Raw genomic sequence first — 144179 nt, 5'->3', positions numbered from 1 at the left:
GTATGTTGTTCATTTTAGTTGTATGTATAAATAGTTTGATTGGTTATTGATATGTAAAATCAAATAAAAATTTTAAAAAATATATATTATTGACATAAATATACACCTCCAACAAATGTTCTGCTTAGGGGTATATACATATTTCCATAGACAATACTCTGTTATGTGATCTTATTTTCGTTACAGGTTCCACACTTAACGTGTCATTACTGCACATAACAATTGTGCCCTTGGGGGTTATCCCTGTCTGATGCTGTCAGAACACACAGCCATTACATGGTTAAGTAAAGGTTGTGGAGTTCGAAAGTCATCAGTTTTCTTATATGTATGTGCTTGGGGAGCTAGGTAGTGATTGTGTGTGCTATCCTTTGCCTGTTAGGCAGAGCCAGGAATACTGTGTACGCCTCCATCTGCCAGCACCATCTGCAGCTGGTGGTTCTCCCTCAGACTCCTCATCTGTAGCTGCTGCTGCTGGCCCTGCCTGTGGTCCTGACTCTTGCTGTCCTTGTTGCAGCTATTTCCTGAGAATTATAATGTGTAACATGGCACATTCTGTCATTATTTTAGCAGAGGTGCCTGGATTATACTGCAGTGCACCTCCTGATGTTTCTAGATACCAAAACCTCGATTTAAGCAATCCAAACACATGTTCGGTAAAATTCTTAGTTTGAGCATGAGCCTCACTGTATCCTTGTTCAGTGGGGTTGTGTGGATTTCTCATGGGTGCCATGAACCAAGGCTCAAGTGCATAACCTGCACCCCCCATTAGAAGACATTGAGGATTGTCACCCCTAGCAAACCTGGTATACAGCTCACAGCTGTGTCATATGTGTGAGTCATGGAAACTGCCTGGGTTACCTGGACAGACAATGCAGATGATTCCTTGGGCATTACAGACAACCTGACAGTTTATAGAATGGAAATCTTTTATGCTGTTGTACCTCCTTCCCTGTTCACTGGGTGGGGCTCTTATTTCTATGGCATGCAATCTATAGACCCCAACACTTCAGGGAAGTGTGGTATTGCATAAAATTCCCACATGGTTCTCTTCTGTGGATTTCATGGAAAACAGATGTGATCCCTTGCATGTAGTACTCTTGTATTTAAAAATTGAAGTAATATTCTAGAGGCTGATGCCTGTGACACCTCTAATATATTTCCTGTAGGTATCTGGAAAGTACTAGTAGCTGGTAAATATAATGCTACACATAACTTTTTCCATCTGGACGGATTCCCCACAATTTCCCTGGGGCCTGAGGTGGAGGTAGCAGGGGCTGCATATTTCCTCCAGCATTTCTCTCTCCACCCTGTATCACTCAGCAATTTCTGTGTCATGCAGTCCATGATAACTCAAATAGGGTCTAAATGCCCTTCTTCTTGCCTAAGGTCTAGCAGCAGCACCCTGATTTAAAGCCTATTGTACATACAGCATAATAATAACAGCAGCAACTCCTAAGTATAATCATGCCTGTATTCTAAAGAGTTTTGGTGTACAGGACAAATGGCTACACTGAGTGTACAGGATTGCTTTACCGCTTTCTGAATAGCTCTGCCATGTTGGATTGGCTAATTAGCATGAAATTCAGCTCTTTATTCTGTCATTAGCATATTCTGCCATATCCCTTTTTTTCAGCTCTACAAAATGTGTAGACCCATTTAATGAATACGAAATAGCACGCTATCATGTTAGCACTTTGTATAGCTATTAATGAAGTCACCCCAAGATGTATTCATTCAAAAAGGTGTAACTGCTGGGCACATTTGCATGTGTAAGTGTGTTGTTTCTGTATATCTGTGTTTGACTCTGCCTCTGCATGTGTATCTGTGTGACTTTCTATCTGTGCATTTGTTCTGTGTGTGAGTCTTTCTTTGTGTGTTTACATTAAATACTTGCATATCTTATTTTTGGATGTAAAATGCTTCCTACAACAATTATGTTTTCTACAGCAACTTTGAAACATTAGGTGGAGAAATAATTTTACATCAAAAATATATACTAATAAAAAAGCAACTACAATTTAAGATAGCCTATTGTTTAACTGTAATAATGCCCTCCAGGTTGGGTGTTATTGGATGTAGAGATTCTCCACTTCTAGCATCAGGTTTACAACAGCCCTGTGTGGGAGTTATTTCCCCAATAACACCTACATTGTCAGTCATTACTGCTTGCAAAACATTTAGTATATAAGTATGGTTGGGAACTGCCAATAAAGGAAACAAGTCAAGTGAAATGTAAGAAAATGTTTCTCATTTACCATTTGCTTGACATATGAAGAGAGACTGACATGGAGGCCATAGGTCACAGAGCAGCAAAAATGCAGCTCCTCTTGTTTTTTTTTCACTAGTATAATGACAGTATGCCAAGGTGAGAAGGTCTTCCATCTTACGTGACTGTGACACTTTATCTCTCTGACTGTTTCCCACTGGACAGGGCAAAACCTGGAAAAAATATCTTGGGGGAGGGGAGACAGAAAGTTTCCTCCTGACCTCTGTTGTGAATACCCTGCTGGGTAAATGTGACCCTGCTGAGCTACACTGTCTCTTCTCTACCATTTACAACACTAGTAAATTAACAAGGGCATTCAAACAATTCAAAATCAGCTTAACAGGACATTTCTGCAAAGGATAGCGGTTTGGTTAGAACTGCTGCACTAATGCTGTCCTGCAAAAGGACATTACTGTCTCCTACCTGTCCTTTTCAATTTTCACAGGGACTACAATACTTGCTTCTTCCCACCTTTTTTTCAGGTACACTGTCCTTATCAAGGTCTCAAGTATTTCTCTGTCTTTAACCACCTGAGATTGAGCTAGCCCATCTGAGACAAAGGATCACTTGACATAGCTCTCAATTGTTCAGATTTTCACAGGATGTCCAGATTTTCTACTCATATTTCTAATCCGTTTCTCACAAAGTTGTAGTTTTGTGGCACATCACTGGCAAATCATGGAGGACTGACGTCAGAAAATAATGGCAGACATTTGATTTTCAGACTTCATCTCCTTCAGAAAATTCACGCTAATGCAAAACCTGCTATTCTATCAACTTTCTGAGTTTGAAAGAGCAATATTTTAAATTTGTCTGTATTTTGGAGCCTTTGCCCCCCCATTATGTGTGGCTTTGTCCAGATGTCTTGCTCTAAGAGGTTGAGAGGTATGCAGTTGTTTATAAAATTCTGAACCACTCTACCACTAGACCACCATTATTTTTTTATCCTCTGTTGACCAGGTTAGTCCCACTAGGCTAGTAGCCCCTTTTCAGAGGAGACCTGAGGTGGTATTTATGTTACTATGGGAAATTTGGCCAGGGCATTTGTTTCTTCATTGCAAAGTTCCTAGGCAAGACATTTTCCAGATGTCTAAGAAGAGCAAAAGTAAAAAGGATAAGGATAGGTATCATAACAAAGTAGGATTCTAAAACAAATAATGAGTTACAGTTTTTCCTCATAATAGAGCCTGCAGCAATCAATCACTGTAGTTTGATCTGCCAATGAGGAACAACTGGACTTTGAAATGGATAGGACTATCCATTTAGGGAAAATATCTAATAGGATCTTATCAGCTGCGTCTTTTGAATTTATTTAATGCCTAATCCCAGGTATTTTACAATACAGTAGCAAGGTAATGAGTGCATTAATAAAACAGCAGTATTAAAAAAGACAGGAATGAATAAATACATTTAAAAACTGTAAACATTAAAAATGTAATTAATGCCCATATGAGGATTTAAATAGACCCAGGTGGCACTTAATAGACCTCCTGAAGAAAGTTTCCAATTTGCATGCCTGTATTAGGAAAGGTAGCTTATTCCAATGAAATAAAGCAAGATATGCAAAATAACCCTATTAGACATCTCAAGGCAGAGGCAGATCCTAAGATTAGCCAGTAGCCCCTCATCTGACAAGCTAATGTGCCTTACTCTGATTAGGCACACCTAACTCCTTTAAAAATGGCAGGTCACAAGTTGTACAGGGCATAATAATTACCTAGAGACATAAAGACTCTCTTAACAGCAACCAGTAGCTGGTGCTGATCCTGCAATTGAGGCAGTATATGACTTAGTCAGAATGTCCCAGTCAGCAGCCTTGCTGCCATGTTCTGTCCTCCCCTACATTCACAGAAGGTTCACATAGGTAAGCCCAGCTCTACAACTATCCACATGTGATGATGTCAATGCATGGGTTACCAATGCAACTTCTAATGAAGTGCCTGATGTGGACTGTATGCTTAAGAGGGCAACGTAATGTCTTAGTGACAGCTGAAACCTGGTTCTTCAGTGTCAGCCTATCATGAAACACTCCCATTCATGAGCATGACACATAAATTTAAATTTGTTGCCTTGAATGTTGTAAGTGGGTAGAGGAGAGGAAGATGCAATGTCTGAACAGTAATATAAAAAATAAATCATTGCCTCAGTCCTAGGTGGACTAAGCTTTAGTGGTATTACACCATTCACTGCAGGGTGGAACCAAGTAGTCATCTAGAATAGTAAAATCTGGCTAGGGTTCCCAAGCAAAGCTAAGGTACAGCAGATATGTATCAGTATAAGAGTAATAGTGAGCATTGCTCCCCATTATAATCTCCCTAAGTAGCAGCATAGTGCTAGAAGGGATGCCACAATACAACCTTACTGTGCCCTGCACTTCAGAGGGGGAGGACTGAAAGAAGTAACTCCGGAAAATACCTAACTGATAAAGTCTGAGAAACAAGAAGCAGACCACTTGGGAATGGCGGTAGTCAGTTCATAATAACACTTCAGGTGAATGCATGTAATCCCAAGGTCCACAGTGTCAAGGGTCACAATGAAGTCAAGGAAGACCAAGATGAATTAGCGACGCTGGTCTTTCATCACTAACATGTAATTAACCACTCGAGCAAAGAAAGTCTCAGACTAGCATGGATCAAGGACACAAAGATGTTAAATAAGAATTTATCTTTGAATGTATTACATTCTTAATAACCTTACTTAAGGTTAGAGAGACAGGTTTATAATTTTCTAGCATGTGTGAATTAAACATTCATCTTTTGAGACTGAAGTTATCAGACCTTATTTTAACCCGTATTCATTCTTCCCTTTGCTGCTTTCACACTGTTGCAGGGCACTGCATGCTCACTTCTATAACTAAGCTAAAATTCAAGACTCTGTCTGTGAAGCACCATCCCTTCTGCTAACTAAAACAAAATAAGATTGACTACTGCTCTCACATCCTGAGTTCTGAGCTCAGTTACACAGCAAAAATTCAAGACTCTCTGAAACACTATCCTTTCTGCTAACAAAAAACAAAAACAAAAGAATCTTGACTACGGTTCACACATTTCAGCAGGGAAGTCAGTGTACCATTGTTATGTTGTTTAGGGCCACTGTATTATTCATGTAAGGCTTACAGTGGATTGCTGTTCTAGTTGTTATTGTCTGTTGGCTTATAATAGTAGTGAGACTGCAGTGTCCTACCACAGAACCCATGCTTACAAACTTAAACAATTTTTATTATTTTATTACTTGTCTTTTTCCTCCTTCAGGTAACTGGTTAGACTCTTGCTGCTGCTCTCTCAGCCAAATTTAGTTTGCTGCACTCCTCTCTGCAAACTTTCCTGCATTCAGTTTGTTTGTTGTGAAACTGTAACTGTCAGAGGAAACTCACCTGTAGATTCATAGTGTTTTGCGGTACTTTATGCCTTCCAAACAGCTCTATTGTAACTGCTGTCTGGAGTAGCATAATCTTTGGGGGTCCAAAGCATGAGTTAGACTAATGTTTCTTTACACAAAACTGTTCCACTGACAGCATAACAGATAGACTCCTCCTACTGCTGCTGTTGGAGCTGTTCCTTGTTACGCTCTCTTCACAGCTCTTCCTCATGGCATTTCATTTATAGGACCTGTTCTCCAGCCAGAACTCCACCTACTTCCCACCTCTGTTAAGGGCCTAAACATAAATATAGACACACCATGGGCACAAGAATACACACACAATTCCTAAACCATCAGTCTGCATTTAAGCACTTTTATTTTCTTTCCTCTCTTACATTTACTTTCTAAATAGTGATCACTTTCTAAACAGTGATCACAACTTATACCATCCACCTTCCTCAGCTATCTACACCAGTCCTGCCCCTCCTACTTCATACCCCAGTGTTCTAGTTCCTCTCTCTCTGACATATCTGTCTACAAACCTACATATCATGTTTCTCTTATGTATTACTGCACCCTTATGCTTCCTGTTTCATCACCTTACAACTTACCATACATCGCTCAGTCTTGTAAACATTTCTCTCACTATGTGCTTACCTCTAGCCATTCAAATAACCCCAATTCACAACAAATCAGTTCCAGTATGTAAAAAAATTCACTCAGTCTTTACTTAAAATTTAGATTCTAAAGTCTCACACATGCCACACCAAAATAAAGCTAACTGCAGCAGTTAAATCAAAACAAGCTTACCAAACATCCATTTTCTCTCTGTTACCACTCTGTGGGGATAATCATCCCAAACCCAGCCCCTCCCATCCTGACTCCCCAGTACCCTCCAAAACTCATCCCAAGCCAATCCCCCTTCTACTCAGTCCACCCATCCCCTTCCAAAACAGGGACCACACCACCTTTACCAATCCCAGCAAAACCCAACCCACCTATCTCAAACTCACCCAAAGAGTGTAAATTCATTTCCTTAAATACTAGTAACATGTATAATAAAATTGCAACCCCCCATGCTTGGATCTTCCACAATATACCAGATATTTTTGCCATAACTGAAACATAGCTAAAATGCCATGTACTTGACTCTGACATATGACTCCCTGGTTATAAAATAATCAGAGCTAATAGAACTAAAAAAAAAGGTAGTGGAGTAGCTTCACTATACCCTGGCTATTTTGAAATCCTAGGGTATAATAAACCTATTCTCAAATTCCATAACACTGAACTCCACATATCCCATCTTAAAATAAATAACCATAAGCAACTATGTATTATAGTACTCTATATTCCCCCAAGGTAATAATGCGACAACACTAGAAAACATCCTAAACTGAATCTCATATACAATGAAAGAAAGAGATGGGGTTTAGAAAGAAGGGTTAAAATATAGATCTCACCAAAACCTATAACAATTTAAAGAACTACATAACCGTACTAAAAGACAAATTATCACAAAACAAAAAAATCTACTTCAGTAACCCCTTAATAAATTAGTCTTCCAACCCTAAAAAATTCTGGTCTTCTGTTAATAATATATTTGACCCTGGAACATCCATCGCTCCTAATCCTGTCTGAAATAACACTCCTTCTGAAACAGCTGCTCACTTTAACACACATTTTATAGAAAGTATTAAAGCCCTTACTAAAGAGATTTTTCTCCCAAGAATGCTGACATTCCCTCTCCTCAGACAGCAAACACAGCCTGTTTCACCCTAAAACTCATCCCAACCTGGTACAACAAATCCTACTTCTTAAACTTAAACCTTGTTCTCCTTCAGCAGATAATCTCCCATCAGAATACCTCAAGCTGGCAGCCATTTCCATAGCCTATCCTGTGTATCTTCTAATTAACATATCTATCAAGGAGTCATATGTTCCTCCTGTACAGAAAATCATCCCCCTTCATAAAGGAGGAACCTCATCTGATATAAACAGTTTCAAACCTATCATCATATTATCTCCTTCATCAAAAATTCTGGAGAAGTGCATTCACAAGCAACTTCTTTACCATATTCATTACGAAAAGCTCCTGATCCCCATACAGCATGGTTTTAAACCCACCCATAGCACTACCATGACCTTATTGACTTTCACAGATACTATTAACTAAGCCAGGGACAAAGGCTAACTTGTTTCCTCTGTATTCACAACTCACATTACTAAGGTTTATCAACTACTTCCCTTCCTTCCTGTCAATACTGGTGTGCCACAGGGCTCCATTCTCAACTCTCTAATCGTTAATATATTCAATAACAATTTACATAAATCCTCTCATTAAGCTTCCCTCATACAATATGTTGATGATTCTACCCTACTATGCATTTCCGACAACCTAATACATCTTCAGAGAATTACTCAAGAAGCCTTTGACTCTTTTGAAAGGATAATCATCTTCTACTAAACACCCCCCCCAAATTAAATTACTTCTCTTTTTTTCGAAAATCACATTTCCATGACAAATTGGCTTAATTTCTGGTGTCATTCCAAGGGGATCCAGTACCTGAGAGCCTGGGAAGATAAGATTGACAGACCACAATGCTTGGCTTAGTTTCTGGTGTCATTCCAAGGGGATCCAGTATCTGACAGCCTGGGAAGACATGATCGACAGAGCACGATGCTTTGCCAGAGTTGGCCTGCATCTGTCTCCCTTGGGCTTCAGGCTTCTGGCAAAGGCTCTTGTCTCCCCCATAGTGCCCTTTTTTAGGCAATGTCAAGAGGTCAAAACTACCAACATGAAAATTTTGTCAAAATGCAAATTAAAGGTCATGCTGCAAAATGCTAGGAGTCTAAACATGAAACTGCACTCACTGCAAGCATTCTTAACCCTGGAAGATGCTGACATTTGTGCAGTCACAGAAACCTGGTTCAAAGCTGTGTAGAACACCCCAGCCATACCAGGTTACGCATCTTATCATACATTTAGATCCCAAACCATTGGCAGCAAAGCAAAAGAAGGTGGAGTTTGAATATATATTAAAGACATACACACCTCCAGGCTGGTCAAACAGTATGACACACAGGAGACACTCCAGGTGTAGTTAACCATTGACAAGACCCTTATTCAAATCATTGACTCAAGATGCTCACTCCACCTATCTGTACCTTTTTGAATCTATCAAGATTCAACCCTTTACCCTGATCCTGGGTGACTTTAACTATTCAACCATAGACTGGAAGAACTACTCATGCCAAAATACAAATGCCCAGAGATGCCTTGATTTTGTTAATGCAAATGACTTGGACCAGCTGGTCGACACCCTCACAAGAGGTGATAATATCTTGGACTTGGTATTAACCAACATGAGTAACCACTGCAGCATCCCTACAGTGTCATCCTCTTTGGTAGGATCTGACCACAAAATGGTCACTTTCAAAGTTACCATCTCCCTCGACACCCACCCCCCCCTGCTAGGGTCAAACATGACAACTTCTTCAAAGCTTATTACAACCTCCTGACAGAAGGTATGAACAGCTTCACAGCCCCCTCTGCCTCCGTAGTAACTGGCACAAATGTTCAAACCTACACCAAAGTACTATACGAGCATTTACATAACTGCATGGAATCAGAAATACCCGACAGGACAAAATCCTCCTCCTCAAGGAAGAGTAAACCTGTCTGGTGGACATCTGCAATAAATAAACTTTCTAATAAAAGGAAAACAAAAATTGCTGTCCATGACCAAGAAGCAGCAGGTGCCTAATTGAAAACAATCTCTACTTAGCCTGACCAAGCAAATAAGAGCACTAGTGAAATCCTCCAAAGCAAACTTTGAGTCCAAACTGGCCACATCTACTAAAGGCAATCATAAGGGCTTCTTCACATATGTCTGCAGTAATCAAAAGAAGCACTTAGATCTACTCAGAACTGGGGGTCAAATACACCACCTACACAAATGCCATAGATATAGCCAACCTGCTGACAGACAGGTTCAGCGAAAACTTCACACCTCTGTCCCCCCCATCAGTAAATCAGGCCATCCCCAGCACTTGCCCCACTCCCCTTATCTCTATGGAGCAAGTCATCATTGCCCTCTCAAAGGCAAAAAATACAGTCTCCATGGGACCCGATAACATCCCAGGCTGCATCCTACATGAACTGAGGCAGGAACTTGCAGAACCATTAAGCACCCTATTCGACCAAAGCCTGAGTACCAGCTTCATCCTAACGGAGTTGAGAACAGCCAGTGTCATCCCTTTGCACAAAGGTGGAGCATCCACCAATCCAGGAAATTATAGACCCATCAGCCTACCTAGCCTGATCTGCAAGGCTATGGAATGGATGTGGCAACCTCCAAACACTTGATCCCACACAGTTTGGTTTCATCAAGGGGAAGTCATGCCTGTTAAATTTGGTCAACTTCTCTGAGACATTCACCAAAGCCATGGATGAGGGGAAGACAGTGCACACCACCTACCTTGATCTGGCTAAAGCCTTTAATACTATTCCACACTTGGGTATAATAGATAAAATCTCTCAACTAGGTATCAGTCCATATGTTACCAGATGGGTAACAAACTGGTTCACTGATAGCACCCACCTAGTCAAAACAGGGGAAGTTACCTCAAGCAGTAGACCCGTAATGAGTGGTGTACCCCAGGGATCGGTCTTGGGGCCTCTATTGTTTGGGCTATACTTTTCTGAGGTGCAGGCCAAAACCAGTGGGCTATGGCTGACCAAGTATGCAGATAACTGCAAGCTGGGCACTGTTATCAATTCCCTTAGTGATGTGGCCATCCTCCAAGAGGGTCTCACCCAAACAAATAAATGGTGCCAGAAACATGGCCTCAAACTGAATGCCCAAAAATGCATCATCATCCCCTTTGGGGAGAGTGATGTCCCCACAAATTATCACATTAATAACGAGGTCCTAAGCACGCAATTAGTTGTGAGGGACTTGGGCACCCAGGTTGATAGCAAACTGACTTTTGACCATCATATTGCCTCCGTTGTATGGAAAGCTTTCTACATGGCCCACTTTATTAGGAAGGGTATCGCATCCAGGGACAAGGAAGTCATAATATCCCTGTATTCTTTCCTTATAATACCCATTATTGAGTACAATGCCCCTTTCAGCATATACCTCACAAAGCACATGCAGCAGCTGTAGAGACCACAGAGGTTCCTCACCAGGAGAGTCCAGGGCCTCAAACATCTACCCTACACAGAGAGGCTAAAAGTCCTGTTCCTCTGCTCAGTCTCATACAGACTCCTCAGATGTGACCTCTGTCTGGCATACAAAGCAATCTCAGACACACTGTCTTGATGGGACTGCTGCATATCTGCAAGTCAAGCTCCACTCGAGTAACCTGCATGAGTGACCTCAACCTGGTCTGTGACATCAATAGGACTTGTTGGTGGGACAGATTTGTGTCCCAGAGATTCCCCCTTCTGTGGAATAGACTCCTTCTCCACATCAAGCAGAGCACTTCATTAACCCTTTTTAAGTGTAACCTGGATAACTGGATGGGGAACAGAAAATACACCTCTGGGATTCCACCTGTGTCCCTGCTGGACAGGGGCATTGGGTGCTGAATTGTCAGAACATGGGCTAAATTCTTGGCTAGGCTTGTAAGGGCCTCAGGGCTAATAGCCTAGTAACTTCCTATGAGCCTATGATCCTATTCCTTAAATAATATTGTGATTGAAGTTACCCCACATACAAAACTACTTGGCATGACAATTAATAACAATCTTAAATTTGATTTACATATTCACAACAGCATCAAGAAAACCCATCAAAAACAAGGCACACTACATAGAGTAAAGACATTCCTTACAGATTCTGCCAAGGTAACTCTAGCTATCACTTACCTCTTACTCTGTCTTCTATATGGAGCCCTTATCATGACCAACCTACAAGCCTCACTTATTTTCAAACTTAAACAGTGCTATTACAAAGTTGCCAGATCCATTTGCAACAAATCCCATTGTTTAACACTAAAAACACTTAACTGGCTCAAGCTTCCTTAGCACCTATCTTACATTCAGCTCACCTTAAACCATAAAATCATCCACACCCCATCTGCCTGCCCAGCAATTAGAACCCTACTCCAGTACTATCTTCCAAATTGTCCATTTGGTCAAATAAACAACTGCTTGGAATAAAATTTTTGTATCAGTCAGGTCTATGACACACCTTCATCTTTTCAAACCATTACTAAAAGACTTCGTCTCTGTCTCCTGACTTTGTCTCAGCTCCTCATATGGGAAATAGCTCTCTAACACAGTTCATCACCTTCGTGTGCCTCCCTTTAAAGCACTAAATCACTTAACTTGCTTATCCCTGTCTAATACCTTACCTTACTGTATTTCCTAAACTGCCATACCTATTAATAATTAGCACAGCCAAAGTACTATTTCATCTCTATTTCTCCGTTTCCACTCAGACTTGCTTATTTCATCTAATACCTCACTGTATTATATTTCTTAAATTACTCCTACCTATGATATATACCACGCTTCTCTCTGTAAAGTCACAGTACAAGGCTTGTAAATGTAATGTCTGTGAATATCAATACAAATTTTATTATACTGATTATTATGCTGTGTATTCAGTGAAACTGCATTATAAAATGTGTGATCATAGATATTGATTGCATTAAATATGATACCTTGGAGCTTTTGTCCCTGGACCTCTGCCCAATTGGACTTTCCCAGTAAGCAAATGTCAAGAAATAATTAATGATGGCAAAACATCTGTCCTCAATGAAGAATGAACAATTTGGAAAATGACTGGGGACAGTGATCTGAGACAGGATTTTAATCAGGCTTGTAGGACTGGAGTCTGTCCTGCAGTATATTACATACATAGATACAACTATATTTGCGATATTTTCAGCATCAGCATATCCAAATACATCCCTGAGTTTACCACATTAGACTAACTGCAACACTTCATAGATGAGACCATGGGGAAGGGCTGCCTCTTCCTGGTAACCTAGTCTGTAAAGAAGTGTGCAGTTTCCTCAAACTGAAAGAAGGAAAACATTTTATAAGTGGTGAAATGTTTTGGGTGGCATGTGACTGAAATCTCACTGGACAAAAAAGTGCCTTCTTGTAAGAGGATTATATTTGGTAGGTTGAATGCCATACATCCAAATAAAGTTTTCCTTGAGAAGGCAAGTCTTCCATTGAGGAACAAGGCAAAACGTAGACACACTACTCTTCAATAGTCAGAAATGCAGAGACTGAAGGGTGACTACATTTGTTATATTCTAATTCTGAGACTATAGTATCTAGGAGAATTCAGAGATCTCTGTATAAATAGCAGGGTGTGAGTGATGCATGAGACCCTCTCACTGAAAAAAAATATTTTAATACTGTTGTAGCTTCTTTCAGTTTTCACTTTTTTCCTTCTAAAGTTACACATTGCTGTTCATGCTTTTGAGTTTTGTGCATGTCTCTGTCAAACTTTAGTGAAGCAGGTATTTTGCCATCTTCATTTCAACTGCTATCCCCGTCACCATCCCATATGGAGTTCAGTGTCAAACGACAGTCTGTGTTAGTTCCAAATCAGAAGTGTGAGACCAAAACTGAGTCTCACAATGTTGTAAAATGAACTGTGATTGTTCAAGAAATACAGTAAATGTCAAAACCATGTTTGCAGAGAGACTGTGCCCCCACATCCTTTGTACTTATATATAATAACCCCAAGATCACCCCAAGGTATAGCAACATCAGACTAAGTAAATATTCCTTCTGTTTCCACATGCAGTCTTGCTTATTTTGGGACTGCAGTTCGGCTCCTTAGAATTTCAACAGAAATCCTTACATGCATTTGAAGATGTAGGAAATGCACAATATGAGGAAATGAGACCCAGGACACAAGTCAGTGCCATATTATAGGGTGCAATTAGTAATTCCAGATTATCAGCACTATCTCATCCAAAAGCCAGTCTATTATAAGAAATGAAGTGCAGACTAAAAGACTAAAGGAAATCTGTAACAACACAGGATATCTTACAACTGTTACTGGTAAAAGTGGGTACCTTGCTGAGATGACTACATAGATTTCTGACCAGAATTATTTTCTCGGTGGACAGACTCTTAAGATAAGAAGTTCTAATCAGTGATTCTTAAGACAATGAATTAGTTCATTACATAAATGTTGAAATGAAAGTTTACTGATTAATATTTTCAGTGCTGATTAAGATCCTGGATTCGATCCCATGCATACAGCCCACTGGGCAATGAGCCCCCTTCAGCGCTCCTTGCTTCCGTAGCAGATATGGGTTTTATGGGGTCGGTTTGCTAGCCCAAGGCCCACCCCTCCTCAGAGGGTGGCTGATTAAGATAGCTGTAAAAATATATAAAAATAGCTTTCTATATGAATTGTAAAACAACTTATTCAGCCATTCATTTTGTAAAGCACTTGTCCTGGTGACTGATGCAGTGGCAGCAAGTTGAATGAGGCAGACCAGATTTCTTTATTCTCAGCAATGGTCTCCAGCTCACCCTGTGATATCCCCGGATAAGCTGAAAGATTTATCCCACCAGGGGTACTGGGTCCCCAGTAAGCTGTGCCTGATGTACCATGCAAGAGACATGCCCAGGCAGTATCCTCACTGGAAACCCACAACAACCTCAAGTAACACTGTTAACTTCATACAATGCCTGCATTACTTCCACAACTGTACCTATCCACTATCTCCCAGATTCCTCCACCTTCACTCAAGAACAAGCCCCACAAGACCCTTAAACTGTTTTATTTGAAGCTGTTTGTCTTCATCCGCACTGAGCAGTCTGCTTTTTTCTAAGACAGAAACATGATCTCTCTAATTTGGGTGTAATGATTTTTCATCCCAATCACTTCATATTCACTAGTGAAGTGCTTGCAGTGAGCACTGGAGGGCACAGCCACTTGAAGATAAGACAAAAAATCATTCACAATCAACAAAGATATAATTCTCATGACCCTAAATTAGATACTATCTGGACATTAGTTGTGCTTCGATATCCTGCCCATGAAAATTACAGTCTTCACCCAGAAAATCAATGCCAAAACCTACCCATGGAGTCAGGCTTGGGGGTGCTGTTAATTTATAATCAACTGTTGGCTTATTGCCTACACAATTAGTCCAAGGTCAGCACAGAAAACGCTGCACCAAGCCATTGTGGGGTCACTGCCTACAACGAGAAAGTTGTAATGCACGTCAGCTGTAAGTCAAGTAGCAGGCATAAGTGGGACAGATTAAAACTGTAAAAAATACATGCAATAATATAAGTAAAATAGCAAGTAATATTCATCTAAGAAATGTAAATAAAATAGCTTTAGCAAAATACCTGAAATATACTCTCAATAAAAATAAAAGAAGAGGTAATGATTAATCTGATTAAAAATGGCTTTACAGTAAGGGCAGAGTCCTGACTTAAGCTAGAGAGCTAATAAATAAACAGACAGAAGAGATACAACAGAGATTAACAAACAACTTTCATAAGACATATTCCCTGGTATTTGTTAAGGATGAAAACCAAGATGTACGCAGAATAAATACTAATAACACCTGATAAACAAGGCACAACAGTTCACTAAGGAATATTTATTTGCTCTTTTGCTGCCTTTGATATTGCTACTGGTTATAATTATTAACTACCCACTCCTAGTCAACAACATTTTTGTTTTCTGCTAAATGCTGAAAAATTTTTTCACTCTTAACCACAGAGTAACTGCTAATCTGAACTTCCTCTCTACTTCTGCTTCAGCAGATTTAGAGAGGATAGTAAGGATGCTACAATCCTATTTCCCCCTATCATCAGTCAGAAAATACCAAAACTTCTGGTGCCATGGCATAGATGGCTATAGCCCTTGCTACCACCTAGGCAACCTGGATTTAATCAGTGACCTGGACATCTGAGGTTCTAGTAAAGGAGGCTACACATGCCCATCCTGGGGGGTGAGCATACATATAGATTCATCTTGCAGTTGATCTTTGGTGGAGGTTAGGGACACTCATATGGGGAGTTATCATCATGGTACAGAGCATAGTCAGAGGTGAGGTGGGATAATACGTCATTTCACCTATTGCACATCCATCTTGAGACTGTATGTCTGCACATGGGAGAAGAACTTATGGCATAATTAAAAAATATCCTCCCAAGCAGCAATTTGACACTGTCAAAAGTGCCTCAGTCTCCCCCACTGACCCCAAACATTGTTCATAGAAAGTCTGAAGGAGCTTGTTGGCTGTAGTAGATTCTGTGAATGAGGTGAGGCTGTCATGGTCAGCTCACAGCAACTGCAAGGTGGGGGGGGGGGAGAAAAAAAAACAAAAACTGAGATTGCCTTTGTTAACAAACAACATTGTCACCTGAATGGTAAATTGTCAAGAACTTAGGGACCATGGAGTACACATCAGGACTACTTAAAAGAGGAACAGACAATAGCTCAAATCGTTATTAATATTGGGCACACTTATAGGCCAATGTCATGTCCAGCTAGGGGCAGTGTATAACTATAACAATGTTAAACATTTATGTAGGAAAAGTATGCCTAGTAGACAGAAAGACACTGATAGAATGTGCATTAATTTTCTTTCTTTTCAGATAGTGGGGCTGTTGAAAAATACTGGGGCATATGGTTTAATGATAATTTTCTTTGTAATACCCTATTTAAAACCTCACTGATTTTGTATAGTAAGGTTAAAAGTTTTCTGGGCTTAAGTCACTTTGTGAGTCCCCTCCCTGACACTGATCCATCCCATTCATTACAGTTCTCCAGGAGTGTATGCCTAGTAACTCTGAGTCTATGAACCTATAAAAAATTCAAGAGTTAGTTACTATAAGTAGCAGGGTTCTTGGGGTACAGACCCCTCCCCCCAAGAGGGCTGAAACCTCCCTGAAAAATGCTTTTAAGTGCATTATAGTGTATATCAGAAGTCACTGTCCTCAGATGAAATCTTAAATTAGTAATTATATCTGTGGGACTTTTATGTATTTTGTATTTATTTCATGCAGCCTTTAATTTGTTCTAACTATAATATAATACTGTGAGAATGCACAGATTGGCTCAAGAGGATAGTAATAGTTAATTAATTCTGTTTATCTCTTGATATGATAATATTATGACACTTTTTAGTTTTATCTGTCTGCATAGTAAAATAAATTCAGTAAATACATGAATTATTTGATGAGTGAAACTAATATTTAAATGGATTCTGGTATTAATGCTTAACTGTTGATTTATGAAGTATTTAATTATTTCTTTTACAATTACAGAATCAAATTACAATGAAAATAAATGCTCATTTTCAAAAGATGAGTTAAGTAACAGAACATATTGTGTGGCTGCCTCATATATACTAGTTCCATTTTAAGACTGCAGCAAACAAATTAGCCATATATAAAGCTTGTCTAAAAGTGGTGGGTACCCCCTCAGCATAAACTCCAGCTCCACTGCTGTGAACCATAACATCATGTCCCACACTTGTACCCACTGTGCACAGCATGGTGATGAAATTAGAAAAGGAGTTTGGTGTTCGCCAGTATGCTACAAGCATTCACAAAAAGAAGGCACAGGCTGAATTCACAAGCTAAATTAATTTGTTATGGGGAAGCTGATAGGCTAGTCAAACTACCTCTCCCTGGCTGCTGATCACTGCATAGGCTCCCAAAACATGCTGCAAGTTTGCCCTGCTTGTCCTGCCTGTATCTCTCAACCCAGATATTTCTCTCCCTTCCATTTGAATTTTCTGAAATCACCACGCTGTTCAGGTCTAGTGACTGCTAGCTCCTCTCCCAGGACTGCAAGATCATCCATCCATTTAAATTTCGGACTGTGAGCTATTTTCCCTGCTTGTCCTGATTTTATCTCCCAACCCAAATATTTCTCTCCTTTCCATCTGAATTTTCTGAAGTCATCACGTGGTTCAGACCTAGCAACGGCTAGCACCTCCCCATGACTGCAAGATCGTCCAGCATTTAACTTTCTCACTCAGAGCTATTTGCCCTGCTTGTCCTACCTGTATCTCTCAACCTAGATATTTCTCTCTTCCATTTGAATTTTCTGAAGTCACCGTTCCATTCAGACCTATCCACTGCTAGCACCTCTCCCAGGACTGCAAGATCGTCCATCCATTTACATTTTTGACTATGAGCTAGTACGTGCCAATAAACTGTTTTTTTACTGAAACTCCCCTACCATTTAAGCTAGTTTTACTTATACCTGCATGTTTTTGTCCCCTGTGCAGTGCAGCAGCAAGTAATTCGATTTCCCCTCCCCTCTATCCATAATATTCTTAGGTAATACCAGTGTGGTAGGAAAGTCTGTTGTAAACCATACTTTTATTGGCTCACAATCTCAAACATAAGGTTTTATACTTTACATAGCTTTTACTGATTGTTTTTTTCTGCCTGCACGTGGTCGAGTTCTGGGCCAACCTATCGTGGGCAATCAGAAGTGATACATCCCACATAAACTCAGAGTGCCATTATCAAACTACCTCTCCCTGGCTGCCGATTGCTGCACAGGCTCCCAAAACACACTGTAAGGTAAAGCTGTTATCTTATATTGTAAAATCTATTTCACCAAACATTTTCAATGCCAGTATTCTATTAGTGCAACAATGTACTCAAACATTCTTTTGACAGTTAGGCTGTATGTGTGTATGTGAGGCATTTTTGTCTTTAACTGGCATCTTGTACCTCTACACTCTGCACCGTGTACACTGTTGCTTCTCATTTCATTTTTTTTCCTGCCTGCTCGTCAATTTCTGTAAATATCGGCAATGTCTATTGTCGCAGCTTGATGTATACTAATAAATTTGTTACCACTGCATGTCTGTGAATATCTGTTATTATAGAATACAGTATTCCCTATGTGTTTAACTGAATATACTGAACCACTAGCATGTCTCTAGTGACTATAGAACCAGTTTGTTTTTGCTGCTGCAGTTTTAGATTTGCTACTCTTGGTAGTAACTGTACATAGTATACTGTAGTGCTTAGACTGCTTAGACTGCTTAGTTACCAATGCTTTTTTTTTCTTAAAATGTGTTGTTGTGCTTAAATGCTCACAAAGGGTTAGAAACTGGAAAGTCTATCTTAGCTTGTAGCCTTGTATTTTGTAGAACCTACCCTGGCTGTTTTATGTAATTTTTACTTATTTCTTTTGTTTGTATTTTCTCTTTATTTTAGTTTGCCCTGCTTGTCCTGCCTGTATTTCTCAACACAGATATTTTTCTCCCTTCCATTTGAATTTTCTGAAGTCACCACTCTGTTCAGACCTAGCGACTGCTAGCACCTCTCCCAGGAATGCAAGATCGTCCATCCATTTAAATTTCTGACAATGAGCTAGTACGTGCCAGTAAACTGTTTTTACTGAAACACCTCTACCATTTAGGCTAGTTTTACTCATCCCTGCATGTCTTGGTCCCCTGTGCGGTGCGGCAGATAGCAATTTGATTTCCCCTCCCCTCTATCCATAATATTCTTAGATAACACCAGTGTGCAAGGAAAGTCTGTTGTAAACCATAGTTTTATTGGCTCACAATCTCAAACATAAGGTTTTATACTTTACATACCATTTACTGATTGTTTTTTCTGCCTGCATGTGGTTGAATTCTGGGCCAACCCACCTTAGCCAGTCAGAGGTGATATATCCCACCTGAACTCAGGGCACCAGTTTCAAACTACCTCTCCCTGGCTGCTGATCGCTGCACATGTTCCCAAAACATGCTGTAAGGTAAAGCTATTATCTTTTATTGTAAAATCTATTTCACAAAATATTTTCAATGCCAGTATTCTATTAGTGCAACAATGCACTGAAACATTCTTTTGGCAGTTAGGCTGTATGTGTATATGTGAGGCGTTTTTGTCTTTAACTGGCGTCTTGTACCTCTACACTCTGCACCGGTTACACTGTTGCTTCTCATTTCATTTTTATTTTCTGCCTGCTTGAGTCAATTGTCTCCAGTATTACATGTAGAGTGCCTGCCACTAATTTATTGTTAATGCTAGCATTTTCAGGTTGTTGTATAATATGGAAGTTAAGAACACTGTATTTCTGTAAATATCTGCAGTCTCTATCAACGCAGCTTGATGTATACTAATAAATTTGTTACCACTGCATGTCTGTGAATATCTGTTATTATAGAATAAAGTATTCCCTATGTGTTTAACTGAATATACTGAAACACTAGCATGTCTCTAGTGACTATAGAACCAGCTTGTTTTTGCTACTGCAGTTTTAGATTTGCTCCTCTTGGTAGTAACTATACATAGTATACTGTAGTGCTTAGACTGCTTAGTTTACCAATGATTTTTTCCCTACAATGTGTTGTTGCTTTTAAATGCTCACAAAGGGTTAGAAACTGGAAAGTCTATCTCAGCTTGTAGCCTTGTAATTTGAAGCACCTACTACAGCTTTTTCACATAATTTTTACTTATTTGTTTTGTTTGAAATTTCTCTTTATTTTAGTTTGCCCTGCTTGTCTTGCCTGTATCTCTCAACCCAGAGAGTTCTCTCCCTTCCATTTGAGTTTTTTGACATCACCATGCTGTTCAGACCTAGGGACTGATAGCACCTCTCCCAGAACTGCAAGAGCATTGATCCATTTAAATGTCTGACTACAAGGTAGTACGTGCCACTAAACTGTTTTTACTGGAACACCTCTACCATTTAGGCTAGTTTTACTCATCCCTGCATGTCTTGGTCCCCTGTGTGGTGCTTCAGATAGCAATTTGATTTCCTCTTCCCTGTATCCATAATATTCTTAGATAATACCAGTGTGCAAAAAAGTCTGTTGTAAACCATAGTTTTATTGGCTCACAATCTCACACATAAGGTTTTATACTTTACATACCATTTACTGATTGTTTTTTCTGCCTGCATGTGGTCGAATTCTGGACCATCCCACCTCAGCCAATCAGAGGTGATATATCCCACATGAACTCAGGGCACCATTTTCAAACTATCTCTCCCTGGCTGCTGATCGCTGCACATGTTCACAAAACATGCTGTAAGGTAAAGCTATTATCTTTTATTGTAAAATCTAATGTTAAGTTGTCAATCTCGCCTTCATTCTTGCTGGATGGGTTCGGAGCCGATCCTCGGCTCTGACTCGGCACTTGCTTTAGCTTTAGAACTCCTTTTACCAGCTCGAGGCAACCCTATATCCCATGATGCAAGGCGGAACTACCTCAGATCTCGTTTGCCGCTTAGCGAAAGAGGTCTCCTTTGCCAGCTGAGGTAAGTAGTTTTTGTCAAAAAAGCTTAGTTAGGGAATTATTTCTCCCTTTTTTCCCCTTTCATAGTGTGTAGTATTTCTACAGCTCACCCTATTCCCCTTATAGTTAAAAAATTCTTTACATAGTTGTAAAACAATTTTAAGTTAGGCCTAGACCCCATTAGTTAATCCCTACCTGTGTGTCTGTGTGTTTGGGGATTAATTGTGTGTTTGTTGGGGTGTGTGTTACTTCTTCCTCTAGGACTATGTCAAAGGAAGGCAAGGTCTCAGGCTTCAAGAAGTGTGACTCGTGCTGTCAGAAAATGTCTCTGACAGACGGTCACACTTCTTGTGTTTACTGCCTGGGGCCTTTGCACCTGCAGGACTCCTGTGCTTTGTGTCACTCTTTTAGCCAGAGAGTCCTGCAGGAAAGGAGGAATAAATTGATCCTCCGTGGCTTACTTAAGCCAGAAGGTTCTCCCTCTAAAACAGGGTCTAGTAAACCTTCCAAGCCACCGAAGGTTCAGGCTACAGTATCCAAGCCTCCTCCGGTGGCTCCGGCTCCGACTGGAGCCGATCTTTCTGCTTCCAAGGTAGTGGGTTCGGCACAGATTGGTTCCGACACCCGGTCTACTGTGGCCTTGTCGGCTCCGGCTGGAGCCGACACTTTATCCAGCATCGGAGCCGAGAAACCTTCGGCTCCATCTGGAATTCAGGGGACTTCGGCTCCGATGACTTCGTCCCGAAAGAGATCTCGGTCCCCTTCGTTGGAGAGTATCCACTCAGCCCCGAGGTCTCCTCTTTTGTCGGAGCGGAGCCATCGGAGCCGATCTTCGAGATCTTCCAGGCTGTCTGACCACGACTTGGAGAGGGTGGTAAGCAGGCTGTTAAAGTCGCAGGCACTGGCCCAAATGCTCCATAGCCCGTCTCAACAGACTTCGGCTATTGCTTCACCCCTTGAACTTCCTCCTCCGACTCCCCACCAGAGTTCGGAGCCGGAGCTTCTCGGGACAGCGACTGTTTCGGCGCCAGAGCCGATACATCCTTCGGCTCCATCGTCTTCGGCTCTGATCTCCTCCTTGAGACCTTCCTTGGAGGGATCCGGTCGTCGGGTTTCCCTTGTCGGCTCCGAGGGGGCTAGTGGCATCGGACCCTTGTCCGACCCCGCTCTCCCTCTCAGGGCTTCGGCTTTGGTAAGCTCGGCACCAACATCGGCCTCGGAGCCTTCCCTCTCAGTGGAGCCGGGAATTCCTGTATCCTCGGAACGGGGATATTCCGGTCTCCCGGGGAGGGGAGCCTTTGAGGTGATGAGGAGTGTCCTGGCTCCTGAGCCAGGTCAACGGTCCATCCCTCTAGCTCCTCCCTCCTCGGTGCCTGTAGACACCTCTTGCCAGCCTCTTGCTCTCAGGCCCAGGGATCCATCCCCCCAGGTTTCCCCATTGGGAATTTCCTCCTCTTCCGAAGTTTCTCCTGATCCTGCAGGTGAACCCCCTCGGAAGAGGACGTGTAAGAGGAAACACACAGACTCCCCCGAGTCTACTACATCTGATACCAACTTAGATGAGTCGGAGGGTTCCCCACGATCCCCCTCTGAGGATGTCTCCTTTTCAGACATCCTTGAGCTCCTCAAACAGAGGGGGAATTGGCCATCCATTGATCCCTCCGAGGATGAGTCTGTATACCTGGAGGCTTTTGGATCCCGACCCTCCACCTCCTGGGTGTCTCTGCCTTTCGACCCACTTATGCAGGTAGTGGCTCGGAAGGCGTGGGCAGCTCCAGATTCTGTGGAACCTGTCCCCAGGAGACCATCCAAGTTTATTACGGCCCCTATGGATAAACAGTTTTTTTCCAAGGGCGTCTCTGTGGATGCTATGGTGGTGGCGGCGGCCACTAAGAAGGAACTGGCGGATCCTTCAGTACCTGTCCATCCTCCTAACAAGGATTCTAGGACCATGGACAGGTATGGAAAGCGGATGTTTTCTTCAGCGACCTTTGCTATGCGTTCGCTGAACTACCTTTGTCACTTCACCAGGCTTCAAAGAGATATTCTCAAGGAACTGGGTGAAGTGGTCCAGGATCCTTCTGCTGCTGGGGCTCAAGAAAAGATTGCCTCACAGCTAGCAATCCTGAATTCCTTATCCAACTCCTCCATGAGGCTTGTATCCTATGCAGCCGATGGAGCGAGCAGGGCCGCAGGCACAGGAGTGGCTCTTAGACGCCAAGCCTGGATGCGGCTTTGTAATTTTGCGGACCCCTTTAAGGCGTCCTTCACCAATACCCCCTTTGATGGTTCGGCTTTGTTCGGACCTCAGGTGAAGGATACCTTGACCAGGTGTGAGCAGGATGGTAAAACTCTTTCTGCCGTTGGAGTCCAATTTTCCACCCCTTCTAGACCATATCCCAAGGGTCAGAAGGGAGGGAAGATGTGGTTCCGCAAAGCCCAAGGAGCTACACCGGACACACGTGGTCAGTTTACCCCCAGAGGCAGAGGGGGTAACAATAATAGACGCCGCCCTAGAGGCAGGGGGGGTCCTCAGAACCAGGGCAACAGGGAGTCTCTTCCTGAGAAGCCCTTTCAGCACCCCTGAGGTGTTGCCCGACTGTCCACCCTTGGAGGCAGTCGGGGGAAGGATTTTGCTGTACCCAGTAGCCTGGCATTCTCTCTCACAAGATATGTGGGTACAGTCGATCATATCCGAGGGTTACAAAATCCCCTTCGAAAGGTATCCTGTACCTCAACAATCCCTTCCAGACATCTCACCCGGTCAAAGGGATTTGGCAGAACAGGAGGTTTCAAAGCTCCTAGGGAAAAGAGCCGTCCAGACTGTGCCGGCAGACCAAGTAGGATCCGGCATCTACTCGAGATTCTTTTTGGTCCCCAAAAGGACGGGAGATTGGAGACCAATATTAGACCTGAGCAGTCTAAACAGATTTGTCAAGAAGGCAAGATTCCGGATGGTCACGCTTCAGTCCATTCTGCCCTTTCTGGGCAAGGACAACTGGATGTGCTCTATAGACCTTCAGGACGCGTACTATCACATAAAGATTCACAGGCGCTCCAGAAGGTTTCTCCGCTTTCGGCTAGGGACCAGTCATTACCAATTCAGAGCCATGCCCTTTGGCCTCACTTCAGCCCCCAGAGTGTTTACCAAATGCATGGCAGTGGTCACAGCTCATCTGAGACGTCAAGGATTCCAGGTGTTTCCTTATTTGGACGACTGGCTCCTCTCCGCCACCACCAGTTGACAGCTTCTTCAGACCAGAGACTACACTCTGCAGCTTTGCAGGAGTTTGGGAATTTCAGTAAATTTCGAGAAATCTTCTCTGCGGCCTTGCCAATCTATCACCTTTATAGGCGCAGAATTAAACACCGTCAAAATGTTAGCCAGACTAACAGATCAAAGAATTCTCGACATCCAAAAATTCGTTCGGATTCTATTGCAGAGCAGCAAGGTCAAAGCCAGATTGATACTAAAGGTTCTAGGTCTTATGGCTGCGGCCATTGTTCTTCTACCACTGGCTCGCTTCCATATGCGTCTTCTGCAGTGGATGTTATTCACTCAGTGGTCGTACCACAGTCTTCCGATGAGGCACGAAATCTTAGTCACACGATCGTGCAGAACTCATCTGAACTGGTGGATATCCTCCCCTCTTCTTCATCAGGGCCGACCCTTTGTTCCCCCTCCTCCAGTTTCCACAGTTACTACGGATGCCTCTCTGATCGGGTGGGGGGGGCATTATCAGGGCAGGATGGTCCACGAGACGTGGCAACCCATAGAATACCATCTGCACATCAATGTCCTGGAGATGACAGCGGTGCTTTTAACGTTGCAAGCCCTCAACGACTTTCTTCCCACGGGGACTATTGCAGTACAAACGGACAACATGTCCGTGGTCTGGTACATCAACAAGCAGGGCGGGACCAGGTCCTATCCGTTGTGTTGAGAAGCTCTCAGACTTTGGAAATGGGCAATCTCCTTTCATCGGTTTCTGATAGCAACGCACATCCCCGGCAGGTCCAACCTCTTGGCGGACAGGCTGAGCAGATCCATTCTGATGCCTCATGAGTGGTCTCTCAATCAATCTGTAGTGGATCAGATTTTTCTAAAGTGGGGCACACCTTGTTGCGATCTTTTTGCTACACCTCAAAACAACAAGTGCCCCAATTTTATCACCCTCTTTCCCCTACCAGGCCAACCCCTGAGAGACTCTCTAACCCAGGATTGGCCCCGGGGACTTCTGTACGCTTTTCCTCCCTTTCCCTTGATTCCACAAGTCATTCAGAAAGCCACCGTTTTGAGGGCCAAGTTGATTCTCATTGCCCCTTACTGGCCTCGACAAATTTGGTTTCCGTCTCTGCATCGTCACCTCCTGGTGCAGCCCTGGCATCTGGACCCAGTTCCAGATCTCTTGATCCACCAGTCGGGTCAGCAGCACCGGGCCATTCATTCTCTCAACCTCACTGCTTGGTTGCTCCACTTCCTTCCCTAGCCAGGCTTCCGATGATCTCTGATTCAGTCAGAGACATCTTAGTGTCTTCTTTAAAGTCGTCCACTAGAACTGTTTATGCTAGCAAGTGGCGACGTTTTTCTATTTGGGCAAATTCCAGGAATATTGATCCCTTTACTGCTCCTGTGCATTCTGTATTAGATTTCCTGGCTGAAGTTTTTCATTCAGGATCTTCTTCTTCTACAGTTAAAGTTCAACTGGCTGCTATTTCCAAGTATCATGTTGGCTTGCATGATAATAACATTATATCTCATAGATTATGCAAGGCTTTTTTGAGAGGAGTTTTTCTCCTAAAACCTCCGATAAAGCATCCTCCTCCGCAATGGGATCTAAATTTAATGTTGGCATCCTTGATGCTACCTCCCTTCGAACCATCTGCTTCATGTTCTTTAAAGTTATTGACCTGGAAAACTATATTCTTACTGGCTGTCACTTCAGCAAGAAGGGTTTCCGAGATTCAAGCTCTCTGCATTCGTTCCCCTTACTTGGTTTTTCATAAGGACAGGGTATCCTTAAGAACGAATCCGTCCTTTCTCCCCAAAGTTGTGTCTCAAACCAATATTAACCAATCCATAAATCTACCAGTCTTTTTCCCAAACTATTCTGATAGAGCTGAACAAAAGCTTCATTTTTTGGATGTCCATCGTCAGCTTAGGTACTATTTGCATAGAACTAAACAATTCAGGAAATCGGACCAATTATTTGTCTCCTATGCAGAAAACAGGATAGGTCTTCCAGTTTCTAAAGTGACCTTATCCAGATGGTTGACTTCCACCATTTCCTATGTGTACTCTCTCAGAGGCAAACAGCTACCTTCTAAACCGAAGGCACACTCAACCAGGAGTCTATCCACTTCAGCAGCTTTTCAGGATAGACTACCCATTGATACCATTTGTGCAGCAGCTACTTGGGCCACTCCTCATACCTTTGTCTCTCATTACAAGTTAGACTTGGCCTCCAGAGACAGGGCCAGTTTTGGTTCCACAGTTCTCAAGAGTCTGTTCCATTGAGCCACCCGGGATACAGGTGGTAGGGATGCGCTCCCATCCAGCAAGAATGAAGGCGAGATTGACAACTTAACATTTAGAAGTTATGTACCTACCATAACGTTCCATGTTAGTTGTCTTCTCTCGCCTTCTTTCTTGCGTCCCTCCCTCCTTCCCCCTGGCCTGGACAGATCTTGAAGAGTTCCTATCAGGTTGTTTCCTCCTGAGCCTTCATATGAGGACTCTTGTTATGAACTTGGTTTTCCTAATTATGTTAGGTTAGTCCTTAGCAGGGTAGGTTAGCTACCAAACGAGATCTGAGGTAGTTCCGCCTTGCATCATGGGATATAGGGTTGCCTCGAGCTGGTAAAAGGAGTTCTCAAGCTAAAGCAAGTGCTGAGTCGGAGCCGAGGATCGGCTCCGAACCCATCCAGCAAGAAAGAAGGCGAGAGAAGACAACTAACATGGAACGTTATGGTAGGTACATAACTTCTAATTTCACAAAATATTTTCAATGCCAGTATTCTATTAGTGCAACAATGCACTGAAATATTCTTTTGGCAGTTAGGCTGTATGTGTATATGTGAGGCATTTTTGTCTTTAACTGGCGTCTTGTACCTCTACACTCTGCACCGGTTACACTATTGCTTCTCATTTCATTTTTATTTTCTGCCTGCTCATGTCAATTGTCTCCAATATTACATGTAGAGTGCCTGCCTCTAATTTATTGTTAATGCTAGCATTTTCAGGTTGTTGTATAATATGGAAGTTAAGAACACTGTATTTCTGTACATATTTGCAATCTCTATCATCGCAGCTTGATGTATACTAATAAATTTGTTACCACTGCATGTCTGTGAATATCTGTTATTATAGAATACAGTATTCCCTATGTGTTTAACTGAATATACTGAAACACTAGCATGTCTCTAGTGACTATAGAACCAAACAGTTTGTTTTTGCTACTGCAGATTTAGATTTTCTCCTCTTGGTAGTAACTGTACATAGTATACTGTAGTGCTTAGACTGCTTAGTTTACCAATGATTTTTTTACTACAATGTGTTGTTGCTTTTAAATGCTCACAAAGGGTTAGAAACTGGAAAGTCTATCTCAGCTTGTAGCCTTGTAATTTGAAGCACCTACTACAGCTTTTTCACATATTTTTTACTTATTTCTTTTGTTTGAAATTGTTAGAAAAATATGTATTAGTAATATGCTTAGTGCATTCGAGGTTTAAAAAGGGTTAACACATTTATTCTATTTCACACTGCATAAATCTGTATGAACTGCAGAAGCATTCCAATCTTGTAATGTCATGAAATATGCGCAGTTATGATCTTTGCTTATGCTTTGGAAATTTACAGGGAAGCATTCAATTTCTGCTAGTGTCAGGAGAATAATAATAGATGTATCACTTCTACTAATGTCATGAGATTTAAACAAAGAGTTATTGATTTTCCAGTTATGCTATGAGAAAATACACAGCTGCAGAAGCTATTGATAATGAAGACAAAGGCTGTTTGAAAATATGAACTGCAATCAGCATTAACTTGTACCTAAGCTAGAAAAGTACCTTGAAATGTAACATGTATATTAGAACTGCACAATTGAAGAATAGAAAGTTTGTATGGGCTAAGAATAAAGCCCCAAGGTCAGGTTGTTTTTCTCAAATGTTTTTCATAAATCCTGTCATGTCAGCAGAAAATCCAAGTAACATTTTCTATGTAACACATAGTGAGTTTCAAATCTGAACATGTCAGCAGGAAATCTGAGTTACATTTGCTGTAGAACAATACAGAAAGCTGTGTGTAACTACGTCAGCCATAGAAAGTAACATTTTATAGAACAGTATAAGAGAAGCATACTGCCTGTTAGTAATTAGGCAAAATCCTGTATGTGCTTGTTTTTGTCTCCTTGCTGCAAGTAATAAAAGGTGCCATACCTGAACCTTATGTGAATTGGTCTTTGAAGTTTTTTCCTTTGACAGATTGGTCCTTCAGATCAGAAACCTTCACTTCACCTCGGATCAGACGGGCCAGGTGGTTGAAACCGTACGGGGAAGAAACCAAATCGGTTCTTCTTATATGAAAAGCCCTCTGACTGAATTGTTGTACAAAAGAGGCCATCCACTTTCTGATCTGCGACTGAAGGACGGGTTTTCATGAACCAGGTGATCAATCACGAAGGCTCAGGTAAGGTGAATCTACTTTTTTCTGTTTTGATCAGGGACTAGATTTGTATTGTTTTTGTCAGAACTGTATTTTACAAATCAGGGACAAAAAAGATTACTGTCTTGTCATAGATCAGGAGAAACAGAATAGGTAGGCAGTCATTCTGAAGAGACTATAATAAAATCCGTGGTACCACGTTAAAAATAAGAGAAGTTGCGTAACGATCAAAAAGGGTAGAACAAAATGGGTAATAATTGCACAAAAAGACCCCAAAATCCTCCATTAACCGAAGATGCAAAATACATGCAGTCGCAGCGAGCTGACAATATTAAATACTATTCAAAATGGGTTAATAAGTATGAATTTGATGGAAAATTAGAAAAATCCTCGCTTATCAAACTTGTCAAACAGCTCAAAACCGATTCCAAAGGTAGGGTAAAAAAGCAACGCAAATTAGGAATTCCTCAGGCACACAGGTGGATTGAGAAAGTAAACTGTAGGGAACAAAAGAACAACAATTCAAAAACAATGTTTTTAGACAAAGAGGACAATAACTTAGTAATGGCATCAGCACCTCCACCTCCCTTACCAGAATATGAAGCAAGTGAACAGGTTAGTCCACCCCCACGATATCCTGTTGTCACTGAAAATAGAGACATTATAAAAGTAAAATCATTTATTAGAGATCCCATCGGGACCAGGTCTCGAACATGGGCAGGTAACTCAAATGAAGGCATTGAGTTATATCAAATGGTTAAGAATTCACGATCTATGAGTGAAGAAGAAATATGCCCACTCATAGAAGTACCTAATCCTCAGGCAGGACAAGACGGTCAGGACCCAACTATTCTAGTGTATAGACCCTGGACTTCGGAAGATATCCGAAAAGCCACTGAGGGAATTCCCCATCCAAAAGTTAATTTTAGAAAGTTCTCAGAAGATTTACAAGGAATGAGGTTAAGTTATAATTTAAATGGAGAAGAGGTAGAAAAAGTAGTTAGACAAATTGTGGGGCCAGATTGGCACATGATTAGTGGCAACTGGAATCCCCGTGACGCTGCACAAAGACCCCTCCCACATAGCAGCGCAGAATTAGACAACAGAGTAAAAGGTCTTACAGAACGCATCTCTGAGAAATGGAAGCCTAGGGCAGACTGGACTTGCATTAATCAATGCATCCAACAAGAAGGTGAAACTGTTGACAGATATTATGCCAGAATATTAGAATGTTTTAATAACCGCTGTGGAATGCAGGTTCCTGAAGATCAAACACAAGATTCCCCATATGAACAGCAGTTAAAGAATGCATTTTTAAAAGGCAGTATTGCACCCATAAGCAGTTTTATTACAAAACACATGGTAGACCATCGTACAAGCAGGTTACAGTCATTACTTGAATATGCTAGGCATGCCAAAAGGCATTTTAATAGCACAAAGAAAAAGAAAGCTCAAGTATTTTCTGTAGAAGATGGAGCAGAAGTTTATGTAGTACAGTCCGGGAAAAAGGGCAAAAAAAATGCACAGGCAAACAAACAATTTGATCAAAGATCAGAGGACTTTGAAGGGCGAAAGAAAAGGGGTGAATGTTTCAAATGCGGTAAAAAGGGACACTTGACAAGAGATTGCAGGAAAAACAAGAAGGCAACCACGGAAGACAAGGAGGGTGAGGACTGACTATATGATAGTCAGGAATCACTAGAAGGAGACAGCAAAAAAAGGACGAATGAGAATGTGATAGAAGGAGTAGAGGATGTGACAGAAGAAATAGAGGAAGTGCAGGAAGTTACTGATAGTGAAGAAAATGAAATATTGGATTTAGCTTTATTGAGCTTAGAGCTCTATTTAGCAGACACAAAACCAGAAGTTACACTCTTGGTAGAAGGGAGGGAGGTTAAATTTTTGTGCGACTCAGGGGCATCACGAACCCTGATACATCCCTCCAAACTGCCAGAAAATTCAGAGTCACCTGATTATATACTAGTAAAAGCAGCTAATGGACAGCTGTACCGGGAGCCTCTCTCCCATGGCATCGCAATAACTGATCCTGTTTCAGGATTGACCCAGAAAAGCAAAATTGTTGTTTCTGCAAAATGCCCAGTAAACCTCTTGGGCAGAAACCTTATGCAGCTATTTGGTATAGCAGTAGTCCCAACCATGCAGGGTATGGAAGCACAGTGACAAATTGATACCTCTGCAGTGCAATCGGAGGGTGAAATGTTTTATTGGTACAGCCAGGACTTGGTTATGACTGGTCCAGGGACTGTGGCCGAAGAGTTAATGAATGTAGCCATCAGCAAATTCCCCTCCCTTGACACTAATAAGCAACACTTGTTGCACTGTACCCTGTATTATTGTAACACGCCAGGACCTGATAAGGAATATGAGCAAGAATTGTTTAGAAATCGTGCAAACAGATTGATATTACGTAATCTGTACTGGGACACAGAAGGGAACAGTGTAGCTAGCTGTTCATTGCCCCAGGAGTTCTTTGCACTTTATAAATCTAATCGATTACCACATGTTAGCTTAACTAAGGACAGAAACATAGAATGGGCAGACTTAGGAGAAAAAGTCACGAGATGGGAGAAACAGACAGAATTAGAACTGTCAGAACAGGGAATACAAATACAGAAGTTGAATTGGATAACTCAGACCCACCCAGCCGTACACTTGCAGTCTAGCAAGGACAGCTGATTAGCACTCCTATTAAAGGAGAAAGAGAATGCCTTACAGAATATACCAGAAACTCTCTGGTCAACAGGAAAATCAGATGTAGGACTTATTCGTACAGCGGAACCGGTTACTATCACGCCAAAATCAGCATTTAGACCACAGAAAAGACAGTATCCCTTAAGAAAAGATGCAGAAGTAGGAATCAAACCTATTATAGCAGCTTTACTTAAGGAAGGGGTACTGGTGGAATCTCCTGATTCACCATGTAACACACCCTTATTTCCTGTTAAGAAAGCAAATGGAGAATGGCGTATGGTCCAAGATTTACAAGCTGTAAATGACGCAGTAATACCAAGGGAACCTACAGTGCCAGTCCCACACACCCTGTTGAATGATTTAAAACCTCAACAGAAATATTTTTCTGTGGTAGATATCAGCAATGCGTTCTTTTCTATACCGATACACCCTGACAGCCAGTATTGGTTTGCATTCACATTTCAGGGGAAAAGGTATACATATACGCGACTACCACAGGGATATTGTGAAAGTCCAGCAATATTCTCACAAGAAATGGCAAGCAACTTGGCGGGATTTACCCCACCAAGAGGCAGTCAGATTTTACTTTATGTTGATGACATCCTGCTGGCGGCCCCCACCCAGCAAGATTGTAAAGAAGATACCATAGCGCTATTACAATTTTTAGTCGCTGAAGGACATAAGGTAAACAAAAATAAACTGCAGCTTTGTAAAAAACAAGTCAAATATCTAGGATATGTAATATCCAAAGAGGGTAGAACATTAGATGAGAACAGAAAAGTAGCAATTTTGCAAGCACCAAAACCCACTACCAAGAAGGAAATGATGTCCTTCCTGGGTACAACTAATTTTTGCTGGAACTGGATTCCAAACTATGCTTTGGAATCTGCACCTCTGACTGACCTGATATATAAAAAGCCTATGGCAGCACAGGATTTGTTACAATGGACTCCAGAGGCAGAATCTGCTTTCTGCAAACTGAAACAGTTAATGCGTCCTCATTAGTTCTGGGATTACCAAACTACCATAAACATTTTTTCCAAACTGTAGATTGTAAGCAAGGTTATATGACATCAGTGTTGACACAACAGCATGGGGACAAGCAATGCCCCATTGCTTATTATTCATCACAACTAGACCCAGTGGCACAGTCTTTACCTCACTGTGTACAAGCGATAGTTGCAGCTGCAATGGCAGTACAGGCTTCGGCCTTAGTAGTTTTATTCCACCCTCTCACTTTGAGAGTGCCTCATGCAGTAGCGATTATTTTACTGCAAGAGAAGGTAGCATATCTTTCCCCTGCTAGGCATCTTTCCTGTATGACCATATTGTTGAGCCAACCTCACATGACAATTGAACGATGCACAACTTTGAACCCTTCTACCTTGCTCCCAACCCCTGCAGACGGCACACCACACTGCTGCCTGCAGGTAATTGAGCAAAAGACACTACCTAGATAAGATCTCATGGATGTCCCCTTGGATGATGCCGAGGTGACATACTACGTGGATGGTTCGTGCAAAAGGGGTCCTGCAGGACAGAACCTAGTAGGATATGCAGTAGTTTCTGACACTGAGATTATAGAAGCAAAACCTTTACCACACAACTTATCTGCACAGGCAGCAGAATTGATTGCCTTGACATGGGCATGTACCTTAGCAAAGGGTAAATGTGTAAACATTTTTACTGACAGCCAGTACGCTTTTTCTACTGTACATGTTTTTGCGCAACAGTGGAAAAACCGAGGAATGATAACATCTACTGGCAAACCTATCAATCATGCACAGTTTATTTTAGATCTTTTAGAATCTATTCAGTTACCTCAGAAAGTAACTATTTGTAAATGCACAACTCATATCAAGCAACAAGATAGGATTTCAAAAGGTAATGCGAGAGCTGATACAGCTGCAAAACAGGCAGCTTCAGAAGTATTTCTTTTAAATGAGGAACTACAACCCTCTGAGATTTTAGACTTAGAAATGTTAAAGACAATGCAGACACTCACTACGCAAGCTGAAAGACAAAAATGGGTAAAACGAGGAGCAATTCTCGAAAAGGGGCTGTACATCTCTAAAGAAGGGAAACCGATACTACCATCTAATTTGTTTAGATATGCAGCCTTATTGAGCCATGGGCAATGCCATGTCTCAACAGGGCGGGTGGTACAGCTGGTGAACCGAGTGTTCACAACATATGGATTTACAAACTATTCTAAAAAATTTAGTTTGATGTGCCATATTTGTAACAAACATCATGCACAAGGGGCGTTAAAGCCCAAGCAAGGGAGTTTCCCTACACCACCATATCCGTTTCATACTATTTGTATGGATTTCATAGAATTGAACAAATGTGAAAATAAGAAGTATTGTCTTGTCATTGTAGATATGTTTTCCAGATGGGTGGAAGCCTTTCCGACCAAAAATCCAGACGCAGCTACGGTAGCGAAAGTCCTTGTTAAAGAAATCATCCCTAGATTCGGCATTCCGGAAAGGATCTACAGTGACAATGGTACACACTTTGTAAACCAAACCATACAACAGTTAAGTAAACATTTTGGTATTTCTTTAAAAAATCATTGTGCATACCATCCGTAATATGCAGGGCTAGTTGAGAGGCATAATGGAATATTAAAGAATAAGTTAAGAAAATTAATAGCAGAAACAGAAAAGAATTGGGTGTACTGTCTGCCCCTGGCACTGTTGAGCATGAGAACTGTTCCGAATGCAAAAGGATTGACTCCTTTTGAAAAACTATTTGGAAGAGCTTATTATACACCTCAGTGGAAACCTCTCATTCCCGCAGACCAGGAAGCCGACTGTACAGTAGCAGAGTACATGAGAAATTTGTTGAATTCTAAACATCTGTTGCAGTCAAATTCTGTTTCAGATAAAGAACAAACCGAGACATCGGAAGTGGCAGTGGCCCCTGGGGAGTGGATCTGGGTGAAAACACTCAAAAAGAGAAACTGGACGACACCAAAGTGGGAAGGTCCATATCAGGTGCTCCTGTCGACACCTACTGCAGTCAAAATCGCAGAGCGGGCCTCGTGGATCCACATAACGCACTGCAAACTAGTTAAGAACTTTGAACTGGACAAAAATCTTGTCACATGTCAAGAGCAAAAATGATAGAATCCAGAAAAATCCAAATAAAACTACTCGGAAGAGTTGGAGAAAACAGGAATGCAGAACAACCATTTCCTCAGAAGTATTGCATAATCATCCTGTTGACTGTACTAGTGGCAATAATCTTTCTGTTGTGTCCATTCCTTTTCCCAGCCACACAAACTGAACTGAATATACGTGAAGAGTTGCACATAGACTGGCACCCAAACTTTAATACTTACCAGGCAATCAAATATGTGTATGCTGAGATTTTCAATGTTTCGAATTGCTGGATTTGCACAGCTTTGCCGACAGCATACGGGGGGGGTTATTGTTAACTTCAGTCCCCCTAGGAGTCAATGAGACCTGGGAAAACTTGGTTTATGATACATCAACTATTACAGCACAAGATAAAATAGCATTGCACTTGTCTGTTCAACAAAAGGGAACTGTGTGTTTTTACAAAAATGATACAGTTTAGGTGGGCTGGAGCAATTGCAATGTGACTGTTCCTTACAGATGCTATACTAAAGCTAATAACGCAGGTTATTATTGTAATACAAACTATGATTAATTTTTTAAATTAATGCACAAAACAATTGAGGAAATAAGACATGATTCTGTTCTCTATAAACAACTGTCTATAATTGACAGAAAAATGTTTAACGCAGGACAAGCATATATTCATAGTAAAGTTACTACTAAAGTAGAAGATTGTAATTTTGTATGTGGTAGAAAAGCATATACATGGTTACCTGAGAATTGGTCCGGCAGTTGTTTTTTGGGCTACCTGGTTCCGGCCATACAACACACAGCAGTTTTACCTCAAGGAAAAATTCGGAATGTTCGAGAAATTAAGAAACCTGTCAATCCAGTGGGGCAAATCGATGCGCACTGGAAAAACCATCATGCTGTGGGTGATGGACTGACACACATGGACTTGAGTGATACTGTTATATCGTGGGCAGGCATATTACCAGCATATGGAGCAATAAAATCGATCTGGGAGCTGAGAAAACTATCTAAACTTCTCGAAGTAATGAGTAATGCGACCTTTTCTGCTCTAGAATTGGTGACTGATGAACTGAATGCCATGAGAACTGTAGTGCTTCAAAACCGCATGGCTCTCGACTTCACCCTAGCGGTGAAAGGAAGTACTTGCGCTTTAATCCAGGAGGAGTACTGTTCGTATATTCCTGACCATAAACACGAGATAGACAATCACTTTGAGGTAATTCAGCAAGTGTCATCCATGACCAAACCAGGACCAAATCCATTGACGGACTTTTTCCAGAGATTGTTTGGGGGGTGGGACAGTATCCTAATGAACATTCTGATTGCCATCTGTGTAGGAATGATCTTACTGGGGGTATATGTTTGCTGCTGCATCCCCTGCATGAAAAGACTGATTAAAGACTTTATACACATGTCAGTTTCAGAAACCTTATATCAAGGTGCTGAATTTGAAGAACTGTTAAAAAATTGAAAATGCTTTCATAAGTTTAAACTGAATGACTCTCTTAACTGCAAATCCTGAGTAGGAAGAGGTTAGGGGAAGAAAAAACTGTTTATGCTTATTTTGAAAGTAGAATAAAGTATTAAAAGGGGAGAAATGTTAGAAAAATATGTATTAGTAATATGCTTAGTGCATTCGAGGTTTAAAAAGGGTTAACACATTTATTCTATTTCACACTGCATAAATCTGTATGAACTGCAGAAGCATTCCAATCTTGTAATGTCATGAAATATGCGCAGTTATGATCTTTGCTTATGCTTTGGAAATTTACAGGGAAGCATTCAATTTCTGCTAGTGTCAGGAGAATAATAATAGATGTATCACTTCTACTAATGTCATGAGATTTAAACAAAGAGTTATTGATTTTCCAGTTATGCTATAAGAAAATACACAGCTGCAGAAGCTATTGATAATGAAGGCAAAGGCTGTTTGAAAATATGAACAATCAGCATTAACTTGTACCTAAGCTAGAAAAGTTCCTTGAAATGTAACATGTATATTAGAACTGTACAACTGAAGAATAGAAAGTTTGTATGGGCTAAAAATAAAGCCCCAAGGTCAGGTTGTTTTTCTCAAATGTTTTTCATAAATCCAGTCACGTCAGCATGAAATCCAAGTAACATTTTCTATGTAACACATAGTGAGTTTCAAATCTGAACATGTCAGCAGGACATCTGAGTAACATTTGCTGTGGAACAATACAGAAAGCTGTGTCTAACTACGTCAACCATAGAAAGTAACATTTTATAGAACAGTATAAGAGAAGCATACTGCCTGTTAGTAATTAGGCAAAATCCTGTATGTGCATGTTTTTGCCTTCTTGCTGCAAGTAATAAAAGGTGCCATACCTGAACCTTATGTGAATTGGTCTTTGAAGTTTTTTCCTTTGACAGAAATTTCTCTTTATTTTAGTTTGCCCTGCTTGTCTTGCCTGTATCTCTCGACCCAGACAGTTCTCTCCCTTCCATTTGAGTTTTCTGATGTCACCATGCTGTTCAGACCTAGGGACTGATAGCACCTCTCCCAGAATTGCAAAAGCATTGATCCATTTAAATGTCTGACCAAAAGGTAGTACGTGCCACTAAACTGTTTTTACTGGAACACCTCTACCATTTAGGCTAGTTTTACTCATCCCTGCATGTTTTGGTCCCCTGTGTGGTGCTTCAGATAGCAATTTGATTTCCTCTTCCCTGTATCCATAATATTCTTAGATAATACCAGTGTGCAAGGAAAGTCTGTTGTAAACCATAGTTTTATTGGCTCACAATCTCAAACATAAGGTTTTATACTTTACTTACAATTTACTGATTGTTTTTTCTGCCTGCATGTGGTCGGATTCTGGACCATCCCACTTCAGCCAATCAGAGGTGATATATCCCACATGAACTCAGGGCAGCATTTTCAAACTACCTCTCAAAGGTTGCTGATCACTGCACATGTTCCCAAAACATGCTGTAAGGTAAAGCTATTATCTTTTATTGTAAAATCTATTTCACAAAATATTTTCAATGCCAGTATTCTGTTAGTGCAATAATATACTCAAACATTCTTTTGGCAGTTAGGCTGTATGTGTATATGTGAGGCGTTTTTATCTTTAACTGGTGTCTTGTACCTCTACACTCTGCACCAGTTACACTGTTGCTTCTCATTTAATTTTTTTTTCCCCTGGCTGCTCGAGTCAATTGTCTCCAATATTACATGTACAGTGCCTGCCTCTAATTTATTGTTAATGCTAGCATTTTCAGGTTGTTGTATAATATGGAAGTTAAGAACACTGTATTTCTTTAAATATCTACAATCTCTATCGTCGCAGATTGATGTATACTAATAAATTTGTTGCCACTGCATGTCTGTGAATATCTGTTATCATACAATACAGTATCCCCTATGTGTTTAACTCAATATACTGAAACACTAGCATGTCTCTAGAAACTATAGAACCAAACAGTTTGTTTTTGCTATTGCAATTTTAGATTTGCTTCTCTTGGTAGTAACTGTACATAGTATACTGTAGTATTTAGAAACACAGATTGCTTAGTTACCAATGCTTTTTTTTTGTTTTCCTAAAATGTGTTTTTGTGTTTAAATGCTCACAAAGGGTTAGAAACTGAAAAGTCTATCTGAGCTTGTAGCCTTGTATTTTGTAGCACCTACACCAGCTGTTTCACATAATTTTTACTTATTTCTTTTGTTTATATTTTCTCTTTATTTTAGTTTGCCCTGCTTGTCTTGCCTGTACCTCTGAAACCAGATATTTCTCTCCCTTCCATTTGAATTTTCTGAAGTCACTATGCTGTTCAGACCTAGCAACTGCTAGCACCTCTCCTAGGACTGCAAGATCGTCCATCCATTTAAATTTCTGACTATGAGCTAGTACGTGCCAGTAAACTGACTTTACTGAAACTCATCTATTATTTAAGCTTGGTACCCTGTGTGGTGTGGCAGCAAGCAATTTGATTTCCCCTCCCCTCTATCATAATATTCTTAGGTAATACCAGTGTGCTAGGAAAGTCTGTTGTAAACCATAGTTTTATTTGCTCACAGTCTCAAACATAAGGTTTTATACTTTACATACCTTTTATTGATTGCTTTTTCTGCCTGCACGTGGTCGAATTCTGGACCAATAATCTAAATTCAGCATCCCAACTGGCAACAATTATACAATACGCAGACAATACATCTCTTATCTGCTCTTCCCCCTCTGACCTAGAACTTCAAGGTAAGACACAGAAAGCATTTCAGGAAATTGAGTCTTACCTATCTAACCACCAACTCATTCTAAACCCAGATAAGACAAAATTAATGTTTTACACAGGCAAACCTTCCAAGCCCCACTCTCCACCACTCTTTATCCAGTCTACAAATGGAAATAAAATTGAGCCTACAAATCAGACAAACACCTAGGTGTAACTATAGATGACAGGCTGAAATTGAATTTACATATTTCCCATCCAATCAAAAACGTCCATGCCATACTTGGGTCTCTCTACAAGACTAGACCTTTCCTAACACACCAAGCCAGACTAACCACTGCTAGATCTCACCTTCTGTCTACCCTTCTCTACCGCTCACACATTATTACAAATGTGTGCAACACCAACCTAATTAACTTAGAATTCTGCTATAATAAAATACCAAAATTTGCCTGCAACCAGCCACATAAAAGTCATCATTGTACTGTACTTCAACTAAACTGGCTTCAACTCCCTAACCTGTTAACATTAAACCAACTTACCTTCACCCACAAAATCATTCAGAAACCCAGTCACTGACCTGCTCTTTCCTCCCTGATCCAAACTCATGTCTCCAGACAGGCTACTGCTAAAAATGACCCAGTCTAACAACTACCATGGTGACTCTCTCTATTCAAACAAAATAGCCAAGACCTGGAATGCTCTCCCTAAGCCCATTTAAGAATGTCCCAACTATTCTACCTATAAAACAAAAACAAAAGAATATCTCAGAACCACCTGGCTCTGACCCTGTAGTGGTCCCAAATAATTTTCCTCCCTCCTACTACCTTCCCAACCTTCACATCCTGTTATCCAGCACAAATCCTTTTTTTTTCTCCATAAGAGTTTAAACTTTTGGCACAAGCCCTGTTAGACTTTCAAGTACTGGAATGATCAATAATCTCTGTAATTAACCAATATGACTGTTTCCTAAATTTTTGTTTTTGGTGTCTTAGATAATTATCAATCTACTCTGTTATCTACACATCACTACATTATATGCTCTATGTTTTATGCTATCTCTATAACTTTTCTTAGTTTACTGCAGTTAACTTCATACCAGAATTGTATAAATTTTGATCTTGCTCATTGTATTGCATTAGTATTAATTGTGGAGCTTTTCTTCCTGGGTTTCCGGTGAAAATCGGCTCATGGCCCAGTCGGACACTACCTGGTTAACAAATGTCAATAAATAAATAAATACATAAATAGTAAGTAAAGCCTGCATTAAAGGCAATTTGTCACTGGGAGATGATGAGATACAAGAGATAAGGGACATGAAACTCACACGGAAGCATTAGGCCAGCAAGAGTCACCCCGCAGAAACAACTTAAAATATAAAAATGAGGACAAGAGCACCAAGCGTGTGAAATACTTTGTGTTATAAGCATCAGACCACAAAGTAACCAGCTTTAGACTAAAGGAACCATATAAACAAATATAAATTGAATGTGTTTGGAAATAAAATGTGTAGATAAAGACAGCTGGTATGTGAACAAGGATAGAATATGTTTCAGGCTGATGACTGAACAATTGACAAAAGGCAGCATGGGGTGCGGTCTTCAGTTTCTGGCCCATAGAAGAGGACAGCCACACAAACCTTACTGGTTAATAAATCCTTTATGTCTGACATTTCTTCTTTGCATTCAGTTAGAATTGCAGTACTGTTCAGTGCAGATAAGGTAGGTGGTTCATTGTATACCTTTACATTGTTACCATCTTTACTACCTCCTCTCACCATGCCACCCAGCCTTTTATGCACCCCATTCCTTACCTTCTTCTTTCCTTTCTGGTATTGCTCCCTTTTCTCAGATTCTTCTTTGACATTTATTGCCATAGGACTTGCAGCTTTAACCCACCTGAATCCTGTTTTTCCCTTCTGCACTTCCTCTTACACATGGTGGCAAAGGTTATGTTGCCTGGTCTACCATTTAGCTTCTGTTTTTAATTTATTTCTCTCAGCCCATGTATTATCCTTGATCACTGGTTAATTTGCTAGGTTCAGAGAGATAATCCTCACCTGACTCTTCTTAACAACACCTATATCATTCTCATGCCCCACCTTATATACATAATTATTAATTTAAATGCATTTATCATTGCATTTCTTTGACTAGAACATTATGTCAGATGTCATGAAATCCTATGGAGCAATACACTTATTAATATAAAGCCCTGTCTCCATCCTTACTCATTTGTGCTAATGTGAACCCCAAAATGCTGCTGCTCCAAACCTCATCCCTACACATTACATTATGAAAAACCCTTTCTGTAACAGTATCATTATTATATCTGAAGGTACTGTTAGGGTGCATTTATTTTGTTCTTTTTCTCAGGTTTACTATTCAAAAAAGGATCTTAGCAAGGTTTGATAGGCAAAACCAGATTTAATCATCTGCATTTATTAGAACTCTTTCTAAACTATCACTATTCAGAAAAATCCATCTTTAAAAAGATGTCTGCTTGAATGCACTCAGTGCAAATCTTTCTAAGCTCTTTTGATAAATTATAATCCCTTTTATGCACATCGTCTGCAAAACAACCTCAGAAACAGTAGGAGGAGAATCTCAATAGAATAATATGATGTTAATTTATTTACCTCACACTGAACTACATTATCTAAACTACTAACATTTCTAAACACCATTTTACACTTTATTTTATTACAGGCTAAGCTAAGGTTCAGAATGTTGAAATAACACTATGTTTTGGAACAATAAGGGTTTTTTTCATATTTCATTAGTGTTTCACTTGTTCTTTCTCATTCACTATTATAGTGTTGCCCTACTTTTACATTGACATTTTGCAAGGGATGTGCTGTCAATTTACACACAGCTCAAATAAATCTGCATAAATTAAGATGCAATTTTATGCAGAAATCCACTTACATAAGTTGTGACTTCAGCAGCATGTATCACACACACACACACACACACATATATATATATATATATATATATATATATATATATATATCTATATATATATATATAAAGTCAAGACCTTCTGCAAGCAAAACCAGACATTTTATAATTAATGTTGGAGCTGTTGTATTTCTGCAGTAAGAAAAGAGATAAAATAGCATATGTGCCAGTTTACAAAATGGAGTAGCAGCACAGTAAATATGTTTTATGCTGTGTCTGTACTTTCCCTTTTATAACATGACAGATTAAAAATCTGTCCTGGGACAAAACAAATATAGATGGTTCATGTAATGAAAATTGAAAACAAACAACATGATGAATTTTAGCAGTCTGTCTAGTAGGTGAATACAGCCTGCAGAAATATACTTTCAAGTTTATATAAAAAGGGCTATCATAGCTGCTTTGTGTCATGTTTTCCTGCTCTTTTGTTAAAGGATATTTGCCATTTTTGACACAATGGCCTCATTGCCACTAGTTAACTCTCAACAGATGTGTAATTAGATTTGGTGCTCTAAGAAAAACACTGTTCTTTACATGCCAAAAACTGTATATTGTACGTCAGTACGAATGGCACCATTTTATGAAGAGACAGCCTGCAGCCAAAACTGTAACTCACATGTAAATCAGCAGGCCTATACTTTTGTTGACTGCAGGCTCATTTCAAAATGAACTGTGAATATACTCATATTTTCTAGGAAAAGTCATCTCAGAAGACATTTTAGCTGATCTAAGTCCAGAAATCATGTTAAAAATGAAAATAACAACTTCATTTTTTTTAATTTGAAAGCAGAGTTCTGAAGTTACAAAAGTACACACTTGTAAACTTTGCTCAAATAAAATAGAAAGTAATTAGAAATATTATTTTTAATCAAGCTATTTAAATATAACTTAGTCATCTACAATAAAATATTACTTTTCTTTGTGAAATATGTAAAGATGACCTTTCTTACTATTAAGTGTCTGAAGTCAGAATGAAATCTAGGCTGCCAATTAAATAATTAATTAGTTGAGTAGTTATTTGTACTATTAGAAGGGCTGACTTTAATTATTTGTACTACTAGGAGGGCTGGCCTTAGGAACTTTTTCCATCACAACTGTATAATAAATAAATCATTTACAATTAAGAAAAACAATATAACTCAAGAAGTTGAGAAAGACACTTAAAGAAGATACACTAGGCTAGTCACAATAGATAAGAGGCAATACAACACATTCTTTATGCCTAATTTATTACAGGATATATCAATAAATACCAATATAATGGCTTCATAGATTGATCAAGGCATGCCTTAACATATTAGAACAAGTATAATATAGTGCAATGCAACATCTTTATCTAAAAATTCCTAGGACAGTCTCACTGGGCAGTGAACTAACAGAACAATAAATGTTTGCCTAGTGTTACTTGACTAACATAGGGAAAAAATGCAAGTCTCAATAATGTATGAAACACATCAAATATGTAGCCAAAGCTCTCCATTAAAAAGTTGGCGGAGTCCATGCTGGTGTATAATATAATGTTTCCGCGTAGTTAGGAACACACATATATCTAGAAGGGACTGGTTAGTTAAATTGTGGCTATTTGAGTCCTGCTTTGCTGAACATGTTTTTTGAAGTACTGTGTTTTTTTATTTTATTTATTTTGGCATTTATAGTTAGCAACACAAACATTACTTATGTCCTAGTAACATAAAACAAGAGTACTAGTATAGATTCTGCTTTGCAGATTAAATCAGACTTGCTACTTTAGCCAAAAATCATTTAAGCAGGTCTAACTTTTCACACCCTTTTCTCACACTCATGTTATTAGGGATACCAGCAATGCTTAATCTATCCATGAAATGAAGAAAAACTTTCTTCAAAATCATGTGTACTATTTTGATATGTAGAAAAGAAACAGGAAAACTGCTGACGTTATGATGTTACATTTAGGTAGGTGCATCTATTTTCATCCTAATTGGGCATTTTACACAGTTTTCTCATGAGCTCTGAGCATATGATAGTTGCCTTTATATATATATATATATATATATATATATATAAATATATTTATATAAAATCCAAACACATTGTCTATACCTTAAAAGGAAATACTGCACAGATTTTTTAAAATCACATTTTGTATTAGATCAAAACATTTTCTTTACATGTTTATAATACAACATGAACACTTCACATGGAACTGTTGAAATGAAGCTAGTGCCACTAGAGAAATGCTGCCTAAGTTTTTGCCCAGCTTCATCTTATAGTCCTGCTATTTTCTAAACGCTCTCCTAAAATGCGAGAGGCATTTCTTCTGAACCTTCCCTGAACAGGAGGGGTTATGCAGTGTCACCTGAAATGTAAGTGCTCAAATCATATACATTTGAACAGCATGTTTCAGGCAGATCTGTTTTATCTTACAAAGTGGATGAAGAAAGGACAAAGGCAAATACATGAGTTTTGTGGAAGAAAACAATGCATTTGCCTTTTACCTGAGTAATGGTAACCTTGAAGGTGATTGTTATAAGTAGTAGGGGTAGAAAGTGTGTGAAAGGAGAAATCTAAAATGAAGGGAAAATGTCAGTGTTTGTATTTTAAATACGCTTTCATTTCAACATGGAAATGCATCTGCTCAAATAGCTGAACTCATAGCTATTACTGAAGCCTGCAAACTGGCAAATAACAAAACAGTTACAGTTTTCACAGATTCACAGTATGCTTATGGGGTAGATAATTATTTTGAGACACTCTGGACAGAAAGAGGGTGTTCGACTTCACGACTTATTAAAAATGCTACTTTTGCTCAAGAACTATTACCAAGAGAACTTGCTGTGGTTGAATGTGCCACACATAAAAATTACGATTTTTACATTTCCAAAGGCAACGGTTTTGCAAATACAGTGACAAGACAAGATGCATTGTCTTATCCTATTCAGGTGTCATTTTTGAAGCAATTTTATAAAACCAACACCACTATTTCCTTACAGGAATTATCTTTTCAAAATCAGACTGAGGAATCTGAAAGGGTGAGGTGGATCTGTGATGGCTGCAGCCATTCTCTGGACCTTTTGTGGCATCATCCGGATGGGGGGCTGGTAGTGCCACAAAATTTCTTAACTCAGTTAAAGCTTATCACTTACATTTCATTTAGGTAATAAATGTCTTAGTAATACACATTTCCAGTGACTGGTATGCCCATCACCATTCAGAAGTCACTCAATTTTGTAAATACTTGTGCCAAATATTTAGAGCACAACATGTCAAAGACTGTGCTGGCTCCCACACAAACTTTGAAAAATCCATGGAGGTATTTTGTACCATTCAATGGGACTTCATTGAACTCCCACAAACACAAATGTTTAAGTGTGTGCTTGTCATTGTAGATTTTTTTTTCTGGATGGGTAGAAGCTTATCATTGTGCAAATAATGATGCAAACTCCTTCAGGAACTGATACTGATATTTGGTGTTCCTTGTTGTATTCAGTCAGATCAGGGTACACATTTTACTAGTCAGTTAATACAACAAATCAGTAAAACACTGAAAATCAAAATGCAATACCATTGCCGCTGCAGACCACAACCTTCAGAAGTTGTGGAGAGGGCAGATCAGACTATAAAGATACAGCTTACTACGTTGTATGAGGAGACTGGTCTTAAGTGGTCAAAAGCTTTAACTTTTATTTTATTCAGCATGCAAAGGGCATTTAATACTACTAGGAAGTTATACCTTCAAAAAATTCTAATGGGTAGACCCATAAGAATGCCTGCTATACCACACCTTAGAAATTTTGAGCTACAAAATGTGGATAAGTCTGTTTTTCTGTATTGAAAGTCTTTGTTCTGTTTTGCAGCACTACTGCAGGACTGTTTCTGAGGCTCCAGTACAGCCTTCAGTGAATGATCATCATGACCTACAGTGTCTATATTAAATCCTTCTCAAAAACATTCTTTGTGTCCCAGATGGAAAGGACCCTACTTGGTTTTGCTTACAACTGCTACTGCCATCTGATGCAAAGGACTGCCACCAGGATCCATGTGTCACACATCAAGAAGGCCCTCTTTTGTGACAAGTGCAGCCGTGATGCCACTGCCATCTCTTGTGAAACAGCAGAGCCTGTTGCAAATCTTATCAGAGGAAAAAACAGGGACACCATTACATCCATAAATGAAGATTAAAGACTTTTTTACTTTGCAATAAGAATCAGATCTGGAAGTGAAATCAAGTGATTTGCCATTCAGATCAAACCCAGAGGTGAGTCTGAGTGACTCCATAACATCATCTTGGTTTCGAGATAAGACTTAGTGATTCTTCTTCTTCTTCAACATTGACATTATTTTTTCTGGATTGCAAAACAAACATCAAGGACTCATTATTCTTTGTGGAGAATGGACCAGATAATGCATCAAGTAACCAAAAATCATCTGACAGTTCAGGTATAAATTATGATGATCAGTCTCTATATCAGTAGCTTTTTTCATGCCAAGGGGATAGATAATGATCATTGTGTCAGTTTTCTACCTTTTGTGACCCATAGTATAAGGAAATAGAAAACATAATAATGGGATCACTTTCTTTGGAAGGGGAAAATAAATAGACGTAGTTAGTATACAATGAGGCTGACTACAAAGGCACTGTATCAGGGAATGTACAATTTTAGATGATATGCCACAACTTCAGATGTCTTATAAAGGTTAAAATGGATAGAAGGAGACAAGTTGCATTAGATGGCATGTGAGAAGACAGGGGATGTGAGGAGATGGTACAAAAGAATATGGAAAGAGAGGTTAAGTTTAGGGAATTTGAGCAAAGAACGTTAGGGACCATATTGGAGACAGTTACACAGAGTATTGGGAAGTAAGATTAAAGAATGTGAGAGGATTTAGAGTATATTGAAGATCTAATTTAATCTGAAAGGGTGCTATTTTTTTATCTCTGGCAAAATGAGGAATAAGTTTAAACATGAGTTGGGGGACTTATTAGTGTGTAATGCTGTTATCAGTAAAAGTGAGAAGAAAGTGTGAATGTGGTGTCAGGTTAAAGTGGGACTAAAGGAATGGAAACTAGTGTATACACTGAGATGCTTAATTGTTAAGAAAGGTAGAATTCTGGTCATCTATAAGGACTTAGGGGAGTAAGTGGGAAAGGAGAGAATGGATAAGGTAAGGGACAGTTCATTTATGGAGTATGAGATCTGGATTAATGATTGCATTTGGAATGCAGACTGCCGCATAGCTTGGAAATTCAGGAAGGTGGGTGTGATGTGTAATATGCAGATGTGTTTGCCACACCACTGATAAGACACTAAGCTCACTAAGGAGAGAAGACTGACGGTTAAATGTGGAACTCTGGAAATGCTGCGAAGATGGGTTAGATAATTTTTTTGGTGTGTTGGTTTTGTGACTAGATGGGGGGGTCTTTGGATGGAAATAAGAAAGATGTTGTTAGTGTATATGGTAAGATGGCAAAATATTCATTGGTGCTGTGTGTGTTTATTGTGGAAGTGGGGGCTCCATATTGAGAAGACAGAATAGACATGCATTATGCAGCAGAGTGGATTAAAAGTGATGGTGAAGAGAGTAGGCAGTAGAGCTACAATATGTAGAAGGGTAGGTTAAAAAGTGAGGGTGACAAGATGAATGGATTCATAGATGGGGAAGTTATAGTACAGGTAAACAGGATAAAAGGCTTGACAGCATTGGGGTAGTATGGGATGGGAGGCTGGGACAAGTTTTTAAAAGTGGAGTATTGTGAGATCACAGCACTGGGATACATTTAACTTAACTTAAGGTCATATGCTGGTTATACAGGAGTGTAAAATGTTGGAATGGAAAGATAAGTGGGTCATATTTTTTCTGAGATAAGTGTGACTTTTGTCAGTATAATAAGAGAGTTCAGGTATAATAATTAAATGATAATCAGTCTCTATGGTCATACCTCTTTTCATGCCAAGGGGTATTTGGGAATGGTAGGCATTGAGTATATCTTTTACATTCAGTTTTAAAATGCCTGTAAACTAGATGCACTGTATTATATTGCTGTTTTACGATAAGTGTTTTATTCAGTTTGGTGTGCTTTACAAATGCTGGTTATATGTCTTATTTAAAATAATTAAATAAAAAGCATAAAGAAAAATTGCAGCTCTTAGCTTACTGCATTTTACTCACAGGAAGGTTTCTGCCTACTGAGGTCAAATCCTACTGACACTGCTCTTCGTGGGAGACCCTGGTCTAACCTAGTCAGTAAAGATAAAGTATTTGTAATTATGTAACCAACAGTATGGGACTCGCTGACTTACCCTGCAAAAAATCCTGAAAATCCAATCTAGTTTCTGCCTGACGTCAAATAATTTCTTGCTATTAGGGCTTTTGTGCTTTAAATATTAATACACTGTCATGTAGCTTTTTCTCCATCATCTGCTGACCCATCTTCTTCTTTAAATCAAGTTAATTTCTTCTCTTAGTATACTTTCTTAGAGCAAATTTGTCTCTTCCCATTATATTGTTTTTCTTGATCATATATCTTTTGCTGTTTGCGCTTCCTCCCTTGGAAATATAATATTTACATTCAAAACTTGTTTACACTGGCATCTTTTGTTAGAAATATACTAAAACTATTAAGATGACCTTTCAGTGACACTAAACCTGCATGTCCAAGTAGAAATGCCACAGTAATCATTGCTACAATTATTAGGCACATTGACCGTATATTTACTAGACTGGGCAAAGAGAGAATGACAGAAAGCTGCCTTTTCAATGCAAGGATCCACAGCATCATTAAGGACGTAAAGTCTCTCAAGCAGAAAAAGTATGACTATGACCTGGTGGTGGCTCATATAGTTGTGAATGACCTGGGGAGCTCAAACCAGAAGGACAAACAAAGAGACATACTGGAGATTACTATTCCTGAGTCAAGTTCAGATAAGACTCTGGCCCTGAGTGGAGTGATATAGATAAATAAAATGAAGATTGTTGGATTTAACAACTGGCTAAGTAATTGATTTTGTTCTCAGGGAATCCAGTCTGAGTCAACTGGGGACAAGATGACTGACAGCCCAACTTGTTTTGCCAAGGATGGCCTGCACTTTTTTATTACATAGTTTTGCACTTTGCTCCCCCATAGCACCTTTGTGAGGTAAAATCCATCTTCTAGGCAGTGAAACATAACAAAAATGACTTGTAGTAATTTCCCATTCAGACATGCATATACAAAGATATTAAGTGATTTCATCCCATATACACAAGGACTTCATCAGAACTTCTTGTAAAATGACTAAACACGATTAAATAATAAAGTAAAAACATGTGATCAATCTCAACCAATCATTAAAAAACTATTTTGTAAAAATAATCATTCGGTTTTAAAATAGAAGTAAAATACTAAATAAGAAATATTGATTATACCATAAAAAATCATCCAAGAACCAAAAAAAAAAAAACAATGAAATCACATTTAAAACCAAATAAAATGCATCTCTTGATGAATCTTTACAATTTTGCAGCACACAATTGTGACACATTTCTTAAAGACACTGTGTTATTAAGACAACAGAGTACACAGGTGTTCAATATAACCTGCCACAATAACTTTCTGTATTCAAGTCTATACTCCCAGGAGCCACCCCTAGGGTTAAGTAAGACCTGTTCCAAAATAAAAAAGTAAAACTTTGTATTTTGTGTACAATTTAATTTGTATTTATAAACTGCATTAATCTTATATGCGTTATTGATATCATAGTAATGCTCGTAGATTCCCTTCTTAAACACAAACATAATGTGCATGGCAGTACTCACAAAATACTATATAAACCATGCCATTAGAGTACAATTGCGCGTGTAGTTCAGTTCAAACTCATAATTCATTATCTTCATACTTAATACTTGCCCCTCATGCAGGTATTTACATTGCTTGCAGAAGTCACATGTTTTTAAATCCTTTGTTTATAACGGAATTAATATCTACATTCACCAGTTCCAACTTCTCCTTAACATTTGGACATCTTTTATATACAAAACAGGTTGATTACCTAAACATTTGCTTGTAACAACATCACACTTAATAGCCTTCCAGTGATTTGTTATAAACTGTTTTATAGTGCTGGTCTCACCCACAAAATTTTAGCAACATAGTTTGTTCATAACATTTGTTAAAATCCACTTGTTACATTTTGTTAACAACATACCTTCCTTTATCTAAAGGGGAATCTATCATTCCTCTTATTTAGTACTTCATTTGTAAACTCAAATAGCACCTTTTTGGGTTAACCCCTTAAAGTGAACATACCAATCAACCTTTCTATCTCCTTAAAGAATTCTTCATGCTCAGAGACAATTCTGGATAGTCTAACCATCTGCCCTTTTACTAGCCCTCTTTTTTGACTCAATAGGTGGTTACTGGAATAATGCAAAACAATGTTTGAAAATGTGGGTTTCCTGTATAATCTAGATTAAAATTTCTGTTGTGTGTAATCTTTAAGGACTGACACATCCAAGTAATTGATGAATGCCCCAGAATTGGTAAAAGTAAACTTTAAAAAACAGTAGCACTATTTAAAAATGTTATAAAAGATTGTAACTCTGGCAGGCTGCCTTTCCAAACAAGGAGAACATTATCCAAAAATGTTAAGTAAGTGGTTGACTTAAAGACAAATTTGTTGCCAGTACCATAATATCATGGTAGCATATAATGGTGCACAAACTATACCCATAGCCACAGCTGTCACTTGTTTGAAGTACTCACCTTCAAAGTACATAAAGTTATTATCAAGCACTAACTTCATAAATTCACATGACATTTATTTCATCGTTAGTCAAATCACATAAAAGTAAAACTTCTCTAAAGCAACTCATACCCAACTAGTGGGGAATACAAGGGAATAAATATTTCACATCAACTGTGACCAGCAACCAATATTGATTAAAAAATTCCTGTCTAATATTATTTAAGAAATTCCACAAATCTTTAAGACTTATTAAAAAAAAACTTTTTTGGTTTTAGAACCACCTGGAGTCACAATTGGGAGAAATGGGAGTCAGATGTATTCTTATGTATCTTTGGAATGCAGGATATGGTTGGTATAATAGAGTCTATATTATACGATCGAAACTTTAGGTTATCGAATACCTAAAGGTCGATCACTAAATATCGAACTGTGAAAATCATGAATGCCCATTTCCACACAGGGAAACAATGCCGTTGGCCAAAAAGTTGTAAACAGAAATCAAGTGGGGGGCTTCGCCCCCACATCCCCCCAACTAAATATACCAACTCTGAGATCACCCTACATTGTAAAAAGGGCAAAATCCATGTAACAGCCAAATGACTTGTTTCCCTGTGTGGAAACGGCCATTTGCGATTTTCACAGTTTGATATTTAGAGATCGGCCATTAGTATTCGACCACCTAAGGTTTCGATCTCCTGATATAGACCCGGTATAATAGGGTGCTCTACCTGAAGAAATTTGTATAGCTTAAAATCAGTGGTACCTTGGTCAAATAATTCTTTTAATTAAAGAACAATTTTGTGATAAGCTATATTTTCATTTTTGACACTCTACTATACTGCAAATCATTGCTGAGTATACTGTACATCTTTGTAGAGTAATCAATAGCATTCATCAAAAGTATTCCCCCTCCCAATTTCATAATTCTAATACTTCTATTTTTGATCAGCTCACACATCAAATGTCTCTCTTTCTCAGATGAGTTGGGACATAAAAAATATTTCTTAGTTGACAAAACAACAATAACATAGGATGTAGAGAGGGACTAAAAGTATTCTTTCTAGTAAATGCAACAGAGGATTGTAAATTCATAGATTTTATTGTGGTATAATAACCTAAAATGTAACTTTCAGATGTATAATCTCAACTCAGTTATAACATCTGTCAAATCCATTTTAGCACTAGGAACAAATGTAAAACTCTGCTTAATAATTCAAAATATCTAACATCAATATCAGCATTACTGTAAATAAAAATATGAAAACTTTTATGTTCATAGACAAATGGTGCTCCTCCAACAGGCAAATTATGAATTCCATCTCAAAACAAATTACTGCCATTATTCATGCTGGGACTTAAGACCACATCATGATTATCCACAGCAAAATAGTCAAAGAAATTGTTGGAATTTTCAGAAAAGCCTAAACTTTTCGCCTCATAAGTGAAGCTTTCATTTAAAAACACCTCCTCCCATTGTGTCTGGAGTTGTTCATTCTCTTCCTGGGTTGGGAAATAGGGTTGGCATAGCTCCCCCTCTCTCTGTATATGGAAATGTTTGTTGCATGTCTCTGAGCTATCCTCTCCGATCTTCGGAGATGGGGAAATTGCTTGTGATCTAAAAAAATCAAAACATCCTACCTCTGAATAAGCTTCATTATTACAGTGATTGTGGTTTCTTGTGTGCCATCTAGAGTTTGCAAGGTGGGACTGTTCAACATTAATCACAACATAATCAAATTTCAAATTACGACTAGGAAAGGGATAAGGTAAACTCTGAGAATATTCAAAACCATCCATTGCCAACTTGTTGCATTTCCTAACCTTAATTTTATCAGTCACTTTGTCAGTGTTCTTAAACACCTTAAAGTAGTCAACATTTTTAACTTCAAACAGAAGATCACCCTTAAGACAAGCATCAAGTTTGTGAATTTCCTCGATAGCCTGCCTGTCTGCTTCTCATTATCTCTGTTAATAATGGTTAAAACCTTGTGGGCACATTAATCAAATATGTTAATAAGTTCATTGAAAACCTCTGTGTCTTCCAAAATTCCATTAAGGAATATGCATAGTCTGAGCCCTTTATGTGCACTTTTGCATGAGGCACATTCCTTTAAATACCCATTGTCTAATTGTAATGGGTTGTATTTTTTTCTCAAACATGGTTAACTGTGAATTAAAAGTTCCACCATAGTGCTCTAATACTGTTTTTTATAAACAAAAGTTGAAATCAAAAATAGCTGCTACTTGGTTGGGTGGAATATCAATTACATGAATGGGGTAAATCCCTTCTGCTACTCACCGTCGGGATGGAAATGGACATATAGTAATGTCACTCACTAATGGAAGAGGCACACGTGTGCTTATTGTATGGATGATACTATGGCAACTATTCAAAGTGAAATCAACAGGACAATTCAATTGTAGATCCATGGAAGGAATAAATCCAAATGTCGAATGCCCCACAGGGGAAGATGAAGTAAATAATTGGAAAAAAGTGGTAAACTGGCAGGAAAGAGACTTCATCTCAGAAATATTGTTGAAATGGGGCAAATCATGAATGTGTACTTCTTCAACTACTGTACTAGCAAACAAATCCTGTGAAGACATAGCACGATTCTCCAAGAAAAAAACAAATAGCCAAAACAGAGAGCATACCTTGAAGCAAACTGCAAACAAAACACACAAAACTGAGGCACCACTAGATTTCATAGAACAGCACCTTAAAATGAGAAGGTGAAGAACACGAATTTTAATAAAACATACACATACAAAGAAGTTAAGTGTTTTCATCCCATATATACACAAGGACTTCATCAGAACTTCTTGTAAAAAAATGACTAAACATGATTAAATAATAATCAGGTAACAAGCATGTGATTAATCTTAATGAATCATTAAAAACCTATTTAGCAAAAATAATCATTCTATTTTAAAACAATAGAAGTAGTAGATAGTAGTCTCTCCTTTGATAATCACATCACCACAATACTCAGGAAATCCTTCAACGTGGCACACCTCATCACAAAAGGTTTCTCATCCAGGAAAAAAAGAGGTCATTGTTCCCTTCTACTCATCATTCATTAGACCCATTATAGAGTACAAAGCCCCTTTTGGTATGTACCTCACAAGATATCTACAACGATTGGAAAAGACACAGAAATACCTCACAAAGAGGATTACCGGCTTCAAACAGATGCCCCACGCAGGCCGTCTCAAACTCCAGCTTTACTCCGTCGCATATCGCCTACTCAGAGGTGATCTCTGCCTAACATACAAAGCTATGTCAAACCAAGAGCTGTTGGACATGCTCCACTTAAAGAAATCCCAATCCCTCTGAGCTACACGCTCTAGAGACCTAGACCTTGTCACCACAATAAACAGAACATGCTGGAGGGATAGATTCATGTCCCAGAGACTTTCCATACTCTGGAACAAATTGCCTATCTATATCAAACAAAGCTCCTCATTAGCACTCTTCAAGAAAAATCTTGATGATTGGATAGGAAATAGGAAATTCACCCCAGGGATCAACTCTGTGGCTCTGCTCAACAGGGGCACAGGAAAATAATTTTCTTGGGTGGCAAAAGCCAGGGTACCTTTTTGGCTAGGCTTATATAGGCCCTAGGGCCAATGGCCTAGTACCTAACTATGAACCTATGAACACATTAAATAAGAAATACTGATTAGACCATAGAAATCAGCCAAGAACAAACATCTAATAAAATCACGTTTAAAACCAATAGATAAAATGCATCTCTTGATGAATTTTTACAGTTTTCCAGCACGCAGTTGTAACACACTTCTTAAAGACACTGCATCATTAAGACTGCTTTATTAAAATTCATGTTCTTCACCTTCTCATTCTGTTGTGCTCTTTTGTGGACTTTAGCGCTGCCTCAATTTTGTGTGTTTGGTTTGTAGTTTGCTTCAAGGTGTTTTTTCCGTTTTGGCTGTTATTAGCTTACTGAACTTCAAATTACCCAGAAACAAAACAATGTATCAATTCAATGCCTGCCACAGGCACGTTCCATCCTTGGAGGACTACAAAAAGATTTGTAAATGTGTTTACTGAACTACTCTTAAATAAAAACGCCCTACTGATTTCAGCTATCTATCGATTAAATGGAGCACTTTTACCACAAAAGTTAGGTGTGCCCAAAGATTTCTAGACTTAGTAAATGCTAACTCCCTTGCACAAATAGTCTTCTTGACCTTGCGGTCATTAACATCACACCTACTCATAGTGCACCAATAGTATCCTCATCTCTGGTCAAATCTGATCACAAATCTATCATAGTCTCCTTTAGAGCATCTAAACTCACCACAATAAACACATCAAAATTCAGGAATTTTAAAAACTCTTTTACAATTAGAAGATGAGATCTCAAAATTCATCTGCAAGATTTTCAGCCCACATTTAGTCTGTGCTGCCACGTATGTCAATGGATTTTACTCTCATCTAAGAAAGGGCATAAACCAATCCCTCCCAATCAGAACCAAATATATTGGAAAATGAAAATAAATCATCTTCTTGGAATGCCTTGTCTGTAATAAAGCATACTCTACTCACATCAAAAGACTCTATAAAAAGGATCAGCAAAAATCTTAAAATTGTTATAAAGAAAATCAAAGTGGAACATAAATTAAAATTAGCACCTGAAGCAAAAAAAAAAAATCACAAATCCTTCTTCATCTACATCAGTTGATCAAGAAATAACACCCAGCAATGCTCCAAACTAATTCATAAGGGTATTGCTCACTTTGACCCTAAACACATTGCTAATAAACTTGCAGATACATTTAATGCCAATGTTATACCAGAAGCAGTTGCTGAAGTTTCACAAATTCTCAAGTCCCTTCTCCCTCCCCCAGATAATTATGAAACATGTCATAACTGTACTCTCTAAAGCTAAAAATGTTATCTCTAAGGGTCCCAACTATATAATTGGTTGCTTAATAAATAGCACCAAACACACTATCTTTTAACCCTTCCTAAAGCTGTTCAACGTAAGAACAGCCCTACGGGGTATGTTCCTGAGGTATGGAAATGACTATCATTCTGCCGCTCTGTAAAGGGTCATCTTCTCAGATCTTAACAATCTTAATTTCAAAGCCATGGAACTTGTTATATCTAATTTTAATAATTCCATTAATAAACTGGTCTACTGCTCTATATCCAAAACAATACAATTTTTTTCAAAGGAGGATGACATCTTCTTAATTTAGTAAATTTCTTCAGGAAAACCACTGGAGCTTTAGACTGAAACCATTCAGCTCATACAACATATCTGGATCTGGCCAAGGTCTTTGGCACTATTTCCCATGCTAAAATTGTAAATATGCTTAAAGGCCTAAATGTAGACACTTTTGCTATAAGATGAATAGCAACCTGGATGACAGAAAATATGTAGTTAAAGTTGCAGGTGTCACCCCAGAATGGAAAAAGTTGCAGGGACACCATCTATTCAGCATGTACATCTCAGATATCCAAATCACTAACCCAGACATATTGCTTCCTTAGTCAGTTAGTGACTGCAAACTGGATTTGTCATCATCTGATACTGTTTTACTAGAGCAAGGGTTAACCCATACAATTGAATGGTGTATTAATAAAGGCTTACATTAAATGTAAAGAAGTGTAACATTGTCAAAGATCTCGACACTAGCTTACTGTTCGGTCAGCATAACACTCCACACTGACAGGATCTCCAGAGATTTGAGCACCTTCAGTGACAACTCCTTATCATTTAAAGGTGGAATTTAATACCATTTAGAATAAGAAAATAGGATTTGGTTACTAAATTTATAAGAGAAATGGACAATTGGGTAGGAATTTGAGTATCTGATCCTGGATATACTGGAGGCAAGCTCTTTGAAGGCCTATTTACACTTTGAGCTTGATATATTAAAACAATGAACAATGAACACTGTTCACCACATAGCAAATCTTTATATCTATCCCAATTAATAACTGACAGCCAGGTCAAAATAAAGCATAACATTGCTCTATACTCTACCCTGATCAGATCAGTTATAGAATATTGTGTCTCTTCTAGTATTTATCTATCCAAACACATCACAAAGTCAAAAGACCCAGAAGTGCCTAACTAAAAACACCACAGGACTAAAGATCCTTAGCTTTCAAGACAGACTTGAAGCTCTGTCCCTGTACTCTGTCTGTTATAAACCCCCGTGCAGTGACTTATATCTAGCATTCTGTGCTCTTAAAGGCTCAACTCTACTTGATTTTCTATACTTCCACAAAAAGAAATGGCTGTACGAACACTCCTATGCAAAACTTGAATTTGCATTAAAAAATACATGAGGCATCCCGAGGGACAGATTTATTACTCATTACTTCCTGCATCTCTGTAATAACATGCCCTTACATATAAAACAAAATAGTACCCTCTATTTCTTTAAGATAAACCTTGAGAATTGAATAGGTGCCCACAAAGTCATCTTAGGCTGAACTTTTTTTCCCCTCCTGAAGGCAGGGGGTACACTGTGAGAGTGGGTACTGGCAAAGTGAGTATGGTCTATGGACTGACTCTACCTTGTAAAACCTATTATTATGAATCTTTGAAAAACAATATGAAGTGTCTATACTTTACATGATCATACAACCCCATTTACAAAGGTCTCTAAATGGAAGAAGAGGAGGTAGTGGGTGATGTTCCGAGGAGAGGCAATTGCAAAGTTACTTCGTCTAAAGTCTCTCTTATTGCCATTTTGAAGTTGATTTGGTGCATAAGTCAACAAACCTTAAGATTAAAGCAAATGAAATGTGTCTTTACTCAGAGTTTAATCTAAGTATAATGGTGAACAAGAAAAGGAAATCCCATGTCTAATTATCAGAATTGCACATTTAAAAATCCCTTTCATGACTGATTCTCTGCACATAACCAGCTGTGTTGTGTAAGAGGTCAAATTATACTGTTGAATTTGGAAGTAGGTTCTGTTTTTATTTTCTATCAAAAATGCCCACATTAAATTATGAAATGGGAGCCCGGTGCCTCAGTTTACAAAGTTGCATATCAAAACAAATGCTTGTCTCTGTCCTCCTTCACACACTATAGAAGGACGAATCTTCATGCAGTGGCAATAGCAAGGACAATTGTTTTCAATACATCTACTCATAATTTCCCATAGATGGCCTCACAGTAAGGCTGTGAAGCATTCTTATGTGTGTATTACCACAGCAGAGCAAACATGTATAGAATCACAGTTGTATTATGTTACACGTACAGACTCCCATACAGTGTTAGAGGCCAGTACATGAGAGGATGAGTCTCCTTCGTCCACTTAGAAAGATTAACAGCTCCTCTGCTGCTACTCCTCCAAACCCGTCAGCCCTAAGACCTAAGATGATAGACAAACCCAGGCCACTTGTGACACAGGTGAATGTAGTATATCAATTCACTGACCATAACTGTTCCCCTCTTCTGTACTTTATATTCAGGTCACTGCAGCTGTATGCATCTGTGTCACTTGTAGGGTACTACATGGCAATTAAATTGTCCAACATGAATTTCGCCCATATTTCAATGTTCAGATGACCATAAAAGCAAATTCCCTACCCATGGAGATGTTTGGTTGAAAGTGAAAATGATCACTACTTGAAGTGCGGCTGATGTAGTGGCACTACGTTTCATTGCCATTCTGTAGATATTTTGATGTGAAGTAAAGTAAACAACATGCTATAAACACCTTCCAGGTTGTAGCAAAGATATACTACAGTGTCCCCCCAGCCATATCCAGCCAGTAAAAATGGGTCTTCAGCACCCCAAATACTTGCTGTATGACTGCACATGGGAGGTGTTACACTGCAGTTTAGCTATTTACATAATAGTAACAATACATAATTTATTTCTTATCCTCAATAGTCCACTCTGTCATCTTTATGGCTCTTCTTTGGCCTATCAATTTTTGTCGTTTTTTTGGACTACTACTTCCTTCTACAACAGGGGGCCATCTAGAAAACAACAAAGTATAATGACTTCTCATCTTCTCTTTGTCGATGATTTAAAATTGTATAGATCATCAGATGAGGAATTGAAAGCACAGCTACAGGTTGTCAAAACTTTTTCAGATGATATTGGAATGTCATTTGGTCTTGACAAATGTGCAAAAGCAACCTTTGAGAAAGGAAAATTGCAGCACCAGAAAAACATCAGTTTGGGGCAAGAATGTGCTATAAAAGAACTTGGGCAAGATGGGGTGTATAAATACTTGTGAATTGATGAAGGATCAGCAATAAAACATGAACAAATGTGAAAAAGCTTAGTAAGGAGTACTTTAGAAGACTTAAATTAATCCTGAAAACAGCACTGACACCTAAGAACAAGATCCAAGATATAAATCAATTTGCTCTTCCTGTCCTAACTTATAGTTTTGGAGTGATTGACTGGTCCCACAAAAGTGTTGGATAGATTGGATATTAAAACAAGAAAGATGCTTCATGCTCACCAAATGATTTATAAAAATCAATGTATACAAGATTATATATTCCCCATTCTGAAGGAGGGATGGGCCTCCATGAAACTGATTACATGTATAGATCTGCAATCGTGGGACTCCACACATATCTACTGACCTCACAAGATCCAAATGTGGCGAAAGTTTTGAAACATGAGGAGAATAAATCTAAGATGACATCTCTGCTTAATTTAGCAGAAGCATATCGACATCAAGCAGGAATGAAATCAAACCAGAAGTGGATAAAAATCAGGCAGCAACTGAATGTGTCAAAAAAACAAAAGAAAGAATATAAGGTGAAGGATCAGATGAGAAGGCAAGAAATGTAGAAAAAACATAAATATAGTTGCAAGTATAGAAAACGTCTGGAAGAGCCTCATGTTGATCAAGAACAAATGCAGGAATGGTTAAGGACATTTGAAATTACATCAAGAAATGAAAGATTAATATTTGCAGCCCAAGATAGTGGGCTACGTACACGTTGGTTTATTAAGTCTATTGAACATGTGGGAGAAACAGATATATGTAGGTTTTGTGGAACCGAATTGGAAACAGTCACACACCTTATTGCTGGTTGCGACTCTCTTATGGCAGAGGGACTGTATACTGAAAGGCATAATAATGTGGCGAGATTGTTAGACTGGAGATTGTGCAAACATTATGGTATTGAAGTGGCTGAAAAGCACTGGAAACATGAGCCACAGAGAATCATAGAAAATGATGAAGTTTACATCACATGGGATCACCCAATTCCAACAGTCCAAACGATAGATGCTAGAAAACCAGATATAGTGGTCCAAGAAAAGAAGACAAAAGTAGCATTGATCATTGAAATCACCACACCTAGTGACTACAGTGTCTTGCGTACAGAGAGCCACAAAGTCATAAAATACCTCAATCTGCAGGCAGAAACGAGAGCCATGTGGAAGGAAGATACCCAGACAGTTCCAATAGTAGTAAGAGCAACTGGTCTTATAAAAAAGCATTTACAATCGTATTAAGATTTGTTACCAATTTATGTAACACCGTATGAATTGCAGAAGGAGTCATTACTGGGCACATTGCGGGTGCTGCGAAGAGCAATTTTGGCTAACATCAAAGAGTGAAACAATGCTAATTTCATGAACTTTAATCGTACTTTGACTTAGGAATGGGGTCCATTCCCATCATGGGATTAGAAACCCAAAAGACTTGGAGAAATTAAAACAGTTTAGCTAGCAGCTAAGACAAGAAGTGTCATTGTTAGAAGGTTACAGTAGAGGGAACAGATCAATAAAAATATTAAGAAAGATAGATGTGATTAAAGCAATGCGCAGTATTAGAACAGACCATGCTCTATTATGCACTATTGGAGATAACAAACTAAAAATTTCAAAACAGGCGGAAAGACTCAGAAGATATGAAGATAAATATAAGGGAAAAGCACAAAATAAGCAATTTACTGATGACCCAAAAAAGTTTTATAGAGAATTGGGAAATAAGGTAAAAGGAATTGATTGACCGCCGAAAAAAGAAGAAGTAGATACATTTTGGAGAAGTTATCTATCTATTAAAATGCTGTGGAACATAACAAAGATGCTAAATGGCTAGAAGAAGTAAAAGAACGAATAAGAAGTTTAAAGGTACAGGATATGAAATGGGATGAAATAACAGCCAGAGAGATTGAAACAAAGTTGTGAAAAGCCTCAAATTGGAAAACCCCAGGCCCAGATGCAGTACCTAATTTTTGGCTTAAAGTATTAACTTCTTTACACGAGGATCTAGCCATGAGTAAGAACTATTTATATGCACACCCTGAACAGACACCACACTACTTAACAACAGGAAAAACAATGCTCTTACTTAAGAGTGAGCCTGCAAGCTACCCTAAAAAATTATAGACCAATAACTTGTCTTCTGATGACGTATAAACTATACATGGGGATTGACGCTGACAGAGTTTATAGTCATTTAGAAGAAAACTCAATTATGGCAGTAGAACAAAAGGGCAATAAAAGAAAGTCATATGGAACAAAGGATCATTTGTTGTTAAATAAATTTATAGTGGAAAACTGTAAGAAAGAGAAGAATCTAAGTATGGCATGGATTGACTATAAAAAAGCATTTGATAGTATCCCACATTCATGGATAAAAGAGTGCTTAAAAATGTATAAGGTACATCCTACACTGATTGATTACATTACAGTAACCATGAAACAGTGGCAGACCACTTTGCAATTAAACCATGATAAAGGACAGATTATTATCTCAGGGATAAAAATCCAAAGGGGGATATTCCTGGGTGACTCCCTGTCACCGTTGCTATTTTGCCTTTCCATTAATCCATTAAGCTGTTTACTTAACAGGTTAGGTCATGGCTATAATTGGCTTCTAGAAAGCAACAAAGTCTAATGACTTCTCATCTTCTCTTTGTTGATGATTTAAAATTGTATAACTCATCAGATGAACTGAAAGCACAGCTGCAGGTTGTCAAAACTTTTTCAGATGATACTGGAATGTCATTTGGTCTTGATAAATGTGCAAAAGCAACCTTTGAAAAAGGAAAATTGCAGCACCAGGAAAACATCAGTTTGAGACAAGACTGATATAAAAGAACTTGAGCAAGGAGGGGTGTATAAATACTTGGGAATTGATGAAGGATCAGCAATAAAACATGAACAAATGCGAATAAAGCTTAGTAAGGAGTACTTTAGAAGACTTAAATTAATCGTGAAAACAGCATTGACACCTAGGAACAAGATCCAAGCTATAAATCAATTTTCTCTTCCTGTCCTAACTTATAGTTTTAGAGTAATTGACTGGCCCCAAAAAGTGTTAAGATAGATTGGATATTAAAACAAGAAGGGTGCTTCATGCTCACCAAATGTAGAAGAAAGATACCCAGACAGTTCCAATAGTAGTAGGAGCAACTGGTCTTATAAAAAAGAATTTACAATTGTATTTAGATATGTTACCAATTCATGTAACACTATACGAATTGCAGAAGGAGTCATTACTAGGCACATTGTGGGTGCTGCGAAGAGCACTTTTGGATAACATCAAAGAGTGAAACAATACTAATTTCATGAACTTTAATCATACTTTGACTTAGGAATGGGGTCCATTCCCGTCATGGTATTAGAAACCCAAAAGACTTGGAGAAATTAAAAACGGCAGTTTAGCCATGCTGTGTGGGTTCCATATAGGCATTATCAACCAGGGTTAAAGTGGGTATCTGGCATCACCTGAAACAAAGTGGGAGCATATGAGGGTGAAACATTTGCAAACATTGTCTTTTGGGTCTGGCATGCTAATGTGATATTGTTTTATTGCCAAGGTTCATACTATGCATTCATTGTCTCAATAAAATTATTTCAACAAAGCAAGAAAGTTTCTAATTGGTTCATTGTAGGTTACTAGGCTAATGACGCTAGGGCCTTTACAGACCTAGTCATGTAATACCTGTGTTCCCTAATTAACCATTGTGAAATGGTTTGACTGTTGCAGAGTGAATCTATGATCAGCACTGGCTGCCCCTGTCAATGAGGGACAAAGATGCCATCTCAGGGGTGAATTTACTGTCTCCCATCTAGTTGTCCAGGTTGCTCGTAAATAGGGTCATTGAGGCGCTCTGCTTAACATGAATTGGGAGTTTATTCCAGAGAAGCAGCAGTCTCTGGGAGACATATCTGTCTCTCCAGCATGTTTTGTTTAAGTCACAGGCTAGGTAGAAATTTCTGGACTGAGTGACTCTTGCCCCGTTTGATTTACGGAAGTGCTGCATTTCCATTAGGGCAGGGTGAGAGACTGCTCTGTAGGCAAGCCACAGATCACCCATCAGCAGCCTGTAGGACACAGAGTACAGCACCAGGGCTTTCAGTCTTTCTATGCAGGTCATGTTTTGGTGTCCCTGAATTCTCTTGCTCAGGAACCTCTGTGGTTGCTCTAGCTGCTGCAGGTGTCTGGTGAGGCACATACAAAAGGGAGCATTGTATTCTATTTGTAGTCAGATGAGGGTGGAGTACAGAGGAGTTATAACATCCCTGGTCTTGGATGCGATGCCCTTACTCATGAGGTGCACAATGTAAAAGGCTTTCTTTACCACTTTGGACACATAGTGATCTTCATATTCTGTACCTTTAAACTTCTTATTTTTTTCTTTTACTTCTTCTATCCATTTAGCATCTGTGTTATGTTCCACAGGATCTTCATAAATAATTCTCTAAAATATATCTATTTCTTCTTTTTTTGGTGGTCTTTCACTTCCTTTTACCTTATTTCCCAGTTCTCTATAAAACATTTTTGGGTCATCAATAAACTGCTTATTTTGTATTTTTCCTTTATATTTATCTGCATATCTTCTAAGTTTTTCCGGCTGTACTGAGATTTATAGTTTATTTACAATAGTGCATGATAGCTCCTGATCTGTTGTAATACTGCACATTGCTTTTATCACATCTGTCTTTCTAAGTATTTTTGGTGATTTGTTCCCTTTTGTACACTCTCCTAACAGTGACACTTCTTATCTTAATTGCTTTATAGTTTTCTCTGTTTGATACTTCCATGATGGTATGCGATTTCTCCCCTTCCTTTCTCTCACTATCCTGTGTTCTTGTGGTAGTACTTTATCGGTTATTAATTTAGCTGCACAGTAATATATCCTGTTTAATTCTGTTATAGCACATGGATCTCTAATGACAATCCTAATTACTGTGTTCATTTGTTTTATCAAACTTCTGACTTTTTGGGTTTTATTGACCTTCTGCAGTCTATTTCTTTCATTGATTCTAGCTCTATTTAATCAAGCAACTCTTCTCTTAGCTCATTTTCTTCTAAACTGAGGGCACATGTTTTTGTTTTCCATTTCCTGTGGGCATTCTATAGAAAGTTCTATAGCATCTTTCTATGTACATTCTCTTCAATTTCATCCTGTGGCATCCATTGCTCTGTCATATGGGAACTCATTGGTCTACCACTCCTCAACATTGACTGTGGCAGAGTTTCCACAGTTTCCTGTTCCTTCCCTTCCTGTCCAGCTTCAAGTGAATGTTTATACTAGTTTCCTGTCTTTCCCATGTCCATATTTCTTCTTCAGACATCTCTTGATCTTCCTGTTTCTCCTTACTTTGGGGACTTGTTCCATCACGCTGTAATGTAACCTGTGTTAGACCTTCTACACCAAGTCCATCACTTTGCAGGCACTCCATAACTTCAACTTCTATTTTTTTTAACTTCTACTTCACTAATTTTCTTTTCTACATACCCTTTTGGGGTATTATTTTTTATTGTGAAATTTTCCATATCTGGATGCCTTTGCCTATATTTCACTTTGAATATCTTTGGGGCTACCTTCTTTATACTGATTAATTTGGCTTTCACCTTTGCATAAATATTGCACCATATCAAATCTCTCTTTCTTTCCCATGTCCATATTTCTTTTTTATACTTTTCAAAAATCTCTAGGTTTTGCTGTTTATGGTTTTGCTCTTCCTCAAATGCTTCTTTTTCCAAACAGATGCAAGTTTCTTGGTCTACATACTGTTTTTCACAAATCTGTTGTATTAATGAACATACATTTGTTCCAGCAGAGAGAGTTTCTCGATGATACTTGAGTGGAGGATTGTAGTGAAAGCCTTGGCTACGTCAAGATAGGCAGTATGTACTGCTTTGCCTTCATCCAGGGCTTTGGTGATATTCTCGAAGAAGTCCACCAGGTTTATGTCCTTGTTGATAAGGTCCATGATGATTCTTTCCATGGCCTTGCAGATAAGGCTGGTTAGGCTTATGGGTCTATAGTTCCCAGGGTCAGTTGATGGACCCCCTTTGTGCAATGTGATTACAGTTGCTGTTCTCCACTCTGCTGGAACAAAACCAGTACTCAGACTGTGGTTAAAGGGAGTGCCAAATGGATCTGCTAGGTCATGTTTTAGGTTGTTTAGTAAGCAGCCTGGGATGTTATCTGGTCCCACAGAGGCCATGTATTTCGTCTTGGAGATTGCAGATATGACCTGCTCATTGAAGATGCTGGGGAGAGGGCAGGTGTCAGGAATGCTTTGGGGTATGGTTGGTGGGGACAGGTGGTTGAAGTTTGTGCCACATATGTCAGCTAACAGGTTGGCAGCTTCCTCAGGGTCAGTGTGAGTGATACCATCCACTATGAGTTCGACACACAGCTGGACATTCCCTTTTAGTTTTTGCACGTAGCTAAAGAATGCCTTATGGTTGTCTTTAGCTAGGGCGCTAATTTAGCCTTATAACTAGCTTTAGAGGACTTTACTAAATATCTGATTTGCTTGTTCAAGCTGTGGAGGGTATTCTTTCTCTGCTGATTAAGTTCCCACTTGTTCTTAAGTAACAGTTTCTTCCTTTTGTTATATAACCTGTTTATATTAATGGTCCATCAGGATGGCTTGTTTTTACAGGAGGACTTAGTTTTGATCCTATCAGGTACAGCAAAGTCAATAGAGTTGTTGTAGTGGTTATACATGGCATTTGTGTCCTCCTTTGCATAGGAGTCATTGTTGGCTGTGTTAGCAGGGGGTTTGAAACTTTTCAAACCAACACTTATTAGGCTATAGTTTGTTTTGGAGAAATTTCTCATTTTTATTCCTTCTCTGGAGGTGTCAGGTCTGATCTTTACTTTGAATGAGACAGATTTATGGTCTGACCTTTCTAGGGAAGGCAGAACACAGGGGGTAGTGCACTGACCACCCATATTGGTGAGTACTAAGTCCAGTACATTTGATCCGCTTGAGGGGGTGCAGACTGTTCCAGAACATTGATTTTAACAAATTCCAGGAACCTCAGGGTGATAAGCTTGTACTTGAGTAAGTCGCCCACTCTATAGAAGTATAGTTGAAATCTTCCATGATGAAGGTGTTTGGCTGTATAGTGAGTGACTCAAGCAAGTCCAGGTAGGCAGTGTGCTTCCCATGGCTCATGGTGGGGGACCTGATGGGGTAGGGTGTTTTACCTATAGTTATTTGGACCTGGAGTAGCTCAAGAGAGTCATATTGCTTAACCAGTCTAGAGGTGTATTTGGATCTAATGAAGATGGATACACCTCCAGCTTTGGTTCTTTCACTCTTGTTTTGCACTCTGAATGTGTGGAAGGCATTGTAGCCTTGCTTGGCCGTGATGCTCTCTACAGCCTTAAACCAAATCTCAGTGACTGTACAGACATCAGCATCTTCCAAGGTGAGGGGAGCTTCCAGGGAGTGCTGTTTCCTATTTAGACTCCTAGCATTAAGCAGCATAACCTTGAGTTTGTCTGTAGTGGATATTTTTACTTTGGAAGTTTTGTTTTACTGTTGCTTAAAAAAGGCACTATGAGGGAGGCGAACATCTTTGCCAGTATTTGAAAGCCTAGAGGAGACAGGTGAAGACCATCTCCTGCAAAGCAGTGTGGTCTATCGACCATGTCTTTCCAGGCTGACAGACATTGGATCTCCCTGGATTGCACCAGAAGCTAAGCCAATTGTTGAAGTCAATCATTTTTTGTTTATATTGTGGCATCATCCTGGGTGAAGAATGCTGCTTAGGGCTAGGGACATACCTGCCTAGGACACTTAATCTGAGACTTCAGTCATGTCTCTCTTCATATTGGCCAGGGAGGTATGCTCAAGTCATTCGTTCAACATGTACTATGATAGAGTTATAATGGTAATTGTTGAGTGATTTGGGTGTGCACATGATTTGATGGATTCTGACACCTGACAGGCAGCTGACCGTGACCTTCTCCTTGTTGAGCCTGGTAAGGGGGGGATCTGTGTGTTTCACTATGGAAGCTCCTATGACCAGAACATTTGGTTTTGAGGTGTTCTGCCTTAGGGGTTTATTCACTGAAACACTGGCATGTGTGTAAAAAAATCACAGTTTTCATTTTATTTAAAGAGTTTTATTTCAGTGTGTAACATCCAATAGAAGCAGCAGATATGTGTTATAGCAGCATATTCAAATCAGCATAACCAGAAATACACATATAGCATAACTATAAGCATGAATATCATATCTTCATCTAAACCAGTCTTACATCTGAACAAGTCTTGCATCAGACTTGACTGACAGCTATCCTGTACATCACATATTATATCCTTTCAGCCCAGTAATTTTCCTCTATAGACTACATTCACACACCTAACCTTGGTTCTCGGGCTATGTCTTGTTTTGTAGCCTCACAGCTGCCTGGCCATTACATTATCTCTTGATTCTTCCCTTGAGAAAAGAACAGAACAAGAACTGTCTGCAGTCTTCCCTTGAGAAACTGTTATCTCATGCTTAGCCAGCAAGGTCAACATTCAGTGGAAGATTCTTTCTTTCTGCTTTTCTAAAATGTATGCATAAATGAAACACCATTTCTAGGCCTGTTTTATTCTTTAGCCTGTCTAATGTCTAATAACTACTTTACAATGAAAATCCCTGATCTAACAGATGACCCTGAGGTCCCTGACAAAAGTCTATAGGGACCTACTTCTGTAGTTACCTTACAGATGTATCATGTCTGTATGACCAACCACCGTAATCTGGTTTGAACATATGGGCTTCATGCTACCTGCCAGTAGAAACTTGGCAAGACAAAGTCTACAGAGTGATATTATAATGCTTAATGCTATTAAAATCAATATGACTACTAGAAGATATTTTAAAACTGCCCCACTGCAACCCTGGAATAGGCTTGTAAACCAATTTGTCTACGAGGTGTCACTAATACTTTGCACCTTAGTCATTACCTCACTCATAATCTGCAAATGCGTCTGAATAGATTCACTTTTATCTGGTATATAATTACAGCATTCCATCCCAATTAACCCACAAAGATGGCATGCCAGCAGGTAATCAAGGGCCATACGGTTCTGGAAGATCACCATACACATCATGGTAATTTCCAAAGTGATATCCTTTATGGTTTCAAAGGTACTATTGGCCAAAACCTCCAGTAACTTAGCTAACTTGCACAGTTCCCAAATGGCTTTAACAGCTCCATATGCAGGAAATATACCTGCTCCAGCTATTACCCCATCACCTAAATCCATAGCTTTCAGACTCTTTAAATCTAAATTCTGATGTATATGTGATGTATTTAAAACCTGTACCTTATCCTGAAAGTCAGTATTCAGGTCTCTCTTGACTTTGTGATTTCTGAAACATACCCGTGGTAGTGGTGCTGCGGTAGCATTGTCGCCTCACAGTAAGACGCTGTCCGGTTCGATTCTCAGCTAGAGCGGCTTCTGCGTGGAGACATGCGTGAATGGGTGTAACTTCATTGAAGGTTGTGCATCAGGGCTGGTAACTCGGCATGTAAAAATCAATTACCAATCATTAGCAGACCGGAGTGCTGTTGTGGCGACCCCTAACCGGGAAAAGCCGAAAGACACAAACAAAATTGAACCAGGTAGTTCTTTAAAATGTCTTATGGCTGGAATTACATATCCTATATAACACGAGCCATACCAACTTGGTGGTAGCCATTTATAGGCTCTGTTTTCACATACATAATACATATGCCTTAATGCATAGTTAGAATGCCAACGCTGTTGTTCCGGGAGTAGCATAAAAAATGCCATATACCATTTCAATTTGTTTCAGTGAGTCTTCAGTCAAGTTAGACAAAGTATAAACTGTTAATCCCACATATCTTTCTTCCCCATCTCTAAACGCTGTAATAGTAAAATTACACTGACTATTGCCTATGTTTTTTACCTTAGGAATTGGTACATCATTATCCTCTGTCTTATAGCAAATTAAATCTTTCCCTGTTGACCACAGAGTTAAATATTGGGTACTATTAACATTGATTTCCTCAAATATTGTACCGTTCATTTCATTTCCTTCTTTATTATATACCCTGTCTGGCATGGTGGCTATTTCCTGAAGAGTAATTGAAACTGATACTAGAGGGATACCTTTCCCTGCCACTGGCATATGCACACAAATCCAACATTGGGATAAATTGAAAGCATGTGCATAGGTAAGCTGAAGCTTAGTAAATGTATTATAAGGTGGATACCAGTCTTCCCATTTTTAGGACTTCCCTCTTTGCCCATTGATGCTTTGGAGATATAATCTGAACCCAAAACTCAACTTGTAAAACTTTATATTGTAATGTCACTACCTTGCATGAATACAAACCTGCATCTGACTTATACACTTGTATCAGTCCTAAAGAAAATACGCCTTCAGAGGTTTGAGACAAATCAATGTACATTCTACTGGCAAGCTGTTTGTCTACTAAAAAGTCTGTAACATTTATAACATTCCATGCAAACAAAGTGTTATTATTTCTATGCCATTGATACTCTATTATATCTAAAGAAGAGTAAAAAAAAACAATAAGCTGTAAAAAGTTTTATTCTCTGGCACATAAACTGTTTCACAGTCACTTGCCATCTTCAGGTGTAGTTCTTCTGCCTGTTGTCCAGTTGTACTAGATGAATGAAGCATCCCAGACCTTGCAAAGTATACAGTCAAGCCAAGCAACAATAGCAAGGTGAGCTCTACACTCCATCGTCCCAAGTCACTGCTGAGGTATTGGAAAGGCCTCCCTACAGTTCCATTGTCCTTTGTTGTGTCCCTTGTACAATTAGGCCTTCCAATCCACCCCTCACCCATCTCTTGTGCAAGGCTGGATGGCTGCTGTTGACAGATGGCCATTTCAAAAGACTATATTTAAAAAATCCAAAGCAGGCAATAAGTTCTGTATAATGACCTGTAAAGCATAAAAAGCAGTATCATTTTCTTGGATTTTCATCTGCACTTTTAACAAGCTTTAATTGATCGATGCATACAATTTTACATTTCCCATCTCTGTGGTTCTTATCACTCCTCTTGATTTGCTACACTAGAGGCCCTACCTGTTTGACTATAGTGTATGGCCCTTCCCAACTGGAAGAAAAACATTCTCTGGACACAAATAGCTTTAGCATGACCTGTTGGCCCTGTTTCAACTGTACAATGTCAGCTGGATCTCCTAACATTTTTTACATCCTGCCTGCATGAAACATAATCATGTTATTGATGGATTCCTGCAAAGCTTGTAACCAGACCTGGTGCTGTGTCACTGTAAAATAAGAAGTCTGTGAACCCAAAGATGGGTCAAAAGGAAACTTCAATGGCATTTTTCTTCCTGTCATTAACTCAAAAGGTGACATTCCTGACTTAGCATTAGGTGATGCTCTTATTCCCAGCAAAATAGCTGGCAGATGCATGGCCCAGTTAGGTCCCTTCTCCATACAAGCTTTAGTAAGTCTCTCCTTAATGGTCCTATTCATTCTTTCTACTATTCCATTAGACTGTGGGTGATATGGAATGTAGAATCTCTGCTGTATCCCTAACAGGTTATACACTTCTTTCATAACCTGTACCATTGTCAGATTCAATGATCTGAGGCCATCCCCAGTGAGAGAAAATATTATTTCATAATACAGATGCTGTAGTTTTTGTCATGTCCTTAGTGTGAATAGCTTCCACCCACTTGGTAAAAGTGTCTATCACTACCAACAAGTATCGGTAACCCCCTTTTGCTACTGGAGGAGGTCCTGCAAAATCTACCTGTACACTGTACCATGCTCCCTCTGAAACTGGTACTGTCTGCAACTGAGGGTTTTTTTAACGTCTGGTTAGACTGCAGGCATATTATACAGACCTCCTGAATTTCTTTACATAGTTTTTCAGCTGAGGATTTCAAAACTTATACTTTATGATAGGTCAAATTTTCTGAAAACTTACACGACCCAGTAGCTGATGGCTGTACTTGATTAGCTGCTTAGGCAATAAGTTTGGCGTGTAGAGCAAAAGTGCCCCTTGTTCTGTTTTGTACGCATACAACCTTACTTCAGGGACTGGACTGACAACTTTGCATTGTGCCCTTTCATTAACATCCCCCTGCATGTCTTGGATCTTTGCCAGATCACAAAAACTACCTATAGGAAAGCCCCACACAGAGCCTTATTCCAGCAATGTCCAACTCAGATGGGTCCTGAGCTTCAAATTTCTGTCACAAGGGTGTAGGGAAGCCCTCTTAATGTAAGATGGCTGGTTTTAGTGCTCAAGTGATGCTAAACAATCTAGATTTAGCAAGTCTCACTCTAACCTATGCTATTTATGACACTCCATCCATATTTATGTTGGAGTATGAAGATTTTTTGCTTCCTTTGTCTCTGGTAATAGTTTCATTTGAAAATTTTCATTTGATTCCTTCAGTTTTTGTTAGCTGCCATTGCTAAGTATGATTTTAAGATACTTCTGAATATGAACTGTTTTTGTTTTAGCCCAAAAGTGTAGTTCCAGGTGTGCGATTTCTGACTGAGGTGTTGAATTGCTTATCTGTGACTAAAAAGCTCACACTTAAATACTTTTAAAATTAGATACAGACTTTTATTAGCCCTGTAACTACAGTATTGCACATAGAATCAGTTACCTTGTTGCTTTGCTTTCTTGAGGCTGTAAATGTATTAGATGTAGCTATCCCTCCCCTGTTCATTTTGACTATTTGATGTAACATATGCTATGACAGGCATGATGAGCAGGTATACAAGAGTTCACAGAAGGCCATGTAAATGTGCCAAGACAGAGAGAGATGCAAACATAAAGATGTCTGGATTGGTGCCATGATGGTTAGTATGTTTGTTAATGAGCTTTATATTTATGTCTACTAGATGCAGGCTTGGAAAAGAACCCCCCCCCCTCCAAAAAATAAATCAATAAAAGCCTTAAATCCTTCAACTATCCTGATAGATCAGCACAATTGTCCTTATACTCAGTAGCCTACAGGCTACTTTGATATGGCCTGTGTCTCACTTTCTGAGCCACGAAAAACCTAATTGTACTTGACCTCTTATTCCTTCTCAAAACCAGCATAAGAGATGCTGCACCTGCCCCCCCCCACCCCCATCATATCTTCTTTGGTGAGGTCTGATCACAAAGCTGTTTGGAAAAAAACATGCAAAACCTGTAACAGCTAGGAACTATTCTAAATTAAACTACATCCAATTAAACAGCAGTTTGTCAAAATTCAGTGCCCCTACCCCTGAGTTCACAGCGACGTATGTGGAATTGCTCCCAGAAACCCTGTTCATCCATGAAAATATCTGCATAGAGACAGCTGTGTCTACTAGAAGTAAGGCCAAAACAAACTGTAAAAACAAACCTCACTGGTAGAATCTTAACCTTAATAATTTATAAAACAAAAGGAAAAAAAAATCATGGGCCAAAAATTAAAAAAGGCAACTCTCATAATGAGAAGAGCTCTCCAATTAAACTAAACAGGAAACAAAGAGGACTAATTAAGTCCAAAAAGGCAAATTATGAGGTCAATATAGCCTCACAGGCTAAAGACAACTACAAGGCCTTCTACACCTATGTCTAAAACCTCAAAGGCAGTACATAGCTGTGTGCTAAATTGGTGATAAATGTTACCAACTTCACTGAGCAAAGTGATGCAGCGAATATTCTGGTTGACAAATTCAGCTCAAACTTCACCCCCAACTCCATCCCATCACCTCCATGAAATATCTATCAGCATAACACCCCCCCCCAAACTATTAGCAGGGAATAGGTCATGATGGTGCTTGCTAAAGCCAAAAACCCAGCTTCAGTGGGTCCTGGATATATCTTGGGCTGCCTCCTAAATAACTTGAAACATGACCTATCAGGACCACTTGAGTCACTTTTCAACTATAGCCTCAAAACAGGCTTTCTGCCATGTGAATGGAGGACTGTAACTGTTATACCTTGTCAAAAGGGTGTACTATCAACCGTCCCCAGTTTGGTTTTGTCAAAGGAAAGTCATGCTTACTAAACCTGGCAGACTTCTTTGAGGGGGTCACTGAGGCAATATACAAGGGGAAAATGGTACATACTGCCTACCAGGACCTGACTAAGGTGTTCTATACAATACATCATTCGAGTATTGTTAAGAAACTCATTGAACTGGGCATAGAGCCCTACATAACTTGCTGGATTGCTAGCTGGCTCACTGACAGGACCCCAGAAGTCGGGATTAGTGAGACCACCTCCACTAAGAGACTGGTCACCAGTGGAGTACCTCAGGGTTACATGCTGAGACCACTCATGTTGGGTATCTCCTTCTTGTAGCTCAAGTCTAATGTAAAGGGTCTCTGGCTGACCAAGTTCACAGATGACTGCAAATTGGGAGCTATTACAGATTCCTCCAAAACACCAACATCTTGCTAGAGGGTCTAAGACAGACAAATGACTGGTGCCAAAGCCATGGTTTAAAGCTTAGTGCCAAGAAGTGCATTATAGTGCAATTTGGGAAAACCACCACACAGGTTAATAACTCCATCAATAACACACCCCTAAGTGTTAACCCAGTAGTTAAGGACATTGGGAACATATGTAGAAAGTAATTTGGGCTTTGACCAACACATGTCCAAGGTAGCAACAAAATCATTCCATGTTGCCTAGCTTACAAGTAAGGGCATGTCATCCAGGTCCAAAAACGCATTAGTGCCACTTTACCCATCTCTTTTCAGATCCATCATTGAGCACAATGCCCCTTTAAGCATGTAGCTGACAAGGCATATGCAACCATTGGAATGCCCACATAGGCTCTTCACAATCCAGAGTTAAAACACATTGTCCTGTACTGACCACCTTAAAGCCCTATCTTGATACTCAGTCTCCTACAGGTTATTGAGAGACGATCTTTTTCTGGCATGCAAGGCATCCTTGGATCCAGCTCTTATGGACCTTTTACATATCCACAAAATGAACAGTACCAGAACCACTAGATCCAAGGATTTAAATTTTGCTTGCGACAGTAATAGGACATGTTGGTGAGACAGATCTGCATCTAAGGAGATCCCCATACTTTGGAATATTCTCACTATCCATGTTAAGCAGAATCCATCCCTAACCCTATTTAAGAGTAACTTTGACCATTAGGTGGCAAATAGAAGTTCACCCTGGATCTGGCCCCATGTCTCTGATAGACAGAGGCAGACAGTAAATATACCATAACTAACATACCCTGCCACACTTCCTTGACCAACTTCATAACTAACACAGCCCTCTCTAAATAATTACCCATGTTACAAAGGGAAACAGTTGGGTTGGGGTTGCATGGCTAGGCTTATAAAGGTCCTGGGGGCCATTAGCCGAATCTATGCCTATGAACCTATGACAAACATGATAAAGAAGTATACAATATTTATTAATTTATTTGCCATTTGTTACCCAGGTTAGTGTGGCTGAGCAGATGCCCTTTTTCAGCAGAGACCCAAGGAGAAAAGCTTCAGTAAAAAAATATTACAATAACAGTATCTAGGCTTAGTAACATAGGAGGAATAAAGATCTGCCTTATACATCATTAGAACAAAAAGTGTAATACATAATATGATCACAATGCATTGAAGAGAGGTAATGTCACACAAAATCAGGTTAAGTCATGGCAGTATAAAAACCAAGAGACATTTAAACTACAGGACAGAACTAAGGTAGTGGAATACAAAGTAGTAAATGGAATCATGTTAGAGATAAAGGAATAGTCAGAGAAGTAGAATAAAATACAAGTAGGACAGATATATGATAAAAAGAACAAGGGACAGAGGAGAAGAGAGGCAGAGGCAGAGGGGGTAGTGTTCAAGCAGGATCTTTACAGGGGTAGGGCCAGGAGTTTAGCAGATATTCCTTTAAAGCTAGTTTGAAACTGGTAGAGTTTTGAATTGATCTGATATGGAGAGGAAGTTTGTTCCAAGCAATGGCAAATGAGTGGCTATAAAGAATTTTACCTATGGATTTATTAGGTTTGGGAATTTGAAGGAGGTGTTGGTCAGAGAAGGATAGGCTAGAGGTTGGTGAAGGATAGAGTGAGTCAGGTGAAGCTGAGGCAGGAGGAGTTGATTTTGAAATTCTAGCCGGTGGAGTTTTTTTAAGGAAAGGCAGTGGTGTGAAAGCTATGGGAGATTATTGGCAAATCTAGCTATTTTTATTGCAAGTAAATTCAAGTTTGGTTGACATTTTTTTTGGAGGTTGGTTAAGATTGGGGCAGTGTATAATAGGGTAGGGAGTAGGTAGGCATGTGCTAAGGACAATTTAGATTCTTGGGTTAAGAATTTTTTGTTTCTGTAAAGTGATACTAGTTTTTGGTGTGTCTTCTTAATGCAATTATTGATGTGGATGTCAAATTTAAGTTCACCGTCTATATAAACCCCGAGTAATTAATTGTGAGATTCGACTTTAATAGTAGTGTTGTTTAGAGAAGAAACAGAGAAGGCTGATTTGAGGTGTTGGAGAGGTTTGGGAGGAAGGGAAGTAGTTTAGCTTTATTAGGGTTGAGTAGAAGTTGGTTAGTTGTGAACCATCTTTCAAATGATTTTAGGGTTTATTGGGTGAGGATGAGTAGGTGAGGCAGATTTTCAGAAATAGAGATGATGGTGGAGTCAACAGCATATTGTATTAGTGTGAAGTGTGCGCAGGATAGGTAGAGATTATTAGTAAACATACTGAATAACAGTGGACCCAGGATGGACCCTTGAGGGACCCCAGCTTGAACGGAAAGGAAAGATGAAGTATCAGAGAGCCATTTGACAGATTTTAATCTATTAGATAGGTAACTAGAGAATCAGCTGAGAGTAGAGTTGGACAGATTGAGGTAAGTAATTTGGAGAGCTGGAGGTTGTGAGAGGCAGTGTCGAAGGCTTAGAGAGGTCAAGGAAGAGGCATGACACTAATTTGTTATTGTTGAGAGGTGTGGAGATAGAATGAGTAAAGGATAATAGTGCAGTAGTTGTGTTGTGATGAGGAACCCATGGTAAGTGGGGGTGAGGAGGTTTCCCTGAATGAGATGTGTAATGAGCTGTTTATGTATGCACTTTTCAAGAATTTTTGAAAGGGGGAAAAATAGCAACAGGCCTGAAATTTGAGGGGTCAGTGGAGTTTCCTCCTTTATGTAGGGTATAACATAAGATTTTTTCCTGAATAGTCCCATTGATAAGTATGGGGACTGGATAGGCAATGGAGGAATGTGCAAGCTTGAAGTAGAGTGGTGGCAAGTTGTCGGCAGAAGGGGAGCAGTGTTAAAGTTTATTGAAGAGTGATCTGATATAGGAAGTGGGGATTGACTTGGTGGAGAAAGGAGTTTTGTGGGAGAGTGGGGGGAGGCGTCATGGTAGGTATCTTTGTTTGATTTCATTAAGTTCTGTATGGAGTCAATGAAGAAGGAGCTCAGAAGAGTGGTAGTTTTGATAGGAGAGCTGTTAGGGCAGGGATTTAGGAAGAGATGGGTTCCCTGAGTGTAAGAGCTTGTTAATACTACTCCAGAATTTGTGTGGGTTAGTGTTGGGAGGTTTTCTGTGGCTTAAGATAAATTCTTTTTTTTTGTCTAGGTTGACTTGCTTTTTTGTGAGATTTGAAGTTCCCTATAGAGCTGGAGATTAGAAAGGGTTTTAAGTTTATTCCAGGTTTTCCAATCATTGTCCCTCCTCTGCATGAGGGGGAGAGTATCTTTACTTATCTATGGGGCAAAGTTGGTTTTAACCCGAATTCTCCTGATAGGGGCCAAGGAGTTAAGAGTGTTAAGGAAGATGTAGAATTGTAGAACAGCTTTTTTGAGGGGAGGTCAAAAAGAAAAGACCAGTTAATGGAAGAGAGAGCTTGATTAAATATGTCAGGGTTGAAGTTAGATAGGCTCTATATATGTGTGATTTTGATGATTGAGAGGAGTGGTGCTGGATGGAAGTAGGGAGGTGGTCACTAAGTGAGTCAAGGAGAGTAGAGGGGTTATGATAACAGTCAGGATGGGAGTTAAGAATCCAGTCGAGGGTAGAGCTGGTATTGGATTGTTGACTAGTATGAGTAGGGGAGGTGATGAGTTGGGAAATGTCATAAAGGTTAATGCTAGCATTGGGGCTGTTAGAGGATAGAGTATTCCAGTAAATATTAACATCCCCTAGTATGATAGTTTCATATTAAATGGTTTGAGAGATCCATGCAAGAAAGAGTTAAAGGGTAAGAATGTTGTTACCAGGAGGTATATATATGGCAGCAATGGCAATCTTTTTTAATTGTTTAAATTACAGTTGACTATGAATATTTCTGCAGGGTGAAAACTAGGGGGGGTGTAAGGTAGGGGGTGGACTGAAAGATGTTCTAAATATAATATATATATCCTTCCACCTTTTTTCAGAGGTCTGTCTTGATAGAAGATATTGTAGCCTGGGGCTAAGATTTCACTATTTGATATGTGGGGTTTTAGCCATGTTTCAGAGATGGAGAGAATACCTGGTGTTTGTAGTGTTATGCAGGAGTGTAACTCAGAGACTTTGTTTAGGGTACTACGGATACTGAGCGCTATGATTTTGAGGTTTCTGGTAGGTGTGCTAGTGTAAAATTGGGAGCTGAACTGTGAAGAGGAAGAAGTTAAAGAATAATAGAAAGTCAAGTTACTGTTCAGAGTCAGATAAGCATAGAGACATTCTGGATTGGTGCCATGATACTTGGTATGTTTGTTAATGATCTGTACATTTTATCTAAAAAATTACTGCAGTGGTGGTGCTGCGGTAGCGTTGTCACCTCATAGCAAGATGTTGTCCTGTTCGATTCTCAGCTAGAGCGTCTTCTGTGTGGAGGCATACGTGAATGGGGCGTGCCTTCGTTGAAGGTTGTGCGTCAGGGCTGGTAACCCGGTATGTAAAAATACACTACCAATCATTAGCGGACCGGAGTTCTGCTGTGGCGACCCCTAACCAGGAAAAGCCGAAAGACACAAACAAACATTTTATCTAAAAAAAAAAAATTCCTTAGATCAGCACAACCCTCCTCATATTAAGTAGCCTATTGACTGCTCTGAGGTGACCTGCATCTCAGTTTTTTAGCCACAAAAGAACCAGTTCTATTTGACCTCCTATTTTTTCAAATCCATTGGCTCTACAAACACCTGTGCTAGGGACTTAAATTTTCACTAACAAATAAACAAGACTCACTGAAGGTATTGGTACCTAACTCAACATACTCCCAGCTTATGTAATAAGTTACCACTAAAATCAAACAAAGTACTAGTTCGTCTGCCTTTAAGGCTAGTCTTGAAGACTGGATGGATAGACACAAATTTATACCAGGGTTACCGTGTACTAAAAAAAAAAAAAATCTGGAAAAAAAATACCATGGGTATCAAAACGCTGGAATAATAATAACTTTTAAATAGCCAACCATTTAAAAACACACTTGCAGTTGGAATTTGGTAAAACAAATAATTTGTTATCGAAACTAAGAGCTTTCATCCTTACAGTGGTTTCAGGTTTTGAGAGAGTATGTGAGGACCGGTTTACAGTGGTCCTGGGGAATTCACACTCTCACATAGATAATTTATCTGTGGGAGAAATGGAAGTGTTAAAACAACTGCGGGGGAAATAAGAACATCAGGGTGATAAAACTTGATAAAGGTGGTGGGGTGGTGATTATGGATTATTGGATATATTCAAGTAAAATACTAGACATTTTGAATTATATTACCACATATGTCTGTGTCTCTAAGAATGAGATAAATATGGCATATACAAAAACTGATTTGCATTTATTTGATTTGTTATGTAAAGGTAGTATACCATGAGAGAAATTTGAATCTATTAATGTTATAAGTCCAGTTATACCAGTAATTTTTGGTATCCTGAAAGTCCATAAGAATGTTTATGAACCACACTTGCAACTCAAAGTAGCAGCAAGTAGATCAAAGTCTGAACCATAGCCTACGTATATGGATTTTTTTGTAAAAATTTCATTGATAAAGAAAGACATATTTTAAGAGACTCTTGGCATTTGTTACAGTTATTGAACAATATTCCATACAAAGGAAGCATTTTATTTGTTACTACTGATGTGATCAGTTTATATTATAGCAATAACCCACGCCTGGGTGTGGGTAATGCTAAATTTACCCACGGTTGGTGTGGTTTGGTCCCGAGGGCGAAGCCCGAGGGACCAAACAAAGCCAACCGTGGGTAATTTAGCATTACCCACACCCAGAAGTGGTTATTATTATACTCATGACATTATTTAAAAAAAGAAACTATTACTTTTCTTAAATAATGGCATAGTATAATGCCTGTTTACTGCCCTTCCGCAGATGTCTGGCATCCGGCAGTTCTGATGTACTGCGCCTGCGCAGTACATCAGAGTTGTGCAAAACGGAGAAAGCAAGATCTCCGTTGCTTTTTTTTTTTAGTGTCTCGCTATGTTAAATGAGTTTAACATAGAGAGACAGTTTTAAAATAAGCAACGGAGATGTCCGTTGCTTATTTTAAAACTGTCTCGCTATGTTAAACTCATTTAACATAGCGAGTCACTAAAAAGCAACGGAGATCTTGCTTTCTCCGTTGCTTTTTTTTAAAACACTGTCTCGCTATGTTAAATGGGTTTAACATAGCGAGATAGCTTTAAAATAAGCAACGGAGATCTCCATTGCTTATTTTAAAGCTGTCTAGCTATGTTAAACCCATTTAACATAGCGAGACAGTGTTTTAAAAAAACGAGTTATACTAATGGAAAAAAGTCCGGGTGACCGGACCTTTTTCCATTAGTATAACTCGATTTACAACGGGCACGCTGGCCAATCAGCGTGCACGTTTTGGGGGGGTCATGGTATAATCTGTTATAACCCATGATTAAGGATTATGACATTTTTATAAAGTATTATTAAAAGAAGAAAATAAACATAGGCAATTGCTAGTCATCCAAGAAGATTTGTAATTGGTTTTACTGAACAATTATATATATTTTGAGTGAGAATATTTCCATCAATTAACAGGTGTAGTTATGAGGGTGAGATGTGCCCCAGTTTATGCTAATCTGGTTTTAGCCTGATTGGGAAAATGAAGAAGTATTCAATTCCCCCTTTTTTATAAGGTGTTTTGATATTTCAGGTTATTGGATGACATTTTAATTTTTTTAAATCCAGAAAAAGAAGTGAATTCCGCTAAGGAACGCTCAGCAGAACAAAAAACAATGTAAATATTGGAAGAGCGCTGCACCACAGGTATTAGTATTTCATCTGAGTATTCAAAACTTGTTAAACAACCAAAATGGCAGAAAGACAGCCTCAAAACAACAGCTTCAATAACAGGCTTTTACCATGTTGAATCCACAATATATGAAATATAGAGCTTTGCTGTTATAAAAGTCAAGTGATGTTGTAATTCCACAGCTTTAAAACATGTGGATACCATAAAAACAGAAAAAAAGAACATAAAAGTGAAGAACCCTTCTGGTGTAAACAATGGACAAGCGCTTTTACCTTTTTCAAGCCTTCTTCAGATCCAAGTAGGTAAGCTGGGTTCAGTGTTTAAAAGTTGGTATCATCCAATGAAACACCTCAGTGAATGATGAATGTTAACCAATCAAGTTAGTCCATTGGTACACACCCCAGAGCTTGAAGTTAAAACTCTTTATTTAAAACTCTTTGTTTAAAACAACATGACAGTCTGACGTTTCTAAGACAGACTCAGACATATTTTCAGAAGGAATATTAGTAAAATCTTTTCTGTAGGTTCTGGTTAAAAGAACAAGCTCTGCATAAAAGCCAAGATTTGAGAGAAAAAGGTGAAAAATAGAAAAATATTAAAAAAAAAATAAATAAATAAGATGGTCATTTAGGGCGCTTCTTTTTATTTCATTTCAACAGTTTCTTTGGGACATCAGAGCCTAAGTCAGTATACCTAAGGTTTCTGTCAATAAAAACAGGTCATAAGTAAGCATAGCTCATTGCTCGTCTATTTTTAAGGAAAGGTTTTAAGGGAACACAGCCATTAAGGCTAGGGGGGGTTATCTGCCCTCAGCCGCATTATCCATTTGGCTTCCTCTCTCTCAGTCTGACTGGTCAGGTCTCGTTCTCTGGAAGTAAAATGTATCTTTGAAATGACCATGAAAACAAAGCTATGTCCCTCATGCTCATGTAAATGAAGAAAAAGAGAATTTGTTTCCTTTCTGTTAAGTATATCAGATTGATGTTTGATAATTCTTTCCTTTAGCTTCATATTAGTTTTTCCAACATAAAATGCTGTGCATGAAGTGCAGGTAGCTATGTAAACAATATTGCTGGTTAGGCAATTAGCTAATCCATGAAAAACAAATGTCTGTTTAGTAACGGGATGCTTAAATGTGTTGCTACAATTGATTACATTGCAGACCTTGCAGAAGCCACATTTCTTTGTTCCTGATGAATTATTATGTATGTAGTTGTTACATATCCCATCATTTGAGCATAAAATCCTTTTGAGATTCTTTTTATTTTTGAAAAGGAAACTTGGGTTATCTCCAACAATCTCTTTTAACTTTTTATACGAAGTTAGAATAGGCCAGAACATTCTGATCACCTGGCATATGTTATCATGGTCCATAGTGTAAGTCAAATTGACCCTTAAGTTAGATGTTCTTTTAGGTATAGCTAGGGATGGCGTACTTTCACCTTCCCTGACCTTAGAGGAATAAAAAGGTTTGCCTTTTCCTTTACATATGTCATTAATTCTGGTCTTGTTTAGTTCTAAACTTCTCTTTCCATAGCCTCGTTGGCTGAAATTATTAATAAGCCTGTCTTCTTCCTGGAGAAAGGTTGCCTCTTCTGTACATAGCTTTGAAATCCTTGCAATCTGATTTTCAACAATGTTAGAGAAAATATGCCTGGGATGCATACTGGAAAAATGGAGCATGTGGTGTCGCCACATATCTTTCCTATAGAGGCAAGTGTCTGTTCCCTTCCCCAGATCAAGAGATAATCTCACATCCAGAAAGTCAATCATTTCTCTAGATGTTTTTACATCAAATTTCAGAAAAGTAGTGGTCTGTGACAGGAAGTTAACAAAGCTTCTTAAATCTTCTTCTTTGCCCTTCCATACAATGAAGGTGTCATCCACATATCGATTGTACAGAATTATCTGGTCATTACAAATGTTATTAGCATCCTTGGACCAAGCTCTCTCCCAGTTGGCTAAAACCAAGTTTGCATAACTATTGGCACAGGGTGTGCCCATGGCAACCCCCATCTTTGCCAATAGTAACTGTTGTCATAGGTAAACACATTGTACTCCAACACGATTTCCAAAAGATCACATATCAAACGTGATTCTACCTTCTCTTCAATTAGAAATTCTCTTACTGCTTCAATGCCATAATTATTTGGTATGGAAGTGAATAAACTATTCACGTCTAGAGTTACCAATAGCAGACTCTCAAGATCATCACGATGTTCTAGAGCTATATACAGATGTTGTAGAAACTCAGCTGTATCTTTAATCACAGTGGAGGCCCTAGGTAGCATCTTTTTTTAGTTCTTGTTCAATAAATATAGAAATAGATTCCATCAACCATCCTCTACCAGCCACAACTGGTCTTAAAGGTGGACGTTTAAGATCTTTATGAATTTTTGGTAATCCACTGATAGTTGGTACGGTGGGGTGCTCAGTGATGAAGAGATCATGCAAATACTCATTAATCTCTCTTTGCAATAGCATGTCATAAAGTACCTGCTGAATCTTCCGTTTCATAATATTTAGTTCATTCTTACTAATCAAGGAATAGGTCTTTCGATCACTTAATAATTCTTTCATCCATTGGACATACATCATTGCATCCATTACCACTATGGCTCCTCCTTTGTCAGCAGGTTTAACCACAATATCATTCCTCTCTTTAAGCTCTTTAAGTGCCTGATTTTCTTCTTTGGTTAGATTGAAAAACTGTTTCCCTTTTTGAGACATTCTTGTTCTCATTAACTCCTCTTCACAGGCATGAATAAAAGAATCCACGGCTGGGTGGTTGAGGGGAACAAATGTGCTCAGTATTTTAAGCATAATATTACTTTTAATAGGACATTTATCATTTCCATCCCCAAAAATATACTTCAAAGTAAGATTCCTTCCAAACATTCTAAGGTCCAGTGCAAATTCATCATGTGTAGATTTGGTTGCAGGAATAAAACTGAGACCTTTCTCTAATAGATCCATCTGAGAGTAAGTGAGCTGAATGTTCAAAATATTAACCACTAAAGAATTTATTGTGTTACTTTCCTTTTCTTTCTCTCTCTGCTTACAGATCTCCCTGTTTGAGAGACTTTGTTCATCATTAAAAAAGGGAGCTGCTCTGTGAGGGTAACATGCTGTGCTCCTCTCTTAGGTATTGTTCCTAGTGGATGACCATTGATGCCAGTGCTTTTAAAAGGACTGGTATTATTGACATTAATAATTGCATCTGAGTCATGTTCTTATTTGATAACACAAGCATTTTCATTGGTGACAATACTCCCATTCGGGACTGTTCTGACTATAGGCTCTTGTTTGTCCATGTGATGGACTTGTGCACTAACCAAAAGATCTCGAGATCTATGGTTATTATTACTGGTGTGCAGAGTTGTACCTCTCTGCTCAGGATTTCTATCTTCTTTCCGTGGATGCTCATTGAAGTTTCTGACTTTAGGCCATTCAAATAAATGGCCTTTCTGTATATCATTAAAGTCTCTCATTAATTTTTGACTTTTAATGCCTTTTAGCTTAACTTCATATGCTGTTAGCTTATCCTGTAAATTCTCCATTAGCCACTTGACTTTTATAACAGCAAAGCTCTATATTTCATATATTGTGGATTCAACATGGTAAAAGCCTGTTATTGAAGCTATTGTTTTGAAGCTGTCTTTCTGCCATTTTGGTTGTTTAGCAAGTTTTGAATACTCAGATGAAATATTAATACCTGTGGTGCAACGCTTTTCCAATATTTACATTTTAATTTTTTTGGGATGGGGTATTACATCTTTGGTTGAGTTTGTTGATTATCTAAAGCATTTGAGTTTTTTTTTTGAGGTTTACTCACACTTATAATGATGAAAGTATTAACTATCTTGATACCACCATTTCCAAAGATATACAGGAATGCAAGTATATTTTTAACATTTTTTTGAAAAGAAACATACTTGAATTCCTTATTGCATTATGATAGTTGTCACCCTCAGTGCCAGAAAAATAATATAGTGAAAGGAGAAATGTTAAGTCTTTCTAGACTAATATCTGATTATGACATTTTTTTGTAGAATTAAATAAATTAATAGGGATGTTTAAGGATAGAGCTTATCCTGATTCCTTATTATTGAATATAAAGGAAAAAAATTATTAGGAGAAGGTTTTAGTAAATTTGACCTGATTCTTAAGAGCAAAAAGATTGAGATGAATGTATGGGATGGTAATAGTAAAAGTAAAGTCAATATTATGAGAGAGAATGATTGATATGGTGAGAGAATAAAATAAGGAAGCCCCAATGTTGATATCTAGTCTAAAAAAATATATGGAATGCTATATTCCCCTCTGAATATAAATTATTGTTAGGTGAGACCAGCAAGATTACCTATAATAGGGGAAAAATGTTAAAAATGTATTGGAATATATTAACCAAAGTTCAGATAATGTTTTATATTCTAAAATAGTGAAATGTGGGGAGCCGTAAAAATTTTATTTTTTCTTATGTTTGTGTAGAGGGATTTAATAGGGTTTGAACATGCCCAGGAAGATGTAGTTGCAATTCAAAAACTGTGGTATGCTTAGCTACCCGCACTTCATGTTCAGCTTTATATATAAGGAAAACAGCTCAACAGCTGAAATAGAGGATTTATGAACACCTATGGGATATTAAAAAGGCAGGCATAGTAGCACCTTGTTTAAACACTCTCAAATTTGTCCTTTTTTAAAAAAAAATATATTTTTTGTAATAGCTAGAATTAATATTAAGTGGAGGTGATAGTGAAGCTTTTCTTGAACAGAAGGAATTAATGTGGCAACTACTGTATCTGTGAATGCCACTAAAAAAACTGGACTAAACGATTCAGTATCAGTACACAGTGTGATTAAGTTTAAAGTCTCACAATTATGTTAATGAAAGTTTTTTTATGTATTATTATTATTATTATTAAACATGAATTACAGTTAGTATTTTAGTTAGGTTTTTTTTAATAAGCATTTTTAGTAATGTAGTATGGTGTAATGTTATTAACTGATGTACGTTTATAATTGGTTGGGGTATTTACAAATTAAGTATTTAAACAAGGAGAAATGACTGGCTGAATAAACTCTGGAAAAGCCCAGTTGTATTAAGGATGTAAAGCACTTAGTTTTGATAATAAATTATTTGTTTTACCAAGTTTCAGCTGCAAGTGTGTTTTTAAATGGTTGGCTGTTTAAAAGTTGTTATCATTCCAGTGTTTTCTCGCCCACTGTATTTTCTTTATAGATTTGTTTTTTTGACGTTTTGAGAGTCTTATCATGGTTATCATGTACTACGCTGTTTGATTTGGAAGTTGAGCATTATTACGTACTCATAAAGGGTGGCAATAACTTTTAAGTGTGTCTACTTAAAGATGTAGAAGGCTAGGCCTTTGTGTTCACTTGCCTAACATTATTCCTATGTTCTTACGAGAGAGAGCGAGAGAAAGAGAGACAGGCAGACAGACTCTAGAGTTGAGTGTAGGCAAGAAAGAAGGGAAAGGAAGTAAAAAGTTATGTTTTCTTTTTTACTTTCAGTCTTGGAGCTGGATTAAAGTAAATTAATTGCATATTGTGATGGTTAAACCTTGTGGTTTGCGCGGCACTGTTTTTTTTAGTTAGACCACATAGATCCTACATTATTCTTTTTCATTATTAGTCAATGCATGAATCACAGATGTATGAGTGGCGGTCTGTTACCTAAGTGCCACATAATGACAAGTTCCAAGTGGTATATTTAAGGCAAATGTAGCCAAAAGTGTAGCGATCTTACAATAAATGCTGCTCAGAGTAGGTAAGGTAAAATGCTATAAGTGTTGCTGTGCTGCACAATACAGTTAATAGTAAGGTTGCAGTAGCCACGCAAAACCTAGTGTTTGTGGCTAGACACTGTTTAGGCTTGTACCACATCTCTGGTTTACTACTGTTGTTTTTCTTTCCAGTCACCTCATACATTCTTACATGTTCTCAGAGTAGGTCAGTTTTTGGTTTATTACAAAGTCTAGATATCTAAGATTTGGAACAGTTTCTCTATTAGTATTGTTTCTAGTAGTAATAGCAATTAATTGTGTTCTTTCTTCTTGTAAGGTTTTGTCTGCATTCAGTACTAGGCTATTGTTTGTTAATCAACTTTTAGAGAAGTAAAAGTCTGTTGTGTAGTTTGGCAGGTGACCTAGAAGAGAGGTGATTTGTCACCACAGAGTATGAGTATACTTGTGAACAGATGTGACACATTTTGAGCCTGATAAAACTATTCTACATGTTTTTTGCAAGTCACCGGTGGATGCAGTTTAGGTATAACTTTGATGTATTGTTTCACCTAATCTCTGTAAGCAATAGGCTGCAATTCATCATGTGAAATGCTTTAGGGAGGTGTAGGGATAAGAGTCATATATATATATTTTTGCGCTTGTGCATTCCAGTATCTACTCTGTGAGGTTTGCCAATGTGACTTTGGAACGAACCTTTTTACAGACCATGTTTGATGTCCAGCAGGAGTTAACGTTTTCTTCTTTCCTGCACAGATGGAACTCTGTTCATAGAATGGGGGGAGTACAGTGGACTCGAAGTTGATAACTTAGCTTATAATTTCAGTTTCTGTATGATGGCAACATGATTTTACTTTTTTGGCCTAAAACATCATATATTCATATAATGTCATATTCAGGATCATACACTTGATTTGGAAATATGCTCAAAAATTTGGTTTAGATGTCTAGACAGCAAACTGTCTGAGGTACGGGTACTGCCCATTTTTATTTTTTTTGCTTCCTTGGCCACATAGTTGTTGGTACCTCTCCTTTCCTCCAGTACTCATAGACTGACTGACTTGCCCTTTTCTCTGGACTGCAGCCACCCACCTGGAGACACAGCTGGCAGAAGAAATTATCCAGCTTCTAATGGAAAGGAGAAAAAATTGAGGTGTTGCACCCAGTGTCTTCTAGAGCTAACCTTAGGGAATTTTTATTATGCTCTACATTCAGTGACATAAGCATGCATGTGTGAGCATTCCTGTCCATCACTTACTGATGTCCACTGCCCTCCCCTCAATTTGAGCTCTCTCTCACACACACACACACACACACACACACACACACACACACACACACACACACACACACACACCTTGTGAGAAACTGATTTTGGTCTCCTGCCTCTACTAGAAAACAATCTAATTAAGTGACTTATTCAGAGTCACACAGTAGGCAGAAAAAGACTGAGGCCATTAAATCCTGATTTGCAACATGAAGCTCATTAACATGTTATAGTCTCAATGTTTTACCTTAAAATTAAAGTGACCAAAAGTTTCCCAAACTGCTGAAAAGGTACAGCATAGGGTAGTTCCACCTAAGTGCTTCATTACCTTATAAAATCACGACTCAAGGGGTGATTACTGTTACTTTAAAATTATAAGCTTTACTAGACAGGGCATGATTACTAGGGATTTTGAATTTTACAGCTGATAGAAAGATAGAACTGGATTATTAGTGAGCATGGGGGTTAAAGGTTACGTGCAGCTACCAGCTGTTTAGAAAATCCCATTATGGGGGTGGGTTGTATAAAGAGACACTGTAATGTATTTATTTATTAACATCTGCTTGACCATGAATAAAAAAGCAGATTCTTTGTTACTCACTTTCTGCAGTTCCCTAGAACCAGACATTATTATATTTTTTAACAAAGCTCGACTGTAAGGCGTTTTATGATTGAAGTTTATTCTATCACCCAGAAAGTCTGGAAAAATTAGGCGTGGTACAGTTAAAAAAATAGAACTGCAGATGTTGATGCCTGAAGTCACCCATGGCAAGCAGCCATTACAGATGACCAAGACATTGTCAGCTATGGCACAGTCAGGGCACAGAATTTCAGACATTTGCTAACATAGTATTCCTAAAACTTTATCATGATTTTCAGTGAAGAAAACTGATAATGTTTGGTATGAATCATATTTATCCAATCTACCAGATGTGGTACACTGCTAATACATACCATATGCAGAAAGCATTAAAGAACCTGTCCTACACAATGTTGTTCTCTTAGCTGTATATATTTGTGATATGCTGTTTGGGATGTTAATAAGGTTGTTGAAACATTCCTTTTTCTTCCCATTTTTATGTGCCTTCTAGCAGAGTAGTGAAGAGCAGAGAAGGGAAGGAGGAAAAAAACAATCAGGGAAACAGACACAACACCGAAAATAAAGCATTAAGGTGAGCTATTGATCTGCAGAGACAAGAGCAAATGCAGCTGTTGTTAAAGTAGAATGTGCAGTCTTGTTTAATGGATAGATAGAATTGAAATAAAATTATTTATGATGGTCATTTTGTCTTATTTAAACTACAGTTGGCAGAGTGTCAGATACAAGAGATAAGTCAGTTAATGGTGCTCTCACAGGATTAGGGATCCTGTATGTTAGATGCTGTGTAGTTCTGCTACCAAAGGATTAGGGATACTTTACATCAGATGCTGTGTGGCCCTACACCCAAAGGATTAGGGATGCTTTATGTCAGATGCTATATAGTCCTGCTCCCAAAGGATCAGGGATGGTTTATGTCATATGCTCTGTAGTCCTGGTCCCAAAGGATTAGGGATGCTTTACATCGGATGCTCTGTAGTCAACCTGTGCCTCTACAAGGTCATCTGTAGTAGCAGAAATGGATGAATCCTGCCGCTGAAGTGCAGTACACTATGCACTGTGTCATTGGACTATACCAATTGCATGCTGTCATCACCATCATCAGTTGCAGTTGTCCTGCAGATGTCAGCATTGTATGCTGTCCTGTTGTGCTGAACCCTCTGTCAGTGGAATATGTGAAACCATAACCGCACAAGATATGACTGTCAGCCCATACTTATATATCTCCTTAACCTCCCTGGGGCATGCATGGTGATGCACATGAATACATTGTTACTGCACCCATAGAAAGGCCTACCTAGCTATACAGGTTATTGCAGTAGCAGACCACAAATGACTAGAAGAACAGCTATGCAAGTGGGCTTTGGTCAGTTATTCACTTTGAACATACAGTGGATTGTGGCATGTTCAACTGTAATGGACAATACTGACCTGATGCATCTACTACTGACAAATAGGTTACTAGTGCCTTTGAAACTCCCACTGACAGGTCACCCCTAGATATAAGGGACCACTCCCGCAGTTGGTGCATGATGCAAAAAACTCCTTAACCTCAGTGAGCTGCTTCTGGGATAATGGTCCAATCCCTGTGGAAGAACCCCATACCTTGTGCTTTCAAAGAGGAATGTATCAGTAACACTTTAGCACACTTGGTGTGATGGCTGCCCACAATATTTACATTCTGTACCACTCCCTTCCAAAGCTGGTCCCAATAAAGCTTGCCTGTGCCAGAATTGTCTTTGGGGCACACACCATGTGTGTGTGTGTGTGTGTGTGTGTGTGTGTGTGTGTGTGTGTGTGTGTGTGTGTGTGTGTGTGTGTGTGTGTGTGTGTGTGTGTTTGGATTATCTGCAGTACCACTTAATTCATCTAATTTGTGAATTTTTTTAAGGAACAACCTTTCTCAGGTAGTGATACCTGTACCTGTATATGTTGGGGCAAAACATGTCAGTCAATGGGTGTATGTCATGCTGTGAGATGCACATGGATATAGCCACAGCCTCCACACCTTCGTGTACCTGGCTGTCAGCTATAGTTAGTATTCTTCAGGGGCTATTCCCATTTATGTACTGTAGGCATGCCTTCATTTATGGTTCTGAAACCTCAAACCCCTTCTAGTGTTTCATATGTTCACACTTTGAATTCCTCAGTCTCAGGCAGACACTGTACCAAACCAGTGTCAAGTGTTCATAGTAAAACATGCATGACTACATCCACTTCACTGTCACTGACAGCTGTCACAGGGATTGTTGCTGTTTTTGTGGTACTTTGCCTGGCAAAAGTCCTTCCTTAACTCTGAGGATCTACATGTACACAGAAGCTTTCCTGAATCTTTTCAAAGGTGTATCAGTGTTGGGCAAAATGGCACCAATACTTTTTATTGTGCTAATAAGGACCATTTTGCCCAAGGTTTATGCTCATGAACCCGATTTATACCACCGTCTGTGAGTCACTGCCAGTATACAAGGCACTATCAATACATGCCAGTATGAGTGAGACATGCACATTAAAGTGAACATGAGGTGTATAACCTGTTTGCTCATGCATTAGTAGTCCTGCAGCACCATGGTGCAGCACTTTGTCCATATTATAGCACCTCAGTCCAGTGCTGTGTTACATGATATGTGATACAGCTATGTACATTTTATATTCATGGGGCTACAGTTTTACTTCTCTAGTGGACCCAACTGAAAGGTCATGGCTACTTTAGGATCTTTGAAGTACAGGACTCCTGCTTGATATGCTGGGGAGAGATGGATTTTTTGTTTTTCATGCTCAGAAACTCCAGGCAATGCCTGTCCCACAATTATGATTGCCCACTGAGGAAAATGGATGCCTGGTGTGAGCTAGCATGGATACCGAATGCTGCTAGTGACATCAGCCATTCTGGTGAGTAATCCCAGCACCTCTACAGTCAACTGAATTGACGGCACCCTGACCTCTGTCACCATTAGGAGGCAAATGTTTAGGAAAGGGAGCAAAGCATGAAATGTAAACAATTATTTCAGTACCTTTCTCTTCTATGATTTTAACTGTTGTACATGCACACTAAGCGATACATATGCTTTTTTCCAGTAGTATAAGAACTGCACATGGTTGGTTGCTGCAGAATGCAGGAGTACCTCTTCAGCCAGCAAGGTATGTTTGTGTTTTGTAGCAGTCCAGTTCACATCTCCACTATTGTCATTCTCATACAATGTCTGATCATATTTTCCCATTCTTTCTTCCTTCTGCAGGTCCATTTGGGAGAAGGAAGAAGAGGAGGAGGAGTGGGCAGATCACCCGAGTTTCTCCCAGCACCTGAGTCTAGTGCTGTGTCACCAGAGGTCAGCAGGTGTGCTTTTTATTGGAGCGGTGAAGGTTTCACTGCTGGAAATTGCTTAAGGGAGTCATTGGTGCCCTCTGTGACTGTCTCTCGGGTGGGGGGGAGTAAAGACTGTTCTCATGAAGATGGAAAGGGGGTCTTTCCTGCATGAGGTGTAGATGCTGGTCACTGCCAAGGTGGATTAGCAACTAGACATATACACATGAAACATTAAAAACCTTCTGGCAGAATTGATCATATTGTACAGCTGACAGGCCCCAGCCATTGGGCTTCTGGAGCAGCAAACATTCCATACTTTTTACTACCTAGTTGAGTGATATCTAGGTATGTTGCCTTTTGGGACTGTCTAGCAGCCAGCCATGTCAGGAACTCTCTCTATCCCCAGTCTGGTGTGCTACCACCCTTATATATCATCAGTGTCATGGCTGGGGTGGGGAGCAGGGGGTGGCTGCTCTGGGTGCATGCTGTTATGGGGTGCAACAGGCATAAGTGCAGTACCACCAGGCATTTAAGCAGCCTCAGATGTTAACTTACAGATGCTTAAATGATTTGATGGTGCAACCTGTCTGTTACTTCTTCATATTACCTTTTTTTTGGTCCTCAACTTTGGGTTGAAGGGGCATCAGTCTGGGGATTACTCATCATGCCAACTGATATAGCTATAGCTCTGTGGATCATTATCAGTTTGTTGGTTTTATTGTCCAACCATCTCCATCACCATATCTTAGTCCACTGTAAATATGTGTGTCCATCCACTGTCATCCCAACCTTTTTCATTTGGTCGACAGCTCATTTGATAGACAACCAGTATTCAAGGCACTTAGGGATTTGCCCCCTCCCCAATGTTGTGTGACCCTGGAGTTGATATATATAGTTAGGGGGGTGTGGGGGCACAGCCCCCCACATTGGGGGTGTGTGGAGTGCAAAGCCCCCCACCTATTTCCATTTAAAACATAAAAGTTCAACTAGAAAAGAAAAAGCAGCAAATGCACTGTGTGCAAAATTCCGTCTCTGTGTCTTGGGAATTCACCTCTATTCAACGCTCATAACAGTCCACAACACCTTCAATGAAACCAAGTAGAAGTGAACAAAAGTTTATTGTAATGCCAGCAAACAAAGAATGGTTAAGCGCTTTCACTTGAATAAAACAAGCTTCCTCAGAACACCATAGCTTGCATCACAGTTGTTTAAATAACATTTTTGGCGCCAAATTTCAATTTGAAATTTTAAAGCTATACACACATCCTATAACCATTGTTCTCTATTCATAAAATATTAAATAATATTCATATTATTTCTAAAAATAATGTTACATATAATATGTATTGATAAAGTGAACAAGTTAAAAAAATGAAAAAATGTTAACAAAAACATTTAGATCATATCAAAACATGTTTAAAAACATATAGCAATGTACCTTATAGATAGTTCATTTTAAGACCAATAGTGGTTTGACAGATACAGTGTCATTTAAACCTGGTATAGTGGAAGCATCCGTATATATTTGCCACCAAAATTCTTTATATAATAATAAATTATTAAAATCACCCCCTCTGTTACTGGTGTGCACAATGTCCACTATACCAAAATTAAAATAATGTTTGTCACCATATTGTTTAATATGTTTGTACAAAGCATTTTTTTCATCCTTCCTTCTGATGCTATAAAGGTGAGAATATATACGTTTATTTAAACTCCTTTGAGTCTTACCTATATAGAATCCTAAACATGTTCTACAAATGGCAATATACACCACCATTTTAGTTGTACAGTTGCCCCCACAGAATTTAATTCTAGTGTGTTTGTAATTATCCAATTTCACACTATCTCCCTGAAATATAGTGTGACATTGTTTACATGCCCCACATTTTGCAGTTTTCATGTATTCTGTCTTCTTAATGAAGATACCCTTCTCTAAAATAGATTTTATGTTGGCCCCTACTTTATAAACAAACCTTGGGCATTCACCTAATGTGGGTGCTATATCTTGATCAGCAGATATTATATGCCAGTTGTTCATCAAAATCTTCTTAACTTTACCTGAATATATGCCAAATTCCAAAATGCAAGATTTACCAAAAATGCAAGTTTCAGACTTCATATCATGCAATATATCCACAGTCGAAACAATAGCTGTCCTATATTTTTCACCCAACAAAGGCTTGTACTGGTTACCCCATTTCCTCACAACATAATTACTTACATTTTCCATAACTCTAACGTCATAGCCTCTGTCCTTAAATAAGGACGTTATAAATTTCACCTCATCCAACATGTCCTCATACCGTGAGGTCATCCTAACTGCTCTAATAAGCTGACCCTTATATATATTCGTGAATTGTTTCTTTGGATGGTAGCTGGAATATTCCAAATAACTATTCGAAAAAAGTGTTCTTTCTATAAATTTTGGATTTAAACTCATCCCCTATTTTTGACACAAATGTGTCTAAATATGCCACACCTTCGTGACTGCTAGAGGAGGTAAATTTTAAAAAAATGCTGCTACTATTGATATATTGTAAAAATAATGCTAGCTGTTGTTCTCCACCATCCCAAATCAAATATATGTCATCAAGGTATCTGATGTAATATTTTATGTATGTCATAAAGTGACTGTCTAAAATAGTCCTCTCTTCCCATTCAAGCATGACCAAGTTGGCGTATATGGGAGCACAAGCTGCTCCCATAGCTACGCCTTTGGTCTTCTTGTAATATTCTCCCTCAAATATAATGTAATTATGTTCGAGAACCAGGGACAACATATCCGTGAGAAGACAGATGGTGTCCCATTGGATATCTGTATGTTTTCTTATACTCGTAGCAAAAGCTGATAGACCATCTTCTTTTGGTATACAAGAAAATAAATCTATGACATCAATAGTCACAAATATCAGATCTGAACTGGATAGGTAAATAGGATACTGTTTCAGAAAATCCCATGAGTCCTTCGCTATATGTGGAATAGTGGCATATATGTGTTTCAAGTAGGTATCAATAACCTTACCTATATTAAACGTCTTGGGCAAATTGAGCTCAGAGCACATTGCCTTCCTAATCTGGGTGCTCAATTTAGTCCTGTACCCTTTTTAAAACACATGAACTTATTTAAATGTTTTAAGTACTTAATTTGCACAGCTGTGACTGATTTTGCTATATAAATATGTGGCTCCTATTTTAAGTTTTAGAATGCTGATGGAAAGTTTTGTACTTGCAATGTAATTTTTTTCTTCAATATAAGTTTATGGTTTGGCATTTAAACACCTTTTGTTTTTGAATTATTTTCGCTAACATTTTTATTCCCTATTTTTATGTTCTTCTTCCCAGTATCAAGTAAAAGCTGGGTTGTGAAATTGCTGATGATGTTAAGATAGTAGGAGCTGTGACAGCTATTACAGATCAATATGAGATCCATCACTATCTAGCTATCTTATTTGAGTGGACACAATCACATGAGATACAATGACATGAGGCTAAATGCAGAGTACTGAAAATGGTAATTTAGGGCACCTCTATATCATGAACAGTATTATAATTAAGAAATCCCAGGATTATGAAGCTTTGGTCATTACTGTTGATATGGATTTCAGCTTTGGAAGACAGGTAAGTGAAATCTTGAGAAATGCATATTCTGTGATGAGATTATAATTAAGACCCATCTGCTTAAGGAATTACTTACTTATGCTTTGTATTTATATCAAATATTACACAGCTAATGGAATATGGCTCTGGCTTCTGGGTATATTCTAGATCTGATATTTGCAGATTGAAAAATGTGCATTTTTTTTTACTAAAAAGATTAGTGAAATCTCAGACTAATCATATTAAGATATATCAGGAAGCTTAATTTATTTTTGATTTATTAATAACATCTAAGCAGATAATTAATCTGGATATTTAATGCCTTAAAATTAGGGTATGGGCTACGCTCTGGGAATTGACTTTCTACAGCTTGGTAACTGTATGAGGAATAACTAGTATTTTGAGGATTTAATGGTGTCTAGAGCGGGAAGAAGATGGAATTCTCTGATATAAGGGATTAGACAGGTTGATAGTGTTTAGTTGTTTAAACATAAAATTGATTTATGGAGTGGAGAAAATAATTTCTTGGACACCACCTTTATGGATTCAACATTGATCTCTGCTGATATTCATGGCTAACATTAAACTGAACATTGAACTTTTAGCAAGCAGCTAGAGCTAGTACCTATACTGTTTATATTTTTATTTATTCCTTATAAACAGCATTTATATCAGCAGCTCCCAGTATTTATATGTCTTTTTCTACAAGTTTTCAATGCAAGATAAACTGTGTTAGATATTTCTTTGAAGTTCTAGATTAGTTTCACTTTCCAATTCAGAATTCACAGATTTTCCTTCTATCTTCATTTGCACTATAAATAGGTTAAGATTTTGTGGACTTAAGCCTTGTATGCTATGTAAAAGAACTACTTGTTCCAGATACTGTATAGTATTTCAAAAGTCCATTTACTCCTGTGAATATCTGCATACACAGATTCATACCTGTAAGTGCCCAGGTACAGAGTGTGTATTCAAACCCACACTGCACCATCATCCATGATTTGCAAATTTGTGAATTGTGGAGTATAGTGTGTAGTGTGATCCAAACATTTATGGGACTATAAATGAGGACTAACTGCATAAAAGTGACATCTCTGATGACCTTACAAAGTTGACAATGTTCTCGGAATAGCACAGAAAAGCAACATCTGCATAGAAACGTTTAGTAGTGCCTACAAAAGTATACATCTAAAATGCCACATTGGAGACCCCAGTGAATGGTATATTGATCACATCAACTCAGTAAAGCTTCCACACTCAATGGTGCCCCCACACACATGGACACCTAAAACTGTCATTAATGGAAGCTTTTACACTAGATTGCTTCATTATAATACTGGGCAAACAATTCATGCACTGCAGTCATGGAAAAAGATGCCAAAACATTTAAGAATTACTTCATGCCATGACAGTGGAACAGGAATACCACATAGTGTGCTGCTACCCCCCCTACTTACATTGGTCACTGGACTATCAAAATACATGGAACTATATGCACCATGGATACCTAGTTAGTCAAAGAATTGTGTCCAGCATGGAAAAAGACAAAAACTTGTACAAAAGACTAGTATAAGGAAGGCAACCAGAATGAAACTGTTAGTGAGTCAACTGCCTGGCAAACAAGCTTCTAAAATCAAATCCTGGATCTTTACAAAGCACATTTCTGGAGTACTGGGGATTGTATACCTCACAGCACATGGAGTCCGGGACCGTGATGGAGACAATAAGAGAGAGAGAATGGGTTAGTATATGTATGTATTACATCTGCTGAGGGTGGGAAAAGGAGGAAGCTGTTCAGGATGGAGGCTATGTTTAAGGTTAGCAGGAATGCACTGCAACTGTTGAGGGAATTTTGTGATCAGTCATCTTGCATGGAGACACATCTCCTTGGGGAAAATTTAGAACATATTGGTTGTTAGAATTAATTGCGACTGAAGATAGCTATCATTTCTGCTTAACTGCAACTTTGCTTATAGTACGTGATAAAAAAGACCAATGCCAACAAGCCTTTGCCTATACAAAATGTAAATGACACTATAAAGGTAATGGTAGTATATATGTAGCACTCACTGCATTATGTGAGATGTTGAGCTGGGAAACAGTTCTAGCTGTGGTGGGTGCCTCAGTGTCCTTCCCTTGCACAGACATAATTCATACTTATATCCACACTGTATGATCCCTGTTTGTGGTAAATAGGGGTAATTCCTCTGTGTATGAGATCTAACATTATGGCAATTCTGTTTTATAAATAACACTAATGTCTAGACTGAATACTAGGCATTGTACACACTATGTAATGAAGTGCACATAACTCAAGAATTTGACTGTCCATAGTTTTCTCCTAAGCAGGAATATTTCATAGGTTCAAAGGTTCATAGGTAGGTACTAGGCTATCTGCCCGAGGGCATTTATAAGCCTAGCCAGAGTGTGCTGTCTTTCGCCGCCCCATTAATTAATTAACTGATCCTCTGTCAAGCAGAGCCAATGAAGTGATCCCAGGGGTGTATTTTCTGTTACCCATCAACTCGTCAAGGTTTCTCTTGAAGAGTGTTAGTGAGGGGCTCTGCCTAATGTAGTTTGGAATTTTGTTCCAAAGCATGGGGAGTCTCTGTGACAGGACTCTATCCCTCCAGCATGTTCTATTTATTATTGTGGTGAGGTTTAGCTCACTAGAGCGCATGGCTCTCCGTGACCTGGATTTTTTTAGGTGGAGCATGTTCATCAGTTCTGAGTTGGACATGGCTTTGTAAGTCAGGCAGAGATCACCTCCGAGTAAGCGATATGCCACTGAGTACAGCCAGAGTTCTTTCAGTTGGGCTGCATAGGACATATGTTTGAAGCCAGTAATCCTCTTGGTGAGGTACTTTTGTGGTCTTTCCAGCTGTTGTAAGTGTCTTGTGAGGTACATCCCAAATGGGGCATTGTACTCTATGATGGGTCTAATGAGTGACAAGTAGAGGGGCACTATAACCTCTTTATTTCTAGATGTGAACCCTTTAATAATTAGATGGGCCACATAGAAGGATTTTCTAACTACTTTGGCAATATGATTATAAAAGGAGAGATTGCTATCTACCTGGGTCCCCAGATCTCTTATTGCCTCTTCTGTATTAAGGGTGTTGCCACCTATGTGGTAATTCGTGGGTGTTTTGTTTTTCCCAAATGGGATGACAATGCATTTTTTGGCATTTAGCTTGAGGCCATGACTTTGACACCAGGTGTCCGTCTCAGTAAGGCCCTTTGGAGGATGTCCGTGTCAGCCGGAGAGTCAATTATGGCTTCCAGTTTGCAGTTATCAGTGAACTTGGTTAGCCATAGTCCACCTGTGTTTGCCTGTACTTCTGAGAAGTATATGCCGAACAGTAGGGATCCCAGGACTGAGCCTTGCGGGACACCACTTGTGACTGGTTTAGAGTCGGACCTGGAGCCAGTTATTCTTAGCGTGTGAGTTCTGTCTGTAAGCCAGTTGGAAACCCATCTCGTGATGTAGAGGTTTATGTTCAGGCTGGTGAGTTTTTCTTAATACCCAAGTGGGGAATGGTGTCGAAAGCCTTGGCAAGGTCAAGGTAGGCTGTGTGAACCACATTTCCCTCATCTATGGCCTTGGTGACTGTCTCGAAGAAGTCAACCAAGTTTAGTAGGCATGATCTTCCCTTAACAAAGCTGAACTGGGTCGGGTCAAGTGTTTGGAGGTTCCCAATGTCTTTGTTAATGAGTTCCATGATGAAGCACTCCATAGCCTTGCAGACCAGGCTAGTCAGGCTTATGGGGCAATAGTTACTAGGGTCAGTTGTGGCCCCTCCTTTGTGGAGAGGAATAACCATTGCTGTGCACCATTCTATGGGCACGTATCCTGTGGAGAGGCTGAGGTTGAACAGCGTGTTTAGATGGGGGGTTAGTTTGTTCTGTAGTTCGTGCAGGACGCAGCCTGGGACACCATCTGGTCCCATAGACGCTGTGTTTTTGGCTTTTGAAAGGGCTGTTTTCACCTTTGCATCTGTGATTTTTGGGACACTACACTTTTCCAGTATTGTTGTGGGCCCTTTTGGAGGTTAGAGGGGGGTGAAGTTTGCACTGAATCTATCAGTATGGATGTTGGCAATATCAGAAGGTTCAGTTTATTTTGTGCTATTTTGCACTAGTTCAGTGCATATCTGCGAGTTGCCACTTAGATTCTTAACATAGCTAAAGAAGGCTTTGTGGTTATCTTTTGAATCCTTGGCTATTTTTCTTTTGAAGTTAGCCTTAGATGATTTCATGAGGGACCTTAGTTTCTTACTGATACTGATCAGGGATGTCTTTCCTTCTTGGGATTTGCTTTTTTTCTGAACTAGTTTCCTCCTTCTATTGTATAGCCTGTTTATGGCAGGGGTCCACCAAACTGGTTTTCTTCTCTTAGAGGAGTGAGTCTTGGTTTTGCTAGGGATGGCACGATCCAAGCATCCTTGTAGGTGCTCATAGAGTGCATTTGTAAAGGTTTCTGCATCTTGGGCAGCATTATCTTTTAGCGTGGGGGCTGTGAAACTTACCACCTCTGTCTTAAGTAAGGTGAAGTTTGCTTTAGAAATTTTTTTACTGTGGTTTCCTTAGTTGGGGGTGGTGGTGGGGTGTGGACATCCAGAGTGATTAGTTTATGGTTTGATCTAACCAGTGACGGGTTGACCTCCAGTGTGGAACACCTGTCGCCCATGTTGGTGATGACCATGTCCAATATGTTTTCACCTCTGGTAGTGGAGTTTACCAACTGATCCATGGCATTTGAGTTGATGAATTCCAGGAAGTGCTGAGCCTGGGAGTTTGTATTCGAGTAGCTTTCCCAGTGAGTGGTAGAGTAATTGAAATTTCCCAATATCAGGGTGTTCAGTAGGACCTTCATGTTTTCCAGTGTCTCCAGAAAGGTGGAGTGGTGGTCCTGGGTCATGGAGGATGATCTGTAGCAGGCCACAATTTGCACTGCAGATTTGCCCAATGTTAGTTGCACATGGATGATCTCAGAGGTATCATGCTGTGCCACTAATCGGGAGGTCTTGATGAATATGGATACACCCCCTCCTTTTGTGTTTCGGTCTTTGTTCTGTGGCCAAAACGTGTGGTATGAGTTGTAGCCCGGTAGTGCTGGGGTGCTCTCTGGAGCCTTGAACCAGGTTTTAGTTACTGAGTTACTGCACAGATGTCGACGTTCTACATACTGAGGAGTGCTTCGAGCACGTGCATTTTGAGATTTAAACTCCTGGCATTGAGTAGCATAACCCTCAGTTTTTTGTTAATTGTGCTGTTTATGGAGGTGGGTTTGACGTTTGAGCCTTGCCTAAAAAAAGGCACTATGAGGGCAGCAAGAGCCTTGGCCATTATTCGAAAGCCTAGGGGTGACAGGAGCAAGCCGACTCTTGCGAAGCAATGCGGCTTGTCGAGCATGTCGTCCCAGGCTGACAGACACTGGATCCCCTTTGAATGACACCAGAGGCTTAGCCAATTGTTGAAATTGATCATTTTTTTCTTTATACTGAGGTATCATTCTTGGTGAGGGCAGGATGCTACTCAGGGTCAGGGTCATACCAGCCTGGGCTACATGATCAGAGAGCTCTTCCATGTCTCTTTTCATATAGTCCAGGGAGGTACGTCTCAGGTCATTCACACCAACATGAACAATGATAGAGTCATGTTTGTACTTGTTCTGGAGTGACCTGAGTGCTTGTGTTATGTGGTGGATTCTGGCTCCCGATAGGCAGCTAACAGTAACTTTCTGCTTGTCCAGCGTAGTGAGTGAGATGTCAGTGTGCCTGACTGTAGAGTTACCTATTACTAGTGTGTTAGGTATGTTATTTTGCCTTAAGGGATTTTTTGTTTTATGTGTTGTATGGTTTGTGATGGGAGGTGCAGGTTGTTTGGGTGTCTGCTTTGGAGGTCTCTGATGCTTTTGCAGGTTTTTATTTAGAACCTCCGAGTATGATTTTGTGTATTTATGTGCATTTTTTGCCAGTGCTGTTTTAGTAGGTCTGTGTCCGACTGAAGGTGTGGTGCAAGTGTTAACCTTCTCCTCTTGACTGTTTTAGTCTTGGGTGGAGACAACTTAGCTTCCAGTTTGGCTGTATAATTGCATCTCTCCCATATGTTAGTGTTTTGTGGTAGGAAGAGAGGGCTGTCTGTGTACATGAGGCAGTAGTAACATTGCCTCAGGATACCCAGATTCACCAGCTGGACTAGAGAGTACACCTGAAATTGCCCTTTGGTCATGCCTGAGTAGTAGGGTGAGCTGCTTAGTCGCTTGGTTGGTGAGGGGTGAATAAAGAGCCTTGCCCTTCTGGGCAATCAGTGTTAGGGTATATTAGTGCTTGCTATTAGGTCTGAGCAAGTGCTGGGCTGTAGGATGTTTTTTGAGTGCTTAGGTTGAGAGTTAGAATAGTTTCAAGGGAAAAACTGAAGAAGAGGCTTAGTGGGGCCGGGAATAATTTAACCATAGCTAACCGGTGCTGCCCGGTGCGCAAAACCGTGCAAACACGGTTTTTATAGTAGGGGAAATGAAAGAGATAGAAATTAGCCCAAAATGGCCAATAAACTACTAACTTCAGGGCTATTCACTGAATATTAACTCAACTGAATTTGTGGCTGTCTCTCTACAGAGTACTTGTTAGAAGTTCTGTGTAGCCATTGACAGCAGTGGGGGGTAGTTTCACCTCATCACTGATATTCTGTCCTGCGTTATATAAGTGGCACATTTTGAGTGACAGCCACGACTTCAGTTGAGTTAATATTCAGTGAAAAACACAAATAAATAAATTAAATACAGTACTATATGAAAAAGAGCAGATAAAAGTGTACTTAAATTCACTTATACGTCCAGTTGATTTCAGGTAGATGTTAGGCGGCCAAAGCTCAAATATTAAGCAGAGATAACTCAAATATTACTTCTTAGCTTACTATTTTAACACAAGCTTTTTAATAAGATGATATTCCTTAGTTTTACAGATTCTTACTATGTTCCCAGTTCTATAACAGCTTTTCATTTTCCTTGCTTTAACCTAACTTGAGAAACCCTGCTCTGTTTACCAAGGTGTCTGCAACATGCAGGAACTTTGCTGCTTTTTATACTCTTGGGACCACACCCTGTATTGATCTGTGCTTGAAATCACTTACATGCTTCTGCAGAATGCATAAACTGAAAATGCTCTGCATTTTTATTTGTTGCTTCCAATGCTACAACAATACTGAAGTCATTCTGAAATGTAACATTACTCCCTGATAGTAATCTCTGTATGTGTTCATCATAATGTATTCCATATGCAATTCTGTCTTGTAGGTTCTGTTGCAATGACTCTCAACAATTATGCTTAAGGGCTAATTTTCTTAGCACAGTCACATACTCAGATATTGATTCCTGATTTTTAATATGAGATCGAAATCAGTGTATCCATAGTACCTTACTATGTTTAGGATTAAAATTATTTTGAAATAGGCTTAACATTTGCATACATGCTCTTCATTATTTTGGCAGAACTTAGATTTTTTTTTTATTAAATCAAAAGTTTCAGGTCTACAAACACAAAGTAGTATGGCTGTTTCCTGTTTTCATTTATAATTTCTCTTGTAACTAAAAAATGTTCCATTCTAGTAATTTCAAAGGTGTAGAGGAGTAAAGCCTGAATACAGTCCAGATTACCTTTCTTCAATTATCAGCTCGAGTGCCTGATGGAGTGACAATGGAGGATAGGCACCCCTGTCCTTGTGGAAAGGAATTGTGCTGAGCTTAATACTATGAGACCTAGCAGACACCATCACTCAGAGGATATGGGGACTGGACTAGGGGGATAGAGGGAATGGAAAAGGCATGACTGCTCTGCAGTCAGGGTGTTACATGCAAATGTAGCCCTCCCACTGCCAGACCATGAAAAAATTCCCCACTAGTTACAATATGATGGTCTTGCTTGATTCACCCATACCACAGTGTGCTTGCAGGTGCATTCCCCCCTCCCCCCTCCCAAAGCCCTTTGCAGGGAAAGCAGGAGGAGCTCAGTGTGCAGTATTGCTCACTCAGTATAGAGAACCTACCAGTGTGGATCACACTGGGGAGCCTGTAGAATGTTTTGGGAACTGTGAAGCTAGAGTACTGGGTGCAAGCAGTGAAAACTGAAGTCAGCAGCGGTGGTTTGAAAAAAAAAAATGATGTTCTTCATGTTTCACTGTTGCAGTCATCACATTTGGGTTATCCCTGCCAGGGTAGCCCTCGGACGGACCGAATACCAGATGCTTAGTATTTCTGTGTCAGCTGCTGTCGCTTCAGTACTAACGTCAGGTGGTCAGTAGTATAAAGTAAGGCAGCCGACACCATTACATCAGTCTTTCTTGCCATGGAGCCCGAAGCAGAAGCAGTTCGCATGAGTGCCGGTTGGCCGCTACCTGAGTTTCATCTGCTGAATTCAAGCTGAAGTCTTCTAAAGCTAAGTACCCTGTTGGAGATCCTTTTTTCTTGCACTAACCGATGTCAGGAAAAAGTTAACAATTGTCTCGCCTGCGGAAAGCAAATACCACACCAAGGTTTTCATTCTTACTACATCACTTGTTTAGGCCCAGACCATGACATCCCCCACTGTTGCTTCTGAGCTTTATTCAACACCAGAAGTATCCATCGTTGGGCCCTTATTTTAGCTAGATATTTTCGCTTACAGTCCTCAAACTCTGATATGGCTTCGGTAAGCCATCTGACAGCAGATCTTCTGAAAAAGTGTAAAGATAAAGACAGAGACAAACCGCACAGTTCCAAACCTACCAACGAAGCTCAGGTTAAGCTAGTCATCAGTTCTCTAGTCCTCAGTGAGGTGCTTTTACAGCCCCTGATGCCCACTTCTGTGGATTCGCAGGCCGCTACCGAGACCCTTTCTCTGCTAATTTCTTCCTTTTGTTGATCAAATATTTTTCTTAACTTTTATCATATTTCTGCCTCTTAATTTCTTTTCAGCATTTTCTTAGTTTGTTTTGATTCCCTGACATCAAGAAAAGTCATTAATTTATTTTTTTTACCTTTTTCACATTAATAACTGAGCTGGTTAGAGATTATGATTCACCAGAGACAGATTTATATATTCCTAAATTTGGAAATGACTAGAACCTAGTACTCTTTTTTCACAGTCTGAATGGTTCTCTTGACTTATTTACACAATTGTGGGTAATGTGGATTTGTACTTCTGTGCTTTAATATTGACTCTTGTTCAGACCTTTTAGATTCCAGCCTGTTGAATTGTAGACCACTGACTAATCCAAAAACAAAAGGCATGCCTTGTCTTGGAACTATAGATTTCAATGCACTCATCACATTGGCACTTGACATATCTGTCAATTTAATAATTTCAGAGAACTTGGAATAATAATTTATACTTATCAAATGCACACTTTTCTTGTACTGAAGAAAAGAACTGTGCCCCCTAAGCTCCATGGACAAAAACATTTTGTACTTTAAGGCTGATGCTGGAGCATTTCAGTTATCTCTTCTTTGGAAGTGTTATGGTACAAATTGCACACATTACAGTTCCACGTTACTGATTCTCTCAGTGCTATCAGTCCAGGTCAGTATGTTTATATTTCCAGCTTTTTCCTCACACCTTACTATCCAAAATATAATTCAGATATTATTTCAAGCATGTGTTCTTTAAACTGGTTAAGCACAATAATCTTGCAGGGTTTAAACATTAATCCATGGACACACCTTATTTCTTCTTCAAAGGAAAAGTAAGACTAAATTTCTTTTTTCGGTGATGTTTGTTCTGGCCAGCTTCTCCTTGTGACTTCTTTCAATAACTGCAGATATAAGTAAGTTTCAGTACATCACTGAAATTCTCTTTTCTTTTATCATTAATAACGAGAAAGACATAACCTAGAAGATATTTATTATGCTCTGGTAAATATGCTTAACTCAACATAGATGCCATATGTGGTTCCTTGTTTGGTTTGTATTTCCATTTCAGATTATACTATCAAAGATAGTATGAAAAAAAATACCTTTCCTGTAACTAGTGTAGTCCAGATTCAGATTTGCTGTATCCAGGACTGTATGTAAGCTTCTGAGCCCCCCCCCCAAGCTTTCTGTGCTGGAGGGAAGCCTTCTAGCTTATCAGTGGGGAGTGGTAAGCACTAGGTAACCTATCTACCATATAAGGAGTGGTTCTGGCCCAGAAATTGTAGTTATTGGCTGTTTGGGCAGTTTTTTCCATCTCTCTCAACTTTCTGATTTAAAATATACCACATTTGCACTTGTTTCCCTCTTTCCTGTAACTAGGTTAATCCAGATACAGATTCTAATTTGCTTATTCATAGAACAGGATGGATAGAGTAATAATATAGTTAGTAGTTTTATTAAAAAAAGCAATGTCAAGTCGATTAGGAAGGAAAAAGGAGAAAAAGAAAGAGGTATAGTATAGTACAGGTAGTATTAAAAAAAGAATAAAAAAAAAAAAAAAAGATATGTGTGGAGATGGGATGATGATAATGAAAATCAGGTGGTAGTCACAAGAGCAAAGCCAGTGGTTGGTTAGGTAGTGTTTTAGTTTAGTTTTAAATATAGAGATGGAGCACTTGTTCAGAACTTGTAAGCACTAAATAACCTACTAATTATTATAGCACTCAACCTTCCTCATTACCTAGAGGAAAACAGTTTTAGTACTTACTTTCCTCACTTGCTTAGAGAAAAACAGCTCTTGTACTCACTTTCCTGACTTATCTAGAGGAAAATAGTTTTTTTATTCAGGCATGTCCAAGGGTCAGCTCCCAGTGTTCTCTCCTGTCTATCTGATTAATCTGGGCATCTTGGGGCAATGAAGAAATTGCCTCATGTACACAGACAACCCTCTCCTCCTACCACCCAACACTACAACCTGTGAGAGATGCACTTATCAAGCCAAACTGGAGGTAAAGCTCTCTCCATTCAAGACTGAACTTGACAGTCAAGAGGAGAAGATAAACACTTGCACCACACCACACTCATCACATAGTCTCACTAAATCTACACCACCAAAATCCACACTTAGAAACACAAAAACATTTGCGGAGGCTCTCAATAATAATCTGTCTAAGCAACAGAAACCTCCAAAGCAGAAACGCAAGCAACCTCCATCCCCCAACACAACCCAAATGACACATAGCCTGCAAACATAGTGTGCCACTCAACCACAGACAATAAGGCAAAACAATGTACCCAAAACACTAGTCATAGGGGACTCTATAGTCAGGCACACTGATGTCCCACTCACCAGGCTAAACAAGGAGAAGGTTACTGTCAGCTGCCTGTCGGGTGCCAGGATCTGCCACATAACCCACGCACTCAGGTCACTCCACAACAAGTACAAATATGACTCTGTCATTGTCCATGTTGGTGTGAACGACCTGAGACATACCACCCTGGACTACATGAAAAGAGACATGGAAGAGCTCTCCGATCTTGTAGCCCAGGCAGGTATGACCCTAGCCCTGAGTAGCATTCTGCCATCAGCTAGAATGATGCTGCAGTACAAGGACAACATGATTGACTTCAACAATTGGCTAAGCTTCTAGTGCCATTCTAAAGGGATCCAGTATCTGTCTGTCTAGGATGACATGGTCGACAGACCACAATGCTTTGCCACAGATGGCCTGCACCTGTCACCCCTGGGATTCCGGATATTGGCTAAGGTTCTTGCCACCCCTATAGTACTTTTTTCGGCAAGGTTCAAATGACAAATTCACCACCGTTACAGGAACAGGCAAGCAAAAACTGAGGGTGATGCTACTCAATGCTAGAAGTCTAAATCTCAAAACGCACTCACTCGAGGCACTCTTTAAAATGGAGAACATCGATAGCTGTGCAGTGACTGAGACCTGGTTCAAGGCTCCAGAGAGCACCCCTGCACTACCAGGCTATAACTCATACCACACTTTTTGGACGTGTAACCTGGACCAAAACACCAAAGGCGGAGGTGTGTCCATATTCATTAAGGATATCCACACCTCCAGGCTAGTTGCTCAGCATAATGCAGCCGAGGTTATCCAAGTGCAACTAACTCTGGGCAAAACTGCAATCCAAATTGTAGCTTGCTACAGATCACCCACCATGCCACAGGATTCCCACTCCTCTTTTCTTGATGTACTGGAAAATATTAGGGTTCAACCAAACACCCTAATAATGGGCGATTTCAATTGCCCCACCATTAACTGGGAAAACTACTCATGTACCAACTCCTTCGCTCAACGCTTTCTGGAATTCATAAACTCAATTGCCCTGGATCAACTTATCCACACCCCCACCAGGGGCAACAATATCCTAGATCTAGTCATTACCAACATGAGTGACTGGTGTTCCACACCTGAAGTCAACACCTCATTGGTCCGATCTGACCTTAAGCTAATTACCCTAGATATCCACATCCTGCCCCCACTCCCCCATTAAGGAAACCATGGTAAAAAATTTCTCCAAAGCCAACTTCATGCTTCTTAAGACAGAAGTGGTGAACTTCACGACATCCATGCAGATGGACAATACAGTTACGACTACTGAATCCTACACAATTGCACTTTATAAGCACTTACATGAGTGCACAGATCGTGCTATCCCAAACAGAACCAAGACACTATCCTCCAAAAAAAGGAAGCCAACCTGGTGGTTCCCTGCCATAAACAAACTGTACAACAGAAGGAAGAAACTATTGCAAAAGAGAGTAAAATCCCATGAGTGGAGGAGCTCCCTGGTCAGCCTCAGTAAGAAGCTGCAATCCCTGATAAAATCCTCCAAAGCTAGTTATGAAAACAAAATTGCCACTGATTCTAAAGACAACCATAAAGCATTCTATAGCTATGTCAGTAATCTCAATGGCAACACTCAGATCTGCTCTGAGTTACAGAATTTTGGCACTAAATATACAGACCCAACTGATATTGCCAACATCCTGGCAGATAGGCTCAGTGCTAACTTTACCCCCCTCTCACCCCATAAAGAGCCCGTCTCTATACCGGAAGAATGCAAAGTTCCTGTAATCACGGCTGCACAGGTAAAAACCACACTCTCCAAAGCCAAGAACACAGCATCCATGGGACCAGACAACATCCCAGGCTGCATTCTACACGAACTACAGAACGAACTGGCACCCCACCTAAGTACCATCTTCAATCATAGCCTCACCTCAGGCTTTGTACCTGCTGAATGGCGCACAGTGACGGTTATCACACTCCACAAGGGGGGAGCCACCACGGACCCCAGGAACTACCGTCCCATTAGCCTGACGAGCCTGGTCTGCAAGGCCATGGAACGTATTATCATGGAACTTATAAACAAAGACATTGGTAATCTCCAAACTCTGGACCCCACCCAGTTCAGGTTTGTAAAAGGCAGATCATGTCTCCTAAACCTGATACACTTCTTTGAAGCAGTCATCAAAGCGGTTGACAAGGATAAGGTGGTTCACACAGCCTATCTAGATCTTGCCAAGGCTTTCAACACCATCCCCCACTCTGGAAATATAGATAAACTCACTAAACTAGGTATAAATTCCTATGTCACAAGATGGGTGGCCAACTGGCTTACTGACAGAACCCACACTGTGAAAGTAGCAGACTCCAAATCCGACTTCAGACCAGTGACAAGTGAAGTACCACAGGGTTCAATCCTGGGTCCTCTCCTGTTTGGTATCTACTTCTCTGAAGTACAGGCCAACACAGAAGGTCTTTGGCTAATGAAGTTCGCAGATTACTGGAAACTAGGAGCCATAATCGAAACTCCTAATGATGTGGACATCCTACAAAAGGGCCTCACTGAGATAGATGCCTGGTGTCAAAGCCATGGCCTCAAGCTCAATGCCAAAAAGTGCATTGTCATCCCCTTTGGTAAAAACTCTCTATCCATGAACTACAACATAGGCGGTAGTATACTTAACACTGAAAGTGTGATAAGAGACCTTAGGACACAGGTGGACAGTAGTCTCTCCTTTGATAATCACATCGCCACAGTAGTCAGAAAATCCTTCTACATGGCACACCTCATCACAAAGGGTTTCTCATCCAGAAAAAAAGAGGTCATTGATCCCCTCTACTCATCACTCATTAGACCCATTAGAGTACAATGCCTCTTTTGGTATGTACCTCACAAGACATCTACAACAACTGGAAAGGCTGCAGAAATACCTCACAAAGAGGATTACTAGCCTCAAACAGATGCCCTATGCAGACCGTCTCAAAAAACTCCAGCTTTACTCCGTCGCATATCGCCTACTCAGAGCTGATTTCTGCCTAACATACAAAGCTATGTCAAACCCAGAGCTGCTGGACATGCTCCATGTAAAGAAATCCCAATCCCTCCAAGCTACACGCCCTAGGGACCTAAACCTTGTCACCACAATAAACAGTACATGCCGGAGAGGGATAGATTCCTGTCCCACAGACTTCCCGTACTCTGGAATAAACTACATATCTATATCAAACAAAGCTCCTCATTAGCACTCTTCAAGAAAAATCTTGATGATTGGATGGGAAATAGGAAATTCACCCCGGGGATCACCTCTGTGGCTCTGCTCGACAGTGGCACAGGAAAATAATTTTCTTGGGTGGCAAAAGCCAGGGTACCTTTTTGGCTGGGCTTGTATAGGCCCCAGGGCTGATAGCCTAGTATCTACCTATGAACCTAAGATGTGAACAAAGACTTCAGAAGGGTTTATGATTTGTTTCTATTTCTACTTCTCTGCCATAAACATGGCCATGGAATTTTTCCCATCTATACACTGTTGCTAACAACTCTTTCTCTGTTTAAGCACATAATGTTTGTGCATCTGTAAATATGCTTGACTCATAGGCAGTTAGTATATTTTCCTGTAAGTGCACAGCCCTGACAACATTCTAACTTGAATCTATTGTCTTATTTATATCATAGTATGTCAATGTGGCTGTGTCTGTTGCTAGTTTCTTAAGTATTTCAAAACCCTTTTCTTGTTTATAGGTCCCTTCTAAGGTTATGGTACTGCATAAGTCCCAGAAAACTCAAGAATGACTTTTTAATTTTTGGATTTGGCATTTGCAGTTATCATTCTGACTTTGTTTGAGTTTGGTTTCAATCCCTCTGATGTTACATTCTGATCAATATATTTCAGAATTGTCAATGTTATTTGACACTGGTTGTTATTTAACTTAAAAATTATACTATCTCATTCTGTTCAGCAGCTGCATCAGTCTCTTATCATGTTATTTTTGTATCTGTTCATTCTAAGGGGTCACCAGTTTTGTATAAAATACATTCTAAGCCTTCAGTTAGTTGTGTAACCCTTTGTAACTCCTGGTTTAAAAATCTCCAAAAATCAATATCTTCTTAGTAGCATGCTAAATATACATAACTTGGAACTTTATTTGTTTAGCTTTATCTGCCAGAATTTTAGATTCACATCTAATACTGAAAAGGTCTTAGCATTTGGCACATCTGAGGCTACTTCCTCATCCATAAGCAATAGGGTAATACTCATTTTTAAACACTTTATTCAGAGCTTGGCAATCAATACAAATATGAATCTTCTCTTACTTCACAACAGTGACAATAATATTCGCCCACTTTGTTGGCTCTGCCTGCTTCTTAATGATACCTTTGTGTTCCATTTGATTCAACTCAATTTTCTTTGAAGTATGTATTATTGGTATACCATCTGGACTTGTCTGAATGTAATATTCTCCTGACAAATTATCAAAGCTGTAAATAAATTGGCATTTCCATATAAGATATCAATGCTATAACCCTGTACATAAGTTCAGATGAGATGGTACTGCTAATATGCAGCTGATCCTGCTCACATCTACCCTTGGAAGTTAAACTGTTTCACTATGCCTGACTTCTCCCAAGGAAAAAAACTCAAAATGTTAGCTGAAGTATCTTACTGATCCAGTGCTACTGTTTGAAATAGGATTATAAATGTTTTATTTTTAAATTTACATTCTGATTATTTTTGACCGAATGGCTTTATTTAGTGTCCTGAATATGTTAGTAATATACACGCTACTATAATTTCAATGATTTTCAGTCCTGATACTTTAATGCATTTTGACAAGCTTCCCCACACCAGAGAGAGGGGAAACAGCCATGCTCATTCACTCCTTCCCCTCCTTGCTGGATTCCTCCAAGATCAGGGCTGCTAAATGAACCATGTTCACCATGTAATTAGGACTTGATCCCTCAGTGCCATGAAGTCAGACTGTATCTGGACTAATATATTTGAAAACATGTATTTCCTTATTTACTATAGTAAGGACATCTAATGAGAATGTGAACTAGCCACTGATTACATATACACTGTTTTCCTAAATCCCCTCTGCATATTCTATCACTCTACTCATTTCCCTTTTACAGTTTCAACTTATTTCTGGCATAAACTTATCTCACATCTCCATTATTCAATCATGCAAATAATAAATGTTATTAAACTGACATAGGTTTTGTGCACAACTTCTGGAAATGTTTTCTCTTATTTCTCTTATCTATTTTATTTTTCAGTCACATTCAATCTATTTCACTTGTTAATCACTCTTCTGTAACTGACTTCCTTATTTCTTTCTCTCTGTCATTTACTGTAATATATGACTTTTGTACTTTTCCAGGCACTAATATATTTTGCATTCATTTTATCAGGTTTGTTGACTTTATACCCTGCTTAACAAATAACTTCTAGTTCCAAACACCATTAATTTTGATTCACTGTATCCATATCATTTTCTACCATTTTGGTAGTACTTGACCCATCTATTAACATCTGCTGATATGTTTTCTAAACTGATTTCTTACATATACTTTTAGAAGTGAATGTAACAGTTGCAATGCTATCTTAATTATGCTATTAACAGGTTTGAGAAATTGCCCAGATTTCTCAGTTTTTTCATTATACCATATTTCTGACCCATACATATATATAGGAAAATAATTTGCTTTTACTGTAGTTATTAAAGGCAGAATGGGCAATCCTCATAACAAATTGTTTATTCTGAATAGTACTTTAAAATGTTGCCTGTTTTTCAATTTCATAAATTCCCCGTGCCTTGTCTGAGAGTATTACAGAAATTTAAACCTAAATAACTTTAGGCTTCCTCATAACCAGATCTTCAAGCCAGACTGTTGTTCTTATTATATACTATTAGTCTGGTTTTAAGCACAGTTATAGAAGGATCAACATCTGCCATAAACGTATTTAATCATTTTACCTCCTCCATTGTTTAACAAATTAGTCAAGGCAGGCAAAACATCTGTATAATCTTTTGCTGCATATAGATTATTACTAAGCCCAGGAATGCAAAGTCTTATTTCTTTTAATGCTTCAAATATTCTATCTATCTATCTATCTATCTATCTATCTATCTATCTATCTATCTATGAGAAAAATCTAGGGGGTAAGTATACAACTTTGCCATACTCCATTCTTTACCTCAGCTGTGGTGGCAAATATCAGTTTCTTGTAATTTTCACTTGCATCCATGATGAACTATATATAAAACTGGTATTATTCTAAATGTCATCAAAACCATTGCTAAATATTAATCATTTTACCTCCCCCATTGTTTAACAAATTAGTCAAGGCAGGCAAAACATCTATATAATCTTTTGCTGCATATGGATTATTACTAAGCCCAGGAATGCAAAGTCTTATTTCTTTTAATGCTTCAAATATTCTATCTATCTATCTATCTATCTATCTATCTATCTATCTATCTATCTATCTATCTATCTATGAGAAAAATCTAGGGGGTAAGTATACAACTTTGCCATACTCCATTCTTTACCTCAGCTGTGGTGGCAAATATCAGTTTCTTGTAATTTTCACTTGCATCCATGATGAACTATATAAAACTGGTATTATTCTAAAGGGCATCAAAACCATTGCTTTCTCATTATCCCCCATAATGTGATTTTTGATTATATTATCAGATGTGGCTTCAAAATTCACTGAAACTACAAATAGTTTCTAAAATTTAAGGAAATAAATCATGCTTTTCTACTCTGTGCTGAAACAGTATAAAAACATCAGTTGCAATTCCCTTGGAACTGCAGTTAAAAGTGTTGAGCAAAAAATTCAGTCCAAAAAAAAAAAAAAGCATTGAAGTAAAAAGTAACACCAAACAAGCACAAGATAATGTAGTAAAGTAGAACACAATAATCCAAATAACTTGTTTTTGCGGGCAGCGCCTGCTGCTGCTGGCAAACTTCTTTCTGGCTTACTTAAACTCTTCTGTTGTTTATACGCTCTCTTTGACTATTATCTACTAACTTTTGCTGCATTTGCATTTATTTTTGTTTTTGCTTTTTACCTACACTATTTTTGTGCTTTTTTAGTTTTGGGAAAGCTGCTCGCTTGCTCATTTTGGCATTTCATAGTTGGTGTTTATTTTTCTTCAGTATGCAGTTAAAAGTGAGCTCAGTATAAAGTTACTTGAGAAAAAGGACTTTTTTTAGTTCTGATAATTTTATTTCTACAACGTTTTATAGGGAATTACCCATCAAAGTGATAGGTTTATATGATTCTGGGGCTTTGTAATAGCCTTTCCTTAAAAAAAAAAATCTGAAGAATCTATTTAGAAGCAATGTCCATTTTCTTGATTCTGTAAAAACATTTATTTGTAATCTTGTCTGACCTAGATGATGCCTCTAACGTTTATGCATCTTTTCACCTGTTCAATAGTACATTTCATTCCCAGTTCTTGCAAGTCTCCTGCTTACACACTTTCCATCAAGTGCAAATTTTGAGATTCCCCATATCTATATATAGTTCCCTTATAATAACCTAAATTTTTGCCTTTAGCAATTCATCATCAATGGAGTGGCCATGAGGGATGATGAATATTTTCCTGCCTCCATAGTTGCCACTCCCTGACAGCTAACATTTTTACAAGATTTCACACAAAAGCTGATGCTTTCTCACTGACTGTGACTTACAGAAGGGTACAAAGATTCAGATATCAATTATACTCTCTTTTATGGATGTTAACTTATACGTGGCTTGCTAACACCACCTAAAATGTTGGAAGAGGTGCTACCAATGATGCCTCTGGAAGATCCTCTCCATGAAGTGGGAAAATGATTTATGTGCATCAACATCAACACCAATACTGAACAATTTTTCTCAGACATGAAGTCATTCGTATGTACTCTAGATGAATACATGACTATTGACTTCCTCGACTAGTTTTACATTTCTGATTTATCCATGTTTTTCAAAGAAATGAGTACAAAGAAACATTGCACCTTCAAAAGAAGAAAACAGACACTAGATCGAAACTTGGAGGAGTCTAGCAACAATTTCTGTCAAATAAAAATCTGCTTCAAGTAGAAGAACATGTAGGAAGGAAAGGAAACAACATGACCAGCCAATATCTTCCATGAAGACATATCTGTAACCTCTCTTAATGGACCTGTGGCACTAGATATGAATTACACTGTTACATCATGTATTGTCAGCGATGTATAAGAGATAATACTTGAAATGAATTGCTACAACTGTCAGAGAGTTAATAACCTTTAAACAGGAAGCCATATGGCTTTGTGCAGAATGAATCCTATCTCACAAATATGTTGTAATGAAAATTTGTAAATGGCCTACACAAAAAAGCAAGTAAATATCATACCTACATACAGCAGGAAGCTTCGGAATTTGTTCTCCTTCATGATCGCCTTTAAAATGTGGTTACTGAATGGATTTCTCTTACCTTTTTAAGCACAATTTCGTGCATCTGAAATGCAGGACTCAAATCTATAGTTTTATGCTTTAAAATTTTATTTCCACTAATATTAGATAATGGAACAAAACGTATATGAGAATCACTGGTAAGCTGAAACACTTTGATCAATGTATTAGAGCAGAAAGCATGTAAACAAAGCTATGGTTATATCACCAGGGAATCACCATGAAGGGAGGGGTAAATATGGCCATGTATTCATCATCAAGGACTCTCCAGTAAGGTAGAGGTCATTTGCCCCAGTATTGAATCTTAGACTATAGTACATTGAATTCCGATAGCAGAGTCTAAACAGAGTTTTAAGAATGTTGAGAGAGATGGAGCTGGTCCTTCAAGATAATGCAGGATTTATCAAGATAAGTCATGATTTATTTACTTAACCAAAGAGCCAGAGACTCTGCTCCCTACAATATTATCAGGACAGAAAGAAATACAGTTGAGACATGCTAATATGTTCACAACCTCAAATTCATTTGAATGAGTTATACTGATACTTCTACCATAAGTACTCATAACATGAAAGGGATGCAGAATTTTAACTTTTCATGCTGTGAAAAAAGAAATGTATTTTGGACATCAGATAATCATTTCATAAAATTCTCTACTCAATAAACTATTCCAATCCAGTTCAACCAAAGCATTCAACAGGTGACAGGCTAAAATAATGGCTACCATGGATACTTATTGTATGGAACAAGGGACTTTAGTAGTACCACTTAGCTTCTCACATTAGTGGTCGGTCCATGAGAGGACAGAATGCCTCCAGTGTGGAACCTGATTGGGAGTTACTTACAGCTGATTGGATGAGTTAGGACTTGAAAGTATTGTGCTGTCACTGACAATGGAGTGGTGAACAAGGAAAAACAAATGCTAGCACTGTTCTTCTGCTGAGTGTTAATAGTTTAATTGTTTCAAGCCAGTTTTTATTGGCTAAATTTGTCATGAATATTTATTTCTCACACTCTCTCTCTGTCAGTATCAAAAATAAATAAGTTAGTGTATGCTGATGACCAACTGCTGATTAACTGACAAAGATACAAATATAAAAAAAAAAGTCCTCTCCAGTGTTATATCCAAAATTTGAACATTGTTGCAGACAAAAAATGCATTACTTTTAAATTCAATAAAACTAAAACCATAGACTTTCATTTTTAGAAAAAACTGGTCTGAATCTCAGATTTTCTTTCGCTGACAGAAGTGGTAGCCATGTACAGTATGTCTCTTTAAGTAGTATCTCAGGGCGTGACTTGATATCTGCCTGACTTCACATCAAGCACATTATTAAAATGTTTACTAAAATTGAAGTCATGCTCTGCATTGTAAATCAGTTTACAGTTCTTTAATTGATGAGGAGATAATTGCCGTTGGTAGGGGTGTCTTTATCCCGTTACTAAAATACAGCTAACCTCTGATTAAAAGAATCTCTCCAGTTAATTCATAATAAAGTTTGCTGCTTCATTACTATTTCACACAGACGATAGTATCACTGCATTATCTTAGAGAAGGTGCACAGACCTTCCTGGCCACCTCTAGATAAAATGCCTCAGAATATCTCTGCTGACCATTGTAGGATGGTTTAATTAAAAAAAAAAAAAAACACTTCATAACCTTATACTTTTGTACCAAATTGTCTCAAGTTTTCAAGTCATTATACAGTCTAGATTATCCTTTGCAAGCACCGACAATCTGACAATTTCTTTTGATCAAATGGTCCAAAGACTCTGAGCCTGATTTGCGCCCCCCCAATTTAGTAGTGAAGCCCTTTAAGATGTACTAATCTAATTAATTAAAGTCCCTTTTGCATGTTGTGACCAAATGTTCATGTTTCACAGAAGTTACTTAGAATTTTCAATCTCTCCATAGTTGATTGTTGTGACACTGCTCACACCAAAACAGAAAAGTAATATAATTTATTGTGTGCGTCAGTTAATTATGCTGTAGTAATTTTATTGTAGTTATTTCTTTTATTTTAAAAATCTACTGATTTCTCTTGTTTTTGGTTATAGAAAAGTAAACATTTTTCATATTTCCCAAGGATTGAAAATGTCTGGTACTAACTAGTAGTAATACACAGTGTAGCTTTTCCTGCCATTTGCCTGTAAAAATTCTGTTTTTCTTTGGAAAGGAGTAGTGTGGATAAAAACTTAGGAGAATCACTCTTTGGAAAAGAACCAGGGTGTTTCCTGCATCCTAAACATATACTGCCTGACAAATAACTTGGCTATGTTTGAGTGAAGGTGTGAAACATAAAATGTGAATGAACTAGCCTGCATATACTAATAAATACAAAATGGTAGTACTGCAGATTTGAAACTTCTGGCAAATGAATGCAAAACGTACATCATGAATACAGAATTGTGTAAACTAATCCTTGACATAACATCATTTTCCACTGTTTACAGAACTGTCTCCTGAGTAGATTTTCTTTATCAAATATAGCTAGAGTGGCTTATTTTTAGACACCTGCATTATTCTGTAGTACAGGAAATAGTGTTGTATGGCAAATGGAATACTCTGGAAATTTATTGTGCTTGTATATAACTCTGAATGAAATCGAACACAGTCTTACTTCTTTATAGTAGGTATGATCTACATCCAGATCCGGAACACAAACATCATAAATCTGTAATTGCTATTAACTACAGCACAGGGACATACTTTGGGGCAAAAAAAGGCTTTTTGTTTCCAGGGAAGAGAATGCATGATTCAATGTACAGTGCCTCAATTAGGTCAGCAATACACTGCAGCTGCTGCAAAGGCAAATGGCATGCGGCAACTCCAAGCTAATAAGTCCCAGCTTCTTTGCAGCATAATGGTTTGCATATTTGAGGCAGGGCAGTCAGATAATCAGCAAACAAATGCTTCCTGAGGTTGACCCCTCCTTTGTTTCTATGCACCATCTGCCATTGCCATGACAGTAAGCTTCGCTTTTCATGCTCCAATGGATTCAGTCATTTCTCTTGATAATGGAACTGCAAGAAGAACATGAAAAATTGTAGGCCCCATTGCTATTCATTGTTGATTTCCATCCCATTACTGCTTTCACTTGCTTTGCTTTTTGCATGAGATATTTTTTTTTTTTTTTTTGCAATTTTTGTCTAAACATAAGCCCCACTCCTCAAATTGCCAGCCTTGGTTTATTCATAGTAAAAGATCTGACAGCTGCAAAGTCATTCTGTTTCAGATGGTTGAAATAAAACGTTCTGACAGCCCATGTTGCTGTGAATAGGAACATATAACTTCACATTGTTTATATAGTAACAGTAAACAGCCTTCTGGGCAAACTGACACTGCTCAACAGAACTGTTAGCCCTGACAGAATATTAACTAGAACTGACACAAAACAAAAGCCCAAATGATACATAATAAAATAATTCACTAGTTCCTTCAAATCCTAATGAATGTAATGGCTGTAAGGCTAGACCCTGCCAAAGAACTGCCCAAGAAGTTTGGTTAACTGAACAAAAGCATTCAGTTTGAACTGCTGCAATATTAATTTTCTTTCATTTTAAATAGCTTTCTCATTTGTAAAATTATAGCTTCATATTTTGGAAAACAAAACCATTCGCTGTTTTAAGCCTGTTGGCCAGTATAAATTTGGTGCATTTTTAAGAAACATTACCATTACTGTTACAGAAATAAAAAATAATAATTCACAAAAAGATAAACCAAACCCTAACAGAAATTACCACTGAAATGTATGCCACACTAAGATATTTAACTGCAGGCGTATGCAATTGTAAACAGATGACAGCTGTTGGAATGACTTTAGTTGCAAAGCTGACTACAATAATTTTGAGTACATGGTAAGATGATTTCAGGGGATTGTCAGTAAATACATAAAAGTAAATACTCAAATGCTTTAAGTAGTGCTGAAGAGCAAAATGTAGTACCACACAGGACTATTTGTTGTAAGTATATTATTTTAACTACATGTCTTAATTTTACGTTTCATGTCTTATTAATATAGCAGTGAAAACACTTACTGAGTCACATATTTGCATACCTGTCACTATGTCTGATTACATATTCATACCTGTTCAAACTTTGGTGTGGGGCACTACAGGTAAATTATGCCTAGAAGTAAATACCATAGACAGGACTTGCATACAAACCTGTCAACTGCCCATATTTTTACATAATGTCCAGATTTTTGCTTCATATTCTTTGTCTTTTCCTCAGCATTTGTTGTCTTCTGGAAATCAGTGAGGATTAGATTCAGAAAATGCATGTCAACAAAACACCTTTTATTCTATTTATAAGAGCAATGTTTAAAATTAGCAGATGTTTTGCAGCCCTTGCCCGCCATTATTTTTGTCACAATCCAGATTTCTTGTGCTAAGAGGTTGGGCGATATGGTTGCATAAAGTACATCTTTGATTTTGTGTTGTTCTATAATTTTGTAGCAGGCCATTCTGCTTCATGCATTTTATTGTAATTTTTTTTTTTTTTTTTTTGTAATGTGTAAGGATAGCATTCAAAAATAGTCTTAGTTAAATCTGTCTTGCAAATTTTGGCATCAGAAAACTAAAGGAAGTATTCCCAAACAAATAAAGAAGGAAATGGAGACTGGGAGGGATGGAAATTATGGATATTAATGAAAGGAATTAAGTTTTATGAGTCATGGTTATAGTATCAGCAAAGCATATATCAGGTACTTTGTAAACAATGATTTTTAAATCAAGGAAAATTGAAAATATGAGAAGTAGGAAAAAACTGCTTGAGTTTGTTTAATGGGGGCATTTGTGTTCCACATTACACAGTGAAGTCATGCATCAAATATTACCTTCAAGACTAAAATACTGGCAGTATTGTTCACTAAACCAGTTAAATGTAACATAATTAACATCATCCAGGGCTCTGAAATTCCATAGATCTGTAACAATGCAGTAATGCATTTGCCACATAATTAGTTTCATATCACAGGATTCTTATGGTTTGATTTTTTTTTTTGTCATTAAATGCAGTTTTTCCATATCTCATTTATCCCATACCCCTTCCTGTAACCCTGGTGTGTAATATAACTGAACTTTTGTCATAGTCTATTGCAGGACTGGATTTCACTACATATGTACTTTCTATGAAAAAAGTCACTTCTGCAATGAAAATCAGTATATTCTCTCATAAAATATGCAGCTATACAGATAAGATTATAGAAAATGGTGAAATCTTTACTGAGTCTGCCTGTTCATTTCATGTAACCCACATGTAGATACTTTCCCACTTCTTCCTTTCCTCATTATCTTTCACCCATCCCACATTATGTTAAATTGCTGTGCTGTTCTGCTTTCCAATTGGCTGGCAGACTATTCCAGAATACCACTGCCTACTCAGTCAAAAACATTTCCATATATATCAGATCTGAATTTTCCACCTTTTAGCCGCTGCCTCTAACCTGTCTCTTTCTTTGTCTGTCATTCCTTCCTTATGTCCACCTTACTTAACCCCTGACAATATTATATGTCCCTACTTCATTCTTTACCAAAGACTTAACATGCTGAGCACTATTAGCATTTTGTCATAGTTTAGACTACTATAACTGTAACAATCTTAGCCCTAATGTTCACCTTCTTCCAGCTTAATGTCTTGATTCCTGTATGGTATCCAGACCTGGGCAGAGTATTCCACACATGGCCTTACTTGTACCCTGTACAGTCCGAGAATGGCAGCTGCTTCCCTTGACTCCACCTTATTTACTGTATAACCTAGTATCTTACTGGCCTTCAGTGGACTACAGCCCACTCACAGTGGATCACAGGTATGAGTTTAGATGTAATGGTCATTCACAGAGCACTATTCTGCTCATTCTTCGGTCAACATTTTGTTACCTCTGAATCCCCAAAACATTTATAAAGTTGCATTCTTCACACCAAATCATAACTGCCATTTATGTACCCATTATGCTAGCTTTAGTAGGTTTCACTGAATATTACTGAATATTAGGGGATGTGGTTTCAAAACCTTTCAAATGGTAAAACCTTGTCTTATATACTGTTTCTTAACAGGCAATATCTCAAATCATGGTTGCATAATCTATAAAGGAAACTCCACCTTCTCCTACAGTTTAACTCATCTCTTAGGCTGCCTTTCTCCCTACAATGCGACTCCAGTACCGTTTAGGTACCTGAAACCTGCTTGTACTTTATAAAACTTTCATTTCCTCACTTTGGTATCAAAGGAAGGGAAAGTCCATACACTTTTTTTTAAGCTTAACTTCTTACATAAGTTGCAGAGGAATTTGTCTACACCTACATGACATACCACAGACACAGAGAAATGTATAGTCGGGAGCTCAGGTTACTATAAACAAGACAAAGAGGTGTGAAACTGTTTTTCATTGTCTTTATTGCAGAGAGGAAGAAAACTTACTTGGATTCACAGCTGCTTCCAATATAGTCATGTCTTTCATAACAAACAGAGCAATTAGATCAGTCAGTGTTTCAAAGGCAGTTGTCACCTACATAAGCAGCATCACAATCTTGAAATGCTAAGCTTTAAACTTCAAATGTTTGTTGTTTATAACTTTACATTTTAAGGAAACTTGAATGTAGTATCAAAGATGTATGTGACAGTCAGAAAATATTTTTTCTTGTAATTCTTGTAAAGTATTAGCAATTTTACCAAAGTGTAGGGGGAGGGACTGTCAATTCATCTTGGACTACAAAAAGATACTTTGAACAAAGTCCTGCAATTTAGCAACTGTTTTGGTTGCAGCTGTATAATTGTTTAGTATATTATAAAACAAGCTCTGAGACACACACAAATGAGGACCATTCAAGAAATAAAAGCAGCAGTCTTGTTACAGACATTATACAAGATGACAGTGACTGACACTAATCCCATTAGATGTTAATGGAATGGGAATACACCATCTATTTCCTTATGTCTAGCATGACTTATATAAAGCAGACTTGAAATGGATTATGGGAAAGAGAAAGACTTGAAGAAAAATAAGATCACATTGATATGTCAAGCCTCATTGACAGCCATTTTATAGAAAATATATTAAAATTCTATAAGAAGTAGAGTGATTTTGAGATGTTAAAATAACTCAGAAAACTGAGATAGAGTGAAAAAATAGATTTTTTTTAGTTCTAAGGCAGATTTTCCTTTAGTGCTCAGGGGAATAGGTATTTGGGAGTTGTTGTTTGCTCCATATTAGAACAACGTATTACTGCTCCAGTGGTATTGTGATTTATGATCTCTGAAATCATAGTCTAAGAAAATAAGAGACTTTTATATGATTGTTAAGATGGTCAGCATTTTCAGAAAAGTTACTCAAGCGATGAATGAGGACAATACACTGTACATTGCATATCTAGACCTGCAAAGGTGTTAGATACCATCCAAAACTCAGGTATCAAACTTTTCCAGCTAAATATCAATCCCTGTTAACTCACTGGTTAGCAAATAGCTTCATAAATAGAACCCAGGAAGTTAGGGTGGATGGCTCTGCCTCTTCCAAAATACCAATCACTAAATTGTACCCTAGATTTAAGTATTTCGGCCATTCCTCTCTCTGACATTTACTTCTCAGAGGTCAAAGCTAATGTTAAGTGTCTGTGGCTGACCATGTTCTCAGATGACTGCATAAAGTCCCCAGAGGACACCAACACCTTCCAAGAGGTCCTATCTCAAACAAATAACTGGTGTCAAATCCACTGACTAAAATAAATTATAAAAAGTGTATAATCATATCCTTTGTCAAGCATGACTCTTGTAACTATCACATTGACAGCACACCCCTAAAAATTGATCCTGTAATTAGGGATTTAGGACCCTAAGTCGACAATTAACTGTCCTTTGGTCACCACATATCCACTGTCGTAAGAAGTCCTTTTTCATTGCTCAGCCTATATCCAAAGGTGCTGTGTCCATATCCAGGGATGTAATCATTCCACTGTACTCAGCACTCATTAGGCCAATCATTCAGTATAATGTCCCCTTTGGCATGTACCTGCTCATACACTTGTTACAACTGGGATGACCACAGTGCTTTCTCACTGAAGAAATCAAGGAATTACATCATAAAAACTATGCAGACTATCACAAAGCTAACCAGGTTAAGAGTCAAAGAAAAGCCTCTTTTCTTTGGTAGGGTATGATTTCAGAGATCATAAAGCATATAAAGCTTTGAAACACCCAACTCTGTCAGACCTATTATGTATTTGCATGTCCAATAGTATCATAAACACCCACTCAAGGGCTCTCAGTCTTTTTTTGGAAAATTAATAGAGCATATTAGAGGGATAGGTATGTGTCACAGAGAATACCTCTTCTATGGAATCTTCCACTTCATATAAAGCAAAGTACTTCTCTTATTCCATTCAAATGCACTTTGGACAAATGGATGGGTAACCAAAAATTCACCCCCAGTGTACCATTCTTGTTCCTCGTGTACAGTGGAAACACATACCCCTGTTCAGCCCATCTCTGGGTTATTTGTATGCAAAATATAAGGGCTAAAAACTACTATGGGAATGTAAGGTGAAGCTTTTTAAGATCTTTTTTTACACAAATATTTTTTATTTTGAAATAAAACACATTTTAATTATAATTAAATAGCAAATTGAATAATTAACTATTTATTTTATTTATTTTATTTTATTTTACATTTGTTGACCGGGCTAGTCTAGCTGGATACATGTCCATTTTCAGTAGAGGCCCGGGGAGAAAAGCTCCAAAGACATATGGAATAGAAAAAAATACAAAAATGCAAAATATAAAATATAAAACTATAGTATAAGATATACAAAGGAGTAACAGTAAAGATACATGCAAAAAACTAAATTAGAAAGTGGTAGGAGTTTAAGAAATAAGCAAAATTTATTTTTTTTCCCCCACATAGTAGCAATAGAGAGCATTCATTAAAAAATAGTATTAAACTACAATACTTTGAATGAGCTTAGCAAGGGCAGTAAGGGATACTGTAAAAATGCAAGACAGTAAGTTTACAATGTTGTAAACTAATTACAATATTTACATTTAGCTTGACAAAAGTAGACTTTAGATAGTATTTGAAATAAACACATGATAATAAGTCAAAACAAATAATAAATATGGTATCATGAGGTGACTGAGACCGACTGTAAAGTGTCAAACAATGACAGAACTTTCTTCCATGAATATTCTTAGTTCTTTGACTTTTATTTCCATTGATGTTGTCTTCTTCAATAGATACAGAAAGTCCTCCATGGTAGGTGATATGTTAGAATTCCATTTCCTGGTTGTACATTTTCTAGCTATTGTGAGTATTGACACAGATTAATAGCTTATGAAGTATCTACGAACCTAAGAAACTGTGTTACAGATTACTTGTTCTAAGAAATGCAGCAATCTCAAAGCAAGAATAATAAAGTAAAGGGTATATGAAAAAAGCACCCAGTATGGAGAAAATGTTATTTGTGATATATTTTCTTGTAACTTGTACATTCTCATACATGTATTATAAGTGTATGTGCACTTGTGCTATCAGATAATGAACAGTATTTACCAAGTAAATGTGACTTGAAGGTGATAGTTTTAATGACTTATAGTGAAGTCTGAAACCTTGCATATTACATTTTTTACTCATAGTTTTGGAGGAATGCCAGCCTAATCCCACAGTTGTGGGTTGGGGTGGGGGTGGGGGGTGAAGTAGGTTAATTGTTTGTATTCATTTCATTTTGTATTTATTATTATGATATGCTTTTAATCAGATTTGTATGTGACTGTTCACACTGCATCTGGAAATGTTAAGTTTTAATTAACGGAATTGCTCAGATGTGCAGTTTTACTATTATGTCATTATATCTCTTCTTCTTCTTCTTTCGGCTTTTTCCCAGTTAGGGGTCACCACAGTGGATCACCTGTCCGCTCATGATTGGCAATGGAGTTTTACGATGTCAAGTTGCCAGCCCAGCACCCAATCTTCCACAGAAGGCACACACACGCATGCACTCATGCCTAGGGCCAATTTAGAGTGTCCAATCCACCTACTGCATGTCTTTGGGATATGGGAGAAAACCAGAGCACCTGGAGGAAATCCACACGACCACAGTGAGGATATGCAGACTCCGCACAGAAGGCACCCCAGCCGAGGATTGAACCAGATTACCTCTTACTGTGAGGTGGCAATGCTAACCGCTGCACCACCGCAGCTGCCAGATGTCATTATATCTCTAAAAGCTGTAAATGAATGGTTTTAGCATGTCATTTATTTATATGTGAAACTTTTATTTTTTTCTGCTGTTCATTTGCAGACTGCAATTGCATCTCCTATTCAAACACAGAGGGTGTGCTAGTATTTTGCAAAGAGGATTGTTTTAAAGTAAACCTTATTTCAATTGTCCTAGCTCTTTCTTCAGCAAACAATCTATGCTTTTAGAAATACACTTCCTATATTTATTATCCATTATGTCAGTCATTGCTACTATATTGGATAGTTTATATTACTATCAAAACTCCAAATAATGCTGTAGACAGTCCTAGCTGAGTTCCCATTTATACTATTATTTTAACTTATATTAAAACTGTGTCAGCCCTGCACTGATTCTTCATTTTAAAGTCTCCTTTCCAATCTACATTATATTTCACTAGTTTATAGAAGATAGCAAGTTAGTCTTTTTGAGTAATAGTGCTCTTTCTTTCCCAATAGCATACTTTTACACTTATATTACTATCATTTTTTTAATATTTAAATGTATATTAACGTGTGCTGGGAAACACAGATGTAGAATACATGCATGTACAAAAACTGTCTGCACCATATTACACACTAGACTGACCTCTGTAGTCTCTGCCTAGTCCCAGTTAGGATCAAATATCTATTCCCACTTACCCATGCTGTTTCATTTTAGTAGTAGGCCTGAGGGCATCCAACCACTAATCTACTTTATACCTCTGGTATCACTATCCTCATTTAAGCATCATTATACTACAAGTCTTCCATTTCTTAACTATACTCCTCACTTTTAATTTTCTAATCATAACTTTTCAGCTTCCTGCTCATCATAGATTTCAATAATATTAACTAAACAGTTTTCTGCCAACATTTTTTCATAGGTTCATAGAAGGTTACTAGGCTAGGGGCCCTAGAGCCTTTACAAGCCATGTTAATCCCAAGTATGCTCATTTTTTTTGTTTTTTTGGATAGTTCACAGAATGAATTTATGAACAGAACAGGTCTGTGATCAACACCAACTACTACTGTCCATGAGGGACATGGGTGCCAGGCCAGGGACAAATTTTCAAGTCTCCCATCCAATTATCTAGGTTGCGTTTAAATAAGGTCAGTGAGGAGCTCTGCTTTGTGTGAATAGGAAGTCTACTCCAGAGAAGCAGCAGTGTCTGGGAGAGAGAGCTGTTTTTCCAGCATGTTTTGTTAATGTCACTAGCTAGGTTGAGATCCCCAGAGCAAGTGACTCGTGCCATTTAACTTTTGGATGTGCAGCATTCCCATTAGGGCAGGGTTGGAGATTGCCCTTAGGCCAGGCACAAGTCACCTCTCAGCAGCCTATACAATACAGACTAAAGTGACAGGGATTTCAGCCTGTCCATGTAGGTCATGGTTTGGAGTCCCTGTATTTTTCTAGTGAAAAACCTTTGAGGTCTCTCCAGCTGCTGCAGCTGTTTGGATAGGTATATGCAAAAGGGTGCATTATATTAGTGGTTTGATGAAGGTTGAGTACAGTGGAGTTATAACATCCCTTGACCTGGATGCTATGCCCTTGCATATGATGTGTACAATATAGAAGGCTATTCTTGGAAACGTGGTAATCATAGTTCAGATTGCTATCAACCTGTGCTCTCAAGTCTTACATAACTGGGTTGGAAGTCAGGGGGGATGCTGTCAATATTGTAATTTGTGTGGAATCCTGTTTTTCCAAAGGGAATAATAATGCATTTTTTTGCATTTAGTTTTAGACCATGGCTTTGGCAACAATCATTTGTGTTAGCCCTTCTACTAATATGTTGACATCATTGGGGGAGTCAGTGATTGCTCCCAGTTTGCAATCACCAGTGCACTTGGTGAGCCAAAGGCCATCTACTTTGGCCTGGATTTTGTAGAAATAGATAACAAACCCAAAGCTATACCACTGCACCTTTTACAATAATGCATTTGCAGACTCTTTTATCATTCCTTTTCACCATCACACAGACATTTGGTAGCCATAACACCCTGCAGTAACTGGAAGAGCAGAGTTTAAATTCAAATTATTAATTTATTAATCATTAGGAATAATTCAATTACCTGTTTCACAAACCAGGTGTATTTCAAACAGATTTATAATATAAATTACCTTGCATTAATCACATGTGATATACTGAACAGAGCCTAGCACAGATGCAATCCATATCAAAGCAAAAGGAGTATCAGTTATTTATATAATACTTACAGCACTGGAAACAAGTATGCGCAGATAGAGCCCTGGATTCATGAACTCCACCCTGATATTACAGCCATGTAAAAATCATGACGAAAATATCAGTATATTTTTTTTCTGTAAATACTGATTCTGGCTATCAAGCATTTTACATTTTAAGGCCAAGAACAAGTGCTGGTTGAAAGGTGCTGCCACCCATTGCTGGGCATATCACAGTTGAACTAGATGTGTGTATTCTCCAAATACAAATAAGTGTTATAACAGGTGGCTTATTTGCTCCTGTTTCATTTGTGGTTATTCAAGCTTCTTATAAATGTGATTTGCAGCTTAACTCCAGCTGTCAATGAAACTGCTTGCAACCTAGTAAACAACATTGTTATCATAAGATAAAAATCGGTCATTACAGGAAAATAATCTCTGCTGGGACCAATATACAAGTAAATGTCTTGTGACAACAGTCAATGTAGCAGTGAATCATTCTACTTACAAGAATTAGCAGCTGCTGACTGGACTTGTTAGTTCACAGAATGACTGTAACAGCTGTAGAATACATGTTGGCTATCTACCTACCTTAACAGAAAAAGCACCACAGTTAACTCAGCCACATATAATTCAGCATAACAACAGATGTTTAAAAAGCCATCCGGGATAAGAAATACACATATGATATGTTTAAAATGTTGCATTTCAAGGTATACATGTAAAAATGTCAATAAAGGTAAATGCTGATTATATGAAAACATGTCAGCCTACACATTTTGGGAATCCTATATCTTCTGGAGAGAGAGAAGTAAGTAACTTTTTTGATAAAACTAATTCAAGCCATGACTTTCACATAAAACAGAATGCTCATATTTTATTCACTAAAATATCAATTTGCTAAGCATTTCAGAAAGGCAATTAATCACATTTTTGCATGTAACAGTACCAATTCAGCTCAAACTGAAGCTTCCAGGTGTCAGGATTTTGTTCAACAGACCAATAACTGGCACTCTTATGTAGTATCAATAACATACAATTCCTGGATTTTCTCTTTAAGATTAAGATTTCAGTATAACTGTCATTTCTCCTTTCTCTGGGATACAGTGATTAATTAGTATATGTAAGTAGCAGGGATGTGATGGTGCAAGGGGGCGCACCTCTGAAAAAATGACTTCTCTCTTATGTTTGTCATGGTAGAGTGTAGTAGAATTTTAATCTTTGACATTTTTTGTGATCTCACTTAATGAAAAATGGTCTCAAAAGACTTGCACTTTTTTAGTCATGGAACGAAAACTTAGCTGAAGGATTTTACGCCATCTTTCAGCTTTAGTATATAAATTATATAAGAGTTAAGAACAAACGAATTATGGGTCTGCATGGTTGACCCCCAAATTCCTTAAAAGTTCTAATACTCTCAGGGTCACCATTACATAATATATCATTAATGTATTACTTTTTTAGGATTCCTGTCCTGAGACTTTAGACATCTTCCATATTAATTCTTCTTCCAATACAAGAGTTTGCCCCTCTTACTCTTTTCATTTTGTCTTTTCTTATAGCTGTCAACATTTTTACAGAAACAGTATTTTCTCTGCTTTTCCACTAACTTAACCAGTAATGCTTTCTTAACTAACAACATCACTTCAGGAAAGGCCCCCATTTACAGAACTGGAACTCTCACACTGACAAGTAATATTTTATTGCACACAGGCAATGGAAAACTAAATGTAGTTAACATTATTGATCTAACTTTATAAAGCAAAGGGCTCACTCCAGCACCTCTGTTTTTCAAGTAAAAAGTCTTGCTATGGTCTCTTTATGCCACTTAAATGGATGAGAAGCTACCTTTCAAAAAGAGAGTCCCCTATCCTTCTTGTATCCCCTCTGTCTAAAATCTTACAGAAGCAGTCTTTTCTCAGATTTCCTATTAACTTAATTTATATGGCTTTCTTAACTAACAATATAATTGCCTGAAGAAAGGTCAGAGTTTGCTAATAAACACTCTCATTCCTACAAACACTGGAATGGAAAACTAAATAGAGTGGTCATCAGTTTCATTTTTATTTTTTGTTCTTCTGATTCATTCTTTCCAGTTTTCCCAGTGCCGCTATTCATTACCAGATCTACTAGCCTCTGCTATTGCCCCTGGTCTAGTTCCATTCTAAGGCTGGGGCTGTCATAGAACCTAAGGATGTCCTGGTGGGGTCATGTCATTGACCAGGAAATTGTTTCATTAATGACCTACCCATTGGTGTCCATCCCTCCCCTGTTTTCATCTGGTACACCCAAGGACTGCTCCCCTCTATGAAGCATGTCTCTCCACGGGTAATACCTGGATAAATGCTCTCCCCAGGGATGAGTGTGTCCATCCCTATCTGCCAGCATCTCAGATGTCCAAGCCACCAATCAAACCCAAGTTGCCTGGACTGTAGTTCAACACTATGGAGCTGGTCTGGACTGATCATTATTGATCAAAGTAAAGTATTCAACATTTTGAGTGGTGTCTTTTTACACCTTCTTCTTCTTTATGTTTCTTGAAGAAATGAAAAGAGACATCTCAAACAGAAAATTCTGTGCAAAATAAAAAAAAAAAACTTTCCTCAATTCTGAAAATGTACTCACTGGAGTCTATCACAAGTCATTCTTGGTAGCATTAATCTTGATGTTTTTTATTAACACCTTTAGTATTTGTCTTCCAAATATCCATACCATTTTTAAGCTAATGACTTGGTCATATGGTGAGGGAACAGCATCTCGTTATAAAGTCTCTTATTTTCTAAAACAATTTGCAAATATTACAGTAGCCAGGGTATCATGATTTCTACTATAGAATATGTCTGGTCACCTATCAATTATGTTTTTTTCGAACTGTATCAGTGTATAGAGTGTACTGCGGTGGTGGTGCTGCGGTAGCGTTGTCGCCTCACAGTTATACGTTGCCCATTCGATTCTCAGTTAGAGCGTCTTCTGTGTGGCGACATGCATGAATGGGTATTCCTTCGTTGAAAGTTTTGCATTAGGCCCGGCAAGCCAGCACGTAAAAATCTACTGCCAATCATTAGTGGACCAGAGTTCCGCTGTGGCGACCCTTAACCGGGAAAAGCCAAAAGACACAAACAAATCAAGCCAGATTCATGGTTATTCAAGCCTGAGTACCAATTCACCATCCTTAGTAAACTCAATGCATACTAAAGAGCAAATATTTTCTGTTCTTCAATAATATTCAAAACTCTATGAAGCAATGCCCATCCAAAAACTACTTAATTTTAAGCAGTTTGCTTGCTGCTTACAGATTTTCTATTTCAAAAGTGTAGCTTTAACACTTCTCCTATAATCAGTAGATTGCTTCAAAAATGATTTTTCATTATGGGGTCCAAAATTCAGAATGCTTTACCATTATCTATAAGAAGCCAAATTACTTATCAGCAACTTAAAAACAGTCATAATTATTTTGTGACAAAAACAATGTGTAAGTCTTTGAATAATCAGATGTCAACAATTTTCCCATATTATTTTTGGTACCTAAAATATCAGCTGAGTATTAACATTTCATTGCTCCCACTTTTATGCTGTAATAACCTTAATTCACTTATGATTTTTTTTCTTTTATGATTTTTGCTGTCTTGTAAACTTTTTACTGTCATGTATTTAGTTTTATTTGTACTTTTGGATTTTGCAATCAGGCTGTTGCTGAAAGGGCATTTGGGTCCAATCTGTTAACATTTAATAACTATATAAATACAAATATTATATTTTTTCAGTATATTTACATATTTGCTGAATAATCTCTTAGGTCCTTGGAATGACTCCCTGCTCTCAACTGTCTCTTTCCCATTTCTGTGTTGGGGTCTCTTTGGGATAAGACTTTACAGTAACAGTGCTATTTCTGATGATCTAGTTTTATAAATATTTCTGTCTTTTAGTTTCCCTGATAGTCTGATATAGGCCACAGACCAAAGCTGTACTCAGTGATTAATACAGAGATATCTCCAAGCATAACAGTAAATCAATGAGTTTACAAATTGGAGGCAGTCAAGCTTGACCTTATTTTGCAGTTTGAACCAACCAACCTGAGCAAGGGAGACAACATTAGACTATCTTCTTGTTTGGACATGAGAGCTACTGCAAAATTATGTGTCTGTAATACAACCAAAAAGTAGTTTAGGCAAGAGCATTTTGTTTGCCAGTTTGATCCCTGATCTCTACATCAGGTCTGAAAAAATATTTAGTCTGTTATAGGTTGCTGAGTAACTGATTAGCCTTCCTGATGATGTTATTGAGGCTAAAGTCAAACTTCAACTTGATTTGTGAAATGCTTATACCTTAAAGTTATAGCAGAAAATAGATTCATTCAGATTTGGCTTCATTTACAGTAAGGTCAAAAGGATGTACTAATTTGTAAATGGCATTCAGAGTATCTTGAAGGACATGTTGGGTTTGCCAAGCAGTATTGGGAGTGGGGGACAGTAGAGAGAATCACATGCATATTGCACCAGAAATGACTTTCCACAAAGTTTCCTTATATTTTTTATGAATATTGAAAACAACAGAGGGCCAAGCACAAACCCCTGTGGTACTCCTGCAGACACAATGAAATAAAAATGGAAATATGCATAGCACCAGTAATTTGATGAACATCAGTTCTGCTTCCTTTATGCTACATTTCCTCACATTTTATAAACATATTTTATTTATAGATTTTGAATTTTACAAAGCATGCATCAAGTAAGAAGTTATACAATTTTTAAAGTAATATGCTTTCTACTTTTTCGTGCTGTGATTTGACAGCAATACTCACCACTGGTGCTGTATACATCACACTTACAGTAAATCACTGGTTTAAAATGGTGATGTTGCAATGATACATGCAGGCTGACAGAAAGTTATATGGATCAAACCAAAACCATAAGATAGCATATAATGCAACCATCAAATGTTAAAGAACACATATATACAGAAATAGTGCACTATGAGAGATGCCAGGCATTTCCACCTGGGCTGTATTCATATAATGTATGTTTCAGCCAACAGGATTTCCATCACTCTGATTCCATTTAGTAGTGTTTGAAGATGCTCCAAACATAAATTATCAGTCTTTTGAGGTACCATAAGAAGAGCTAAAACATACATATTATGAAGGTGAGTTAGGTTAAACAGAACCAGCCTGGAAATGCCGCATGGAATGTGTTTATATAATGCACAAAAAGTCCTAACTGCGCAACACAACTGAAAAAAAACACTTGCATTACTGTGTTGCTGTGATTATTTTAAAAATGATTGTTTTAGCATTGCTGTGCTACAATGGCGATGATGATAATGTTAAAAGCTGCAGCGGTGATGTTAGAAATCCTTGTTTCGCTATAAAACTTGCGTCACTGCTGTGGAATAACAAAGTATTTTACCGGCACATTATATGGTATTGACAGTGTAAAAATGTGAGTGACAGGGCTTTAAAGACTGTGTAAAGACTTCATACTCTAATTTAGTCATAATTATTACAAACAAGAAGTCTTGTACAGTATTGCAATTGTACATGATGAAATACAGAGAGAAATGTGTATATCACATTTGACTGCTAACAATAGGCCCATCCAGCTGCTGTGCTTGCTTCATCAAATTAACTCAGTAATATAATAATTTGTATGTTGTCTATGATGTAACACATGTTTTTGTGCAATGACATTGAGTACAATTCACTGACATGCTTCCAGCTTTAAATGTCTACTAATTATAAAAGATAAGTTACCAAGTGTACCAAACAGCATTACTGGAATCCTGAGCCTTATTCAGACTAGTAATATATGAAAACAAGGCCCAGACACTTCAATAAAGACCTGAAGAACTGCAAGAGACATCACAAGTAATATAAACAACTAGGAGTAAAAGAAGCATTGCTTTTATTAAATTAGAATTTATATCATGACGATAGCTTCACTACTGCATCACCTAAATGAATCTAATTCTGCTTTATTTGAAAAAAAAATAACTCTTACCATATTTATTTTTACAAGGTATATAGAATAGCATTTACTTCTGTAACTCAAAAGGTGGTCTGTCATAGAATAATTCTGAATTAATAGGTGCTTCTTATCTTAACTAAAAAAAGTTTAGTACCATTAATAATGTAACATTATAATGGTGTCCCTTGGATGTAAGGTTACTTTTGCAATTCCCTACTAAGATCATTGCTGACGTATTTTATCAGATAGTCCACTGTCAGACAAATCCCAGATAATAAAAAATTGCCAGGTGTTTACATATCATTAGTTGTAATCAGTATTAACTTAGTAGGCTACCTTCAGTGTTACATCCATTTGCTGGATGAACAGGCTAAAAAAGTGATATAGTTAATAAATACCTATTCAGATGTTTCTACAGTTCTTTATGTTACAGCATTTATTAATCACATAAGTTACTAGATACTTATGTGCCACGTGTAGACACTATGAGTTTCTTATCTTACATGTATTATAGACCAATCTGTGCATAGGACATCTTTAAAACCTCTAAGTATCAAACAGATTAACACATACTGTCCATATTGGGCATTCATTATTATCCCAACTTAAAGATATCATAGTGGAAACTTTATAATTACAAACACCTGTTTTTCTGAAAGTGAATTTATAAATCAGTTAGTGAAGTGCTGTTCTCCAGGCAATACATTTAGTAATAACATTTCAGTGCAAGACAATTTAAATACAAGCAGCAGAATGCATTGGCCAGAAATGACTAAGGTTAGTAATAAGGGCATAGTATTCTTGAAACATTTATTAATAAAGCATTTGGTGCATGTTCCTGCATGTTTTATAAGCATACAGCAGTCCTACTTAAACAAACATGGACTTGCTGTTTTTATTTTCCTAGAACAAATTGACTTTTTTTTGGTAATAAGTGAACTGGCCAGTAGGGCCCATCACAGCCATAACCCTGACATAAGGTAGTAAAGTTGAGGTTATACATAGTAATATCAAGACAAATAAAGCATCCCACCTATTAAATCTGTTTAGAGTATATGTATCATGTCTAATATCTAATAATATCACAGAAAACAAACAAAAAAAATCATACCCAGCACACCCATGGTCAAACAAGTAAGTACATGCCAACGTCAAACAAGGGAACAGTCTACTTGTCTTTTCAATTGATAAATATGGGGGCACAGTGGGAAATTAGGGGAACCTCTTTTTGTGCACATGACCCATTTGTTAAAAATGCTAAAAATAAAATAAACCTTTTAACTAAGAATGAGGGTCCACAGGTTGCTGAATTGGTAAACTCTCATGGGTCCTTCGGGAATATTCAAATATGGGACTAACCTCTATGCTTTGAGATTGGCTCCTTGTTTTTCCATTTCCTAGATATTCCTCCAGTCAGCTCCTCTGGACCACTTTACCATTTTTTGTAACTACCATTAAACAACCAACTTTTTAGTGTAATATATTAGAACAAGAACACCAATCCACGCAGCTGCTTAACTGGATAAATTTCTTGAAACTTCAACAAGGTGTCTTTATCCCTCCTGCAGGGAGGGCATCAGAGAGAGAAAGTCTCCTAGCTCTGCTAGCTAAAGTGATTTTATGTGGTGCAACCCTTTATACTCAAATTTTAAAAATGAGGTATGTTCTTAACTTAAACCTCTTTCTTTCTTTATTTGCATTTCATAAACAGGTAGGTGCGCTGGGCTAAGTTTCCTTTTCAGTTATGATCCAGGCACATAAGCAGTTACTAAGAACATGGTTTCATGTATATGATATTTATAAACAAGGAAGGGGTTAATACTGATGGTATCAAAAGGTGTGCACCACTGTCTGACTAGGGCTAAATCCAGCTGGATCACTGTTGCTCAATGAACTCTCCTGCTCACCTTGTCACTTTCACTCAGATTTCTATATCACAATGAATGCCCCTTTTCTGTATCCAGGTTATCTGTCAGAAATTATTCTAGAATATGGGGGCCATGCTGTTTATCAAAACTTACTTAGATGTTTGATTTTGCTGGATGCTGCTATGAAGGTGCCTGTAGTACAGATTACAGTTTTTCACACAGTTAGGTCTATTACTTACCCCACCACTTCTCTTTGAAAAAATAAGCAAATTATCTGATGAAAAATGACAATGTCATTACCTGTTGAGTGTTAAATAAATAAATTTTACCTGCCTTAAAAGTGTCTACTATCATTCTAATGTCACTGCTTCTTGCAAATCTTTGTTTTGGCAGAAGTTTAAACTGCAATACATACAAGTCCATCCACCTCTATTTATATATAGTTTCATAGTTTCATAGTTTACTACTAGGCTATCTGCCCTGGGGCATTTGTAAGCCTAGCCCTAGAGATGTGGCTTTCGCCACCCCATGTAGTGGTACTAAGGTGTACAGAATAAATTAGAATACTGTGCCTTTGTCTAGTAGTGACACATTGAAGACCCCCTTACTTATTAAAATTAGTTTACTGTGCCTCTGTCAAGTAGCGACACAGGGGTGACCCCCGGGGTAAACCTACGATCTTCCATCCACTCGTCAAGATTTCTCTTGAAGAGAGTCAGTGAGGGGCTCTGCCTAACATGAACTGGGATTCTGTTCCAGAGTATGGGAAGCCTCTGAGTTATGAATCTGTCCCTCCAGCATGTTCTATTCATATTTGTACTGAGGTTTAAATCTTTGGCTCTCGTGGTTCTAATGGATTTGGATTTTTTGAGGTGGAGCATGTCCATCAATTCCTGGTTGGACATGGCCTTATACGTCAGGCACAGATCACCTCTGAGCAGGCGATATGCTACTGAATAGAGCTGGAGTTTCTTTAGCCGGTAGCATATGACATATGTTGGAGACCCTTGATCCTCTTGGTGAGGTACTTCTGGGATCTCTCCAGCTGTTGTAAGTGCCGGGTGAGGTACATACCAAATGGGGCATTGTACTCAATCATGGGCCTGATAAGGGAGGAGTATAGGGGTACGATGACCTCCTTTGATCTGGATGTGAACCCCTTCATGATAAGGTGGGCAAGGTAGAAAGTCTTTCTAACCACTTTGGCAACATGGGTGTCAAATGAGAGGTCACTATCAACTTGAGTCCCCAGGTCTCTGATTACTTTTTCCGTACTCAGTGGGTTACTGTCTATGTGATAATTTGTGGGTACTTTGTTTTTCCCAAAGGGGATGACTATACATTTCTTGGCGTTCAGTTTAAGGCCATGATTCCAGCACCAGTTGTCCGTTTCGGTGAGGCCTTTCTGTAGGATGTATGTGTCAGCTGGTGTATCGACTATGGCGCCTAGTTTGCAGTCATCTGCGAACTTTGTCAGCCACAACCCTCCCATGTTTGCTTTCACATCTGACAAGTAAATGCCGAACAAGAGGGGTCCCAGGACAGAGCCCTGTGGAACACCATAGCTTGTCTATGATGCCTGAGTGGTATATATATATATATATATATATATATATATATATATATATATATATATATATATATGTATATATGTTGTTTCTAACATTATTATATGTTAATGTTCCTAATTTCAGTTTTATTATCACTTACTGTTTTATTTGACTCATTCATTTTTTAAAACCAGTTTTAGTCTATTCATGGCTGCATCAGAGCTAGAGCATGTCCCAGTGTAAAACAGGCGTAAGACGCAGAACCAGTCCTTGACAAAAAATGCTTATGGCAACTTGCACTCTACTTATTTTGCTGCTTTTCCATCTGTATTTGAACAAGCTGTATTATGTCATATGAATCATATTATAATGGAAATACAGTTGTAAGTTGCAGGCAACATTACTGACATAAAAGTTGCTGCAGCTGCAAACAGCCAAATAATGAAGCATGTGACAGGGCTTTAAAGGCTCCATAAAGTATTTATACCCTAATTTATTCATGCTTATTACAAACAAAAAAATGTGTACAGTATATTTGAAAAAATTACTACTCCTATAAACCTCCATGGCATAATACATGCTTTATCACTGCACCCTTGGAGAGAATTAAGCACATAAAGTGGAATAATTATCCTGCTTAATGCTGCTGCAAAAATGCTGAAATAGCAATCTGCATGCCTGCTTTTCCAGCTGCAGTGACTCTGTATATCAGTAATGCTGCCCGCAACCTTTTGGTTTGCAGGCTTACAACTGTATTCCATAATAATGCTGTTAAAAATTCTAAGCAGGTTTTACTTAACCATGCTTATTGTTCATTTTTGACCATAGTCATGGCTGAAGATAGTGTGTGGAGTGCAACACAACTACCTCTATTCAAGTTGCTCGGTTACTTGAAGAGCTTCAGCTTTACTCAGGTGAGTTCATAGGTTCATAGGTAGGTACTAGGCTATCAGCCCAAGGGCCTACGTAAGCCTAGCCAACAAGGTTCCCTGGCTTACGCCACCCAAGAAAGTTATTTTCCTGTGCCACTGTCGAGCAGAGACACAGAAGTGACCCCAGGGTGTATTTCCTATTTCCCATCCACTCATCAAGATTTTTTTGAAGAGTGCTAATGAAGAACTTTGCTTGACATAGATGGGTAGCCTATTCCAGAGTATGGGAAGTCTCTGGGACAGGAATCTATCCCTCTAGCATGTCCTGTTTATTGTGGTGACAAGGTTTAGGTCCCTAGAACGTGTAGCTCATGGGGGTTGGGATTTCTTTAGGTGTAGTATGTCCAACAGCTCTGGGTTTGACATAGCTTTATATGTTAGGCAGAGATCACCTTGGAGTAGGCGATATGCTATGGAGTAAAACTGGAGTTTTTTGATGTGGTCAGTGTAGGGCATTTGTTTGAGGCCAGTAATCCTCTTTGTGAGGTACTTCTGTGGCCTTTCCAGCGCTGCAGATGTCTTGTGAGGTACATTCCAAAAGGGGCATTGTACTCTATAATGGGTCTAATGAGTGTCGAGTAGAGGGGAACAATGACCTCTTTTTTTCCTGGATGAGAACCCTTTTATGATGAGGTGTGTCATGTAGAATGACTTCCTGACTACTGTGGCGATGTGACTATCAAAGGAGAGACTACTGTCCACCTGGGTCCCAAGGTCTCTTATCACACATTCGGTGTTAAGTAGATTGCTGCCTATGTGGTAGTTCATGGGTACAGAGTTTTTACCAAAGGGGATGACACTGCACTTTTTGGCATTGAGCTTGAGGCCATGGCTCTAACACCAGGCATCTGTCTTAGCGAGGCCCTTCTGTAGGATGCAGAAGGAAAAAGGCTAGCTGGTAAAATATAGTAACTTCTGCACAGCTCGAGCAGAGTATAACACACGTATAGCCAACACTGTTCGAGCTGTGCAGAAGTTACTATATTTTACCAGCTAGCCTTTTTCCTTCTACAGTCGGTTTCTGGTGTTGGTTGGTTCAGTTGCCTTCTGTAGGATGTACATATCATTTGGGGACTTGACTATGGCTCCTAGTTTGCAGTCATCTGCAAACTTCGTTAGCCAGACGTCTTCTGCATTAGCCTGTACTTCAGAGAAGTAGATACCAAACAGGAGAGGTCCCAGGACGGAACACTGTGGTACTCCACTTGTCACTGCTTTGAGGTCAGATTTGGAGTCTGCAACTTTTACAGTGTTTGGTTCTGTCAGTGAGCCAGTTGGCAACCCATCTTGTGATGTAGGGATTTGTACCTAGTTTAGTGAGTTTAGCTATAATTCCAGAATGGGGGATGGTGTTGAAAGCCTTGGCGAGGTCAAGGTAGGCTGTGTGAACCACCTTACCCTCATCTACGGCTTTGGTGACTGCCTCAAAGAAGTCGATCGGGTTCAGAAGGCATGATCTGCCTTTCACAAACCCGAACTGGGTGGGATCCAGAGTTTGGAGGTTACCAATGTCTTTGTTTATGAGTTCCATGATGATTCGTTCCATGGCCTTGCAGACCAGGCTCGTCAGGCTAATAGGTCAATAGTTCCTGGGATCAGTGGTGGCTCCCCCTTTGTGGAGTGGGATAACTGTTGCTGTGTGTCATTCAGTGGGCACAAAGCCTGATGCGAGGCTATTATTGAACATGGTGCTTAAGTGGGGAGCCAGTTCATTATGAAGTTCGTGTAAAACGCAGCCTGGGTTGTTGTCCGGTCCCATAGATGCTGTGTTTTTGGCTTTAGAGAGTGCAGCTTTTACCTGTGTAGTTGTGATTACAGGGACTCTGCATTCTTCCTGTATAGATATGGGCCCTTTAGGGGGGGGGTAAAGTTAGCACCGAACCTATCTGCCAGGATGTTGGCAATATCAGTTGGTTCTGTAATTTTCGTGCCTTTGTGCTGTAACTCAGAGCAGATCTGGGTGTTGCCATCGAGATTCTTGACATAGCTATAGAATGCTTTGTGGTTGTCCTTAGAATTAGTGGCAATTTTGTTTTCATAGTTAGCTTTGAAGGATCTTATAAGGGATCTCAGCTTCTTACTGAGGCTGACCAGGGAGCTCCTCCACTCATGGAATTTTGCTCTCTTTTGCAACAGTTTCTTCCTTCTGTTGTACAGTTTGGTTATGGCAGGGGACCACCAGATTGGCTTTCTTTTTTTGGAGGATAGTGTCTTGGTTCTGTTTGGGATAGGACAATTCATGCACTCATGAAAGTGCTTATAGAGTGCATTTGTGTAGGATTCAGCAGTTGTAACTGTATTGTCCATCTGCATGGGTGTCATGAAGTTCACCACTTCTGTCTTAAGAAGCATGAAGTTGACTTTGGAGAATTATTTTACCGTGGTTTCCTTAATGGAGGGTGGGGGCGGGATGTGGATATCAAGAGTGATTAGCTTATGGTCGGATTGGACCAATGAGAAGTTGTCTTCAGGTGTGATCTAGGGCATTGGAGTTTATGAATTCCAGAAAGCGTTGAGCTAAGGAGTTGGTACACGAGTAGTTTTCCTAGTTAATGGTGGGGTAGTTGAAGTCGCCCATTATTAGGGTGTTTGGTTGAACCCTAATATTTTCCAGTACATCAAGAAAAGAGGAGTGGAGTCCTGGGGCAGGGTGGGGATCTGTAGCAAGCTACAATTTGAAATTGCAGTTTTGCCCAAAGTTGGTTGCACTTGGATAACCTTGGATGCATTATGCTGAGCAACTAGCCTGGAGGTGTGGATATCCTTAATGAATATGGACACACCTCTGCTTTTGGTGTTTTGGTCCAGGTTACATGGCCAAAAAGTGTGGCATGAGTTATAGCCTGGTAGTGCAGGGGTGCTTTCTGGAGCCGTGAACCAGGTCTCAGTCACTGTACAGATATTGATGTTCTCCATTTTAAGGAGTGCCTCAAATGAGTGCATTTTGAGATTTAGACTTCTAGCATTGAGTAGCATTACCTTCAGTTTTTGCTTGCCTGTTCCTGTTACGGTGGTGAATTTGTTATTTGAACCTTGCCTAGAAAAGGCACTATAGGGGCAGCAAGAGCCTTATCCAGTATCCGGAATCCCAGGGGCGATAGGTGCAGGCCATCTGTGGCAAAGCATCGTGGTCTGTCAACCATGTCATCCCAAGCAGACAGATACTGGATCCCCTTAGAATGACACCAGAAGCTTAGCCAATTGTTGAAGTCAGTCATTTTGTCCTTGTACTGCGGTATCATTCTGGGCAATGGCAGAATGCTACTCAGGGCTAGGGTCATACCTGCCTGGGCTACAAGATCGGAGAGCTCTTCCATGTCTCTTTTCATGTAGTCCAGGGAGGTACATCTCAGGTCATTCACACCAGTATGGACAATGACAGAGTCATATTTGTACTTGTTGTGGAGTGACCTGAGTGTGTGGGTTATGTAGCGGATCCTGGAACCCGACAGGCAGCTGACAGTGACCTTCTCCTTGTTTAGCCTGGTGAGTGGGACATCAGTGTGCCTGACTATAGAGTCACCTATGACTAATGTGTTGGGTACGTTGTTTTGCCTTATTGGCTGTGGTTGAGTGGCACACTGAGTCTGTGGGCTGTGTGTCATTTGGGTTGTGTTGGGGGATGGAGGTTGCTTGCGTTTCTGCTTTGTAGGTCTCTGTTGCTTAGACAGATTATTATTGAGAGCCTCTGCAAATGTTTTTGCGTTATTATGTGTGGATTTTGGTGGTGTAGATTTAGTGAGAGTATGTAATGAGTGTGGTGTGGTGCAAATGTTTACCTTCTCCTCATGATTGTTAAGTTCAGTCTTGGTTGGAGAGAGCTTTACCTCCAGTTTGGCTAGATAAGTGCATCTCTCACTGGTTGTAGTGTTGGGTGGTAGGAGGAGAGGGTTGTCTGTGTACATGAGGCAATTTCTACATTGCCTCAAGATGCCCAGATTCATCAGATAGACAGGAGAAAACACTGGGAGCTGACCCTTGGACATACCTGAATAAAAAAACTATTTTCCTCTAGATAAGTGAGGAAAGTGAGTACAAGAGCTGTTTTTCTCTAAGCAAGTGAGAAAAGTAAGTACAAAAACTGTTTTCCTCTAGGTAATGAGGAAGATTGAGTGCTATAGTAATTAGTAGGTTATTTAGTGCTTACAAGTTCTGAACAAGTGCTGAGCATGAATAAGCAAATTTAAGTGCTAAAACTAAGAATCTGTATCTGCACTAGACGAGTTACAGGAGAGAAACAAGTGCAAATGCAGGTTTTAAAATCCGAAAGTTGATAGAGATGGAAGAGATTGCCCAAACAGCCAATAACTACAATTTCTGGGCCAGAACCACCCCTTATGTGGTAGACAGGTTACCTAGTGCTTACCACTCCCACTGATAAGCTAGAATGCTTCCCTCCAACACAGAAAGGCTTGGGGAGCTCAGAAGCTTACATACAATCCTGAATACAGCAAATCTTTATCTGGAACACTAGTTACAGGAAAGGTAGGAAACAGGCTTACAGGTTTTTTATTTTTTTACAGAAAAGTAGGAAAAACAGTAGTAAAAAAATTTCACATGCAGTGCAAGCTAGCACACTTGAGTATGTAGCAATATTAGACCAAACACAGTTTAAAAAATGCAATGAAATTAAAAAGGACTAAAAGCAAGTGCATAAAGAGTTTATTAGGTAGAATGTGGTAAAGAGATGGGACTGGGGGAGTGTCCTAAATCAAATCTACAGTGGGGAGGGCAACTGCAAAAGCCTCCAAATTTAAACTACAAAGCAAAAATAGGAGGGTGGGTGGGTGGGACAAAACAGTTTCAACAGAGATCTAAGCAACAATTAACAAACTCTATAACCACTGCTACTTATATATTGCTGCTTATATATTTGGATACTCCAGAAATATGATATTCCAACGTTATCTTGAAACCAGAAACATGGTGTTGCAGTCAATTTCCTGGTCTGACCACTATACAGTCCATTTCAAGTTGGACTTCCCGGGTCATCACCCCAAGAATCAGAGCCAATCATTTGCTACAATCTCAGCAATGGTCAATGATTTCATCATGTTTCCTTTGAATGGAGTAGTTCAAATGAACAGGACTGACTTCTGACAACCTACAAGAAGACTGTTACTGGTTTCCTGGATACCCTCACTTTAGCTAGAATATGGATCAGAACGGTTACACGTAAGAAGTTACAGACTATGAGCACAGACATGGACAGAGGTTGGAGCAAATGTGGTGAAGGGATGGGTCTTTTCAAGGGTATCTTATTCTGGATCAGCATTATGCTATTTGTCAGACTAAGATTTCATGTAAGAAGACATATTTTGTGCCTATTGAAACCTGTCACATCAAGTCAACCAGCTGCACCCTTTTAGATGGTGCGTAGTCTATGCAGCTCAACCACTCTTGCACTCATAGAGCTTTTTCATCAGACTATTGCATGGTTCTTCATGGGTTAGGTTGATAAGATTAAGAGATCTTCTACCACAAATTGATCATTTAGTGATTTATTGATTCAGATGTGGACTGTCCACATTTCTGATGGGCAGAGTTCAACTACATATTTTGATGTGGTCTTGTCAAATGTTTCTTTTGTGCATTCTAAATACTGCTGGTTGGACCCAAGACTCTCATTTTATTAAACAATTTGCACTGATAAACAGATAAGAAATACAGTATGGCAGATTCCGTACAAACAAATACAATGTAAATTAATAACAGTGACACTACATGCATAACTGAAAGTCTGTAGCATTTATATTAAGCTGAATCATGAGAAATTTCTATTAGTATCACCAGTATGAAACAAAAAAGTTATTTGGCAGATAATATAGTCACAAAGTGATTTTTCTATATATCATTTAACAATAGTTAGTCATTGCAATGTTCTGAAGATGAAACATCAACATCAATAACCACAAGACAGCATCTTTATTCTTTTATAATAAGTAGAAAGTCAGTCAACCAATGCAAGCTCATAATATAATAAATGTAATAATGCCCAATAAAATGTATTCATACATTACTTATTTACAGATGTATAACCATTACAAATAGTAGACAAGCTGACCTAATGATCTGTATATCTTTTTATAAGAGATATACATTTTTCAATTAATCTCCATGAAATGGATGGCACAGTGGTGCAGCGGGTAGCACTGTCACCTCATAGCAAGAGGTTCGCTGGTTTGATTCTCAGCTGGGGTGCCTTCTGTGCAGAATCTGCATGTCCTCTCTATATTTGGATGGGTTTTCTCTGGGTGCTTTGGTTTCCTGCCACATTCGCAAGACATGCTGTAGGTTGACTGGACATTCTAAATTGGCCTTAGGTGTGCATGTGTGCATCTTCTGAGGAAGGTTGGGCACCGGGCTCGCAACTTGACAATGTAAAACTCTATTGCCACTCGTTCTGCGGACCAATGTTCCACTATGGCGATCCCTAATGGGAGCAGCCGAAAGGAGAAAAAGAAGAAGACGAATGAATCTCTCTGAAATCATTTAAGATTCAATAAAATTATTCCATAAACTAACTGAAAGTTCATCTCATTAACTAAGTTCCCTTTTCTGAAAAGTTTAACCAAGGAAGAAATTATGCATAGTACATGGCAACCCTCCAATGAAATATTTTATAATGGTATACTTCTACTGCCAATCATTAGCAGACCGGAGTTCCGCTGTGGCGACCCCTAACCGGGAAAAGCTGAAAGACACAACAACAACAACATACTTAAAAAGCAAAGATACCATTTGCATTCCTCTTCTTTATTAATAAAATGGCATTTACTAAAACCAGTTAAATAAAGACTCCAAATATTTAAATAGACTTACAGGGCACCCAAAATATATATGAGATCTGTATCAATTCATTACAAATTAAACATGAAGGGAAAGCTGATTTACTGATCACTGCCAACTTTATAGTGAGACAACCAAGCAGTATGGAGAAATACAAATTGTAGATGCCTATGTTCTGAACATGGTAATATTTTGTATGCATACTTCCAGATCATTTATCATTCAGGGCAGGTGTTTACATCTGTTTTAAGGGAGAACTACAATACATGGACATGTTGCTATCATAGTACAAATTAAAATCTGCAACAGTATTATAAAAATATATATAAATCACAATTTCTTAGGATAGTTCATCCAGAAAAATATTAAATCAAATGTATCTTTTTTGTAATTATGTAGTGAGGTGATCCTAAATATGGCAATCCTAACCAAATTTAGCAAAGCATAAGGTGAGGGTTTAAGGTACTATTTCAGTATCACTGCTTTGTTATAAATTATCTCTTCCTTATATACAAAATGAATCAGTGAAACATCAGAAAACAGAGAAAATCACTCTGTCCTTAATAGTTTATTAATAATAATATTGTGTTTCTCTAGAAGAGGATGCCATAAAAGAAATTAATTGAGAATCATAATCATATTGATTTAAATGGTTGACCGCAATTCCTATTTGTATTATGTATATATTTTTTGTGGGGGTTTCTTTCAGTTGTTATTTATACTTCTTAAAGGAAATAACACCAGAATCATCAGGGCTTGGGAGCCTACCAGGTTTTAGGCAATCCATGGTTACTGCTACTTTCTGAAGAGAGACACACTTGTGTAAAGTATCTATCATATAACTAGACATTATAA

The sequence above is a fragment of the Protopterus annectens genome, chromosome 15.part0 (genome assembly GCF_019279795.1).
Source record: "Protopterus annectens isolate FY-2018-M chromosome 15.part0, PAN1.0, whole genome shotgun sequence".
NCBI lineage: Eukaryota > Metazoa > Chordata > Ceratodontiformes > Protopteridae > Protopterus > Protopterus annectens.
This window is presented reverse-complemented; position numbering follows the sequence as displayed.